This window comes from Chiloscyllium punctatum, chromosome 35, assembly GCF_047496795.1.
Source record: "Chiloscyllium punctatum isolate Juve2018m chromosome 35, sChiPun1.3, whole genome shotgun sequence".
NCBI lineage: Eukaryota > Metazoa > Chordata > Chondrichthyes > Orectolobiformes > Hemiscylliidae > Chiloscyllium > Chiloscyllium punctatum.
In genome coordinates this window covers 14,915,699-15,059,138 of record NC_092773.1, presented here as the reverse complement: position 1 = coordinate 15,059,138, position 143,440 = coordinate 14,915,699, and the positions used below count along the sequence as shown (strand labels likewise).

At 42.4% G+C, this 143,440-nt stretch overlaps 6 protein-coding genes and 1 non-coding gene across 14 annotated transcripts; 3 read left to right on the top strand and 4 right to left on the bottom strand.

The window, feature by feature from the left end:
* The first annotated feature begins 9,116 nt into the window (after positions 1 to 9,116).
* On the top strand, positions 9,117 to 16,249 carry tti2 (TELO2 interacting protein 2). 2 transcript variants are annotated; one of them, XM_072554037.1, is made up of 8 exons: positions 9,117 to 9,230; positions 11,754 to 12,488; positions 12,860 to 13,046; positions 13,815 to 13,907; positions 14,533 to 14,714; positions 15,315 to 15,458; positions 15,557 to 15,719; positions 16,109 to 16,249. In XM_072554037.1, exons 2-8 carry the CDS (start codon positions 11,803 to 11,805, stop codon positions 16,187 to 16,189), a joined length of 1,536 nt encoding a protein of 511 aa, XP_072410138.1. In that variant the 5' UTR covers positions 9,117 to 9,230; positions 11,754 to 11,802; the 3' UTR covers positions 16,190 to 16,249. The 2 variants fall into 2 exon arrangements, with proteins under 2 accessions (XP_072410138.1, XP_072410137.1); XM_072554036.1 differs by lacking the exon at positions 9,117 to 9,230 and adding an exon at positions 9,249 to 9,347.
* mak16 (MAK16 homolog (S. cerevisiae)) lies at positions 15,924 to 37,160 on the bottom strand. Its single transcript, XM_072554038.1, has 10 exons — positions 37,037 to 37,160; positions 33,577 to 33,626; positions 30,110 to 30,219; positions 27,428 to 27,492; positions 23,649 to 23,800; positions 23,049 to 23,103; positions 21,620 to 21,694; positions 20,985 to 21,086; positions 19,715 to 19,780; positions 15,924 to 17,607 (listed from the first exon to the last, which is right to left on the bottom strand). Exons 1-10 carry the CDS (start codon positions 37,049 to 37,051, stop codon positions 17,407 to 17,409), a joined length of 891 nt encoding a protein of 296 aa, XP_072410139.1. The 5' UTR covers positions 37,052 to 37,160; the 3' UTR covers positions 15,924 to 17,406.
* A 5,390-nt stretch (positions 37,161 to 42,550) lies between these two features.
* LOC140459852 (small nucleolar RNA U13) lies at positions 42,551 to 42,650 on the bottom strand. The gene has a single exon (XR_011953884.1). It is a non-coding gene; the product is annotated as a small nucleolar RNA U13 (small nucleolar RNA).
* Positions 42,651 to 46,028: 3,378 nt separating this feature from the next.
* On the bottom strand, positions 46,029 to 67,037 carry rnf122 (ring finger protein 122). Of its 4 annotated transcripts, none has more exons than XM_072554032.1 (6): positions 66,306 to 67,037; positions 63,662 to 63,818; positions 50,479 to 50,524; positions 48,550 to 48,591; positions 48,324 to 48,403; positions 46,029 to 47,569 (listed from the first exon to the last, which is right to left on the bottom strand). In XM_072554032.1, the coding sequence occupies exons 1-6, from the start codon at positions 66,328 to 66,330 to the stop codon at positions 47,455 to 47,457; spliced, it is 465 nt and encodes a 154-aa protein (XP_072410133.1). In that variant the 5' UTR covers positions 66,331 to 67,037; the 3' UTR covers positions 46,029 to 47,454. The 4 variants fall into 4 exon arrangements, with proteins under 4 accessions (XP_072410133.1, XP_072410132.1, XP_072410135.1 ...); XM_072554031.1 differs by having other exon boundaries at positions 48,324 to 48,406; positions 66,306 to 66,951; XM_072554034.1 differs by lacking the exon at positions 66,306 to 67,037 and adding an exon at positions 65,885 to 66,124 and having other exon boundaries at positions 48,324 to 48,406.
* A 5,070-nt stretch (positions 67,038 to 72,107) lies between these two features.
* Positions 72,108 to 125,046, bottom strand: LOC140459676 (gamma-glutamyl hydrolase-like). Of its 3 annotated transcripts, XM_072554030.1 has the most exons (10): positions 124,689 to 125,046; positions 104,711 to 104,830; positions 88,305 to 88,419; positions 87,258 to 87,308; positions 86,015 to 86,099; positions 81,728 to 81,866; positions 80,685 to 80,791; positions 80,394 to 80,487; positions 74,199 to 74,336; positions 72,108 to 72,685 (listed from the first exon to the last, which is right to left on the bottom strand). In XM_072554030.1, the coding sequence occupies exons 2-10, from the start codon at positions 104,799 to 104,801 to the stop codon at positions 72,570 to 72,572; spliced, it is 936 nt and encodes a 311-aa protein (XP_072410131.1). In that variant the 5' UTR covers positions 104,802 to 104,830; positions 124,689 to 125,046; the 3' UTR covers positions 72,108 to 72,569. The 3 variants fall into 3 exon arrangements, with proteins under 3 accessions (XP_072410131.1, XP_072410130.1, XP_072410129.1); XM_072554029.1 differs by lacking the exons at positions 104,711 to 104,830; positions 124,689 to 125,046 and adding an exon at positions 93,685 to 93,794; XM_072554028.1 differs by lacking the exons at positions 104,711 to 104,830; positions 124,689 to 125,046 and adding an exon at positions 92,394 to 93,240.
* LOC140459675 (inositol 1,4,5-trisphosphate receptor-interacting protein-like) lies at positions 93,960 to 107,166 on the top strand. Its single transcript, XM_072554027.1, has 2 exons — positions 93,960 to 94,110; positions 102,114 to 107,166. Exon 2 carries the CDS (start codon positions 102,115 to 102,117, stop codon positions 103,729 to 103,731), a length of 1,617 nt encoding a protein of 538 aa, XP_072410128.1. The 5' UTR covers positions 93,960 to 94,110; position 102,114; the 3' UTR covers positions 103,732 to 107,166.
* Positions 125,047 to 125,140: 94 nt separating the features above from the next.
* ncaph (non-SMC condensin I complex, subunit H) lies at positions 125,141 to 142,769 on the top strand. 2 transcript variants are annotated; one of them, XM_072554010.1, is made up of 18 exons: positions 125,141 to 125,249; positions 126,122 to 126,345; positions 126,590 to 126,677; positions 130,212 to 130,304; positions 132,362 to 132,482; positions 132,767 to 132,900; positions 133,418 to 133,607; positions 134,714 to 134,802; positions 135,081 to 135,289; positions 135,529 to 135,677; positions 136,139 to 136,239; positions 137,055 to 137,177; positions 137,883 to 137,990; positions 138,083 to 138,235; positions 139,332 to 139,445; positions 140,270 to 140,358; positions 141,253 to 141,328; positions 141,527 to 142,769. In XM_072554010.1, the coding sequence occupies exons 2-18, from the start codon at positions 126,128 to 126,130 to the stop codon at positions 141,584 to 141,586; spliced, it is 2,115 nt and encodes a 704-aa protein (XP_072410111.1). In that variant the 5' UTR covers positions 125,141 to 125,249; positions 126,122 to 126,127; the 3' UTR covers positions 141,587 to 142,769. The 2 variants fall into 2 exon arrangements, with proteins under 2 accessions (XP_072410111.1, XP_072410110.1); XM_072554009.1 differs by having other exon boundaries at positions 125,143 to 125,280.
* The last annotated feature ends 671 nt before the right edge of the window (positions 142,770 to 143,440 follow it).

Below are 143,440 nucleotides of genomic sequence, written 5' to 3'. Positions count from 1 at the left end.
TAAAAATACTCAGCAGGAGAGACACGGGAGTAAGTGCTGACCAGAAGATGCCAAGTACATCCATGAGTTGCCATTTGTGTGAAGCGCTGAGGCTGAGCTGAGGTCAGTTCAATTGTGAGATCAATGTGGCTGCAGCAGTCACTACGTTGTGTTGTTTGCAAAGAAGCAGAACAGAGCCCAGTGCAATAAATATTAGAATTTCCACAAAGGTAACCAATGATAAGGGCATATTCTGCACCTGTTCCCCTTCTCATGGCCAAACAATTAAGAACAAGCCAGATTAAAATCGCTGGAATTAATGATGTCAAACAAAGGATCAGCTCACAAAGACAACATTTGATTAAAATTCGACTCCACTTCCTTTCACGAACAGCTTGTTGGCGCATTCACCGCATGGCGTTGCTGACATGTTTTATACTGTTTCATTCAGTCACAAATAGCTGCTTCAAATTGCAGGGATGAACAAATGTCTTTTGAGCTGCAGAAAGAACAGACCCCAGGGCACCGTGCCTGTGCAATCTCATTTCCCTCTAATTTGTCTTGCAGGAGAATTGAAATCTAGAATGAGAGCATGTAAAAATAAGGTCTTAATTCCAAGATGAGGAGAAATAGTTTTACTCAGAGGATGGTCAGGCTGAAATTCTTTACCCCAGACGGCCACAGGAGCTCAACCTTTGAGCACTTTTTAAGTAGACATCAAAAGATTCCTGATTAGACCATAAGACCATGACATAAAGTGGCATACAGGGTTATGAGTCGAGAGTGTGGTGCTGGAAAAGCACAGCAGGTCAGGCAGCATCCGAGGAGCAGCAGAATTGACGTTTCGGGCATAAGCCCTTCATCAGGTCTGAAATGTTGATTCTCCGACTCCTCGGATGCTGCCTGACCTGCTGTGCTTTTCCAGCACCACACTCTCGACTCTGATTCCCAGCATCTGCAGTCCTCACTTTCTCCTTCAGGGTTATGAGGATGGGATGAATAAAAAGGATTGAAGTGTTTGCTAAACCATAACAATATTGAATAGCAGGGCAAGTTTGACTGACTGACTGGCCAACCCCTTTTCGGATGTTCCAATAAATAGACTACTTTGGGTTAACAAGGTAAAGTCACCATTGTGACGATGCTGCTCCATGAACAAAATTGTGTTGTCCTTCGTTTTTTTTTCAAAAGTTTTGTACGAGGCAAAGTTGCCGAGATGTCTGGTTTTGAGCAAGCAGAGTTGTGAAGCTGCTGGACCCAAAGAAGCAGGTCCATACAGATCCTCCCTCTTTCTGACATCTCTCCTGTAAGAACCCTTTTTTGCCAAGGGCTGTTTATGGGGATTATTGCAGAAATTTGAACCAGCATCATCAAGTTGGGATAGAGTTGGTTGGGTTTTCAGATAGGTTAAGTTATTCTGCATTCTGTTCTCTTTTGTTTGTGTTTCATTCGGTAATCTTGCAAATAAATTCTGGTTTGTTTAAAACTAAGTGGTTGGGCTGGCTGCATCCCTCCTGGAATATCAAGTCTACATCTGCTTAAAACAACTAGCAAAGTTAGGGTCTGAGCTACTTTCTTGAAATGTTTTAAGGGGGTCTGGCCTGGTCCATAACACCATATTCTGACTTGACTATAGGGTGGTGGGGTTGAGCTATGCCAAACCCTGCCTAATTTAGTGCTCTTCCTGCCTCCAACCTCACCACTGGAAGATTCCATCCAATATGTCCAAATCTGGGCAGTGCACTTTAAGAAGGGTGTCCAGACCTGGGAGAAGGTGCAGAATCGATTTACCAGAATGGCAAAAAGAATGAGGGACCTCGGCTTAATGTTGAGGCGCAAAGGTCGTAAAGATATCGCAACAGAAATTGAGGTGCTGTTCCTCCAACTAGTGTTGGGCTTCACTGGAACAATGCTGCAGGCCATAGATGAATATGTTTGCATGTGACCAATGGAGTACATGCAGAAATCAGTCCTGTAGTTTCAACTACTTGCAATGACTTGGATGAATAATTTTGTCATGACAGAAAGAAAGATAGGAAAGCTTGTGAGGAGGACAAGCAAAACTACAAAGGGTCATGAGTAAGTAGAGTAGACAAAAAATAGGCAGATGGAGAAAATGTGGAAATATTTGATTTTGTGCACTTTTGCAGGGAGAATGGGAAAGCAGAATTAGGAATACAAATGGAGCATTGTTTTTAATCACAAGGGAGATGCAACACAAAAGCTGCTCCAGCCGTGCTGGACATTGGTGAAACTGTACTGAGTACACTGTGGACTGCTTCATTCACATTACTTCAGGAGAGACGGACGTGCATTGCAAACAGTCCTGACAAGGTTTATTAGGCTAGGTTCTGGGGTGAAGGATGATTGATTTGTGGACTTGGGACCAGTTATCAAAGGTCCTCTGCCTCGAAGCATCTTGCAATTGGTTGGCAGTCAACTGAACAATATGGACAGACCATAAGAAAACCAAAAGAACTGCAGCAGCCAAAAAACTCTCTCTCAGTTCTCTTCAGTCGACCACTTGAAACCTGAAGCAAACCCGCTTCTTCCCTCAGCAATTAATGCAAGCTGTGACTTTGAATTGGATAAGTCCGTGACCTTTTACAAGTGAACCAGCCACATTGTGCCTCTTGCAAGCCAGTGGAAGTATTCAGGAAAAGAAAGGTCAAGGAGAAACCTTCTCATCAACAAGGTCCAACCCAACAGATCTTATGAATTAAGATTTGAATCGTCAAGGTAGTTTCCTCAGGATACAGGAGTCCAAAACTAGAGGGCATAGGTTTAAGTTGAGGGGAGAAAGATTTAAAAGGGACCTAAGGGGCAACGTTTGCATGCAGAGAGTGGTGCACAGAGAGTGTATGAAATGAGTTGCCAGAGGAAGTGGTGGAGGCTGGTACAATTCAATAGTTATAAGGCACGTGGATGGGGATATGAATAGGATGGGTTTGCAGGGATATGGGCTGGGTGCTGGCAAGTGGGATTAGATTAGGTGAGGCTATCTGGTCGGCATGGACGAGTCAGCAAGGATCTGTTTTCTTGACTCTATTACTATGGAATCATTTTCCCAGTTTTCCTTGCGCCCACACGTGTTTTTTTCCCCTGTTCACATCTGTCTATCTGGTGTGTTTATAATGGACTTCAGGGATTTAATTTGTTGTATTGTATGTCAATAGTTCATAATTGTTTACCTGTGGGCAAGAATCTAATGACCTGTAATAAACAGTGATTTCTTGTTATGGAAGTCAGGACTGTATATTCTATCAATCAGATAATCAAGTTGCTTGGGGGTTTTAAGAAAAGCTTGAACTTTGCAATGATTCCAGGAATCATTAGGCCTAATTTGAAGCACACTATTACAGTGAGTTGTGATGTGATCAGGCAGTTTAAAAATATGGGGTCCCTGACTTAAGATCGGGATGAGTTGGAATTTCTTCTCCAAAATAGTTGTGAGTCTTTGGCAATCTCTTCCAAAGAGAACAGTGGAAGCTGAGTATATACATTCTGCATACACATTCTTGATCTGAATGGAAGTCAAGGATTATGGAGGGGGCTCACAAGGAAAATGGAGTTGAAGCCAAATCCGATCAGGTGTGATCTTACTGAATGGCAGAGCAGGGTAGGTCAGTGACATACCCAGCTTCTACTTCCTGTGATCAGAGGTTCATGAGGAGCTTCAAATGTTACAAATTCATATGTCACAAATTAAGAAGCTCAGATACTCAGGGAATCAACTGGAATCCGATAACCCAAAGAGTCATAGATTAACTGACAGGATAAGATTGAGATGGATGGTATAGTTATGATTCCAACTGATGGTCATACTGAACCAGGCAGATGCCAAAATGAAAACTGCCTCAGAAGGCTGCATATTTCATATTTGCAGAGAGTTAATGGTGCTTAGATGCTGAGTATTTTGTATTGCACGATGAATAAGGCAGTCTTTTTTTTGTCAATTCCTTATCTGTCAGAGCTGGTATCCCCAAACTGAGGGACTGGAGTTTACTGATTCCAGTTTACTGACGCACACTTCCCATAAATAAGAGGAAATATGAAACCCTTTATCTTTCATTGAATGAACAGTCAGCTGCCAGGTTTGCAGGTGAGCAAATATCATACTGAGTGAACAAATCAGATCCACTTTGTTTGATTAATCAATTACGGGACTGACCTTTTCTCTTACGGGCTTTAAAATCTGCCTCCGTCAGAATAATTTGATAGAGGCCATGTTTCAGGATTTGTTTGATAAGGAGCACTTTTCTGTCCCTGGTTACAATGTGTTGAGTGCTGTCTGAGTGAGCTTGGTGAATAATCCCTGCTTATTACATTTCCAAGTATTTCATCAGCTGGGCTGTGATAATTATAGACTTCCTGACAGATTGACAGGTTGACGGCAAGAGATTTCAGCAGTTTCAGTTGCAGGCAGTACAACAAGAACATGCACATTTGCAGTGTCTTTCATGGCCTCAAGACAGAATAAGTGTTTTACTGCTAAGCACTTTTGTAGTGTGGTTGCTGTAGTAATACTGGGGAAAAATACAGCATCCAGTTTGCACACAGCCAGGTCTCACTAATAGAAATGGGGTAATAACTGGGTAATCTATTTATTTAGTGATCTTAGTTCAAGGATAAACAGGACACATGAGAAAATGCTCCTGCTCATTTTCAAAGGGTACTGTGGAACCTGAGAGGCCAAGGTTTCACAGCTCGTTCAAAGGATTCCCTCAGTATTACAATGGAGTGTCAAGCTAGATTTTGTATTCAAGAGTCTGGAGTGGGCCTTAAACGTCGAAGCTGAAAAGTGAAAATACTGTTCACTAAACGATTGCCAACATCAGAATTGAATCACAGGCCATAAGACAGAGGATCAGAAACAGGCAGTCCTTCTTAGATCTGCCCCTCCATTCAATGATCTAATCTGAAAATTGTCAACGCTATGTTACTGCCTTCTCCCCAATACCCCAATTCACGGACTGATTAAAAATCTGTCTGTCTCAGCCTTGACTATAATTGGTGATCCTGCCTTTACAGCTCTCTGTGGTAAAGAATTCGAGATTCACTGCCCTCTGAAAGAAGACATTCCTCCACATCTCTGCTTTAAGTGGGTCATCCCCTCCACTGAGATCGTAAACTCTGGTCCTAGACAGTTCCCCAAGGGGAAACAACCTCTCCACATCAACACTGTGGACAGTGATTGTGACAAGGTCAGCCAGATGGATCTCATGGAATCTGAGATCCCTGATTGGAGCTGTTAACCTGGTCTATTCAGGGAACCCTGGCTGACAGATAGAAATAGGAGTGTCAAGGGTTCTCCTTGGTCTGAGAACTGGCTCTACAGGACCTGGATCAGTGTCAAGGACACTCCGTATGTAAATAAAGGATGACTAGACCTTGGGACATCAGCCTCTGTAGAATTATTTGATGCTCTTGAAGAATCTTGTATATTTCAATAATTGCCCCTCATTCTTAACAAGGTGCAAAGATTTTGCAAGATCCTGAGGTTATACACATTCTCTTAATTCAGGGATGTGGCGTTGCTTGCTAGCTAGCATTTATTGTTTGTCCCTAGTTGCTCTTGAGAAGGTGGTGGTGAGCTGCCTTCAGGAATCACTGTCGTCCACGTGCTATCAGTAGACCCACAAGTCCCTGAGGGAGGGAATTCCAGGATTTTGACCCAGCGACAGTGAGGGAATGGCAGTATATTTTCAAATCAGAATGGAGGGTGGCTTGGAGGTGAACTTGCAGGGGGTAATGTATCTGCTGCCTTTGTCCTTCTAGATGGAAGTGGTTATGGGTTTGGAAGGTGCTGTCTTAATAAGCTTTGATGAATTTCTACAATGCATCTTGTAGATAGTACACACTGCTGTTACTGAATGTCAGTGGTGGAGGGAGTGGATGCTTGTGAATACAATGCCAATAAAATGGACTGTTTTATCCTGGATGGTGTCAAGCTTCTTGAGTGTTGTTGGAGCTGCACTGCAACAGGAAAATGGCGAACATTGCATCACACTCCTGACTTGTGTCTTTCTTTCTATGTTGCAGAAGAACATGAGAAATAAGAGCAGGAGTAGGCATTTGGTCCCAGAAGCCTGTTTCACCATTCAATAAACGGATGGTTTTGCTGATTGTGCTGTCAACTCCAATTCCCTCCCCCCCCCCACCACCTATAGTCTTGAATATTTCCAATGGTCCAGCCTTCACTGCTCTCTGTAAAAGAGAATTCCAATGATTAACAACAACTAGGAGAGTAAAATTCACTTTACTTCACCTTTTGGACCCTTTATTTTAAATTCTGTCTGCTCGTTTGTGATTCTGCCACAAGAGGAAATATCCTCGCAACATCTACTCATTCCCAAAATTTTTCTGTTTCAACAAGATCACCTCTTATTTTTCACAATGCCAATGAGTACCAGACAATCTGTTTGACAGCTCCACATAAGATAATCCTTCCACCCCAGGAATCAGCCTCTGAAATTCCTGCAAAGCAAGTCAAGCTCCACTTCAGGGTGTTTTTGTGGTGCAGTGGTACAGTACCCATCTCTGAAGCAGATAACCAAAATTCAAGTCCAACCTACCCTTGACTGCGTCAGAGTCAAGTGATTAACATCGCTTTTTGGTGTTGAGTAAAGAAATGAAAACTACACAGTGCTCCATGTATGTAATCACCAAAACCCTGTAGGAGTAGCAAAACTTCCTACTTTTAGATTTGATTCCATAACAATAAAGGCCAACAATCTATTTGCTTGTCTAATTACTTGCTGGACAGTGTGTTGATGTTAACTTTCCATGATTCAGATTCAGAGATAAACAGATCCCTCTGTACTGCAGCATTCTGCGCCCTCTTGTGGCCATGTGTCTATGTTTGTTTTCATCTGGGAACAAACAAGTTCAGTTGGGAATTTGACTTGTCTGCAAAAGCATCACAATCTTGCACTGCCCTCAATGGCAAAACAGCATCAGAGATTGGGTTTGCCATGGGACACAACAGCCTGTAACTACTTGAATCAATTTTTAAAATCACTGCAATTATTAGAAATTGGTGAACTATCTTATTCACGTTTTGACAACACTGCGACATTTGAGCCTTTCATCATCAATGGACATCAATGGAGAGGCAAGAGGATATAGAGTTTTACACGAGAGGAGGTGTCCATTCATAGCATCATGTCTGTATTAGCTAGTCAGATTCTCCAGACTTCACTCCGTAATCCTCTAATTTGACACTTTTAAATGTATACTGGATTAGTGGTGCTGGAAGAGCACAGCAGTTCAGGCAGCATCCAACGAGCAGCGAAATCGACATTTCGGGCAAAAGCCCTTCATCATTCCTGATGAAGGGCTTTTGCCCGAAATGTTGATTTTGCTGCTCCTTGGATGCTGCCTGAACTGCTGTGCTCTTCTAGCACCACTAATCCACAAACCAAGTTGATTGCCTGGTATGATGTTATTTTTCTCTCAGTGTGTATTCATCTTATCCTTCATTATGGCCTCCATCAATTTTATTACGATTATAGTCAAGTTGACAGATCTGCAGTTTCCAAGTTGACAGATGTGTAGTTTCTTAGGTTATCCATTGCACTTTTCCCAACCAATAGTGTCACAATTACAATCGTCCACTCCCCCGGAACTTTTGCTGTGCTCAGAGAAGGTTGGAAAATTTCTGTTAAAAGTTTTACAATGTGCTCCCTTTTTGTTCAGCAATCTCAGATGCATCCCATTTAATGGACCAGGCCAGACCCCCTCAAGAAAGTAGCCCAGACCATAACTTTGCTAGTTGTTTTAAGCAGGAGTAAAGTGGCTTTTCCAGGAAAAAATCAGCTGGTCAAACCACTTAGTTGTAAACAAAACAGAAGTTATTTACAAGATTATTGAATGGAACACAAGCAAATAGAAAACAGAATACCGAATAACAACCTATCCAAAAAACCAACAGATCATCCCAACTTAATGATGCTGTTCCAAATACTCGAAACATTCCCCATGAACACCCCTTGGCACAAAAGGTAAAATCAAACACAAGGTAAAATCAAACAGAAAGAGAGCGTACCAGCCTGGACCTGCTTCTTTGGATCTGGCCGCTTTTTCATATTACTGCTGAAAACCAAACCAGAGAAAAGCTAAGCTGGGAGAACTGACCTATTCCCTTTCATTGCACAATGAAAACTTGAAAGCCTTCTGTCTGAGGCCGTATCCATTAGCTTTTATCAAATTGGCCCTCAAACCCTCCAACCCCAGACTTTTTGGAGTCTGTGTCCTTGACGACTGCCGTGAATAAAAAGCCAAGGACAGCATAACCTTGTTAAGGAGTTTTGTCACACCCATCAGGACCTGGCAACTTCGCTACCTGGAGTGTTGTTCATCTTTTTAGTATCTCTTCTTTGTCTATCACGCTGTTGCTCAGTTGCTCAACACCCACTTTTTCAGCTGGGCCATTGTCACCACTTTCTAATTTGTTAAGGACAGAATAAAATAAATTAATTTAGTTACCTCTGCTGTGCTCTTTGTTTCATTGAACAGGTTACCCTGCTTGTTCCTTCTGACATTACTCCATCCTTCACAAATCTTTTACTAAATTTGAAGAATATTTCACTGTTTGGTTTTGCACAGTCTGCCATCCTTTCCTTATGCTTCCACTTGGCCTTCCTCATTCCAGGCTTAGCTACTCTCCTGCATTTGAGATCCTCTTCCTGAATTTTTCTGCAATTATTATTCCACTATCGAAACAATGCAAATCATATTATAATTCATCTTATGGAGAATTTTGACTGACCACAAGTGTCTGTGTGTGTGCGTTGGGGGGAAAAGAGTTCAAGCTCAAATTATTTTGACTCTGAGCAATCAGAAGAAGTCAGTCCCAGACTGCAGACTGTGGAAGTAGTCATTGCACTGGACTGCTGGTTTCTCTTACACGGTTACAAATGCACCAGTTTGTCAACCTGCTTTGCCACCTGCCAGCAGTGGGCATCTTCAGGAGTGAGGATGCAGCATTGCCCCAGAGCCCTTCCCTGACAAAGAACATATCAATTTAAACTTGTAAGTTTCCTTTGTAATTCTAACCCATTCCTTTTGTTGCCTTTCGCGGGTGGGGTCGCAGGCCCCAGTTTGTGTTTGGATTTTAAAGGAGGGCTTGGGGGGGGGGGGTGAGGCGGAACTAAAGTGCAGGGCTCGCGTTTCCCCGGGGGGTGGGAGAGTCGGTGACGACCTGTGCTGTGACGCGGTCCGCGGCCTATCCAGTCCGTGTGGAAAGAGCGGTGGGTGATGTTTTTTCTCTCTCTCTCTCCGTCGGTTGCACACGGCGAGAAACTCCCCTTTTGGACGGAAGGAGGCGGGGAGTTTCTGACCGGAAACGGGCTGGGGCCGACCGGAAGGTCAGCGGCAGCAGCGAGGATGGGGGGGGGAGGAGGCGGCCTTCAGGAGCTGGGCCCCAGGGCCTTGTGCCTCTCTCTCTCTCTGTCTGTGTCTGGGCCTTGGCTCCTTCCCTTTGATCCGGACTCTCTGCCCTTTGGCCCGACCAGGAGGAGCTGGTGTTAAAAATAAAACCCAGAGCTTTCTCCAACCTCGCTGAAGATGGACAACAGCAAAAGGGATTTCATTGGAAAGAATGGGATTTAAGTGTCAACCACCTACACCCCTCCACCACCTCCCTCCTCCCCCCCACCTCCCTCCCTCCTCCTCACCCTCCTCCTCCTCCCCCCCCCACCACCACCCTCCTCCCCCCCCACCACCACCCTCCTCCCCCCCCCCACCACCCTCCTCCCCCCCCCCACCACCCTCCTCCCCCCCCCCCCCCACCACCCTCCTCCCCCCCCCCCACCACCCTCCTCCCCCCCCCCCCCCACCACCACCCTCCCTCCCCACCACCTCCCCACCACCATCCCCGCACCACCACCCTTCCTCCCTACCACCACCACCCCTCCTCCCCACCACCCTCCACCCCTCCTCCCCACCACCCCTCCTCCCCACCACCCCTCCTCCCCACCACCCTCCACCCCTCCTCCCCACCACCCTCCACCCCTCCTCCCCACCACCCTCCACCCCTCCTCCCCACCACCCTCCACCCCTCCTCCCCACCACCCCTCCTCCCCACCACCCCTCCTCCCCACCACCCTCCACCCCTCCTCCCCTCCACCCCTCCTCCCCACCACCCCTCCTCCCCACCACCCCTCCTCCCCACCACCCTCCACCCCTCCTCCCCACCACCCCTCCTCCCCACCACCCCTCCTCCCCACCACCCTCCTCCCCACCACCCTCCACCCCTCCTCCCCTCCACCCCTCCTCCCCTCCACCCCTCCTCCCCACCACCCTCCACCCCTCCTCCCCACCACCCCTCCTCCCCACCACCCCTCCTCCCCACCACCCTCCTCCCCACCACCCTCCACCCCTCCTCCCCTCCACCCCTCCTCCCCTCCACCCCTCCTCCCCACCACCCCTCCTCCCCACCACCCCACCACCCTCCACCCCTCCTCCCCACCACCCTCCACCACTCCTCCCCACCACCCTCCACCACCACCACCACCCTTCCTCCCTACCACCACCACCCTCCTCCCCTCCTCCCCACCACCCCTCCTCCCCACCACCCCTCCTCCCCTCCACCCCTCCTCCCCACCACCCCTCCTCCCCTCCTCCCCACCAGCCCTCCTCCCCACCACCCTCCACCACCTCCTCTGTCTCCAAATGCTGGGGCAGGCAGGGACCATCCAAACTGCTGCCAATGTACAACAGCCCTGCACTGATCCCAGAGAGACAAGAGAGCCTTCCCCCTCCTCACAGATCGCTGGCTGAGGCTGCTGCCCCACTCCATTCCCTGCATTTCATTTATTTTTGCCCGAGTGGATCATTTCCCACACAAGCAACTCTCCACCTTCGTTTCCGTCCCTCCCCCAAATAAAATTAGTTTTCGGCCCACTGGGTGGGCGAACTAGAGGTGTTTATTGGAATGTGAGCTGAGGGGTGGTTGGGAAGAAAAAACTTCCCGCAGTGATCCTGTTATTGGAGGAGGGTGGTGGACGAGTCGGGGGTTGTGTAAAAAAGCAACTTCTGGGGAAATCACTGAATTTGGGATGCACCCCCCAGGACAGGCCATTGGATTGGTGAACTGTGATGGTCTCATCCGTAATGATCTTGATGTGGAGGTGCCAGTGTTGGACAAAGTTCAAAGTCACACAATGCCAGGTTATAGTCCCAACAAGTTTATCTGGTAGCTCCTGACGAGGGAGCAGCACTCCAAAAGCTTGTACTTTCAAATAAACCTGTTGGACTATAACCTGTTGCTGTGTGATTGTTAATGTAATGTTCTTGGTATCCCTTCGCAGAACATGGTCATGCAAAGGAATCTGATCAGATACACAGATTACTGCACTCTGATAAGCGTGTTCTTCAAATTTTAAAACATCTCATTCCTACTTTATTACATGAGGGTTTCAGTTACAAATCTAGGTTGCTGTCAGTGTCATACATCATTACCTGGTATGGCTCCAGTGTGGTTGACTTTTAACTGCCTTCTGGTAATTTAGGTTGGGCAGTAAGTGCTGGCTGAGCTCGCTTTTCAACGAATTTTTAAAATTATGCAAAATCAATAGCAAAATAAATCAGGTGATTTCTGTTTTAAGATTCTCAAAACAGATTGAGAACCCTCTCAGTCATTGATAATGAGTAATAATATGCAAACAGAAATGTTTAGCAGCTCAGTTTGCTTGGGTATTTCTTGCCTGGTACATGTGCTCTTGGATGACTAATGTTGCCTTTGGTCAAAAAGAATGCCTTCTTTTTCCCAGATTAAAGTATGAATTTCTGATAGTGGACCAAGCCAAAGAAAAAAGTACCATGGAAGATCCTTCAGAAATTATTCAGAAATTGCACCTCGCAGGTAAAAGCAGGACTGTGGAAGAGGATTCTCATCAAAGAATACAAGTCCCAGCAGTCGAGCACGTTCTCAGGAAAATTTTAGAGGACTTGTCAAATGAGAAACTGATAAGACACAAAGGATCAGTTTTGGATGATGCAAGAGAATTGTTTCTACAGGCTGACCCTGCCTGGCTTCTTGACTGCTTCCAGAATGACATGTCAGACATTGTTCAAATCTATGTCAATTTCACAGCTGCCCTGATAGAGTACTCAGGATTGCCCAGATGTGAGACCGATAGTGGCGAATTGCCTGACGATGCATATAACCTGATACCTGAGAGAGCCTGCAATGTGGCCCAAACCTTGAAAGCTCTCCTCTGGAAACTGCAGGCAAGGCCAGAGCAAATGACACCTCACGTCACAACAGTTTCGCCAGACTCTGTTCTGAGAGCCATTTTGCCACAACTGGTTATTTTTTGTGCTACACACTGCGAAGAGAAGCCGTGGACCAATGCAGCATCTCGGCTGGCTGCAGACGAGCTGTTGGCAGCTGCAGTGCACGCTGTGGGGTGCAAGACTATCATAGAACTCCTGTGTGGTGCAGAGGAAGAAGGCAGGGGAGCTCTGGGAGCTGTGCTGCATCTGATGAAACCACATATGAACAAGTGAGTCTGTTTGTTGGCACTGCTGCCTGTTTCGCCAGACGGTCTCTACTCTTTGATGGACCATGCAATTCACTTTGTTTGTCAGAGGGGTGGGGAAAGGTCAATGAATGGGCAATTCATCCCACTGCAGGTGACTTCTACACTGTGATTGTGCTGAGCTTTGTTGAGTATCTGTGCTGGTGCTCCAGCTGGAACTTACTGAGCGTCCATTTCCTGCTCCAGGAACAAAAATGCAGTCTCGGTCCCTATCCTCCAGTCAGCATGCTTTCTCAAAACTGGATGTGACGAGTCACTACACAACTTGTTATTTTTTGTTTGCTCCCAATTTTGAACAGAATACCACTAACTGATTTGTGTGCAAATTTCTACAGAAACACCTGGAAGTCGAATCCAGCCACAAAACATGTATTTCGGTGGCTCCTGCAGAAGGTGAGGAGGCCATGGCTGGCTGAGCACCTGGATGTAGTGCTGCCCCCATCCCTCCTCTTCTCTGATGACTACAGGACAGAAAATAAGATACTGGGCGTGAGGTGCCTCCAGCACATCATTGACAATGTGGTACGTGGAGGCTGGAGATTGGAGATTGGGGATTGTGGAGTGGGATGGATCTAGTGGAGGCCTGTGCATGACAAATTGCAGAGAAGAAATTCTGCTGGAGGTGTTTCTGACCAAATGCAAAACAAGGCTGACTTCGCGCAGGACCGAGAGCCCCACACTGTCGGAGCTGCTGACTTTAAGATCAGATGTTAAACACAGTTTCATGTTTGCCCATTTCAAAGCTTTCCATGGAGGTGGAAGATGTAAAGGTACAGGACAAAGAATAGGGATTGTCCCATATCTCAGCAATTGTTTGTCAAGTTTAGTATTTATGGGAGCTTACTGTGTGAAAATAATCTGTTGCATTCAGTGCAGAACAGCAACAACACATCAAATATAATTGAGTGGATGTAAAATACCTTCATATGTTTAAGACGCTGTCTAAATTAGTTCTTTCCTTTCTCAACTGAAGGGATGTTCTTTCCACCCCTGCAGTGCAGCACAAACAATCTATTACAACAGTAGTGCGTTGTGTGCAGATGTCATGTTCAGGTTTGGGACAGGGAATTGTTCCAATGGATTCTAACAGTGAGCTCAGGAGACCATTATCTTTCGTATGAGAGAGTGAAGGTGTGGAGGACAATGATGGGGGGGGTCGGTGTTCGTAACAAGTCCTTTGTTTGACTCAGTCATCCTCCTGTTCCTGAACCCTGACTGTTCTGTTGGTATAGTGGACAGGAAGAGATTGCAAGTAACCCTGTGTTAACAGCTTTCTGCTTTGTGTTTCAGCCTGCTGCAGAACTCCTGCAGTATAACCGGGCGCAGGTGGTATACCACGCTCTCTACAATCACTTGTATACTCCTGAGGCTTCGCTCATCCAGGTGAGTGTGTATCCTCACCTTATCTCCATTTATCTGAACATGCCACCTTAATCCCTGGGCCAGTCGTTACAGGCACCCAGCCTTCAAATCTTATCAAGTATCTGTTTATTGTACAGGACAGATACGGAACAGTGATAAATTAGTTGTGCAGCTAATGAACTGTATGTGATCACACCAGTCAACAGATTGTGGAAAGACTGAATTGTTTTATCACTCCATATTAATGGTTCTGTTCTGGCTACACACTTAATCCAATTTCCATTAGACCATGAGTTAGGGAAGGCTGACATTGCTTCCTTCACCTTTGACTGGAATTACCAAGCCAGGACTGGTCATCTCTTCACCTGTCAGTTCAAGGCCTGCTTCAGCAAATAACTTCTAAATTGTACTTTAATCTGAGTGGCAGTGTTTACTCTTCTATTTCAGTAAACATAATTCCAGTATCACACATGGGACCAGTTCTGACTGAAGGTCATCAGTCTGAGTTATGCCTTTTGTCTTCGTGGATGCTGCCTGATCTGCCAAAAAGTTCTCTAACTTTTGGTTTTAGACATCTGTACAATTTTGGACCTGCACGACAAATGGCAGTGTGACTGACCCATAACTGGTTCCTTGTCTGTTTCAGAATGTGCTGTCCTGCTTACTTGACCTCCTTCCACTTCTTGAGAAATCACATGTCATTCGTGGGCAGCAGAGAGCCAATCGCTATGACAAAGTGTTCTGCCTCATTCTTACCCACATGGAGGTCGAAGACAAGATCCCTCTGCGTCGAGTGTATGCCCAACATTTACCCATTTTCACTGAGAGGTGAGAACTGCTGTATTTTATTGACAAGATCACTGTTCGATCATGCTGGTTCGTGTGGTGCCCGTTGAGGGAAGCAGTACATTCCTGCCACATTCCCCATGTCACACACACAATCTCTCTCCATTCCTGTGGTTCTGTGCACAGCCCAGTTATGAAAGGGAATCAGAGAGCACCAGGGGCTGACCATTTGATTGTTCAAGGTCAGGTGAATAGCTCACTGCAATTAGTCTCTGGGTGTCCTCGAGATAAGGCTAGGATGGGTGGAAATTAGACAGGGTTCCTGCGTATCACCAAGTAATCTGGTTGCAAAAACGTGTTCCAAGATGTTAGATGAGGACAGAATAGGAACAGAATAATAATAGCTGACTGTGCTGATCTTTCACCACTTATGATACATTCTCATGCTGACTGAACTGTGGCCGAACCGACAAGTTAGTCATTCTCGTGGAGGGCAGGTAAACAAGGTCAGCAGACACGAAAAATGCTGACCTCTCTTCCTCAATCTCTCTGAACAGTGAAGTTAAGGTTGTGTCTTTCACATCCACTTGTCATCCAACATCCAGAATACTGGGTCACTCAACACTCTGTCTATGTTGCCAGGTTGGGCATTATGGTCGTTCGCCACTTGAAGCGTTTGCAGAGAGTGATTCTGGGATACCTGGAGGTGTATGATGGACCAGAAGAAGCGGCCAGGCTTTGTGTTCTCCAAGCATTCCAGAGTATGATTCAACAGGCCTGGCCCAGGTACCAGCAAAATCAAAATGAACATTTGAGATTTGCATGCCTTATTCAGCCAGTTAAACCTCAACCGTAAACATTCTTTTTTTTTGTTTTTGGAACAGAATGTCCATGAGGCTGGAAGTTTTGCTCAAGTCTTTACTGAAATTCATATATGATATGGCAACTGACCAAGGTCCAACACCACCACGTGTGAAGGAAGAGCTGTTACAAGATGCCACCCACTGCCTGATCCTCCTTAATCGCTGCTGCGAACGCAAAGTAACAGTAAGTTAATTTCTGGTGACCTCTTATGATGGGGGTGGGGTGGTGATGGAGCGGGGGAAAATTGCACAAGTTAGGGAAGAGAAACCAGCTCATTTTCAGAGAAGCTCCCTCAGTTAAAGCCAAAACACAGATTAACCATTTTCTCATCCAACATGGCCTACAGACTGACAAATTGAACTTAACATAACTCCTGTTCATCCATCATGAGATTCAAAATGTACACATTTTATTTGAAGATACACCATTTATAGTGGTTTGCTTAGCAAAGAATCTTGAATATTGAAACATTGTACCACTTGTGGGGACATTGCTTTGGAACTGCACTGACCTAAATCAGCCAACACACTCACTGCAGCAGGGGGTGGTTTAATCTGTTTTTGCTCTTTAAGGTTCTCCTGGAAGGAGTGCGCCAGAGCTGCGAGAATGCAACAGTACTGGACTGCCTGCAGAGGGTGCAGCAAGATGTGTAATAAGTCACCACCGGAACAGTAAATGTATAAAACCTTAATAAACAAAAGCAGAAAACATCACCAGTCATTGTGTCTACCCTCATTGCAAATGCAGCTATTCAGGATAAACAATGCAAACTGGATCCGGGCATGGGGAATAATCCACCAAGTCACTACAGCCACATTAACATGTTTATTCAGTATTGCTCAAGCTCAGATGTGTTGGTGCCAGTTTGGGGCCAGACTTGGCTCAATGCCAGCACCTTCACATTGTGAATCGTGCCATTTAGGAGAACAGAACAAAGCTAGCAACAGTGTACTCCAGTGGCCCGTCACTTGAAGTCTCAACCTTGCTCTCCACACTGACTAATGAACAACTGCAACCTTACAGTGATGTGTTCAATGGCGATCCCCCTCTGTACTCTGAAGCTGATGTAAGCTCAGAAAAGGCACAACATGTGTGCTTGATGTCAATGCACAGGAAAAAGCTTTGAACTCTGAATCTAACTGTACCTAATCTAACCTAGGAGACCTTGGTCACTACAATGAAAAACAGCCAAGTTTCCAAAACCTATCACAGCACCTCCCAAGCGTTGTAATTCCTTATTCTCTGTTAAAATTCTAATTCCATTTCCAGTGAGAGTGAGGAAATGTCAAAACCTGATGCTGCCCTGTGCAATTAATCACCCCCCCCAATAGTAATGCATCGACCAGGAAGATTCAGGTTTGTGTGTGTTATCATTTACTCTCCAATCCAATGAGAACGCCACTCCAAAAGGATTTCAAAGAATCCAAGAATTCTCTGAACCTTTTGCATATCCTTTTAACTGCATGTAAGAGACCTAAATCTGATGAAAAATACAACATAGTTAAGGTGAATCACAATTTCAAGGAGCTTTTGTCAAGCAGTTCTGGTTGGACAGATTTCCGCTGGCATCTAAGTAGATAATTGTTCAAACGACATTTTTTGGAACTAGACAAAGATCAGTCCCATCTTTTATTTATAGTTTTATAGAAATGAGAACAATTAAAACAAATGGAGAAAATATAAACAAACAGTTGACACAAAGAATCTTGAAGCATAGTTCTTGCTTTGTGCAATCAAGGCCATGATAACTGGAAGCAGCAATGAAGCTCGTCCACAGTGGAGACCAGGAAGCTGCTTCGCTTTACAATGTCTTCACAATGGAGTTAACACAATTCCTCACCTTCAGTACGAGCAGCACACTACAAAGTGGTCATGAGCTAGTCACTTTGGCTGCTGGTTCTGTTTCCTGTTCATATTCAATTTCCACGTATGGTCGCTTCTTATGGGCTGGGCCCTTGACCGGTGTTTTGCCTTTAGATGTGGAGGGTTCTTTCTCCAGTTCCTCTGCATCACTGGATTGCTCTTGCTCCTGCTCCTGCTCCTCCTCCTCCTCCTCTCCTTCCAGGTTGTCCTGTGTATGTGTCAAAAATCAATTCCAGTCAGCCAGTTGCCGCATCTCAACAACGGATTGCATGACAATAGTACATACACCATTGCACAAAGCAAAGAAAGGGCCAAGCTGCACAAAAACTGCCTGGATTTTCCTGTTTGTGTCACACACCACATCCCTTCAATCGGTAAAGCTCCAAGTGGGACAGTTCCAAGGACAGTTTGTTTCCTCAGCCACATGGTTAGCTGTGACTTGTCATCTGAAATCAGGAATTGCAAGTAGGCTGCTGAAGCAGCAATGTATCACAGCTGGCTTCATCCATGCCCACACAAACATGCCATCTATGGTGAGCAGAAGCAGGAATGCAGGCAAATTTTAATCAAATTAATTTCAAAGCACGGCAACATTTTTACAGCACCACTGAAGGAGGTTAATCATCACAGTGTGTCTATGTTGGGTAAAGACGATGTCTTTCTGTGTTTTTTCTTAAATGCCAAAGAACCATTTTAAAACCTGGGGATTCACAAGGATGCCTGAATGTTTTGAAAGCAAAGAATGTGATATCTACTGTGAACCCTGTTTGTGTAGCTGTGGGTTCTAGCAATGTGCAGGTGAATTGGAGCCAAGGTTTGTGGACAAGGGACTGATTATGAATGACAAAGATACCCTGTCTGCCAACAACTGGATGACTGCTCATCAGTTAGTTAAAAAGCTTGGGATGTGAACAGGACAGAGTGAAGCTCAGACTAGATGAGAAACCTGCAGGTCTGAAGCAGTCAGAAATTCTCAACTCTCCGCAGTAAATCACTTGAAACCTCAAGAAAACAAGCTTATCTTTCCTCTGGCGGTTAACACAAGCTGTGACTTTGAATTGGTTAAGTCAGAGACCCTTTTACAAGTGAACCAGCCACACTGTGCCTCTTGCAAAGCAGTAGAAACATTCAGAAAAAGGTTTCAGAGAAATGTTCTCATCAGCAAGATCCAACCCAAAAGATCACGTGGACAAAGGCGATGGAACTGCTTTTCCCGCTTTAATTTGTAGTCTTTACTTCATTTAGCTTAATTGTTTACCTATGGCTGGAATCTAATGACCTGTAATAAACAGTGATACCTTGTCAAGTTCCTTGTATTTTATCAATCTGGATCTGAACATTGTAGGGATTTTGGATATTTCTTTTAAAAACCTCAACTTCTGTGGTAACTCCCGGAATCATGGGGTTTAACTTGCATTGCAAGACCCCAGTGAGTCATGGCTTTGTAAAGTAGCAATTTACCATATGCCATTTCTCCAGGACTTAGTCATGACTCTGCATGTTCTCACATTTAAAATAATCATCTAATTCTCTTTTAAATAACTCAATTGAACCTGCATCCACTACATACTCAGGCAATGCATTCAGCTCATTATCACTCACTGTGTCATGAGGATGTTCCTCCCGTCTTAAATGCATTTTCCACCAATTACTTCTAATCTATGTGTTCTTGTTCTTGCTTTCCAAACTTCATAAAGCTTAGTATATTACCTCAGTTCCTCATCCTGAAACAATTCATCTCAATCTTTTCTGCACTATCTTGAACGTCTTCGCATTAATCCATTAGTATGGCACCCAGGACTGGATGCAATATTCCAACCGAGCCCAATTAAGTATTTTAACGTAACTTCCTTAATCCTATAGACTGTCCCTAAAACTAAAACCAGATAGTTAATAGAGTATCAAGGCAGACCCAAAATCTACAACTGACAGGGCAGTGTGTTACACATATCATGAACATGTTTCTTTCTGAAGAGATTTTTCATTCTCGAATAGACCTGACTCATGAATAGGGTGGGTTTGCTGCATCAGAGATTGGCCTTACATTGGTACCTGGAACAAATTCTCATGCAGACAATTGTATTAAAACTCTCTGCAGTTAAACAGTTCAAAGGGACTGTTCAAAGTACCTCAGCTGAGATGGCTGACAATTTCCAACAGAAGACAGCATTTTTCACTCAATTACTCAGGAATTAACTAAAAATGGGTGCACGCTCTATTACACTCTCACCACTGACACCCCATCCTTTGTAATACAACAATCATATTCCCCTCCCCCAAAATGAGAATAATTCAGGCACGACTGAGCCAAATACCTCCAAGTCACTCAGGTCACTCTCGTCGATTTCATCACCCTCCACATATTCCACTTGACCAACATCCTGTTGAGAGAAAGAAAGACACGTTACAAGGAGCTTGCTGATTTTGAGACTGACAGTAACTCCAACACGTCACCTACCTGTCCAATCTCAAATTTCTGGACAGTATATGGCACTGGAGAAGTAAAATCATTGGCCCACTGTGGTGCAAGCAACATGGTTTCAGCTACAAACATGGAATTTTGTGGAACAATTGAGGTGAATGCAATTCACGTATTCAGTGACTCAAGTGTGTCATTAAGTATGAAACTGTTTCCCCAAATTTTGCTCAGAGTTTTTTCAAAGTCAATCCATCTAACTGCAGCTCTGACTTCAGCAGAGAAAATGCGGTCAATATTTTCAATGTGAAAGACACCCAAACCATCACTGCCCAAAGTCTCCTTTGCACCCTCTCTTCTGACCCACAACCTTCCCCTTTCTCTTTCAAGAGACATAAGGCCACTCAACAGCCAAATGCACTCACTCTCCCTCTAGACCCTTCCCTGTCTGTAGGCCCACAACAGTCCAAATCTTCCCCTGCCTTTCTTACAGTCTTGCTTTCCAACCACATCCCCCCAGTCTCAAGCCAGTTCCACCCTGCAAATACCACTCCATCTCCATGACCCAGACTCTCAATTCCCTTCAGAAATTCACCTACCCTGACTCCAAGACAGGTGCATTCTGAATTAAGACATGGAATACAGATAGTGCCACCATACTCCCTGTTGGAAATGTTCATTAATGCTTCAGGTTTGTGTTGCTGACTCAGACTGGTGAACCTGATAACGAGGCGAGCTTCTTAATCCGGACAATCAAGGCTGCTGTTTCCATGATGCCAAGTCTGGAATTGTTTTCCACACTTCTAACATATAAATACTAACCCGGGAGCTAAAACCACAAATGAAAATCAAAAATCCTCATCCATCCTGTTCACATGCAAAATAATACAAATCATGCTGATATGAACACCGGAGACCACTGCCTAGGACGGTGTCTATTTCAGAGTTTTCATTTACTGATGTGCAAAAATGCATGATCAACAACAGATTTCCCAATTTGCCCATAAGTCTGACAACAATGCATCAAACCAGTTGTGTTCAAGGAGGCAGAACTGAGGAACCTAGGTTTCCAGTATTAAAGTAATCCCAATAAAACTGTAACAGAATCCAAGAGATCAAATATAAGGTTGGACAGCTTTGTTTTACTTTCAACTTCGACCACCACTTACTTCATCATCTTCTTCTTCCGAAGAGTCGGTCTCACTCTCTTCATCCTGCTTATCCAGCGCTTTATCAAAAGTATGAATAGGGAAGTTGTAGATATCTTCATACTGATGGGACACAAGAGAAAGCGGTTACAAACTCAGATCATCAGGGCTGCACTCAGTCACAGCAGCAACATTCATCCCACTTCAGGCTTTCTCAACAGAACCAGTTATGAGACCACCCATGAGTCGAGTTAGCATTTCCAATCCCTGCAGCACACTATTCCTCAACACATGCAAGGAATTAACCATGTAACCATCATTCCATTGGTTCATCAATTGTTGGAGAAAGTGAGGACTGCAGATGCTGGAGATCAGAACTTAAAAATGTGTTGCTGGAAAAGCGCAGATGATCAGGCAGCATCAAAGGAACAGGAGAATCAACGTTTCGGGCATAAGCCCTTCTTCAGGAATCCTGAAGAAGGGCTTATGCCCGAAACGTCAATTCTCCTGTTCTTTTGATGCTCCCTGACCTGCTGCGCTTTTCCAGCAACACATTAAGTTTATAAATTGTTGTCATTTTCTGATACTATTCTCAGTTAGTTCCATAAAAACTTGTTCTGAGTTCAGATCTCTGCTAATGAAGCTCAGCAACTCACCGTCCCCTGCTTGAGTCGCTCCAGCAGTTCCTTCTCGATGGCATTGTCCAGCTGAGCTGCAATCAGAGCCTTTTCCTGAAATAAAACAACAATTACGCTGCAGCCTCATACTCCTCCAGCACAGAATCTAATTGCCCTTGCCAAATTCACCCCAGAAGAATTACCACAAACTAAAAAGGAGCAGCTCCTTCCATTCAATTCAGATCACATAAGGATAGACAGAGTGCAAGATTTTCTTCAAAGATGGGGGACTTCAGTTACCTGTGTAATGATGTTGCTCCTTTAACAAGGTTATGCTGACCTTTTTCATTCCAGAGGGGTCGTAAAAACAGAGGTTCCGGGAGGTCTCCAATTGAAGGGTTTTAGGGCCAGTTTGATTTCAGCTAATATACACTGCCAAAGCTTTCAAGTTTTAAAAAGGCACTTGTACAGCTCAGCTTTGCTCTGGTTTGGTTTGGTTTTAGCAAGCAGAATTGTGAAGGTTCTGAACCCAAAGAAGCAGGTCCATGCTGATCCCCCCTCTCTCTGACATCTCTCCTGTAAGAGGCTGTGTTTAAATTTACCTTTCATGCCAAGGAGCATTTGTTCCAAGTTTTTGGAACAGCATCATTATTTTGAGATCGTCAGTTGGGTTTTCAGATAGATTAATTTATTCTTTATTCTGTTCTCTTTTGTTTGTGTTTCATTCGGTAATCTTGCAAATAAACTCTGTTTTGTTTCAACTTAGGTGTTTGGGTCAGCTGCATCCCTCCTGGAATACCCATGTTACACCTGCTTAAAACAACTGGAAAGGTTAGAGTCCATGCCACTTTCCTGAAATGTTTTGAGGGGGTCTGGCCTGGTCCATTACATCTGGATAGACTGGAATTGTTCTTCTTAGAGAAAAGAAGATTCCAGTGTGATTTATTACAATTCAAGTGTTTAAAATTATGCTGTGTTTTAACAGTGGCATAGCCAATGTCAGAAAGGTTGTGAGCCAGAGTGCACTGGTTCATGATGACAGGAAAAAAAGGAGAGTTTCTTTCACATAGCAGGCTCCCAAAATTTAGAACAAAAACAGACTTGACGGTGACGTTCAAAGGGGAACTGGATCAGTGCTTGAAGTGAAAAAAATTGGAGAGCTACAGGGAATTAAAAAGGTTTATGTTCTTGGAAAAGGCAAGGCTGACTGGATGAATTAAAGAAGTTGCTCCAGTGCTCTAAGATTGTCCAGCAGCATTGGATGAAGTCTGACAGAAATCACATGACAGTGATGGTTCCCAGCGACTGGATCAGGTCGACAGGTGAACACACATTGAGAAGAGTCAGGGAGATCTTGACAGTCTCAAACAAATCCCCACCAAGCAATAAGATTTCACTCAGCAACAATGCAATTCTCAGACCCAGGTCCATCACAAACACCACACGTTGGGTGCAGGAATACACTTACCTCTCTCCGTTTCTCTCTCCGTTCAACCTTCTTGTTTAAAGGTACCAGCTTCCTCCTAAAGAGAAACACAAGTGAAAGGAACAGGGTTAAAATCAAACAAGTCGAAGTCAGTCAGTGAGCAGCAGGCTGTGTCTCTGCTTTAACACAAGTTGGTTTTGTCACAGTAAGTCGAGAGTCAGAAAGTGATGATCCTTTTGCATGGTCCAGTTGGTAATGCTGCATGAGCAATGCTACTTAGCTCAAAGCCATCAACTACCTTGGAGGGAGTTTGCCAATGTTACACCAGAATTGAAATGTTATTCCATTCCTTGCCTGAGTAATGTTTTTCAGACCCTTCAGAGCCAGGAAATATTCAAATTAACCAGGTAACCATGGTTGGCTGAGAGACAAATGGACCCAACGTCAGTATGTATATCTTTTTCACCTCCACAATTATGTGCCCCTCTCTGATCAGCACTTACAAAGATGACCCTTGCACCTTGGATGACTGTCTTCCTCAAGCTCTATCTCACTGGCAGTAATAGCCCAAATCCCAAATCTTGCTTGTAACTCCAAACAAACCAAGACCAAAGCTCATACCACATTCCAGAACAAACTTACTGTCTCTTTAGGATGAGCTTGCGGATACGGATCAGGTATTGGGTGATCTTTGTGAAACGCTGTTTACACTTGTGTCTGATAAAGCGAGGCCAGTAGATAAGATGCTCATCAATCTGTTCCAGAGCTCTCTCGTAATTCTTACTTAGCTTGACCTGCAATATATTGAGCAAGGAAGGCGTTGAGCTGAACAAACTTGCATTTAAAAGCAATTGCTGAAATGGAAGTACTTTTTGGAAACAGATAAATGAGTAGCAATTCTATCAACAAAACACGAAACACTGCACGAGGCACAAGTGGATAATGGCAGAACAGCTTCCAAAATGCAGTGACCATCTGAGGGTTTAACTTATACGATGTATATGTTTAGTCCTAACTGCACCCACAATAACTCATGAATCCATCAAGGTTCAGAAATATTATCCCTCATAAACCTATTGCTTACACACTGTGCATGACATTTATCACAAACTTGGTCCCTTGTTTCCAAAAGCTGTTCCTTTTCTCAACGATACTGTCGGAGGAATGTGCCCAATATGTTAGAGATTACAAAACATAGCTCAAAGTGAAATTGACAGTTTATTGCAAGCAATATCGCTGGAAGAGAAAACAAACCAGCTAACACAGGACTGACAGTCTGTACGGGTAGATCAGATTTCTCTTCCCAGAGCTGAGGACGAGACCAGTTTTAGAGTAAGGCTGCACAATGACACTGATTAAGAAATGGGAAACGACAATGTATCTGGAAATTGAGTCATCTAGTTACAAGGTTACTAACTGGTAAACAAATATCAGATGAATCCCCTGTTCCTTCACACAATGCAACAGCCTGACAGTACCAACTATTCCATTCCTCTTCACAGGTAGGTGTTAATGTCTCTTCTGAAGTGGTGAGGTGCTTCCATTGTCCTGTGTCTGGAACATGTCCTTGCTGGTGCTTCTCTGTCTGTCCTGCTCTTTGTATGGTTTTGCTATTGCTGGGTTGTGAAACTGCCCTTGGGGCTTTGAGACATCTGTGGCGGTCTATCATTGCCCGTGGGAGCTTAAAGTGCATCCCCTTGTCTGCGTGCTGTCTGATTCTGCTTGGGAGTTGCTTGGGAATTCTGGGTGTTCTGGTACAGTTTGGCCAATTTGGCTTTTGTGGGCCTATCGTGGGTTAGCAAATCTTTTCCCACAGATACTGCGTCCTTGGTTTTTTTCAGAGGGGTAATAAAACACTCCCGGATCCGATTAGACTGGCTTGATACATAGATTAAAAGGTATTAAGAGGTCTTTTTGTTGCTATGTAAACAGATGAGACTACAAGCCAAAATTGTCATGTTTTAGAAGTTACCTGTAAAATGAAAGGGAAGTGGTCAGCTCTCCAGCTGAGTGGTTCAGTCCAGAACAAGTCAGGAGTTCAACAGTGAGCTGTGTGGAAACTCTCTCTCTCTTGCTGCCTGTCTAACTTCCACATGTAAGCATCTGCTCCTTTTTTTAAAAACTGTTCTTTGAAGGGGTTTGCTTATTGGGACTGTTGTGTATATTCAGAACAGCATAATTAAGTCTAGTTTGGATAGACTGAGCTCTGTAGGGGTTCTTTTTCCTGTTATTTGTGTTTCATTGCGTAATTTTGTGAATAAATGTGTCGGTTTTAAAACCGAGTAGTCAACTTAGCTAACTTACTCCAGTTAATTTTCACTGTACACTGACTGAAACAAATTGTAAAGTTATGGTCTGGGTTGCCTGCTCAAGAATGTTTTGAGTGGCCTGGCCTAGTCCATAGCACATTCCTCATGTAACTGATGAGCTGTTCCCTTATTTTATTCCTATATCCCAAGCATACACCTCATCCATCCAAGATATTCTCAATGTATGTCACATGCACCTTGTTCCTTACTCACCAGGTGTTTTGTTTATTTCGCACCTTAAGTGCATGGACTTATTTTTATTCTTACTCTTGTAAAAGAGGATTCAGGGTGTTCAGTATCCCCTGAGTGCAGTTATGTCAGTGAGCCAAGTGACTAAATGTCGCAGGATCAGTTACAATAAGCAAAGAAAATATTTCACCAAGATCTATTTCTCTGACAGATACCCTGATAGGTCAGAACATAGAACATGACAGCGCAGTACGAGCCCTTCGGCCCTCGATGTGTGAAACCAATCTGAAGCCCATCTAACCTACACTATCCCATTATCATCCATATGTCTATTCGATGGCCATTTAAATGCCCTTAAAGTTGGCCAGTCTACTACTGTTGCAGACAGGGTGTTCCACGCCACTATTACTCTGAGGAAAGAATGTATTTCTGACATCCGTCCTCTATCACCCTCCAATTTAAAGCTGTGTCCCCTCATGCTCGCCATCACCATCCGAGGAAAGAGGCTCTCATTGTCCACCCTATCTCATCCTCTGGTCATCTATTAAATCACCTCTCAACCTTCTTCTCTCTATCGAAAATAGCCTCAAGTCCCTCAACTTTGCCTCATAAGACCTTCCCTCCATTCCAACATCCTGGTAAATCTCCTCTGCACTCTTTCCAAAGCTTCCACATCCTTCGTAGTATGCGGTGACCAGAACAGTACACAATACACCAAGTGCGACTGCACCAGAGTTTTGTACAGCTGTGGCATGACCTCATGGCTTCAAAACTCAATCCCTTTACCAACAAAGGCTAACACCGTATGTCTTCTTAAGAACCCTATCAATCTGGGTAGTAACTTTCAGGGATCTATGCACGTGGACACCAAGAATTCTCTGTTCACCCACACTACCAAAAATCTTAACATTAGCCCAGTACTCTGCATTGCCGTTATTCCTTCCAAAGTGAATCACCTCACACTTTTCTGCGTTAAACTCCATTTGCCACCTCTCAGTCCAGCTCTGCAGCTTATCTATATCTCTCTGTAATCTGCAACCTCCTTTGGCACTGTCCACAAATCCACCAACCTGACTGCCAACTGCAAATTTACTAACCCATCCTTTTATACCCTCATCCAGGTTGTTTATAAAAATGACAAACAGCAGTGGACCCAAAACAGATCCTTGCAGAACACCACCACCTCTGTCTTCTTTCAGCTAACCAATTTCTGATCCAAACCACTAAATCACCCTCAATCCCATTCCTCCGCATTTTGTGCAATAGCCTACCATGGGGAACATTATCAAACGCCTCACTGAAATCCATATCCAACACATCAACCACTTTACCATCAACCACCTATCTGGTCACCTTCTCAAATAACTCATTAAGGTTTGAGAGGCACGACCTATCCTTCACAAAACCGTGTTGACTATCCCTAATCAAATTATTCCCTTCTAGATGATTATAAATCCTCTCTCTTATAATCCTTTCCAATACTTTACCCACAACCACAGTAAGGCTCACTGGTCCATAATTACCAGGGTTGCTATCCTTCAGTCTTCCGGCACTGTTCCTGTAGATAATGACAACATAAAGATCAAAGCCAAAGGTTCTACAATCTCCTCCCCAGCTTCCCAGAGAATCCCAGGATCAATCCCATCTGGCCCAGGGGACTTATCTATTTTCATACTTTCCAGAATTGCTAACACATCCTCCTTGTGAACCTCAATTCTGTCTAGTCTAATAGCCTGTATCTCGGTATTCTCCTTGACAAAATTGTCTTTTTCCTGTGTGAATACGAATGAAAAATATTCATTTAGCACCTCTTCTGTTGTGTTCTCTTCTAATTATGTTGTGAGCATGCATCATTTCATTCTCACTGCGAACAAGATGATCCCACCAAAGGTAACTTCCCCAGCTCAGACAGACTGTGCTTACCCGCTCCCATAATCGAAATGGAAAAGCAGCTCGTTCTATTGTCTTCATGTACAGGAAACACTGACCTGCAGGGTACAACATATCAAGTTTATCTTATGGAAAACCTGCGAGGGGGGAGATATATACCCTGCATGCATTCCAACAAAAACAGGCATACAAAATACTCCAAAAGTCAGCCGAAACAGTTTCACACCTTATAAATGCTGGAAATATCAAGAGCATTGCAGTAGTACTAAGGAACTTCAGACTGTTAACTGTCTGAAGAAATTTGAACTTTTTTTTCACTTTCTGCAATGTTTCACAAACATTATGAACAAAGTATTTTCTTTTTTTGACAAATCACTCATGGGATGTGGGTGTCTCTGGCTTGCCCAACATTTGTTGCCCATCCCAAGTTGCCTACAGGGCAGTTAAAGGGCAACCACATGGCTGTAGATCTGGAGTCACACGTCGGCCAGGTGAGGTAAGGTTGACAGGTTGCTTTCCGTGAAGGACAATAGAGAATCAGGTGGGTTTTTCTGATAATTGACAATGTTTTTATATTCATAAGACCCTTAATTCCAAATTCTTTATTAAATTCCAATTTCAACATCTGCCATGGCAGGATTTGAACTCAGGTCCCGAGAATTTCAGATGAGTTTCGAGCTTAATAACCTGGTAAGAATACCATTCGACATCTGCTCCAACAGCATGTGGGTTTCGGTCCGTATGCCATGCCATTTGCAGCATCGAACACCCGAAGTCACAACACAACTTGTCGTGTTCCAGGTCCTTGCAGGAGAAATTTAGTGGGAACACTGATTATGAGTGATGAGGAGGATGTTTCAAAGACATTTCAATGCAATTCAGACAAATTGAGGAGTGACACATGGATAAGTGTAATTTGATTAGAAATTTGGATTTCAATATCATGGCATGTGGGTTTTGGTCTGCGTATATAATGACTAACTTGTCAGCATTTCCAGAACCATACTTTTTTTTTTCAAACCAGGGAGGAAGAGCCAGGGAGTATGGGATACTAATGACAATTTCTTTATGTTGGGAGAGTTTTATGAGCAGACAGAGTAAACTCTGATGAGCTTGAGCTTGCTTTCAGTTCAGAAGGATCAGGACTTTTTTTTTTCCCCTGTTGGCCAAAAACTCAGTTTGAAAAGGCGAACCGGAACCCAAACGCACAGGTCCTGACAGAAATTCGGTAAAAACAATGACTGCAGATGCTGAAAACCAAATACTGGATTAGTGGTGCTGGAAGAGCACAGCAGTTCAGGCAGCATCCAACGAGCAGCGAAATCGACGTTTCGGGCATTCCTGATGAAGGGCTTTTGCCCGAAACGTCAATTTCGCTGCTCGTTGGATGCTGCCTGAACTGCTGTGCTCTTCCAGCACCACTAATCCTGACAGAAATTAGACAGATGAAACAGCCTCTTCAGGAGAAAGGGGTCAGTTCAGCAAAATTAGGAAACAGGTCACCTCAGTCTAAGAATCTTGGTTTGAAAATTCTACACAGGTAGCGTTTGCTTCGAATTCTGAAGGGGTTATCTGGAAAAAACAGTCAAGTCAATCCAAAAGACAGAGATGGGAATGCTGTCGCGTATTTGAGTACTGTCATGTAGCAAGGTGGGATAGATAGGTGGGATCATATTTTTACTGCATCTTGAAATATTTTGTGTTGTATTGTTTATAAATAGCTTGGTATATTCTATTTCACCTTCTCTTCTGTGTAATAAACTTTTGGCTTTATTGTTAAAACCAAATATGTAGCACTGCATGCTTTTGTTCGGGGAAATACAAACTGATAAAATTTAAAAAGAAATCAGCTGTCAAGCCAGATTTCAGACTTGTCCAGTAACATCATCAGCTGGGGTTATTGCTCAAGTATGAAATTATCCACTTCAGTATGATCAAAAGAATGCTTATTATTATGTAAATTGTGACAGCATGGGAAATGTTGGCACACAAGGTATCTAGATGTTTTGGATCCCAGTCACTGAAACTGAGCAATATGGTAAGCATTTAGGAAGGGAAATAGTATGTTGGCCTTGACTGCAAGATATTTGGAGTGAAGGAGCTAGGTTGTCTTCCTGGAGCAACAGGGCTTTGGTGATACCAGACCTGGATTAGTGTGCATTTCTGGTCTCCTCACTGAAGGAAGGATATACTTGCCAGAGAGGCAATGCAGGAAAGGTTCACTCCACTGAATTCTGGGACAGCAAGATTATAGGCTTCAAAAAAAAAATGGGAGGGATTCTCACTGAAATTTGAAATTTTGATAGGCCTAGATAGCCTGGATACAGGGATGACATCCCTCTTGTCAGTGGGGGGGGGGTTCAAGAACAGTGGCTCACAGCATCTGGAGACTAGGTAGACCACTGAGGACTGAGACTTGGCGAAATTTCTTCATTAAGAGGATGGTGAACATGTCGAGTTCTCGACCAAAGAAGGCAGTGGAGAATCAGTGAACATCTTTAAGAAATAAATAAAAAGATTTCTGGAGACTAACAAGTTCAAGGTGTAATAATGGGGAGAACATGAAAGGAACACACTGAACAGATGATAAACTATGATCATACTGAACAGAACAGCAGGCTCAATGGGCTCCTGCTCCAGGTTTATATGTTAATACGGGTTGAGGTTTGACACAACAGTAGAAAGATGATATGAATCACAGGTCAGGCTGCTTACCTCTCTCCTCTTTGACGGTTGCATACTGACTGTTGGCCAAAGGACAGGACGACCGATTACACAGGCCTGTGATATTGTACTCATTGCGACAGAAGTTCTGCGTTTTAGTTCTGCAGGGGATTGAAAGAGGATCAACATGAAAAGAGTCATGAAGCATGTAACATTTGTTCTCAAAGAAGCTGTCAAACATCAAACACATGACAGTATAAACTGGTGACGGGTATTGGATGAGAAGCTTCAGCCTAATATGACAGGAAGGTCTCATTCTGGAAAACACAGGAATCTGCAGCAACATGAAGCAAGGAATCGAACAGGCTTGTACTTGTAGGTTGTTATCTCAGACTGACTGGAAGGAGAGGTTGCGTCTTATGCTGTTTGAGGCCAGAGCACTGAGGTGGGGACAATGGAAAGCTGACACCATTTAACATTGTAAGGAGACAGTTCATGATGGAAGACAGTTTACAATTTACACTTGATAAACAACATTTTGGTTTGAATACCACAAGTCAGTTGATCAAAACAAAGAAATGACAACCGCAAGGCAAGAGATCATGTTCCAGCAAAAGAAAAATACCCTGTTTAAAAGTCACCTTCAGCAGATGAAAGGGATACTTCTTACATGCTCTTACTAAAGAAGCCCAACCACAATTTAAATTAAAGGCCAGAGGTTTCCAAAAACCATGTGTCTTTGAGAAACCAGAACAAAAATCCTTTAGGTCTGCAACATCTTCAGCCACACTCTGAAAGACACCTAAAAATTAACCTCTTCTGCTCTAAAGTTCTCTCAATCTAAGTTCATGCTAATTTTTTGGAGAATGCATTTTCCAATGTTTGGAAAGCATTTGCTACATTTTGCACTTCAAATTTTGTCACAAATAAATATCAATCTGTTATTTCGATTTCTATCTGGGCACGACAGCACATGGGGTGGGGGGGGAGCAGTTTAGATGTTGCTACCATGTTGCAAGAACTTGAGTTTGGAAGACTGAATGAAAAATTATGATTGTTCTCTGGAAGGGAAACTACTGGATAATGGCAGAGTAGATTGAGGCAGTAGTCAAAAGTGAGGTGCTGGAAAACACAGAGGGTCAGGCAGCATGTGAGGAGCAGCAGAGTCGACATTTCCAATATAAGTTCTTCATCAGGTGTGTGGGGGAGTGGAGCTGACAGATGATGGGAGACAGGTGGGTCTGAGGAAGTAGGAGGATTTGAAAGAGAAATTGTTGACAATGAGGACCAGTTCAACCCATCGAATGAGTGTGCCAGTGGATGGGTACTGGTTGGGTCAGTGGGAGGGGAAGAAACAGATGACTTGAAGGCCTTCGTCATGGTGGACGGATGTGTACAGGGACTGGAAGTCCATGGTGAAGATGAAGTGTTGGGGCCAGATAACTGAAAGTTATGGAGAAGACGGAAAGCGTGGTGGCGTCCTGCATGTACATGGGAGACATGACAGTGTCAAGGTATGCGGAGTTAAGTTTGGTGGGGTAGGAGCAGGCGGAGACAATGGGTGACCGGGTCAGTCAGGTTGTGAATTTTGGGTTACCTACTCCACCGCCAAACTCTAACCTCCCAACGACTGGAGGAATAACACTTCATCTTCTGCCTTGGGACCCTCCAACCACATGGGATCGATTTCACCAGTTTCCTCCCCTCCCCTCCCCACCTTATCCCTAATCCAACCCTCCAACCTAGCACTGCCCTCTTGAACCGTTTTACCTGTCCATCTTTCTTCCCACCTATCTGGCCCACCCTCCTCTCTGACCTATCACCATCATCCCCACCGTCATCTACCTTTCACATTCTGAGCTACCTACTCCCTCAGCCCCAGCCACCAACCCCCACCCCCCCCCCCCCCCCCCCACCTCCCCATTCCTGATGAAGAGCTTATGCTCAAAATGTTGATTGTCCTGCTCCTCGGATGTGCCTTTCCAGCATCACATTTTTTTACTCTTATCTGCAGTCTTCATTTTCTCAGAGATAGAGGCTGTAACCTTGTTTAAAATGATTCAATAGGCAGCAGCCACAAACATAAAATACTTGGCAAAGGATTTGGGGGGGGTGGGGAGTAGATAAGGAAAAAGCTTCAAACATTGTTAGGATTGAAAACAAAAAATGCTTGTGATCACAGCTGGACAGGCAACATCCATGAAGAGAAAGAAAGCTAACGTTTCGATTCTAAATGACTCTTCATAAAACGCTGTTATAACTACAAGCTGGTAAATGCCCTTTGGTGAACAATTTTAAAATGGACCAGAGAAGTACTTGAGAATGATGAACATGGATCTGCAGACAGAATGAAGCTGTCAACAAGGCCCAAGTGCAACAACCCACCCTCCCCTCCCACCGCAGGAACTGTAAAACCTGTGCCCACACCTCCTCCCTCACCTCCATCTAAGGCCCCAAAGGAGCCTTCCACATCCATCAAAGTTTTACCTGCACATCCACCAATGTCATTTATTGTATCCGTTGCTTCCGATGCGGTCTCCTCTACATTGGGGAGACTGGATGCCTTCTTGCAGTGAGATTTAGGGAACATCTCCAGGACACCCGCACCAATTAGCCCCACCACTCTGTGACCAAACATTTCAACCTCCCCTCCCGCTCTGCCATGGATATGCAGGTCCTGGGCCGCCTCTACCTCACCACCCGACACCTGGAAGAACGCCTCATCTTCTGCCTTGGAGCATTTCAACCCCAGGGCATCAATGTGGACTTCACCAGTTTCCTCATTCCCTCTCCCCACACCTTGCCCCAGTTCCAACCTGCCAGCTCAGAACCATGCTCATGACCTGTCCTACCTGCCAGTCTTCCTTCCCACCTATCTGCTCCACCCTCCTCTCCGACCTATCACCTTCATCCCCACCTCCATCCACCTGTTGTACTCTTGGCTACCTTCTCCCCAGCCCCAGCCCCCTCCCGTTTATTTCTCCACACCGGAGGCTCCCTGCCTCATTCCTGATGAAGGGCTTTTGACGGAAACGTCGATTTTCCTGTTTCTCGGATGCTGCCTGACCTGCTGCACATGTTCCAGCACCACTCTAATCTAGAATCTGATCTCCAGCAGCTGCAGTCCTCACTTTCACCCTGCTCCTTCAAAAAGCCATCCTGGGCGCAACGGGCTAAATGGCTACAAGTGTCTTCGATCCAACTGAGTTTGCTTTGTTTTACTGACAAGGCACCAATATGAAAGAGGTCCATTAGCTTCCAGATCCTCCCATACACGGAGGAGGGGTGGTGAGAGGATTCACGGCATTCCTGAGCACAAAGGTGCATATTCAAAAGGGACAGCTGCTTCTCCCTGTTCATGAAATACAAAACGCTTAGCTTGAGTCTGAGAAGAAAATGAGGAAATGAAGCCAGCTCAACATTCAAAGAGGCCAAATCCCAGCCAGTCGCAGACAATTCAAATAACTTTCCAGAAGAAGACGCATTTCAGATTTATTTTTCGGGGAATCTTTACTCACTTCACTTTGAAGGAACAAAACTGTTTGTTTCCGAGAAGATCCCAAAGCAACTAGAAAAGAGAAACATGTTAAATTTTAATCTTGCTGTTTTCTAATGATCAAATCTAACTTTCAGAGAAAAGTAACAAAATTCAGCAGAAAGTGTCAAGATTATGAAGAACATCCCTGGGAACAGGAAAAAATTGGTGGATAAGATTATTCTAGCCATTTTGAAACCACTTTTGTTTGAATTAACATATAATGTTGCTGCAAACAAATTGCAGAACAACTGTGTGCCATTTCCAGACAGGGCTGCAGGGAGTTTTCCAAGTTTCCTTATATCACCTCGCTGATGTAATATACACTTAACTTCTCCAACATCTTCTCCTGGTGCACTACATAAAGTCAGAGAGATGTACAGCACGGAAAAGACCCTTTGTCCATGCCGACCAGATATTCCAACCCAATCTAGTCCCACCTGCCAGCACCTGGCCCATACCCCTACAAACCCTTCCAATTCATATACCCATCCAAATGCCTTTTAAATGTTGCAATTGTACCAGCCTCCACCACTTCCTCTGGCAGCTCATTCCATACACGTACCACCCTCTGCGTGATTTCAGAGCCTGAATGAAATCACCTAAAAGCCTCCCTCTGTTCCAAAGAAAACAAGCACAAAGAACCTTGGCGGCACGATGGCACAGTGGTTAGCACTGCTGCCTTACAGCGCCAGAGACCTGGGTTCAATTCCTGCCTCAGGCGACTGACTGTGTGGAGTTTGCACATTCTCCCCGTGTCTGCGTGGGTTTCCTCCGGGTGCTCCGGTTTCCTCCCACAGTCCAAAGATGTGCAGGTCAGGTGAATTGGCTATGCTAAATTGCCCGTAGTGTTAGGTAAGGGGTAGATGTAGGGGTATGGGTGGGTTGCGCGTCGGCGGGGCGGTGTGGACTTGTTGGGGCGAAGGGCCTGTTTCCACACTGTAAGTAATCTAATCTAATCTAATCTAAACCTAATTTTTCCACCAAAACTAAAGTTCAGACCACCAGCTTGTATGGCTCCCCTTGAACTCCTCCAAGGTGATCACATCATTCCAGTGAGGTGATGATTGGAACTGCCTACATTATTCAAGGAGCATATGCTCAGGGAGGCACTCAAGTCACAAAATCACAATGCGTCAAGGTCAAAGACATTCACACTGTTTTACACTAAAAATTTGCAAAGTGGCCTTGAACTGAGGGGCTTGCAAAGACATTTCAGGGGCAGCTAAAAGTCAACCACATTGTTGTGGATCAGGAGACTTATGTAGGCCAAACTGGCAAAAACAAAAAGATTTATTTCCCTCGAGAACATTTGTGAACCAGATTAGTTTGCGTCACAATGGACACTGTCACCATTACAGAGTACAGTACAGCACAAGAACAGGCTCTTCAGCCGAAAATGTCTGTATCGACTATGATGCTATTCTAAACTTTTTCCAACTGCCTGCACATGGTCAGTCTCCTCTGTTCCCTGCCTGTTCACCTGTCTGTCGACATGCCTCAAGCTTTGCTATTGTCAACTACTTCTAGCCACCTCCCCTGGCAGCACATTCTAGGCACCAACCACCATTGGGGTAAAACAAAATTTGCTTTGTACATCTCCTCCCTCTCTGAAACTTTCCCTTCTCACCTTAAATCTATGCCCCCTTGTATTTCACATTTCCATTATGGGAAAGAGACTCCAACCATCCATCCTATCCAGACCTGTCATAATTTTAGATACTTTTGAGGTTGCTCCTCAGCCTCTCTCTCCCCTAACACTTTTCCTGGAGCTCTACATAGGCATGATCCCTAAACCCCTCATCCCCAGGCAATCTCTCCAACATTGTCCTGTACAGGGCAGAGGTGGAACCTGTCAAAAAGCTGCAGTAAAAAGCTGTGTGCGCGCACGCACTATTTGGAGACTTACCCCACAAAGGCAGCAGCAATCTTACTATTGGTGTGCAGTTCAGGTGCCCGGGAGGGGGCAGCTTGGTCGGGAATCAAGGTCGGGGGGCGGTGTTGGATGAGGTTAGGGGTGGGCAGGGGTGAACAGGATTGGGGTGGGCAGGGGCAGGAGTAAGAGTAAATGAGGTTGGGGGGGGGGTCAGACAAATTGGGGGTGGGGCTCAAGCACAACATGCGACTGCTTAGTCTCCCAAATGGGGAGCAGACCTCACAGAAAACCCTGAGCCCCAGAGGAAATCAATTAACCGAATAGCCCATCAAAAGCGCTCGCCCAGCTTGTTCGGATAATTGAGGTTCCTCTGCACAGCATACTCTTTCATTTGACCTCCAAAATGCATCATCTGCACACTTGTCTGAAATAATTACTGCCACTTCTTTGCCCAACTGTCCAGGTGAACTATATCCTGCTGGAATCCACCCGTCCGCCAATTCTCATGCTGTCTACAAACTTACTGATCAGTCCACTGACATTTTCATCCAAATCATTTCTACACATGACAAACAACCGCGGTCCCTGCACTGACCCTGAGGGAACACCACTGCTCACAGACCTCCCCTTGTCAGAAAATCACCCATTCACAAGCACCCTCTCTGCCCACATTCCAAGACTGATGGAGTGAAAGAAGTGAAACTATCATGGTAGTCTAACAGATGAAAGGCTTAATCAATTTTTCAGTGTATAATTTCAGTTACATCACACTGTAAATTTTTGCCATAAATTGTGTTTTAGGATTGAGCCCTCCACTATCACCTGATGAAGGAGCGACGCTCCGAAAGCTAGTGCTTCCAATTAAACCTGTTGGCCTATAAATCTGGTGTTGTGTGATTTTTAACTTTGTACACCCCAGTCCAACACCAGCCTCTCCAAATCAGGAGTGAACACGGGCATTCTTGCTAAGGGTCCTGATGGAGGCGGGACGGGGAAAGCGTTTGAGCGAGAGAAAGCTCTGGCAGCACCTGCGGAGAGCAATCAGAGTGAAGGCGTGGGGTCCGGTGACCCTCTGAGGAAGTGCATCTTTTATCAGCAGGAGCCTGGGACATGAACCCTAACCACCCCACACCCCACACCCCACCCAACACCCCACCCGACCCACCCCCCACCCAACACCCCACCCCCCACCCGACCCACCCCCCCCACACCCCACACTCCCACCCCCCCCCACACTCCCACCCCCACCACCACCCCACACCCCCCCACACCCCCACCCCACCCCCACCACCACCACCACCCCACACCCCCCCACACCCCCACCCCACCCCACCACACCCCACATCCCCCACCCCCACCCCCCCCCCACACCCCCCCACACCCCCACCCCACCCCACCACACCCCACATCCCCCACCCCCACACCCCACATCCCCCACCCCCACCCCCCCCCACATCCCCCCCCACATCCCCCACCCCCACATGGGACTGGGACCAACTGCATGTCCGTGTTGAACAGGGTCAACACGACAAATCCGACCCCACCCACCCACCCACCCAAAACTCACATCGTCGTGCTGCATGGCTCCGTCCTGAGCGAGGAGAGCCCTGGGGCCTGTCCGAGCCACACGCTGCCTCACACACCAGCCGCCGCCATCTTGCCCCTCATGGCAACTTCTCGCGAGACCTGGCTGTCCCCGCCCCCTTCTCCCCCCCACCAACCCCCCGCGCGGAGATTGATGGGAGGAAGACCTGCAGTCCTCACTCCGACCGCTCGGGGGCAGCGGTCACCCCTCTCCCCCTCCAGCGCTCCCACATGCCCACCGGCTGCAGTTGAGGCCTAGCGGCCACCGGGTGGCGCACGTTCATCGCAAGCCGGGCTGCGGTGCAACCCCTTGGGAAAGTGATACTTCAGCCGGACAGCGTGTCGCTGGCAGAGAAGACACTCTCCCAGTTGTTGGGGAGGAACCAAAGGGCTGGGAACTGGAATCTCCCTCCTCACACTGTGTGCCAAACAAATACTGGCTGGTGTTCAGCAAAAAAGATGGGCGAGGGAGTGAGGCACCATAAAGGCAAATTCCTTGCACTTTGTAGAGAACTTTGTCTGGGTGCACTTTTGGTGATTTATCGTTTGAAATGCATACGTGAGGTGGAATGTATTTTCTAAAGATGGAGGTAGTTTGGACTTCTTTGCCAAAGCTGTAATGTTCAAATTGCAATGTTTGCACGTTTTTTGTTTCCAAATTGTCTGAATGAAACACATTTTGTGGAAAAGATAACAGCGGCAGGCCGCTTCGTCACAGAATAGAATCCTGACAGTGTGGAAACAGGCCCTTCAGCCCAACAAAGCCACACCGACCCCCTGAACAGTAACCCATTTGGATGCATTTCTCTACGCTTTACCGAGGAGAAAGTGAGGACTGCAGATACTGGAGATCAGAGCTGAAAATGTGTTGCTGGAAAAGCGCAGCAGGTCAGGCAGCATCCAAGGAACAGGAGAATCAACATTTCGGGCATGATTCCTGAAGGAGGGCTTATGCCCGAAATGTCGATTCTCCTGTTCCTTGGATGCTGCCTGACCTGCTGCGCTTTTCCAGCAACACATTTTCAGCTCTACGCTTTACCCCTGACCTCACTCTTAACAACTTCTCCTTCCAATCCTCCCACTTCCTCCAAACCAAAGGAGGGCACCCGCATGGGCCCCAGCTATGCCTGCCTTTTTGTCAGATATGTGGAACAGTCCATCTTCCGCAGCTCCACTGGCACCATCCCTAACCTTTTCCTCTGCTACATCGATGATCGTATTGGTGCTACCTCATGCTCCCACAAGGAGGTTGAACAGTTCATCCACTTTACAAACACCTTCCACCCCGACCTCAAATTTACCTGGACCGTCTCAGACTCCTCCCTCCCCTACCTAGACCTCTCCATTTCCATCGAAAATCCTCAGCACCCTAATACACATAACCTACACATCCCTGAGCACTGTGGGCAATTTAGCATGTCCAATCCAACCAAGCTGCACATCTTTCATCTGTGGGAAGAAACAGGAGCATCCAGAGGAAACACACACAGAGACGAGGAGAATGTGCAATTATTCACACAGATAGTCACCCAAGGTTGGGATCAAACCCACATCCCTAGCACTGTGACACAGCAGTGCTTACCACTGAGCTACTGTGCTGTACATGGAGATGTATGACACAGAAACAGACCCGTAATTCCAACTCATCCATTCTGACCAGATATCCTAAATTAATCGAGTCCCATTTGCCAGCATTTGTCCCATATCCCTCCAAACACTTCCTGTTAAAGCAGTTTGGTTCTGTTCATTCCTTGCACATTTCGAACAAACAAACATTGGGGTCTGACTTTATAGTGGGAACAAACCCAAAGTCATTTCTTAATTAGGCAAGGTACTGTTTACATATATTTGAAGCACCGGGGAGAGTCTAATAATTGAATAGGCTCCCATTGTAATGTCATAGAGATGTACAGCAAGGAAACAGACTCTTGTTCTGAATTGTTCTGGACCCAAAACATTCACTCTGCTATTCTCCACATGTGCTATCAGACCTGTTGAGTTTCTCCAGTCATTTCTACTTTTGTGCCAAAAGAACCAACTAGTGATAGAAGAATCTTTTTAGTTTTACTCAGTAAGTGGTTTGGATTTGAAATGCGTTGCCTGAGATTCAAATGAAGCATTCCAGAAGGAATGAAAAGGAAGAATGTGCAGGACTCCAGTGAGTAGCTGGGGTCTGGCAGAGGTGAATAGCTCCTTCACACAGCAATTTTATTTTTATTTCAAAAATATACTTTATTCATAAAATATTTTGATGATCTGTACAATTGGCCATGCCATACATACATAAACATTCAATTTCTTTGCATACAGAGATCAGAATTTATCATTTGAACATACAGGTCTGTACGTATACCGGTCATATATCCATATGTTGAGCTGAGGCGTCAGTGGAGCCCACTTACTGCGTGGGCCCCCTTCACACAGCAAGAGGTCAGCTGAATGGTCTTTATCCATGCTGCAAAAATACAAAAATGGTTCAAGTCTGGTGACAAGAACTGAATACCACATTTCAGTTGAGGCTGAACCAGTGTTTTATGCAGATTTGTCACATCTTCCTTCTTTTTGTTTTCTGTGCTCCTGTTATAAAGGCCCCACAGCCTGCAGACATTTGAAATTGTGGTCTTGTCTGATCCTGCCAGCATCTCTGATTTGTGAATATTTAGAATGTCCCCTTTATTTTGTGTTGTCTCTCCTTCCAGCAAATTAAATCACTTCACACATCTCTCCTTTACATTTCATCTGCCTTTTGTCTGCCCATTCTTTCAATCAATTGGACAATTGTATGCCGATTGGAGTTAAACTCCTTGCTGTTTGCAGTATTTTCCAAGTTTAGTTTAATCCACAACTTTCATGTAATGTGTGTCAATGTCTCAGTCTAGAAATATAGATTTCAAGGGGCAGCACGATGGCTCAGTGGTTAGCACTGTTGCCTCACAGCACCAGGGTCCCAGGTTCGATTCCAGCCTCAGGCTGTGTGGAGTTTGCACATTCTCCCTGTGTCTGCTTGGGTTTCCTCCCACAGTCCAAAGATGTGCAGGTTAGATGAATTGGCCATGCTAAATTGCCAGTAGTGTTAAGTGCATTAGTCAGTGGTAAATGTTGGGGAATGGGTCTGGGTGAGTTACTCTTTGGAGGGTTGGTGTGGACTTGTTGGGCCAAATGGCCTGTTTTGACACTGTAGGTAATCTAATCAAGAACAGTATGGATCCAAGTGCTGAAGAACCTCACAAAGGAATCTTCCTCCTGTCCAAACAACCATTCACCACTCTACTCAGTTGCTCAGTCAATTTTGTCGCTGTGTTGACATGTCACTTTTTTGTCATAAGAGAAAATGAGACAAGGGAAGTAGACGTGAAAAAAGAGTGCAGATGCACAGTTTTTTGAAAGTGGAGTCGCAGGTAGATAGTGAAGTAGGAATTGACACGGGCATGCTAACATGAGGCACACACACACAAGATGACCGCTGAGCCATAAGTTGGTCACTTAGCAGACAAGATGGCCACTGAGCCATTACATGGAAAAGTACAGCGAAGCATACACTGGTACTCCCTGAGACAAACAGGATACCAGCACAATAGACACAGAACATAGATAAGTTTAAAGCAGGTGGAGGAGAGAATACACATCAGTAATATCTACTGCCCGCCGAAGTGTCTGAGTCCAGCCACCACCTTCAATAGAAATGTTAACTACCTGAGACTGCTTGTGTACAAGACCTTAGATCTGCAGTAATGAGAAACCATCTTCCGTCTCAGGAAGAATGATCATGACCAGTTACTGCAGCAATGGACTTCTGCGTACCTGCTGAAACTGACAATGACTGTAAATTTCCTCTGAAAGTGACAATGACTCTGTAATGTTTTCTGTAAACAAACTATGTTGCACAAACAAAGAGTCCATATCTGGACCATTATCCCATGAGATGTATAAAATATCGTGACATGTGCTCCAAGGGGGAGAGAAGGCTTGCAATTGATAGCCGTCCTGCCGGAAATCTCTCTCTCCCCGGAGCTCCAGTTTCTTTGTCATTGAATCCCGATTCTGACTCCGAGACTGGTGTTTTTTCCCACAATAGGAGAGAGAAGGAGGCATTTGGTCTACTTGCCTTTATTGGTTAAGGCATTGAGTATAGGACTGGGAAGGTCATGTTGCAGCTGTACAGGATATACGTTAGACCAGTTTTGGAATGCTGCATTCAATTTTTGTCTCCCTGTTTTAGGAAGGACGCTATGAAATTTGGAAGGGTTTAGAAAAGAGTTCCAAGGATGTTGCCAGGGTTGAAGTGTTTATGCTATAGGGAGAGGCAAAATAGGCTGGGGTTATTTTCCCTGGAATGTTGGAGGCTGAGAGGTTACCTTAAAACTTTATAAAATCATGAGGGGCATGAATAGGGCAAACAACTAAGGTCTTTTCTGCAGGGTAGGGGAGTCCAGAATTAGAGGGCCTCGGTTTAAGGTGAAAAGACTTAAACGGGACCTAAATAGTAAGTCTTCCATGCATAGAATGAGCTGCCAGAGGAAGTGGTGGAGGCTGGTACTATTACAACATTTAAAAGGCATCTGGATGGGTATATGAATAGGAGGGTTGAGAGGGATTTGGGGCAAGTGTTGGCAAATGAGACAAGATTAGGTGAGGATTTCTGTCAGCATGGACGAGCTGGACCGAAGGGTCTGTTTCCTTTCTGTACATCTCTATGGCTCTACAATGGGAGCCTATTCAATTATCAGACTCTCCCCGGTGCTTCAAATATATGTCAATCGTACCTTGCCTAATAAAGAAATGAAGAAGGGCTCATGGCCGAAACTTCGATTCTCCTGCTGCTCGGATGCTGCCTGACCTGCTGCGCTTTTCCAGCAACACATTTTCAGCTCTGATAAAGAAATGACTTTGGGTTTGTTCCAACTATGAAGTCAGACCCCAATGTTTGGTCGCTCAAAATGTGCAAGGAATGAACATAACCAAACTGCTTAAACAACTACGCGTGTAGATAATGTAGATTTAAAAGATGGTAAAAACTAAAACAGGAGACAAAGATTAGATTAGATTACTTACAGTGTGGAAACAGGCCCTTCGGCCCAACAAGTCCACACCGCCCCGCCGAAGCACAACCCACCCATACCCCTACATTTTACCCCTTACCTAACACTGCGGACAATTTTGGATGGCCAATTCACCTGACCTGCACATCTTTGGACTGTGGGAGGAAACCCACGCAGACACGGGGAGAATGTGCAAACTCCACACAGTTAGTCACCTGAGGCGGGAATTGAACCCGGATCTCTGGCGCTGTGAGGCAGCAGTGCTAACCACTGTGCCACCCACAAAGATATTGGGGAAAAAGTTGGTTGCCTCACAAACAAAAACAAAAACATTCGACAAAACTAAGACAAATGACATAACCACTAACAATTGAGATAGTTTATTAACGCTAAACCAAATTACTTAAGACAAGGGAAATTGACATTAACAAGAAACAAAATCCTTTCATAACAAAAGAAATCAGATGGGTAATGTGTTGCGTCGTAACAAAGGAAACACATCTCACACAATTAAAGCATGAGCAACCCAATCATCACTTTCATCTCATAGGAAAGGATCATTTATTTTATTCCGCCGTCAGGACTCTGGCGCTGAACAAACCCGTGTAAGGTCAGGGTGAACCAAACCGCAGCCGACTATCCTGTGGTAGTTTAGGGGAAGTTTGACAATAATGAAAGCTAACTGTGTGGATTGTTTAATATTTAATTGGGGTGTGTTGTCATTGTCAGGTTTATGTCCGAAAACCAGTTCTGTATGTATGTAAATATGTGAACATGAGTCATGACGCACAGCGTGATCGTCATCTGACGTATTGCGCCTGTGCGGAAGTGCTCATTGCACTGAAAAAGCTGCAGCAGCGCCCAGGTTATGAACAATGTCCTGCCTTTTCGGACAGTCATTCGATAAAAAGTTGTTATTGAGTTATGTATGGTGATATTTGGATAGACGGAGAAGTTACAACCTCAGGTTTTAGGGAGCACCTTTAATGGCAAAGGAGAATGATGTAGAGAAGTTTAGGGAGGGAATTCCAGAGCCCAGGTAGTAGAATTGGGATTGCATCTGATGCCTCCTTGTTCATCTGCCTGAAACCTGTTGGTCTTCCTGTGCAAAAATCTGTCAACGATTAAATGCTGCTGATCTGCACGAAGTGGCAAAGGCACACTGAAGGTTGGGGCAGCTGCCTTGAAACGCCTAGCAGGGAAAAGGTCACAATGACATTTCAGTCAGAGTATACCAAGGGTATGGAAACAGTGCAAAATTTCTCAGCCTGTATGCCGATATGGTCCATAAGATGGCAGTGGCAGGGCAGGCAGCGTCCAGACTCCTGACCCCAATCCACTTTGTCCACTTTTTCTTTTGTTTTCTTGTCTATTTTCATTTTAGATTTTGCGTCTCACCTACTGGGGAAGAGCTTGGTCATGGCAGCATTGATGTGAAATGTGGTAGGAAGGCAGCTTTGTTAGAATCTGGAGTGTGGCGGCTGGTGAGCCTGGAGTGGAACTCTGGCAGACAGCTATATGGTGGCTGGTGAGGGCAGAAAGAGAGCTCTGGCAGCAATGTCAAGAAGGCAACTGGCAAGGTATCAAGCACAGGACCCAGCATCAGCTGTTATATTGGAAGAAGCAACAGTGGCAAGGTAGACCCAGTGGTATGAGACAGTGCCTGAGGAATGGGACATGGACATTGATTGTATTCAAATTGAAGTGGCAAAGCGAGAGAATAGTTATGGACTCTCTTCAAGCTATATCTTTTTTAAAAAATCCTTAAACTATTCAAAATGGCACCAGATCACGGTGACAATGGTAACTTCTCACTGTCTTTTACTGCATTGTGCACTGTAAAATACACATGACAATAAAATCATTCATTCATCGTTTAACATTTAATGAACATTTTGAATTGAACCTTTTGTAGTGTCAAGCCACGTGCCATAAAATTCTGTGAATCACTTTTATTTTTGGATTGTGGACTAAAATAGGAAAAGAATCTTGATTTAACCAAGGAAACTGTGGAATGAAATGTTCCACATTGAAAACAGGTTCATGGAACTTCAATTGAGTTGTATTTCTCCTGTTGCCTTGTTTGGAATAGCCAGATTTACAGATAATATCAGTTAAGAATTCGATTTCATGGACAGATGGATTAAAGCTGAAAAGACAGATCAAGTTCTTGTGGTTGTCGGCACCCTTGTACCAGACAATAGCTCAGTTCAAGATCATATAGGACATACAAGGTCTGAATGGTGATTTTTCATCTTGAGATCGCAGCAAGGGAGTGCAATGAATATGGGAATGGATTCTGCTTTAAGGTGAAAGATCTTTGATTTCACTGGGGGAGAATGCATTACCTCCTGAACTGGATGTTGGATAAGCAATCTGAATCAGACTCACTGAAGCAGAGGGCGCCCTCGTGTGGTGATATTGCAACATGGTGTTCTGACAAATGGGCTCAAGACATAATTAACAGAAAAGACAGCAGAAAGCAGTGTGGCACATCCCACCAAAAACTGTCAATCAAGGGAAGTGGAAGAAACAGAACTTGGTCAAGCCCAATCCTTATTTTCCAGCTAATTTCCACCTGTTTCCCAGACAGAAGTAAAAGGAGAAAGGTCCACGTAGAAGCAATCTCAACACGTGAGAACAGAATTTGGTCCCTACAGGATAAGTGGGATACTACAAAGCTAATGCAGTCACCCATTACACCAACAATGACTTTCAGGAATAATACTTGCAATTGGATGTGTAAATAAACATTTGACTTTACATCACAAATGAGACAATAACAATCAGACAGTGAACAATGTGTTTCGTTGTTGTACACCATCTGTAACCCTGACAGGAGAACTCATCATTGTCTGCTGATATTAGCTTCTTGTTAGGACACAGTAGCACCGATACTATATGGTATTTCATCCATATAACCACACGTTGATGTGTGAGGCCATGCAACAGGAGCTCTGGCCCTCACATCCTTCAGTTTTTTTACTGTTTATTTGATCTCCAATAACTTTGCCAATATTTCATTATTGATTTTCATTTGGATCTGTGAACTTGGACTGTGGGCAGCAGCTTGTATGAAAAACAAAAGAACAGAACAAACTGTCGTTTGTGAGGCGAAGCCTGAAAGTTAATTGTAGGTTAGATCTTGATGAGAGAGTCTTGAATACAAGGGGAGAGCAGAATATTTAACCAAATAGCAAATGTTTGGCCCTTGATGAGGTCAGTACCTGGAAATTGTTGCCACCCAGTCTGGGATGCTATTTGCTCCAAGTTGAACAGTAACTGGGACCTTGCAGGGAGTCCAACAGGGAGAGGCCAGAGTTTGAACTCTTTCTGTGAAAAAGACTTTGACTATTGGTGCTACAGCATAAGCTCCCTGCCTCACTGCCTATGATCAGTCATGGAAGTTTAGAGAATAGAAACAAAGTTATTTGTATCATTAACTTATTCTGAGTGAGCTGAAAGGGAGCCCTGATTGACATTTAGAGAAAATGAACCAGGAAGCAGTCTCATATGCCTGTGGAACAATATGTTGTGAAAACTGCTTAAGCAAGTTTCTTCTATTTATTCCTAAATGGTATTTGTTTGTCCATCAGCCTTTTATGTGAATGGGGCTGAAAACAAAGGTTATTGGATTTGAACACACATCAGTTATGTTACTTTGTTGTTTAATTTTGCTGTTAAAGTTATTGGATTGTTAATAAATTGCGAAGTCTTTTGTTTCAGCAAAAAAACAATGTTGAGAATTGATTATTTGCAGAGTCTGGGATTCAAAAAGTTTGGTAAGGAACCATTGGGGTCAATTTTGAGGGTAATTAAAGATTTTATTTTGCGTGAGTTGCACATACAGTAATACTGAAGCTGATTTGCTTTGTCTGTCCGTCTTCCTATTGTAACACTGTACAGTTCATCCAAAAAAAACACACTCAAGCATGATACGGTGAAGGCATATTTTTATTAAAAGTATTTTACAATAAAAGAAAATCCTTCTTAAAGGAAGGAATGGATTCAAAGCACTTAGTTAAAATCTGTACAAAAACAGTCGTGCCCAGTAAATAACAAAAACGTGCAATATTTAGCACGATAATCAGAGAACCCTCACAGAGTCCCATGTTGCAGTGAACTGCAAAGTGAAACTCTCTGTCTGTTCTATTCTAACAGCATGTTCCCATCCTGAGCCCAGAGTAGCACTTCCAGACACACCAGTATAACAGCTCCATTCCCTGAAACAGTCTTGGACTGAGACCTTTAACTCAATGTCCCTTGATGCTTAATGGTCAGTTTATTGGAAAAAGTTTAGAGAAGGGAGATAGATCTTTAGTTCAAAGGGTGAGCTGGTGATGGCTTATTTCTGAATCATCAGGCTCCATGTCGTTCTGCAATATTGCATGACTTTTGACAACAGCTCAACACACATGATTAAATTGAATGAATGGGTAACAAAAATTTTCCTCTGGCCCATCAGAGCTCACAGATATGGGAACCTGTAATGCTGTGACAGTACTCCTGGATTATTATCGTCAGAGAAACACAGATTTGCTGGATCCACAGAGTTTGACTCCATGTGAATGGGTATATTTCAGGTGAATTTCCAATCTGTATGCAGAGGGGTGGATGAATGAGCATCCATGTAGCAGGGTTTTAGAAGTACAGTGTGCCCCAGTGCAAGTCTATCAATATTGATTTTGGCTGGTTTGAGAATAGTTCAGCACTTGGGCCTCTTAGCAAATGTTTCCCATTTCCTCTGAAAACCCAATTCACAATGAGGTTCAATTTCACATGGCTGTTGCATGGTAACTTATGACACATGCAGAGGGCCAGTTTTCCACTTGGAACGAAAATCAGACTTGGCACAATTTCTAGCTCTGGAGGGCATGACAGATCGGCCTGTCCACACTTTCACCAATATCTTTGGGGATGATAGAATACCCATCAAAAAGTGTGAGCCCTCTCTCATTGGGTGGCAGTGCCCAATTGCAGCAGCCCCAGATTTTGGACCAGATGAGATCTGCCAGGTTACCACAGATCATGAACGGGAGGGGGGAGCCATCTGGTTTGGCCCTGATCAACCAAGCACAATGCTGTTGAGTATGAAGGAACTCAGACCCGAGCGGCAAGTCTGGAAGGTACTCTGTTCCTCAGCAGATGTGTTGAAGGGGCTTTCAGAAGACAGGTTTCCCAATCATACACAATGCCAACGTTTACTCCAGCCACATCACTGCTGTGGCACTCTTCAGCTCAGAACCTCTCACACTCTCACTGGCTTCATCAGCAGTCAATCACAATTTAAAAAAAAAATCCAGAAAACTCTTGATTCTTGGCTATTCCGAGATTCTGCTGTCAGTATGAAGTTTAAAATGCATCAAACAAGTTCATCCAGGAGTGTGCCAATTGCTTGCTGTTGCTCAGGTGCTCCAGCAATAGGTTTGTTACACATTGGACAGACACAGCGAATTTCCAGCCATTTCACCAAGCATCTAGAGGACAGGAAAGAAGCAAAAACCAAATATGTAAGTGACACATGTTACAGAGGAATATATTGTGTACAAACAGCCTCCCATTGCTCCTAGTGAAACATTGCAGAGAAACAGTGCTGTCCTGTATTTGACACAATATTGTACAGGGTCAAACAACTGTACAGTGTGAAGCACTGGACTCCAGTAGTTCACTGTTAGGCCAGGCAAAATACTGCGTTCAAAAAAGGCTTCTGTTTAGATCATGTCTTCTGGACCTCTCAATGCATTTCACAGTCAATTAACTAATTTTGCAGCGTAGTCACTGGGCAGGCAGAAGGAACACTGTACAAAATATAGCATTGTCTGCAGATAGTACAGTGTTGCATTGAATAAAACACTGTTACTAAGTGTGGAACTGAACAAAGAAAGTCAACAAAAACATTACGACAATGTACGGAATGAAACACTGGATCCAAGCAGTCCAACGCTGGAGAGGGGGGAAGCAGTGGAAACAGTGCATTGGTGTCAGCAGTCATTCAGTCATTAGCCTAAACATCAGCAATTGACTCAAATTTACGACATTAATCAGATTTGAAATCAGACTAACTTCTTGTGAGCTGCAACATATCATTGCTCTTTCTTGTCTGTAATGCATTGCTGTTCTGTCTGGTTTCCATCTCTGTGCTGTCGTGATGGCCTGTTTGCTGCACAGAGCTCACAACAACATTTCACTGGAGAAAAACAGAACTACCAGCTTGACTCAAATGTTACTCACTTTCTGTGAAAGGCATGTTGACATGGTAACACTCCCAACTCCTCTTTAATCTTGAAATCCTCAAGGCACACAGCGCATGTCTGCTGTGGAATAAGCAAAACATCGAGGTTTCATTTCACATATGAGAACTCAATGAAAATAGACATGTTCAACATGGTGTCCTGCAATCATCATCCAAATACAGCAGAACTCAGTGTTTTCTTCCAGATAAAGATTCACAACTTACCCCATGTAAATTCAGCTTTTTAGCATCACCTCTTGTTATAACCTGAAGAGATAGTAAAAGAAAAAAAAACACGTTCACAGTGGGAAAGCTATTCCGAATACCAGACCACCAATCCATTGAGTCCCAGGTACAAGTCTACAGCTTCTCCTGCATTATAGCATCATACATCCACATATTTAAGTCATGAGCTTGACCAGCCACTTATCCCAGGTCAAATCAGTCTATGGACACCTATTTGGGGAGATGATCCCCACATAGCCCTGTGGTTTGCAGAGTTTTCCACAGGGGGCAAGGGGGTTTTCTTGTTGCCACAGAGAGACAGAGTTCTTCCTGTTGTGATTTAATTATCTAAAAGGTTGGTTTTCATCTTTTTACCAAAAATCAAGATCTACTTTCCTTTAAGGTGATGCAACAAAGGTTCACTGGGTTGATTTCTGAGATGGAGAGGTTGTCTGAGCAGGACAGAACAAGTAGAGTGGGCCCAAATCTTCTGGAGTTAAAGCTGGAGACATCTTGTTAAAAACTAAAAAGAATTCTAGAGAGGACTTCAAAGGGGAGAATTTTCCTCAGACTGGAGACTAACATATGAGAGCAGAGTCTTAGAACAATTGACCAAATGTTGAGGACTTCGAGGATGTGAAATTTGCAATTTCTATCCCCGAGTGTTGTGGATGCTCACTCATGGAATACTTAAGAGCAAAACATGGATACATCTTTGGACACAAAGGAACTGGCCGGCACGGTGGCACAGTGGTTAGCACTGCTGCCTCACAGCGCCAGAGACCTGGGTTCAATTCCTGCCTCAGGCGACTGACTGTGTAGAGTTTGCACGTTCTCCCTGTGTCTGCGTGGGTTTCCTCCGGGTGCTCCGGTTTCCTCCCACAGTCCAAAAATGTGCAGGTCAGGTAAATTGGCCATGCTAAATTGCCCCTAGTGTTAGGTAAGGGGTAAATGTAGGGGTATGGGTGGGTTGCGCTTCGGCGGGGCGGTGTGGACTTGTTGGGCCGAAGGGCCTGTTTCCACACGGTAAGTAATCTAATCTAATCTAATCTAATCTAAAGGAATACAGTGACCAGGTAGATAGGTGGAGTTGAGGTCAATGATGTTATTGATTCATGGAGCAATCTTCAGGGGCCATATTGCCTCCTCCTCTTCCAAGCTTTTCTGTTGCATCAGTCTGGTTATGACCTGAGTTGAGGTCAATGATCTGCGGATGTGTGCTGCACTGGTGGACCATCAAGCACTAAGGAATATTTGCATAGACTCCCTGCCCACTCTTCCCTTTTGAAATTCACTATCATCAGCAGTGCTAATGAGTTTGAGGCAATCCAGAGGTTCATGTCTCATCAAATGATGTTGATGGTTGTTGGGGGAAAAAAAGGAGTGTAATTTTAGCCTCCATCTTCCTTTTCCTCGATTTTGGAACATGACAAATATGGATGCAAAACCTCCCAACTGGGTGACAGTCTGATCTGGATCTGAGGCTCAGGCAATACATTTTGAAGTTTGATGCTATCTTATATTTGTTTTGATTGCGTGCCCGTGAATATCTGAATTTCCTTTCACAACCAATCCTGATTGAACTGAACAGGGAGAATACTTGGAAGGTGTTTCCTGTTCTGGGGGAGACATGAACCACGGAATACAGTTTAAAATAAGATGTAGATGAAGGGAAACATCTTCTCTCAGAGAGCAGTCAAGTCTTTGAAATTGTCTTCCACAGAGAAGAGTGGAGACTGAGTCAGTGAATTTATTAACTTTTTGATTGGCGAGGCAGTTAAGCGTTACAGGGGCAGACAGTTAAGTGGAATTGAGACCACATCCCAGGTAAGCCACAGCCTGATCAAGTAGCAGAGCAGGTTTGAAGGGCCAAATGTCCTCCTCCTTTTCCTTGGTTCCTATGACCGATGTCTTTTTTTTTCTGTTTACCTCTTTGTATCCGTATTTCTCATTGTGCGCTTGGTGTCGGAGTTTACTGAAAGGAAACAGGCAGATGATTAGTTACTCAGGTCAGAAAAAGCTGAAACACTATTTCGTCAACCAGCAGAAGAACTAATATGACTGCCCCAACAGTTCTGCTGGGAATTGGACACTCCCCACATTCAGGCTGGTTGTGGAGTGATGACATCTCAGCACTAGTTGCAATCTCTAAACTGCAGCACCTTTGAGAAATAGGATCCAGTACGGGGGAGTGTCAACATCCACTGCCACATATTCATTCAGATCATGTGAAAAAAAATTACAGCCACGGACTTGCAAACACATGGTTGAACACGATATCTATTTGTGATGAACAAATACATATTCATGTCTGTGCACCTGCAATGCAACAGGTTTTTTTACTCAGTTATTTCATTTCAAACAATGTGCTGTGGCATTTTGGTGTCTATGAACTGTGTGTGTAACTTAAACAAAGTAATAACATATTTTCCATTGAGGCAGGCAGCACTCGTATGAAATGTATGTAAAAAAAAATCTGAAACCCAGAATATTATTTTCCACACCTCTAACCAAGACTTGTGCTTTTTTACAGCAGCTTAGAAAAACACAGCATCTTGTAAACAAGGCCACAGCATGGAACATTATTTGATCACAGGGCAGAGTCTTCCTGCAGAGGTTGGGGATCCTTGACTTGCTGATTCTGATACTGACAAATTCCTGATGCAGGTAGAGAAAAGACAGAATGTAGAATGTACTGTTCAAAGTGGATAAATGGAGGGACCTAAACAGAGCAGATCAGAGGGTCAGTGAAGCCAGGACCAAACAGTGATCCTGTGCATTATTTTACTCTCAAGTAATGATACTATAGGACAAGTCAGATTTCAGAAAAAAATGTGCCTTCATTCATAAATTTGAAACTAACAATTTAGTTAACATGGTGGACACTTACTGAAACATTCATATGAGGCTCAAGAGTTCCATTAACAAAAGTTTATTGCAAAAACGTAAGATGAAAAAAATCAAGCTGAATATAAAACCCTGTTTGAAAGATCTGAAAACACACAGCAAAATAAAATGCCATCCTCTTTCCTGATGCCATGTGTAACTGAGACTCAAACCCTGAGAAAGTGCCCTCTCCATTAAATCTTTAAGTTTGATGCCAGTGATTCTTTCTCATTCCTTCCAGTAGACTGTGAAATCTTCTGACATGAATGCTTACAAAACTTAGAATGTGGACTTTCTCAAACTGTTGTAATCTGTAGATCTTAAACAAAATATTCCTGATTTTGGAGTCTCACAAACTAAACTTTTATGCTGACTGAACTGTATGGTTTTTGAACTTCTCTGACTGTCTTTCTCAAAGTGAAAACTGAATTTGCTTCTGATCCATCCAGTCTCCTCCAAACTAGCTAAAACTTTTAATCTCCAGATTTGCAAAGCTAACAGCAATGCTCGATTATATTCAGCCAAAAGCAGGAAAATGGCCTTCAATGTAGAGTACACACATCCTGTCATCGAGATAGATTCATAGAAATGCACAGCACGGAAACAGAATCTTCCATCTAACTCATCCATGCCAACCAGATATCCTAAATTAATGTACTCTCATTTGCCAGCATTTGGTCCTTATTCCTCTAAACCCTTTCTATTCATATACCCATCCAAATGCCTTTGAAATGTTGTAATTGTACCAGCCTCCACCACTTCCTCTGGCAGTTCATTCCATACATGTACCACCCTCTGCATGAAAAAGTTGCCCCTTAGGACCCTTTTAAACCTTTCCTCTCTCACCCTAAATCGATGCTGTCTAATTCTGGACTCCCCAACCCAGGGAGTCTATTTACCCTATCCATGCCACTCATTATTTTAAAAACCTCTCTAAGGTTTTTAACCCCTTCAGCCTCTGACGCTCCAGGGAAAACAGCCCCAGCCTATGCAGCTTCTCCTGTCAGCTCAAATCCTCCAACAGTGGCAACATCCTTGTAAATCTTTTCTGAACCCTTTCAAGTTTCACAACAGTCTTCCTATAGGAGGGAGACCAGAATTGCACACAATATTCCAAAAGTGGTCTAACCAATATCCTGTACAGCCGCAACATGACGTCCCAACTCCGATACTCAATGTTCTGACCAATAAAGGAAAGCATACCAAATGCCTTCTTCACTATCCTATGTACCTGAGACTCTACTTTCAAGGAGCGATGAACCTGCACTCCAAGGTCTCTTTGTTCAGCAACACTCCCTAGGTCCTTACCGTAAAGTGTATGAGCCCTGTCCTGATTTACCTATTCAAAATGCAGCACCTCACATTTATCTAAGTTAAACTCCATCTGCCACTTCTCAGCCCATTGGCCCAAGATCCCATGTACTCTGAGGAAACCTTCTTCGTTGTCCACGGTACGTCCAATTTGGGTGTCATCTGCAAACTTACTTCCTAGACCTCCTATGTTCACATCTAAATCATTTGCATAAATGATGAATAGCTGTGGACCCAGCAACGACCCTTGTGGCACACCACTGGTCACAGACCTTCAGTCTGAAAAGCAACCATCCACCACCACCCTCTGTGTTCTACCTTTTCGAGCCAGTCTGTATCGAAATAGCTAGTTCTGCCTGTATTCTATGTGATCTAATCTGTCATAAACCAACATAGTAAAAACAACTTCGCATGAGCACTCCAGGGAGTCCCTACTTTCTGACACATATTGAATTAGGTCACTGTTGAAGACTGCAGAAGGACTGTCTGACCAAATTATTTTTTGAATCAACCCTGCATAAAAATACCCAACATGTATGCCACTATTTTAAACTCCGGACTCTAAAAATGATATTGATATGTGTCTGTCTTTCATGACAACACACCTAGTCTCTCAGAGCAGCAAAAAACCAAGTTGATGACTTGACCAGAACAATGAAACCAAGCAAATCAGTTACATGTACAATGTTCAGTGCCTTTGTGCTTCAATGCTTCGTGATCAAAGCCCAGAAAATAGCATACATCAAGACGTGCAACCTTACAGGCAATGACCCTTAAAAAGCCTCTGAAGGAATACGATTGCATGGTGTATTCAATTCTTATCCCAGTGTTGTGGTCTGCTTAGTACTTTGCCACACCTCATGACACCCAAGAGTCCTTCTTGTACGTTTATTCATAAAATGCCAGGAGGGAAGGTAAAATCAAAAGCAACTCAAATTTCTGGGCCATCAACTTGGTAAAATGTCCTACGCTCTTGACAGAATGGAAGTCAGCAAATGAGTCAACTTTGAAACAAAACAGATATGGAGGTGGAATGATCAAAAGCTGAGGAGAGGAAAGTAAAGAAGCAAGGAGGAAATTCCAAAGTGAGACAACTCAGTTCAAAGTAATTTGGGATGGGCGACAAATACTGTATATATCAATGACATCCACTTTTTATGAAAGATGAAAGGTAAAGAAAGGGCTGAATGAGGGACAAGATATAGATAGCATCATTTTGGATGAGCTGAAGTTCATAAAGGATGGAGAATGGGCATGTAGCGAGCAATACTTTGGAATACTTGAAAGTATGGAAGAGGGTTTCAGCAGCAGAACGCAGATGACAATGTTGGAGAACTGTAAGTTGGTTGGTTTTGAGGTGCAGAGTATGAAGAGTTGGAACAGGGTGTCCAAACCTGAGACATCTTTATCACTGTAAGCAAGAAACTCATCTGATTCTGGGGAGAAAAGCCAATAAACGTATTGAAGATAGGCTCAGCATTGCACTTTTTGTCTTTGCACTCATAAGAAGCAAGTCAGCCAAGTGAACACCAAATCAATGAAAATTTTTATGTGCTGTTGATTCCCCTTATCCTCTCTTCCCAACAGAATAATAAAATTTGTTGCAGTACTGAGTTGCTTGCATATTCAGTTGTCATTTTTGCAGTTTACTCCCAGCCACTTATGCAGGGTTGTTGCTGTCTTATCTATACCTGACTAACCCGAGCAAAACTGAAGTCATCATGAATCAGATAAAACCTTCCATTGGTTGAAGTCATACCAAGACCAAATGAAGATTCTTGTGATTGCAGAAAACCAATCATCTCAGTTCCAAGATTACTGGAAAGGGGCCTCAAAGTAGTTTTCTTGGCCGAATGATTTCCAACTGCTTGAACAACCTTGTCTCCAACATAAGCTGAGAAATGAAAACCTTGATTGGATGATTGAAAAATGCTTAGTATAATTTAAGTTGATGTTGAAGCAGTCTGTATTCCACGCAGCAACACCTGGACAACACTGAGGCTTTGGCTGGTAAGTGGCAAGCAACATTACCATGTAATGAGTATCTTTAACAAGAGAGAATTGAAACATCTTCCTTCAATAGCATTACAAGTGTTGAATTTCCTATTGTCAACAAACTCGTTATCAGTGATCAGAAATTGAACTGACCCAGCCACATAGACATGGTGACCAAACAAAGCAAGTACGAGACTGACAATTCTGTGGTAATTAACTCAACTGCTTACTCTGAAAGCCTGTCCAGAAACACAAGTCTATAGTTTGATGGAATACTCCCCATTTGCTTGGATAGGAACAGGTAACCAATACTGAAGAGGTTTGACACCACACAAAATGAAGCAGCCAGCTTGATCAGCACCCTATTCAACAACTTAAAATATCCATCCTTTCGACCAATGGACAATAACTGTAGTGTATGCAATCGACAGTGTGACATTAATGCTGGATTTGAGGTCTCAGTCTTCAAATGTTCTGTTCATCAGCACAAGACTCGCATTGTACACAATAGCTATAGTCCCGAACTTCCTGCATGAATCAGAAACATGGATTTTGATAAACATAAGGATAGATAAATACTCTGGGCCAGATGGAATATACCCAAGGTTACTACAGGCAGCGAAGGAAGAGATTGCTGTACCTTTGGCGATGACCTTTGCATCCTCACTATCCACTGGAGTAGTGCAAGATGATTGGAGGTTGGCAAACGTTATTCCCTTGTGCAAGAAAGGGAATCAGGATTATCCTGGGAATTATAGACTGGTCAGTCTTACGACAGTGGTTGGCAAAGTATTGGAGAGGATTCTGTGAGACAGGATGTATGATTACTTAGAAACTCAAAGTTTGAGTAGAGATAGTCAGCATGGTTTTGTGAGGGGCAAGTTATGTCTCACAAACCTTATTGAACTCTTTAAGGATGTGACAAAATGCATTGATGAAGGTCGAGCAGTGGATGTGGTACACATGTATTTTAGCATGGCGTTTGATAATGTTCCCCACAGTAGGCTAATTCGGAAAGTAAGGATGCATGGGAACTGGGAAATTTGGCTGTCTGGATGCAGAATTGGCTGGTCCACAGAAGACAGAGGGTGGTGTTAGATGGAAAGTATTCAGCCTGGAGCTCGGTGACCAGTTGTATTCTGCAGGGATCTGTTCTGGGACCTCTGCTCTTTGTGATTTTTATAAATGACTTGGATGAGGAAGTGAAAGGGTGAGTTAATAAGTTTGCTGATGACACAAAGGTTGGTGGAGTTGTGGATAGTGTGGAGAGCTGTTGTGGGTTGCAATGGGACATTATTAGGATGCAGAACTGAACTGATGAGTGGCAGATAGAGTTCAGCTGGAAAAGTGTGAAATCATTCACTTTGGGTGGTCAAATTTGAATGCAGAATACAGGATTAAAGGCAGGATTCTTGCAGTGTGGAGGGACAGAGGGATCTTTGGGTCCATGTCCATACACCTCTCAAAGTTCCCACCCAGCTTGATAGGGTTGCTAAGAAGACAAATGGTGTGTTGGCTTTTGTTAGCAGGGGGATTGACTTTAAGAGCCACGAGGTTATGCTGCAGCTCTATAGAATCCTGGTGAGACCACGCTTGGAAGATTGTGTTCAGTTCTGGTCGCCTCATGATAGGAAGGATGTGGAACCTTTAGAGAGGGTGCGGAGCAGATTTACCAGGATGCTGCCTGGACTGGGGGGCATGTCTTATGAAGAAAGGTTGAGGGCTTTTCTCTTTGGAGCAAAGAAGGATGAGAGGTGACTAGATAGAGGCATACAAGATGTTGAGAGGCATAGATAGAATGGATAGCCAGAGACTTTTTCTCTTGATGGAAATGTCTATCACAAGGGGGCATACTTTTAAGGTGACAGGAGAAAGGTTTAGGGAAGATGTCACTCTCTTTACACAGAGAGTGGTGGGTGTGTGGAATGCACTGCCAGCAGTGATAGTAGAGTCAGATATATTAGGGACATTTGAGCGACTCTTAAATAGGCACATAGAGGATAGAACAAGGAAGGGTATGTAGGTCAGACTACTCTTCGACTAGGATAAAAGGGCGGCATAATATCGAGGGCCGAAGGGCCTGTACTGCACTGCAATGCTCTATGCCATACTGTTCTATGTTCTTTGAGATTCCTCATGTCCTGGTGTTATCACCAGCACTGCCATTGCAAATTCTGGAAATCCACTGGCAGGATAGGTCAATGTGAGTTTCCTCTGCAAGGCCAACATCTCATGTCAGTATCAAGGCAGTGATTATACACAACCAGCTGCTATGGGCGAGGCTACATTATTCATAGACCCCCTAGCTAAGTGCTCTACTCCGAGCTTTGCACTGGCAACATCAAGAAGGGGGCAGAGAAACCACAACAAATACACCCTGAAAGCTTCTCTCAACTAATGCAACAACCCCTCTAATATGTGGGAATCGCTTGCCCAAGAACACACAAACTGGAGATTGACCAGCTATGAAGGCACCAACCACTTCAACCTTCACTGAGTAGAGATCATGTAGGCCAAACAGGAGCAGCAGAAAAGTCTATAGAATCAAGAGCATCCTAATGACCTACCTCATTGAAGACTGCATGCCCCACTGTGGCACATTATGAGGCTCCAGGTTGGGACCATTTCACCACCACAGAACCCACCCTACCCTCAGAACGCAAACAAGTCATCCTTAACAGAAGGACCACCAACAAAGAAGATATACAAGCTGACATTCAGCAATTTCTCAAGGCAACTCTCAAGCATTTTCTACAATTCCCACTGCTTCAGGAAAGCAGCCAACATAATCAAAGATCCCTCCCACTCTGGTTATAATCACTTTTGCCCTCCTCCATTGGGCAGAAGCTACAAAAATTTCAAAACATACCAATACATTGAAGAACAACTTCTTCCCCGTGGTTATCAGACTTATGCAAGGACCTTTCGTGTTAGAGTTGATCGTTCTCTGCACCTTCTCTGGAGCTGTAGCAATATATTCTGCATTCTGTTCTATCAGCCTGATGTACTTATGCAAGGTATGATTTGTCTGGGTAGCATGCAAGACATCACTTTTCATTGTATCTCGGTATATGAAACAATAATATTACAAATCCAATCAAATCAAAGGCTCATTTGGCAACTCCTTCTGAGTCTCTGACTTCGACCACCTGCAGAAATAAGGGCAGCGGATGTACGGGAACACTGCCATCTACAAGATCCCCTTCAAGTCACACAATGCTGACTTGAAAATATAATCATCATTCCGTCATTGTTGCTAGATCAAAATACTGGAATTTCTTCTTCAAAAACAAAACTGCAGGATCGACAAGGAACGAACAATAAATAGTGACCATGCCAATGAAGCTAAGATCCAAAGTACATTTTTGAGAAGAAATTTCACAAGTGCAACCTCCAGAGAAACATCTCATACAGAAGGAGGCCATCGGGCTTTAGTTGGCTCTGTAAAGGAGCTGTCAATGTGTTCCATCCTTCTGCTCTTTCCATCATGTCCTGTAAATTTGGTCACATCAAATTCTAATGTGTCCACCATTCTGGAGAAGCACAAAAGCTGCTTTTGCTGAACTAGGCAGACTGGTTTCCGTCCCTCTGCAAATCTCAACATTATCCTTTGATGTGATCAATCAGATTTCAGAACTATGCTGACCCCGTAAGCTTCTGCAGGCCTTTACATTGTGCAGGAGGAAGCATGTTCCATTGTCAGTCAGCAAGCGTTACCACCATGAAAAGATCGTAATCTGGAAAATGGGGAAGGTTCAGGCCACCTTAATTCTGAGGGCATGAACAGTAATCCAGCTGGGGATCTTCAACTCAGTATAAAATGCATTTTAGTACAACATACAGGGGTGGTGCCTTGGGTGTGTGTAGAACAGAAGGACCTAGGGGTTCAGGTACATACTTCTTTGAAGCATGCGTCACATATAGCCAGGGTGGTTAAAAAGGTGTTTGGTACGCTTGCCTTCACTGCTCAGTCTTGAGAGAAAAGGAATTGGGAAGCCATGTTGAGGTTGCACAGGACATGGTAAGGCTTCTTCTTCTTGTGTCCAATTTTAGTTGGCCAATTCTAGGAAGGATGTTATTAAACTGAAGAGGTTTCAGAAGAAATTTATCAGGATACCGCCAGGTACGGAAGGTTCAAGTTATAAAGAAAGGCTGGATAGGCTGAGACTTATTTGCTGGAGCATAGGAGTTTGAGAGGTGACCTGATAGAAGTTTATAAAATAATGAGATGTACTGGTAGAGTTTATGGTAGTTGTCTTTTCCCCTGGATGGGAGATTTCAAGAAAAGGGGACACATTTTTAAGGTGAGAGGAGAAATTTTAAAAAATACATGAAGGGCAAATGTTTTATACAGAGGGTGGTTCACATGTGGAATGAACTTCCAGAGCAAGTGGTGGATGTGGTTATTATTACAACATTTAAAAGACATTTGGTTAAGTACATGAACAGAAAAGGTTTGAAGTGATATGGGCCTGGAGCAGGCAGGTGTGACTATGTTTGGCATGGACTGGTTGGTCCGAAGGGTCTGTTTATATGCTGTGTGACTCAATGACTATGAAATGGAGAGATCTCATCCTGCTTTGAGATTTCAGATGTGAATTTCACATTGTCTGAAGTCAAAGCTCAGCTTTCAAATGCTATGGCTGTGTGAAGAGGGTTAAGTGTAAGGTTAAGTGTGAGGTAAACGCATTCGTTCAGCAGCAAGCTGTACCTTCTGCCAAAAATGCTCAAAATAGCCCTGAAAATTTGATAGCTGCCTGCTGCCTTTCGCCCAATTGTTTGCTCCAGGAAGCTGACTATAATTTGCAGGATGTGTTCCAAATTTCCGGCACCTTGACAGGCCCGTACATCAAGTTCCCAGGCAAGACACAGGAAAAACAATAATCCATGAAGAAAAGATGTGGATTCAGAGGTAAGTGTTTATTTGCAAAGGTCAGGAAATGGTGGCACTACCACGACTAGGATTAGAAACACAGTACACAATGGCTACTTTTGGCACTATGATCAAGTGCAATTGGTCACAGCCTGATCCAGTGCTTGCCTCAGAAAAATTATAATGTTTCTCTAGCGCCTGAATTGAGCCCATTTCAATTTGCTTATTTTATCACTCGGGTCTCACTGATTTGATGTTTACATGGTTCACGTACAAAGACACAGAATTAAAACCTCTTAATTACTGTTGCCTTCTCCAGCCCAAGCAGTCTTTGAGGTCTCTGTGCTCTTCCACTTCTGGCTTCTCGTACATTTTCAATTTTAGATCAGTGCATCACTAGCAGCTGTCCTTACAGCTGCCTTGGTTCTCTGGTCTGCAATTCCATTCCGAAACCCCTTTGACTCATGACTTATTTCTGGTCCTTTCAGCCCCTTTTTGAAACCTTCCTTTTTGACTGAGCTTTTGGTCAACTGTCCTTACACCTCAAGCCAATTTTGTTTGCCAACTCTCCCATAAAATTCCTTGAAAAGTTTTTATACAGGAAAAAAAATCACAACATGAAAACGGTTTGTTACTGAGTGTGCCATGAATAATGGAATTTTACTGTACAGAAGATTATTCAGTTCATGGTATCTAACTCTCTACAACAGTTCTGCACTCTCTCCCATTTCCCTGCTCGATCCATATGCTGTAGCTCCAAACCAACTACTTTTTCTTTTTTGTCGAAGCTATTATGGGTTGTCCTTCCATCACATTTTTGCTAAATCCCATGCCTTCACAACCATCAGCATGAAAAATAAATTTCGCAACTTTTCCTTTCTTCCTTTTAGCAAGGGTCAAATTTACATTGTCTGGCTGCCACATAGCAACCAGTTAAATTGTTCATAATTCTTAATAACTTTATCAGATCTATAATACAGAGTTTACAATAAATCCTTATAATTCAACTCTTCAGTCCCTTGTGTCACATCTTGGGAAATGATGTTGACATCCATTCAACACATTTAACATCATTCCCCAAAATAATTCGTCCAAGTCAAGATATTATGAAACATAGTGTGAGATCTTCTCTTCATTGATTTTTTTTCCCCCAGGATATTCCCACTACCTGCCTCTGCCATGAAAATCAACTGGTGACTGAAAGACCTTACATGGTTCCTAGTCAACCAAGTACTTGCTGAAATGTCCTCTCTATTGTAATGTAGTAAATACAGCAACCAACTTGCAGACAACCAACTCCCAAAAATGACAATGAGATAAATGATGAGAGAAGCAGCCTCGATAATGTTTGTTTCGGGTTAAGTATAAGCCAGGAGGCAGGCTGAACTCTTTTTTGCTGGGCAAGTTATCAGTTTAGCCTCTCATCTGGAACTGGCACCTCTGACTGTGCAACCAGGGAGGCAATGGCCTAGTGGTATTATTACTGGACGGTTAAACCTGAGACCTAGATAATGTTCTGGGGAATTGGGTTCGATTCTTGCCAAGACAGATGGTGGAATATGAATTCAGTAAATATCTGGAATTAAGAGTCTAATGATGACCATGAATCCATTGTTGATTGTTGGAAAAATCCATCCAGTTCACAAATGTCCTTTTGGGAAGGAAACTGCCATCCTCACCTGGTCCTGACCTCCACGTGACTCCAGACCCACAGCACAGCGGTTGACTCTTAACTGCCCTCTGAGCAATTAGAAATGGGCAATAAATGCTGCCAAGCCAGTGATGCCCTCAGCCCATGAATGAATAAAGAAAAAAAATGTCTGTGGTGTTGCATTGAAATATCAAACTCGGTTTTGCATTCAAGTTTCTGAAGAACTTTTGAACTCAAAAGCTTCTTACTGAGAGATGGGATTGCTACTTTTAAGTCATTGATGATTATAAACTGTTCACAGCAAGCATTACCTCCAGAGGTCTTGAAGTTCAGTATCCCATTCATAATATGGCTGTACACGTTAATTGTCAGCCTTTAACGCTTTTCAATATGCCTAACGGCAAACGATCAAAGTGGGGATGTCTTCCGGCCAGCTATTCTGGGAAAGGCGGTGGCAAATCATTGCGGTATTTTGCCCTTAAGTATGGGCCATTCCAATACAATGGCCCAATCTTCAGAAATGAGGATAGGAGGAAAGACAAATGGTATTTTTTTTTAAGCTGAAAGAATTGCGAATGCTTGAAATCAAAATCAAAAACAGGTGAAGCACTTTACCTGCACTTCACACAATATAATCTACTGCAATCGTTGCTCACAACATGGTTTCCTCAACATTGGGCAGACAAAGTGGAGACGAGATGAGCGCGCTGCAGAACACCTACATTCTGTCTGCAAAAAAGAACCTGAGATTCCAGTTGCCTGTCGCTTGTTCCCTGGCCAACATTGGTGTTTCAGGTTTGCTGCAGTCCTCCAGTGAAGCTCAGCCCAAACTGGAGGAACGACACCTCATTTTCTGCTTGGGAACTCGACACCCTTTTGACTCAATATCGACTTCAACAATTTTAGGGCTTGAGGCACCTTCTGCCATGCCCTTACCCCAACCGCCACACACCAGGCCTTGTTACCACATGGTCTTCTAATACATACAACCCATTTTTGGCCATTAATAGTCCCCATTAGAAGCTGTTCATTCTTCTCGGCTGATCGTTATTGACTCCTTTGTCTGTCCAACTGTTCTTCTTCATCCAGCTATCTCCACCTATCGTTTACTCCTTACCACCCCTCCAAACCGATTTTCTGCATGAAAAACAACTTTTTCCTCACTACCATCAGTTCTGAGGAAGAGTTACTCGACATTTAAAAGGCATCTGGATGGTATATGAATAGGAAGGGTGCAAGCAAGTGGGACTAGATTGGGTTGGGATATCTGGTCGGCATGGACGAGTTGGACCGAAGGGTCTGTTTCCATACTGCACATCTCTCTGTCTGTATGACTCTATGATTCTATGACCCAAAATGTTAACTCTGATTTGTCTGCACAGACACTGCCAGACCTGCTGAGTTTTTCCAGTAATTTCTGTTTTTGCTTGTTTTACCTCTTTCCTCTTGGTATCTTCAACTTTAATTCCAAAAGCAAGCAAACCACACGATTCATTTTTTGTACCATTTATCATGTTGTCATGTACTCAAGCTTCAAATTTTGTTCCTGTTAAGCATTGGATGCTTTATTACACGCAAGGCTCAATTTAGGTTAAGTATTATTGTTGTTGTCCATCAAGCAAGTGATGGAAAGACATTCATCAATCTGTTGATATCTACCTATGGGAGTCCCAGTTCTACTCTGGTGCACTATGGGCACCGAGAATGTGCATTTACAGCTCAGTGTCTAAATTTGAAAGTGAAACATGAAATGATGGAGCAGTGATGCCTTCCTTCCCTTCAATTCTTCCTCTGCATTTTTAGCTTCTGCACCACAGGGAGTTAACAGCAGTTGTCCGAACAGCCTTTTCTTATAAACACAATGGTCATTTCCTGACCATCTATTTGCTGAGTATTTCTGCTTTGCCTGCCCTCAGAATATAAATACACTTTGTCTCAAGGGAGCTGCATTGTTTTCTATCCTCATGGGGTCAGAATACAACTTTCAGCAGAAGGGCACTGAATCCCAACCTGTAAAGATAACGATCGGCAGCACCACACACGCTTACACAGAGTGAGCTCAGGAAAGATCTGCAGGGGAAGCAATACAAATCATAGTTTGGCAGCAATTCAAGAAGCAAGCACTGGCCTCTCACCTCTGGGATATATAGACAAAACCAGTTACAACTGTTCCTAATTCAGCAATCTCTGGACGGCTGATGCAGGAACTGGAAAATTGTCATTGGTGCAGTAAGAATATTATTCTGGCGACAAATACATTGAGGCAATGAACCTTAAATGAAGTTTGATACTGAACTCGCTGTTACCCAGCACCAACATTGTATACCTTAACAAGTACAAAAATAAGTTACAGAAAAAGAAAGAGCGAAAAGCGCAAAGAGTGAGGTGGAAGTTACCTGATAAAATAACAGCAGAATATCAGACTCAGCACGAAGACAAAAATTCCAGTACCGAATATAACCATGTAGATGTTCAGTGGAAGATCCTGAAAGGTTATTGGTGGCATTGTGCACGATTTATTTGAGTAAATCAACCCCAAGCCACAGAAACATCCTGGAAAGTGACAGAAACAGAAATGAGACATCACTGGTGAACACAAATTCTTTGGTTCAAAGCTTTTGTTTCCCTACCTTGTCTGTTTGTTGATCTTAGCTGGATTGTATGCCTATTTTGCTCCATAATCCCTCCATGCATATTTTTTCCCCCATTCTCTTGAAGGGACTGTTGCTTACTGCCTATTTCATGAATTATGCAGGAAAGTCAACAAGAAAAAACCCAGCCATGTCCACATACTGTACATTTAATTTCCATCAGGGGTATTCAGAAACAGCAGATCTGACTGATATTTCCAACTTTAAGCAAAGTCCAGTGAAGGCAGTTCTGTCCTGCCTCCACTTCAGCGATGAATAGACAATTATGAACAATCCAAAAATCTCAATGAAGAGTCAGGACCTGTGGTGCAGGATAATATCAACATGAAAAGAGTACGGAATGAAGTAAGTCATGAACTGATGATACCGCATTTTGGTTTTTTGAGCTTGCGGACGGAATTAGGAAGGAAGCTAATAACTACTTCAGATCAGTGGGACTTTCTGTTTCTGAGGTGATTGTAGTCCCACTCCAGGAGTCAGAGACAGTTCACCACCGAAGCAATTTGGGATCGATAATAAAAGCTGCTCATGCCAGAAATGCCCACATCCCACAAAAGAAGAAAAAAGGAGCTTGTAATTATTTGCAGGTGAATACGAAAATAATCAATAGGCTTGCAGAGTCAGCAACTAAATGGAAAATGATATTCACTATTGGAAAATGGGAGGTGGTTCTCTTTAATAGGAGGGTGAAGGAAGCCATTTGTTGCTTGAAAGACAAGAAACAAAATAGGGATACAGGAAGTAAGATATAGAAGCATGAGAAGATAGGAGGAGGTCTTTCGGCTCTTTGACCCTGTTCCACCATTCATCACCACCATTGCTGATCGTCCAACTCAATAGCCTAATCCTGCTTTCTCCCCATAACCTTTGATCCCCTACGCCCCAAGTGCTGTATCGAGCCCCCTATTGAATACATTCAATGTTTCGGCATCAACTATTTCCTGTCAATCAGAAAAACAAATCATAAGTTTTAAAAATCATAGCAGTGCAAATACAGGGCAAGTATTCATTTCTTGAAGAATAGATCACATCAGCAACAGAGGTTATGTTAAATTTTCCTCGGTTGGATTGCAAGTAATGTGTTGTGTCTAGTTCTGGTCTTCCTGCTACACAAGCAACATTGAAGCATTCAAGAAAGTGAGCAAAAATTGACAAGGGCATCACAAGATTTGACAGCATGAAACTATCAGGCAGAATTGATCAGGCTTGGGCTCCCGTCTCAAGGCTAGAATTCTTCAAAATCGTTATCTATGAACGAGTGTTTCCATTCTGGGTGAACGACAGGTATAAATATAAGACAGCCTCTCACAAAGAAGTGAGGTTTTCGGAGGAATATCCCTACGTTATTTGCTGAGTGGTGAGAATGTGGAATCCAGTGACGCACAGAATGCTTCAAGTCTGTCAGGGGAGCCTTGATGGGTACATCAGACAGAAGGAAATTGAGGGATGTGGGAACAGGACAGGAAGGAGTACAGGAGGAATAAGAGGCCTATGTGTCGTATGAACATTGGCACTCGTCAGATTAGTCGAGAAACCTATTTCTGTGCCGGGATTCAATATGTTTCACTGTACAATCCTCTGAATCATCCCCAGTTTCTGCCCCGGCCCGGCCTCACTCTTCATGCAATGCAATTTTGAGCGAGTGATACTAATGTACAGCATTTTCTTCGATTTTAAGACACATGTAACACATCAGCAAACATTGCATTGAGATTCTTTTCCCCAATATACATATACATTCTTTCGCAAAATCTTTCTCTGCAGAGGGCCCCTTAAATTGACATTTGCTTCGGTGGTATTTTTAGAAACACTATCCTTCTCTGACTTGCGTTCCCTCCTCTCCAGCCCCTGACCCCAGCGCTCTGTGTTCGGAACCCCTTCCCCAGCCCGCCTGCATTCCTGAACCAAAACGACATCCAGTCTACACCTCGCATTGTTCCTTCTCCGAGACACGGCACTTTTCCACACCTTTAAACCCCGGGAATTATCCGTTCCATTGACCTGAAAGCCCAGTCACCGACCTGTCCCCCCAGCCCGGGGACGCTGCAGTGCGGCTGACGAGCTTGAACGGGAGGCTCCAGACGCGATGTTGTCTCCCTTGACCCGGGGCCAGGCGGCTGCAGTGTGCGGGGAGACGGCAGACAAAGCAAGCAGCCCGCCGTCTGGTGATGGCTGACCGCTGGCTCTGCTGCTTCGTTCATCTCATTGTTTTGGGCAGCTCAGGCTCTCTCTTTCCGGATGACCCTTCCACCTCCCCCCCCCCCCCCCCCCCCACCTCACAACAACCCCGAGCTCCGTCGGACCAGAGATCCACAAACCCTGAAATATCAGTCAGAAATTTCGAAATTAAAAAAAACAGAGAGAGATTGACATATCGGGCGACCCTCACCGTTACACCACTGGAAAGGGTGCATCAATGGTCCCGGATACAGATCTCGGCCGCAGAAATGCAGATGGGACGGGGTGGGGTGTCCAGGGAGCCGGGGTGTGGGGGGAAAGGCTGGATCTCGGCGGCTTCCCTCTCTCCCAGCAGCAAGTCCGCGCCTTGCACCGTGCAAACTGACACGGAGAAACCCCAGGGAGCCCCTCTGCCAGAAACACAAGCAACAAGGCCCGCTGCCCGGATCAGACAGCTCCTTGCACGCTTCCTCCTCGCCTCGACCCCGAAGCGCGACTTCAAGCGAACGTTCCGAGAAGCCCGGAGTCTTCCTCTTCCTTTCCCACTCAAGGCCAAGTGCGTGAGGAGCCGCAGAGGACACTGGCTTCAGCTCGCTGCACGCCTCTCCGGTTGACAGTCGGAGAGTCAGAGCGGTGCCTGAAGGGGGCGGGGATCAAACACAGCAGGGAGACCGCAGCAGGATTTGGCGAGCACACCCACATCCACCCTCACCTCACAGTGCGAGAGAAATCTCCTGTTGGCAGTTCGCTTGTTGCCGATGTTCCTCACATCGAGCGACAAGCAGGACCTTAGAGCCGCACTCGGCCGGGTCCCAACTCACTGCCATCTAACCCCAGTCCCGGTTACATCTCAGGATTTGAGGACACAGGAAAGGCGACAAATACCCATATATTTCCAGCATTACAGGTCCACAGAAGTATTCCGCTTCCAGTTTGGTACCATCCTTGTCTTGAAGGCACAGAGCTCAACCCAAGCTGATGAGATTGAATGGGGAGATTGGGAACAGGAGAAAGACAGAGGGAGAGATGATTACGTCTGACTCACATATTAAGACTAATTTTCTGGATGCACTCTTTGGAGGCATCCAATTGCAAACTGCAATTTGGGTTTCTATCCCACCTGCCCAAGAAAATCGGCAGACGAAAATATGCGACTTGCTGATGGGAGCACTGAGCAAGCAGAAAGGTCAAAGTGAGGGATGCACATTCAGGTAACTGTCCGATTATGTCAAACAACACTCGAGACCAAGAGGCAATACTGCACATGAAATTGCCTTATAAATTAGTTAAAGTCTTCAACCTTGCTGGTGGGAACAAAATTACAAGGAATGGTTTAAGAAGTTCTAATTAATGGGATCAGACCTCCTGAATCGCTCCAACATTTTCCAGTGTATTTAGTTTTTTGATGTCATGAGTACTGTTGTATTTGATTCAGTGCCACTTCTCTTCCAGTGCCCACTTTGAAATTTTGCACCGCTTTTCCATTTCTCTCTTTGACCTTTTTTTTCACATTCATCTCTCTTTTTCTATTTTCACTCAAGGGGACCTGATGAAATTCTTTTTCACTCCTCAGAGGCTGCCACATTTTCCAGACCATTCAACAAGATCCCGATTGATCTGATTATCTTCAATTCCACTTTTCTCCTTTGTCCCTGAAATCTTTGATTCTATTTCTGATTAAAACCCTTTCCCAGTCTTGAATTTCCTCAACCATCCAGCCTCCACAGCCCTCTGTGTTAAAGACTTTCACGGGTTCACGACCCTCTGAAAGAAGGTTAAAGAAAATCATATAAAATCAGGTTATGTCCAACATGTTTATTTGAAAGCACTAGCTTTCGGAGTGCTGTTCCATCATCAGATGGTTGTCAAACTCTGAGAGAAGAAATTCCTTCTCATTTTTGTCCGAACTCAGTGACCCCTGTCTCCAAGATTATGCCCTCTGGTACTAAACTTTCTCACATGGGGAAAAACACACCACATTGACATGATCAAACCCCATAACAATCTTATATGTTTGGACAGGTAACCTCTCATTCTTCTCAACTCGAATGAATGAGCAAAACTTACCATACCCTTCCTCCTCAGACAACCCCTCCACTTTTGGGATGAAATTACTGAATTTTCTCTGGACTACATCCAATGCCAGCATATCTTTCCTGAGATAAGAATACCACAGTGTTCCAAATATTCCAGCTGTGGTCTAACTTGTGCCTTGTATAGTTTTGGCCAGACTTGCCTATTTTCATGTTTAATTCCCTTTGAAACATATGTCTTCCCTATTGGCTGCTGAATTTGGATGTTATCTTCTTTGACTCATGGACAAAGATCCCCAAATTCCTCTGTGCGACAGCCTTTCGAAATTGAAATAATTTTCAGTTCTCTGCTCTTCTTGCTGAAGTGCATAACATGCCATTTTTTCCCCACATTAAATCCACCGGCTGAGTTTTGGCCCAATTACTTGTCTGTGTGGTCTCTTTCTGTCAGCCTCACCACTTGCCTTACCACCACTGCTTTGGTCATTTGTCACTATGACAACAGTACATTAATTTCCCTCATTCAAGCCATTTATGTTGGAAGTAATTGTTGCTCCAACGCTGACCTTTGTGACTTACCACCAATTACATGTAGCCATCATGGAAATGTTGTCCTTGCTAATCCATCCATGCTAATATATTACCCAAGTCACGTAGGGTCTGATTTTATTGATTAGCCTAACATGCAGTACTTTATTTGAGGGAACGGTTGCTCTTTTAGGTACCATGAGTGTACATTGTCACAGCACTGTCGCGTCCTCTGCCTTTACTGTGTATTGCAGCTTGTGGTTATATCCTGTCGTCACATTGTGATATCAAGTCGAAAGTGTTAACTCACCATAGGGTACATAGTGCTCTTCCCTGCAGTCGTGCAGTGCAAGTGCCACCTTTCATATTGGTTCTTTTCACATCGAAAATGATCCTAGACAAGGACTTGCATTTCAGTGGGACAAGAGACCATGTTACAATAAGAAAGTGCAAGTATTTTTACAGAGATGTTGGTCACATCTTTATGTATCTTGTGGCCTCTATATCCAGACATGGAAAAATGTTTCTGATACAACTATTGCTCAAGGCAGCAAGGGCATGCACAGTTTATGAGAAACATGTAGAGTATATTTCTATGGGTCCAATTGTGTTCTTAAATGTACAGAACACATTCATGTTACATTTTAAGTATACAGCACAGCTGAACTGGTTCTGTAATTCCATTTCGAGAGGCAATGCTGAAACATGATGCAATGTGATAGGATGTATCAATATTTAACTTAACATCTCTGATTGAAGCTAATTTATGAAGCTCCCAGGTGGCTCAAAGACCCACACATACTCAATGGTCCTGGCTTCCATCTGCAATATGTTGAGTGAACCGATTTCAGTGAGGAAGGCAAATATTGGATGACAATTTGTCTGAGAAATGTTGGATTAAGCAAGGGCAATTCTTACTTCTGATCATTAGTCAACGGCCTGACTGGAAACTTGAATTCCCACAGTGGATAAAGACAGGATCATGTTCTTCTGCAATCTGTTCCATGATCAAACAGCATTCCTGCCCAAGATGCTGTCATGAAGATGCTCTATGAGGAGCCTTGGTATGTTTCTTCACCACAAGGAGTTTGAAACATGCACAATTGAATTGAAAGAGTCTAACCTACTAATGTCACACTGCAGAAAGCTCAGCATTGAATCAATCTAAGTTGAGCACTGAGCTGAGATACTGGCACATAGGGTTATGTGGAATTAATCAAGACAAAATTTACACCCCGATATCAAGTCTACTATCTTCCAAGTCTTTTCATTAATTTGTGGGATTGTGCTTCACTTCATGGGCCATCACCCATTGTCAATCCCTATTTGTGCTTGAGAAGGTTGGGGGCTGGTGTGGGGGAAGGTGGTGATAAACTGCTTTCTTGAATTGCTGTGCCAAATGGGTTGGAGTATCCAGAATGCTGTTTAAGAGAGAGCTCCAAGATTCTAACACAATGGTAATGGAGCAATGGTGATATATTTCCAAGTCACATTACTGAGTGAGTTTGAAGCAAACTTGGAAGTGATCATGTTCCCACGTCTCCTGCTCTTGTCCTCATAGATAGCAGTGGACATGGGGTTTGGAAGGTGCTGCTTAAGAAGCGTCAGTGACTCCATTGCATCTTGAAAATGGTGAACTGCTACCACTGTGCATCAGTGGTGGAGAAAGTGAATGTTTGTGGATATGGTGCTACGGAGTGGTGATGGTCTCTTCAGAAGCTGCACTCATCCAGATAAGTGGGGACTATTCCAACGCACTCCTGACTTCGCCTTGTTAGTTGGTTGTCAGGCTTTGAACCAAATCAATACAAATAAATTGTCATTCCAGGACATTTCATCACCAATTTGCAAAAGTCCTGGAAATCTGTCTCACTCAAATATGGAAATGCAGAGTGTGCCAGAAGGAAATAAAATGAGACTCACTTCCAACATCTGAGTGTCAGGTGACTCATCTCAACAACAACGTGAATTCAGTGAGATCCTTCAACTCTGTCTCAAAGAAGACAGTATAAAGTGATTGAGTGTGAGTGACCTCATATGGTGCACAGAATATATCAGAGCTTCAAGGTAGCACACAGATCAGAAATGAAATCCACTTTCATTAATGTACATGCCATTCCACATAATGTGGCAAAACCTCTCCTCACCGATGTGATTTTTGTCTCCCACACCACTTGATGCAGGAATGAAAATGGAGATCAACCTGGATGATTGTACAATGGAATGGCCTCTGATGTAAAGGTTAGATATTGTCCAACTAGCAGACAGAGATAGATGCACTTAACTTGTGTCTTAACTGCACTGACAGTGAGAGTACCAGTGTCCATTGTTTCCCTACCCTAGAGTGCAAACCCAAGGCCCATTGCAAGCAATGGCAAGACATAATGGAATTCTAGTTGAAGTTTCTTTTCCAGACAAACAGTTGTCCAAATCCCACAATCTCCTTGTCTTCATTCTCCAATGTCTTACATAATAATCTATTCATAAATGCTCATTTGATCACAAGCTAAATCACTATGCTCAGTCCTACTCAGTCTCTCAAAATCTCTGCACAAAATGTTGTTTTGCTTTCTGTTCTGGAATTATTGCATCAATTTTGTCTCACTTCTTTCTGGAAACATCACTCAATCTCCACTGTGGTGAAATAACCAGAACATGAATTAGTTGCTGGTGAGATGGTATAATATCATTTTTCCTCAGAATGGGGGAAAGCTTTAAAATTCAATATCTGGCTTTAGTTCTGGTCCATGGTCATATTTAGACAACAGCAGAATCTACCACAATGTGCACAAAGTCGGCAAGTGAAGATTCGTAACCTTTAAATAGTTGTGGCATCTGCTGTCTCAGGAGAAACCCCACAATGTGACCAACTCTGTTGAAAGTTGACCATCTTTTGATACTGACAAAAAGTGCCTACAAGTAGTGCAATAATGACGATGTTCAGATATTTACATCCGCATAAGTTAACGGAGGGAAAATGACTGTCGCTCTATAACACTGTAATCCTGGATAAAAATGTCTTAATATTTTTACTTACTCTTTGAATTTTACCTTCCCAGCAACTACTTTTATTCATTCAGTTGGGACCATGAGAAACTAGAATCTTTAAAGACAGCAGAGTGCTGTTTTGACTTTGTCATCACAAGATCTGACCAGACTTTCCTTCCTGTCTCCTTTCACTTTATTCTGTGCTTTCATTCAGGTTTGTTTGATTTTTAAAAAATTGGCCTTCTGCCTCTCTTCGCCTGGCGTTTGTCATCTGTGTTGTTCTGATAGATTAGAATTTGGAATCTGTGTTAAAAGGAGAACATTCCTGTTTCAGTATGCCAACAGCTTTTGATCAAGTCATATTTTCACAAACAATAACAAATTCCACACAAACATCTGACCTGTGATCACACACGATTTCTGGAGTTTTAAAACCAGAGTATTCAGAGCCATGGAATCCCAACTTGTGGAAAGAATGTTTATTGAAGCAGTTTAGTCAAATATTGTAGAAATGATGCAATCTGCACTGTTGATATAAAATGAGTGCCTCTTTGGTTGTGGTTGTCACAAACACCTTCAATCACTTGACCACCAGTGAAGCAATTTTGATATCATAATATTTTGACTGCAGTAGTATGGAAAATAGAACGAGTTGAATACTTAACCCAGAATAACAGTGAAATGAAAGTTAATCTGAAAATTATACAAAGAACAAGTGGCTAACTTATCAACTGATTAAATACCAAATTAATATTTTTCCCCCAGTACTTGGGTAATGCAATGAGAGTCCTAACTTTAAACTGTCCTTTTGGTTCCAGTTGATAGTCAGATTGCTTCTTTCTCTCCAAGCAGCTAAGTATGATTGTGAAGTGGGAATATTAGGTTTCCTGCTCAAATTTAATTTGTGGCTAATTCATAAAATTTCTTTAAAAAAAATAGACTTGGATGTAGCCGGATGTAGGCACATAGCGTGGACTGTAGTTATAGATCAGAGCTGCCTCCTCTTCCTTCAGGTTTGAAAAATGATGGAAGTTCTTCCGGGCTGTGAAGAAACAAATGAAAATATTGAAAGGTCAGAATGCCCAGAGTCCAGTATATCAAAACAATGGACTTGTATCCTCAGAGCTGGTTCACATCAAACACCAGGAGTAATGACATCTTTAGCACACTGTTCATGTTTTTGATTCTCACTGCATGGACAGATAGCATAACACCATCACTTGGCACAATTCATGAGTGATGGCACCTTGTGATCCATTCACAGGAAGCATGAACTAAGCACAGTTGCTTACATTCACTCTCTCTCTCTCTCTCTCTCTCTCTCCATGAACCTTGATTTATTTTTAAAGCCAAGAAAGCTGCCTTGAGGAGAGGAACTAACTCAGGAAATTGCGAAGAAATCATGAGATGATGACAATGATACATACGTCCACATTTACACTCTTGGACTGATCTTTTTGCCAGAGGCTTTAAAGTGAGAGGCAGATTTTTCCCTCTTTAAACAAAGATTACTTCCTTCAATCTGAGTTATCCCAATCACAAAGCTGATAAAATTCAAATATTTTAAACAGAGAAAACATTACACTAAGATTCTTCAATGTCTGCATGGCAAACTTACTTCCTCCATGAACTAAGCTACTGGGAATACTGGATAACAATATGTGTCTTTAAGAGGGATTTGTTCTGTCCTGTTTCACTTGAAAAGGGTGTTATTAACCTGGTGTTGAGGTGTCTGCTCCATGGAAAGCAGAGCAAATAGCTTTGTGTTTTTTTAAAGTTAGACAAAACAAGCATGAGGGAATGGAGTCTCACTCAAAGAGATCCAGGGTTTTAGTTTTGCTTTCAGTTGAACAAGTTGGGGTTTTGGATTTGAAGCTGCTAGATACAGCTCTCTCTCTCTGCTGCAAGTTTAATTTTCTCCAGGTTCCTTTCTTCTTAACTGGAGATAGCATGTGACTGAATCTGTTTTTCTCAATTTGCCTTTGCCAAGGGTCTGTTTATGGGTTGCTACGATACTGGAAGAGTTGGTATGTAGTTATTAAATAATATATCATTTTATTAATTGTTTCAATTATTAAAGGTTGTGCTAATTCTTCTTTTTTTGTTTGAATTTTAACTGTGGTTTAAGAACAAAGTGTTTTGCTGAAAGCCTTGTAGTTTGTTTCATCCAATCATATCTGGAACACAGCAGCTTACACTTGCCTTTAAATATGATACAAGTCATGAAGGGTGCAGTATGCAATTCCATTTGGATAACTCACCTGGTTACAAGGATATAGTAGGGAGGATTCCCAGGTTTTGGTGCAGTATCAATGTGTTAATTCTTCTGACATTTGCCTCAAAATTTTCAAGACATCTGCAATTGGGTTTATTTTATTTTTCAACCAGATAATTATCACCCTCTTATAATCAGTCCTGATTAAAGGAGGATTGAGAACCAGAGGACATAAGTTCAATGTGACCAGCTAAAGGACAAAAAGCGAGAAGCAACAAAAGGTTTCTCTTAGGCAACAAGTGATTGTGCTCCCTTTTTAGCTTTCACCACAAATAAATACCTTCATTCACAAAAAAGTCAGACAGCAGATAGGAGACTTGAACAGCATTCGGAGAATGTGGGAAAGCTACATGCTGCTGCCACTGAAATCGATTAACCTCTGGATGCCACTGGACCCCATAGAAAGGATATTGGAAACCTGCAGTAGCAAATTAAAGATTCTCATTACAATTGAACAAAATAAATGTGTGAAACCAGATCGAACGTACTAATTATTTCCCGCATCCCACGCCTTTACTGAAGGTTGTTCATTATTGGTGATTGATATATTGGTGTTAAACAAAAAATAAATTTTAGAACAAGGAAGCAAACATCAATCATTTTCTGCAGGAAATCTTGGACCTGGAGAGAAGCCAGAAATGGATAAGTATTTATTCATCGTCAGAAAAAGAATTTTCCTGTCTTAAAGGGTCAACTTGAAAATACAAAACTGTCAAAGGTTCCTGATTTTTTTGTAGGTTTTGGGTGATCTGTCTTAAAGGGGATGACTCATGAGCGGCCTTTGTCATAATAGAATCATAGAAGTATACAGCACAGAAACATACCCTTCAGACCAACTTGTCCATGCTGGCCAGATATCCGAAATAAATCTAGTCCCATTTGCCAGCATTTGGCCCATATCTCTAGAAACCCATCCTATTCATATACCATCCAGATGCCTTTTAAATGTTGTAATTGGAACAGTCTCCACCGCTTCCTCTAGCAACTTATTCCCCCCACCCCCCACCCCCACACACACACACACCCCTCTGCATGAAAAAGGTACCCCTTAGGTCCCATTTATATCTTTCTCCTCTCATCTTAAATCAATGCCCTCTAGTTTTGGACTCCCCCACCCCTTGTCTATTTACCCTATCTGTGCCCCTCACTTCTGGCAAGCTGCTTACACGTGCGTAGTTTAGAGGATTACATTGGTCTTCAATAGATTTTTAACTGTTTGAATTGAAATATGAGACAACATTTCTCCCATCCCAACAAGAGCTTCTTTCGCCTCCAGTTGAATTTCGGTTCAAAATTCCTACTTGGTAATACTGCTAAGAAACATTAAATCTTTCACTCAGAAGGTAAATATGTACTGACTTGGTTGCTGAATGAATTACTCAAAATCAAGGGGCTTGCATTGCTGGAATCAGACTGATAGAATTGGTTGACTATTTACATGGATTTAACACTGGGCCAACCTGTGGCTGGAAATGCCTCCAGGTATTGAATTCATCTGTCACTGCACAGTTTGCCTGTACCTATAGAAATACCATTTGTGTAGATTTCATAGATAAGTGTGTGGAGCCATGGAAAATGGGGGAGATACTAAATGAATATTTTGCATCAGTATTTATTGTGGAAAAGGATATGGAAGATATCAACTGTAGGGAAATAGATGGTGACATCTTGAAAAATGTCCAGATTACAGAGGACAAAGTGCTGGATATCTTGAAACGGTTAAAGGTGGATAAATCCCCAGGACCTGATCAGGTGTACCCAAGAACTCTGCGAGAAGCTAGAGAAGTGATTGCTGGGCCTCTTGCTGAGATATTTGTATCATCAATAGTCACAGGTGAGGTGTTGGAAGACTGAAGGTTGGCAAACGTGGTGCCACTGTTTAAGAAGGACGGTAAAGACAAGCCGGGAACTATAGCCCGGTGAGCCTGACCTCGGTGGTGGGCAAGTTGTTGGAGGGAATCCTGAGGGACAGGATGTGCATGTATTTGAAAAGGCAAGGACTGATTAGGGATAGTCAACATGGCTTTGTGCATGGGAAATCATGTCTCACAAACTTAATTGAGTTTTTTGAAGAAGTAACAAAGGAGATTGATGAGGGCAAAGCAGTAGATGTGATCTATTTGGACTTCAGTAAGGCGCTCGACAAGGTTCCCCATGGGAGACTGATTAGCAAGGTTAGATCTCATGGAATAAAGGGAGAACTAGCCATTTGGATGCAGAACTGGCTCAAAAGGTAGAAGACAGAGGGTGGTGTTTTTCAGACTGGAGGCCTGTGACCAGTGGAGTGCCACAAGGATCGGTGCTGGGTCCTCTACATTTTTGTCATTTACATAAATGATTCAGATGCGAGCATAAAAGAGGTACAGTTAGTAAGTTTGCAGATGACACCAAAATTGGAGGTGCAGTAGACAGTGAAGAGGGTTACCTCAGATTACAACAGGATCTGGACCAGATGGGTCAATGGGCTGAGAAGTGGCAGATGGGGTTTAATTCAGATAAGTGCGAGGTGCTGCATTTTGAGAAAGCAAATCTCAGCAGGACTTATACACTTAATGATAAGGTCCTGGGAAGTGTTGCTGAACAAAGAGACCTTGGAGTGCAGGTTAATAGCTCCTTGAAAGTGAAGTCGCAGGTAGATAGGATAGTGAAGAAGGCGTTTGGTATGCTTTCCTTTATTGGTCAGAGTATTGAGTACAGGAGTTGGGAGGTCATGTTGCGGCTGTACAGGATATTGGTTCGGCCACTGTTGGAATATTGCGTGCAATTTTGGTCTCCTTCCTATCAGAAAGATGTTGTAAAACTTGAAAGGGTTCAGAAAAGATTTACAAAGACGTTGCCAGGGTTGGAGGATTTGAGTTATAGGGAGAGGCTGAACAGGCTGGGGCTGTTTTCCCTGGAGCGTTGGAAGCTGAGGGGTGACCTTATAGAGGTTTACAAAATTTTGAGGGGCATGGATAGGGTAAATAGACAAAATCTTTTCCCTGGGGTGGGGGAGTCCAGAACTAGAGGGCATAGGTTTAGGGTGAGAGGGGAAAGATATAAAACAGACCTAAGGGGCAACTTTTTCACGCAAAGGGTGGTATGTGTATGAAATGAGCTGCCAGAGGAAGTGGTGGAGGCTGGTACAATTGTAACATTTAAGAGGCATTTGGATGGGTATATGAGTAGGAAGGGTTTGGAGGGATATGGGCTGGGTGCTGGCAGGTGGGATTAGATTGGGTTGGGATATCTGGTTGGCATGGACAGGTTGGACCAAAGGGTCTGTTTCCATGCTGTACATCTCCATGACTAAGTAAAAACATCATCACTCATGGTGGAATTTCTAACTAGTTTTAACATGGTTTGACAAGAATTAATTATCATTTTGTTCAATAAAACCAAGAAGCATCTTCCAATTCTCAACAAGACATTTGATTGAAGGCAAACATCTTAAGATTCAAATGCACCGCGAGGAGGTCAACAATGATTTTAATAGTTTGACTGTCACTGCTGTGAACATGAATGCACTGGTGTAACTGCTGGTTAAATCTGATCTGATGGGTATCATGGGAGGCAGTTCTTATGCCTGGCGAGGTCTTCTGGTAAGTTGCTTTCTTCTGACGTGAAGGATTTGTAGCTGTGGTGTGTGGGATCACAGCTGATCCACATTTGTTGCATTGAAAAGCATCTCCAAAACAATCGCAAATACTTGTCAAACCTCCATGATGAATTGACATCAACAATGCTTCGTCACTTTAATCTGGTCCACTGTGAACTGGAATCAGAACTTTGAAACCAAGAACCTTAGAGTATAAACTTGGAAAGATCATACAAACACTGAAAAATGATAGCTTGCCTTCATTGCTCAGTGCATTGTGTACTGGAGTTGGGAGGTCACATTCCAGCTGTATTGGACATTGGTTTGGCCAGTTTTGGATCACTGCATTCCTGGTCTCTGCTACAGAAATGATGTTGTGAAACTTGAAAGGGTTCGGAAAGGATTAATAAGGATATTGCAAGGTTTGGAGGGTTTGAGCTACAGGGAGAGAATTGAATTGAATTGAATTTATTGTTACATGTACCGAGGCACAGTGAAAAGCTTTGTCTTGTGAGCAATACAGGCAGATCACAGAGTTAAGTAGCATAGATAAGTAAATAATAGGTAAATAGCGACAAAAACAAAAACACAGGTACAGGCGAATGTTTAAGAGTTTGAGAGTCCATTCAGTATTCTAACAATAGCAGGGTAGAAACTGTTCTGAAACCGGCTGATGCATGAGTTCAAGCTTTTGTACCTTCTCCCTGATGGTCGATGTTGTAGATGGATGGATCTTTGAGAATGCTGGTGGCCTTTCCTTGACAGCAGGCATGGTAGATGGATTCTATAGATGGGTGGTTGGCATTTGGGATTGTCCGGGCAGAGTTCACCACTCTCTCTAACTATCTCCAATCTTGAAGGGTACAGTTGCCATACCAGGTTGTGATACATCCAGACGGAATGCTCTCAACGGCGCACCTATAAAAGTTGGGCAAGGGTATTTGCCGTCATGCCAAATTTCCTCAGCTGCCTGACGAAGGAGAGATGTTGTTGGGTCTTTTTAACCAGTGTGTCCACATGAAGAGTCCAAGAAAGTTTCTTGTGGATGACCACTCCCAGGAGTTTGATGCTCTCCACTCGTTCCACCTCTGTGCTCTTAATGTGTAGGGAGCATAAGTAACCACCTGCTGAAAGTCAGTAATGAGTTCCTTGGTTTTGCAAGCATTGAGGGCTAGGTTGTTCTCAGTGCACCATTTTTCCAGGTCTTCCACCTCCCGTCTGTTGTCTGTTTTGTTGCCATCTGAGATGCGACTGACTATAGTGGTGTCATCAGCATACTTTAAATGGCATTAGTCCAGTATTTGGTGACGCAGTCATGGATATATGGTGAGTACTGCAAGGGGCCGAATACACAGCCCTGGGAGACTCCAATGTTGAGTGTTAGTGAGGATTAAATATTGTTCCTAATCTTCACTGACTGTGGCCTGTGGGTCAGGAAACTGAGGATCCAGTTGCACAGAGTCAGGATTAATCCGAGATCACTAAATTTAGTAATCAGTCTCAAGTGGATCATAGTGTTGAAGGCTGAACTGCAGTCAATGAGTAGGATCTTACGTAGCTGTTCTTGGTGTCAAGATGTTCTGGGGATATGGCATTTGACGTGGATCTGTTGGTCTGATCGGCAAATTGGAGTGGGTCAAGGGTGGTGGGGAGGCTGAAGTTGATTAATGCCATGACCAGGCTTTCAAAGCACTTGATGACCACCGAGCCTGAATAGGTTGGGGCTTTTATTCCCTGGAGCATTGCAGGCGGAGGAGTTACCTTCCAGAGGTTTATAAAATCATAAGGGGTATGGATAGGGTGAATAGCCATGGTCTTTTCAACAGAGTAGGGGAGTCCAAAACTAGGGGGCATAAGTTTAAATTGAGAGGGGAAAAATTTAAAAGGAACCTAAAGGACAACTTTTTCAACCAGGGTGTGGCGCGTGTAAGGAATAAGCGGGCTTAGGAGGTAGTGCAGGCTAGTATAATTACAACATTGAAAAGGCGTCTGGATGGGTACATGAATAGGAAGGGTTTAGAGGCATATGGGCTAAATGGTGGCAAATGGGACTAGATTAATTCAGTACATCTGGTCGGCATGGATGAGTTGGAGTGAAGGATCTGTTTCCGTGCTGTACATCTTTATCACTCATGCGTTATAACTGACCCACGTCCATTTGTATTCATGGCTCCCAACTCAGAACTAGAAAGATGAGCTTGAGCTATTTTTGTAAAAATGAGATGGATTTTTTTTCATTGTGCCAAGAATCAAGACACAATAGATTTGGATAATTTGTTATTTTCTAAATTCAAAACCCATGATCATCAACTGCTGACTTGAATAACGGGATGCAATTTTGGAGGGGGAAGAGAGCACTAACTAATGCAGAAAAAGTATCTTAGTTCTTGATTACTGGGAACAAGAATGTAAAATTTGAAACCTGATGTTACCTCTGACGCCAAACAATGAAGTCAATCAGTAAAGTAACAAAAGTTTTAAACAAACAACACAAAACAAGTCATAAGTGTTCCACAGAAGCAGAGGACAATAATGTTTCTAAAACTGAAAGAAACTTGGTATAAAAGAAACAATATCTTGGATGCTTTTATCTTACTTATCTTTGCAAAGAACATGCAAAATGAATTTGAAAAGTGTGATTAAATGAAGTGATGAGAACTATGTCAAACTCGAAGAACCAAAACATGATTGCAGAATGAGCTTGATATTTACACAGAGTAATGGCGAGAAAACATGATCGCCACAATGATCTGAACAGTGTCCTTATGGATACCATGTTTGGATGATGGTCTATTCAGCTAGAAACAGAGGTCGAAAGAAGAGAAGTAGTACACTTTGTCATGAATGCCCCTGCCAGTTATGTTCATTATATAATAGCAGTAGCACTGTTCAACCTACCCTCCATAGTCGACACAAACTGTACACCCTTTCTGTCATAATTAGTGGACAGAATTGAATAGAATTTCCTTAGTTCTTCATTTTGTAGAAAATCCTGCCAAAACAGAGCAATCAAATCAGTGCAAATGATAAACCGCCCCAGTAGAACAAAGTTTCGGGTCTTCATGGATGAATCAAGTGAAGTGGGTTGAATGATGATTATTATCCATAACTACACAAATGGAACAATTTATGGTATTCCATAGAATTAGTGACACACTCACGTGATTGCATCCTCTTTTCAAATATTACCTTCACAGAAAGAGAAAAATGATGGAAGTTCCCAGTCAGTGCTTCATGGGATAAAGCCCCAAACACGTCTGGAGGAAATTTCTGAAACATTTTACTTGATTCTGCAGCTGGGAGGGAGGTGGAGGTAGAGAAAAACACAGTTAAATGTTTGGTGAAATTCAAATCAGAAATCCATCTCTGGTGAGAGCAAGTTTTGATTCAAGAGAAAAATTTGCACGATTACAATGTGAATTGAAAAATAGGCCCACATTTTAACTGTTTCATTCGATACTCCTGATCCAACATTCCTTTGAACACATGTCCAAAAGGAATAAATCTGCTCAACTCAGCCATTTGTTGTCTGTGGAAAGGTTCCCATTCATTCATCCTCTTCAAGTGAGCAGCAGGAACAATTCTGATCTATCCTCCATCATCATCATCCATGCAGACCCAAGACCTTGAATCTCCTTTGCATGTGAATCTCCATTCACATTCCTAACTCAGTTAACTAACATTTCACTCCCTCTGTTTAACTCAATCTTAATGATAAGGCTTTTTTTGTGCAATATTTTACTGCATATCTCTATCTCAAAGGACATCTCCCAGAGAATTATTTTCAAAACATACTGACTGTTGTTCTGTCACTAAATGCCTCCATCAGCCAAACCCACAAATAGCCATCAGAAAAGTATGAGTTCACATCTTTGGATATGCAAGTTAAAGAGGGAGTATTGTTCTTCTTTGAATAGTGTGTTAACATGTCATCTGAAAGACAGCACCCCCAATTCCTCTCCACTGCTCACACTAGTCGGCAAGATCATTCAAATCATGAACTGATTCAGGAAGTGTAATCATCTAACTTACAGTGAGCATCTTACCAAATGTTCGAAGCTGATACAGATGCACTCCAACTATTCAACTAATACCTAAGAAACTCAATTCTGATGTACCGTATTGTACATCTTGTGAAAACCTATTTAAGCCTGTATTGCAAAACATGACTGGAAAATCCTCTTTACATTGTAATCCCCAAGTTACAATACTGTATCACAAAGTTCTCCTACCATGAGTCAGGTTAAGTGGGAGAGCAATGTTTTCTGTGTCAGTATTTATTAGTAAGTTCTTCCCAGCAGTAAGCACAGTCAGCAACTGCATTCCAAGGCAGGTTCCCCATATTGGAAAATAATCACCAGCATCAAATGCCTGGAGTAATAACATAGAAACAGCATTAAACAGTTCCATCCATGCCACAGTTTGAATATTCACAGACCGCTAAATGGCCTCTCATAATCAACCCAACAACAACTAAAGTTCATATGAAATTCTGTTGCACCAGTTCTAATGCAACAAATTCCAATCATCTATCATCTCTGTGATCACTTACTTACATTGGATCCCAGTTGAGGAAAGTCATTTTAAAACTCTCATTCATAGTTTCAAACCACTCCATGCCTCACTCTTCCCTCTCTTCAATCTCCTCCAACAATTTAACTCTGCAAGGTATCTGCACTTCTCTAACTCTGACCTCCTGGGCATTGCAATTTTAATTGCTCCAACGGTCGTGGCTACACCATCAGATGCCTCGGCCCCAAGCTCTGAATTAAACTTCTCTGAGTTCATAAGATATTGGAGCAGAATTAGGCCATCCGGCCCATTGAATTTGTTCCTCCATTCATTCATAGCTGATATGTTCCTCACACTCATTTTCCTGCCTTCTCTCGATAACCCTTCAACCCATTACCAATTGTAAATCTGTCTAACTCCTCCTTAAAGCTACTTATTGTCTCAGCATTCACCACACTTTGAGGTAATGAATTCCACAGATTCACAACCTTCTGAGAGAAGTAGTTTCTCCTCAACTCAGTTTTAAATTAGCGACCGCTTTATCTCATCGTGGAATGCCCCACAAGAGGAACCATCTGCTTCACATCTATTTTATGCACTCTTTATATCATCGTGAATGCCTCAATTTCATCTCCCCTTATTCTTCTAAATTCCACAGAGCCAAATTGTTCAATATCTCTTCATACGACAAACTCCTCACCTCTGGGATCAATCTAGTGAACCTCCTCTCAACTGCCTCCAATGCTACATCTTTGCTTAGATAAGGGGACCAAGAGTATGCACAATACTCCAGGTCCAGTCTCACCATACCTTGTATAGTTGCAATAATACTTCCCTACCTTTATATTCTATTCCCTTAGCTATAAAAGCCAACATTCCATTTGCTTTATTAACTTCTGTACCTGCATGCTAGTTTTGTGTGACTGATGAGTGAGTACACCTAGATCCCTCTGTATCACAGCACTCGAAGTCTCTCTCCATTAAAATAATAGGTTGCATTCCCATTTTTTTGACCCAAATACATCATCTCACACTTATCCACGTTAAACTCCATCTGCCATATTTTGGCCCACTCTCCTAACCTATCTATGTATCCATTTGTAAGGTTCTTATTTCCTTTTTGCAATTTACTGTCCCACCTATTTTGCGTTGTCCGCAAATTTGGCTATCGAGTCTTCATCCCTGTATTGAAGTTGTTAATGCAGCTTGTAAATAGCTGGGGTCCAAGGACTGAACCCTGTGGCACCCCATTAGTTACATTTTGCCATCCAGAAAAAAAACTACTCATCCCGATTCTCTATCTTCTCATAAATTAGTCAAGCATGATATGCCCTTCGTGAAACTATGCTGACTCTGATGGATTGCATTTGACTTTCCAAATGTCCTGATATTGCTTCCATGATAGATTATTCTAACATTTTCCCAACAACAGATGTTAAACTAACTGGTCTGTAATTTCCCACATTTTGCCTTCTTCCCTTTTTGAATATTGCTGTTTTTCTAACCACTGGACTCTTTCCTGTGTCCAGGGAATTTTAGAATACTGTAACAAATGGATCTACTAACTCCATTGTCACTTCCTCTAATACTCGAGCATGTAGGCCATCAGGCCCAGGGGACTTGTCTATCTTCAATCCTAATAGTTTGCTTATTACCTTTTTGCTATCACAGTTGATTGTTCTAAATTCTACCTTATCGATTGCCTCTGACTTGCCTGATCCAACGTGAATGGTACTATTGTCCTACACCGTGAAAACTGAGGCAAAGTATTGATTCAGCATCTCTGCCACCTCAGTGTTCCACACTATTAACTCTCCGGTTTCATCTTCCAAGAGACCAACCTTGATATTAGCAACTCTCTTTCCTTTTAAATAACTATAGAAGAATTTGCTGTCCTTTTTGACATTTTGTACTAGTTTTCTTTCAGAATTTATTTTGGCTCTTGTTTTTAGTATCCCTTTGTTTATGTTTGAAAGCTTCCCAATCTTCGAGCCTGCCACGAGCCTTTGCAATCTGGTCAATCTTAGTTTTGGACTCTAATGTTGTCCTTGACTTCCTTGCTGAGCCATGGATGTTTTTACACCCCTTACCATCTTTCTCACTGGGATATATTTCAGTTACGAGGAATTGAGTAGCTCCTTAAACGTCTGCCACTGCTCATCCACTGTCTTACCTGCCAAATCTACTCAGGCCAAATCTGTGGGACTCCATTTTCTCACCCCCAAGCTGAATTTTGAATTCTATTATATTATGGTCACTACACCAGAGAAGATCCTTAACTGTGATGCCATAAATTAATCTCTCCTTATCACACAAAACCAAAACCAGAGTAGCCTGCTCTCTGGTTGGTTCCACAACATACTGCTCCAAGAAACAATCTCGAATACATTCAATGAACTCTGCTTCCAGGCTACACTTGCAGATTTGATTCTTCCAATCTGTGTGCATGTTAAAATCATCCATGATTATTGCCATAACTTTCCTGGTTTATACAGTGTTCCACTGCAGAACAACTATTTGGGGACCTACTCCGACCAAGTACTTCTTCCCTTTGCTATGTCTTATTTCTATTCAGACTGATTTCTAAGTATGTTATTTCTTATTACAGCCCTGATCCCTTCCTTCACCAGCAAGCCCACACTAGCTCCTTTGCTTTTCTGTCTATCTTTGCAAAATGCTGATTACCCCTGGACATTCAATTCTCAGACCGAGTCTCCTTGTAATCACGTTTCAGTTATCGCTATCAAAACTTACCCTTTTGTTTCTATTTGTGCTATGAACTCATGAATATTGTTTCGAATGCTTCATGCTTTGAAAAAGCGAAGCTTTTAAATTTATTCCACTGTTAAATTTCCCAACTTTTTAATAATTCTTTGGTGCACAAAGATATTCACCTGTTTTCGCCCTTCTCTTTACTGTCTGGTAACCATCCACCACAGCACTAACCTGCACTCTTACCTCGTCCTTTAAGTTTGGTTTTCTAATTCCCCCTGTAACTGTCTTCAACTTTAATTATGTAAATTGCTAGGACTCTGGTGTCACCAGGATTCAGGTGAAGATTGTCCCATTGCAATTGATCCCTTCTGCCCAGTACTGCTGCCAGTGTCGCATGAATTCAAACCCATTTCTCCCACACCAATCTTTGAGCCACGCATTTACATGTTTTATCTTATTGACCCTGCGTCAATTAGCTCATGGGTCAGGTAGTAATCCAGAGATTACTACCTTTTTGGTTCTGCTTTTCAATTTAGCTCCCAGCTGTTCATACTCCCTTACCAGAATCTCTACCCAATTTTATCTACATTGTTGGTACCTTCTCTGTACTCTATGCCTCGTTCCTTGCTTTGGACATTGTATTATAATGCCTTTATATAATATTTTTGATTTTTTTTCAGATGTTAAAGACAACTGATAAGTTGTTCTCAGGACAGCAAATTAAACCCCTCCAATCCTCTAGCAATCATGACCAGATTAAAAGGAAGCAACTTACTGCACTTTGCCACACCAAACCAAATCAATCCCCGTGACAAGGATGACAGACATAGTCAGCAGTCTAAGAGCTTGGGGAAAGCAGAGTGAAGCATATAATAATTCACAATGTGGAAATTAGATTAGATTAGATTAGATTACTTACAGTGTGGAAACAGGCCCTTCGGCCCAACAAGTCCACACCGCCCCGCCGAAGCGCAACCCACCCATACCCCTACATCTACCCCTTACCTAACACTACGGGCAATTTAGCATGGCCAATTCACCTGACCTGCACATCTTTGGACTGTGGGAAGAAACCGGAGCACCCGGAGGAAACCCACGCAGACACGGGGAGAATGTGCAAACTCCACACAGTCAGTCGCCTGAGGCGGGAATTGAACCCAGGTCTCTGGCGCTGATAGGCAGCAGTGCTAACCACTGTGCCACCATGCCGCCGAATGTTGGAGCAGTGGACAAATCCCCCTTAATTTGGTGAAGGCTTTAATTCAGTACAAGGATATGTTGTTCAGACCTACCTTTAATGCGAGGTTGTAAAATGTTTTTGCAGCTTTGGCAAAGGCAGATGTCTTCACATCAGATGATCCACCAGGAAAGAGGATGCTGGGAGAAGCCAAAGGGGAAATGGATGATACAATGTTCATTTCCTTTTCCAAAGCTCCTCAACAATTTTCATACCCCATCCCTTATGTGGTACAATTCTATGCGTGTATTCAAGGATGGATGTTTTTACTCTTCAAACGAACAAGATTTATAAAATTAAATTGAGATATTCTCAGAAATATTAATTTGAATGTCTGCCATGATTATTAGGCATAACTCTCATGTTTGGAGTCAGAAGCCTGTAGTTTTAAAGCCTACTTCACGAGACACTTGAACACATATTCTGGTCAAACAGTCCAAACTGCAATGCTGAGAAAATAGTCAATAGATGAAATATGAAACTGAGGTTCTAGGCCTTAACTCAAATCGGTATAAAAGACTCCATGCCATTATTTTAAAGCAGAACCTGTGTCTTCAGGTATCCCATTCAATATTAATCCCACAATCGAAGAATCCATAGTTTAAAGCCACAAATGCTGATAAAGAAAGATAGCTACCAATAAATCTAATAGGGAAAAATGGAGAACTGTCTCCACTCAGTGAATGGTTCAAATGTGGACTTGCACAGATAGTAGTTCAGGTTCCAATCTTAGACAGTTACCAAAAGAAACGAGCTGAGTCAGGAAAGAAAAGAAAGATACATTGAACAGCTCAAGTTAGGGAAATGAAATAGGAGACTTGGATGCAGGAGAAACACGAACACTTGTTGGATCAGCTCGTTCTGTGTTGCATATGTATGTGGGTGTAAGGCTTGACAGTGACTACCAGTCAAGTATCTCTGAGGATATATTACTTTTGCTATCCTTGGGCACAGATGCTATATGAAGCACTCTAACAGCACAGAATTTCTGCTCTATAAATTCAAAGATTTTACTATGCTGATGAGTATCTGTTCAAAAGGAGGAAAGAACACAGAAAACGGCTCAGATTTGTAATGGATTACAATGCAGTTGCAAGCTTTTGAACCAAAACATTGTAGAAGCTGTTAATGACAGACTAATTTACAGAAAAATGAAAGCCTGGGAGCTTCTTTGATGGTGATTTAGGTTCTGTAGTAACTAACTAATACAATGGTAGGCTGTGTCCTCAACTAAATCTAGCAGCCAGTGTCTCTCAGCCTCAACACTTGGTAACCAGTTCAAATTGTTACTTACTTACCCATTTATTGAAGAAAAAATCTTTTCATATTCGTCATTTGTCAGATTCAGCCTGTATTCAACCAATAAAAAAATCACATTTCAGTTTGAATATTTTAAAGCTGGCACTGAAGCACTTACCTCACATCTTCGTCAATTTGACGACTGTGTCCCAGACTTGCGAAACTAAACATCTGCTAAATCTTTACTTATTGCTTAAATAAAACGTTTTGCTTTCTCCCTTTTCTGAAAGCATGAGCTCTTGAGAACATATGGTACTGCGTATGAGCTAAGTACTGGACGAGAGGTCTGGACAAATGAGCCAGAGACGAGTTCATATCCCAGCATGCAAGAGGAGACTTGAATCTCAATTAATCTAGAATCAGGATCAGCAATAATGGACATGAAGCAATATGATTGTCTTAAAAATCTACTTAGGTCCTTTCGGGAAGGAATTTTGCTGTTTTTATGCAGTCTGGTCAACATGACATGCAACAATGTGGTTGACCGTTCACTGCTCTCTGAAACAGCCTAGTAGTTCACTCAGTTATACTCAAGAAGGTAGATTTCAAATGCTTTTTGAAGACAAGCTGGAATGGGCAATAAAGGCTGGCTTTGTCAGCAATGCCCATATCCTGTGAATGGGAAGTGTTAGGCAGCCTTCAGTCTATGGAATGGCTTTCTAGAAAGCATGGTAATAAATGGCACTTTGAAAATTTACAGGCTTTTAAAATGTTTCATAACTAATGAAACATATATTTAAGTGGAGTCACTGTTGTAATGTAAAGAATGCTGTCTAATTTCTCCTTTATGAGTTTAAGGAAATGGTGTACCCTTATTGTTGGTCAGTCTGAGAACAGACATATATACATAAAACATATAATATATAAACCTCAGTTCCACAACATACACATTTTAAATATCAAAATGAACATGGTATCTCCAAGGAATCTAAGGTGCTCTGCAGTAAGTTGGAGCAACGTTAAGTCACTGGGCTACGGTGCATTCAATTCTATCCTGTTCAGACAGTGCTACCACCATTAGAGTTATGAAAGAGTATGAATTTTACCTGACTGGTACCACTCTGCAGCCAGCAGACTCCAGATATTTCACATAGGGTGCAGCAATGTAATATTTCCCATATGGAAGAAGATTTGGATCAAATGTTTCCTGGACCAATATGCCTGTGGGACACAGCTAAGATCAAACTTAAGCAAGACACATGTTTGAATGGTGGAGCAGACACGATCGGCTGAGTGGCCTAATTTCTGCTCCTATGTCTTTAGGTGTGAGATTTTGTTCAAATAACGACCGGTGAGTGGCAAAAATAGCCTCTTTTATTCAGCAATCACAGCACAAGCTTGAAGTGACAATAGAATTCCAAAATACACTTCTGATAAAAGTCCCTTTGCACACAGTTCCTACATGTATTAAAATTCCAATACTCTGGTGTTACATTTTTTTTATCTACTGTTTGCCAAGGTTTCACAGGCTTATGCCCTGGGAGACAGGGGATGGGTTAAAACATGTGCGAAGTGCTGGCTGTTACTTCAGATGGGATTAAGAGTGTCTTTTATTTGCATGCACAACCAAGAGGTGTCAGTTCTTTTGTCTTTTAAGTTAGTAAATGTTAGTAAAAGCACTAGGCCTATAAGGTTAAAGTAGAAATTGTTCCTGTACCTAATAAAGAAATAAAGGATATTAAACTGATTTCTGCAGCTGGGTTGTGAGCTTTGCTTATTATTTACCAGTGTGACTTTCATTCATTCATTCATTCATGCAATTTCATGGAAGCACTGATTTGGTCAGTTAGTTTCTTGAAGGTATTTCACAGGTACTTCGTACAACTATCCCCCGCGATCTGAAAGTAAAGCATTTCTATGAAACCTTTTGTAAGCTGAAATGACATAAAGCGAAGAAGCGTTTATTCACATGGGAAAAAATTCTCCTTTCTTTCTAAAAGTGAAAATCCTCTTCAGATTTCTTTCGGTTAGTGAAAACAGGTACTAATTAGGTCTTTCGTAAAAACGAAGTGAAGTAAAGTGAACTTTCAAAAAGCGGGAGATAACTGTAATTGGGTAATCTTTTCACGTTCAGGAGATGGTTGGTTAGGACTGATTAATATTATAATGTTTTGTGGAGACTTGATGGGGATAGTATTGTTCTGTATGCTACCCTTATTCAGAGGTAAACACTGCTTGTAGCAAGGACTGATAAAGGGGTGAAAAATGAGTAAGGGTTTGAAACGGTTGCTTTGATTACAAAGGGTTGTTTTAAATTTGCATAGTAAAATGTATCACAGAACTGTTATTTTCTGAATGAATTAATGAAACCATGTTATACTCAAGGGTTAATAAAGGGTTATGAATGAATGAACAGGAACCTGATATTAATGAATATAGCAAGCTGTTGAGTTAGTCAGGAAAGACACTGTATAACACAATAGCTCAAAACACAACATCTCACATGGTCTTATGGCCTTATGTTGTGCACTGAATTACAGAGTTATTAGAGTCAGAGTCACAGAGATGTACAGCATGGAAACAAACCCTTCGGTCCAACCCATCCATACCGACCAGATATCCCAACCCAATCAAGAGCCACCTGCATATCCCTCCAAACCCTTCCTCTTCATATACCCATCCAAATGGCTCTTAAATGTTGCAATTGTACCAGCCTCCACCACTTCCTCTGGCTGCTTATTCCATACACGTACCACCCTCTGCGTGAAAAAGTTGCCCCTTCGGTTTCTTTTATATCTTTCCCCTCTCACCCTAAACCTATGACCTCTAGTTCTGGACTCCCCAACCCCAGGGAAAAGACTTTGCCTATTTATCCTATCCATGCCCCTCAAAATTTTGTAAACCTCTACAAGGTCACCCCTCAGCCTCTGACACTCCAGGGAAAACAGCCCCAGCCTGTTCAGCCTCTCCCTATAGCTCAAATCCTCCAACTGTGGCAACATCCTTGTAAATCTTTTCTGAACCCTTTCAAGTTTCACAACATCTTTCTGATAGGAAGGAGACCAGAATTGCACACAATATTCCAACAGTGGCCTAACCAATATCCTATACAGCCAGAACATGACCTCCCAACTCCAGTACTCAATACTCTGACCAATAAAGGAAAGCATACCAAACGTCTTCTTTACTATCCTATCTACCTGCGACTCCACTTTCAAGGAGCTATGAACCTGCACTCCAAGGTCTCTTTGTTCAGTAACACTCCCTAGGACTTACCATTAAGGTCCTTACCATTACCATTAAATCTCCTGCTGAGATTTGCTTTCCCAAAATGCAGCACCTTGCATTTATCTGAATTAAACTCCATCTGCCACTTCTCAGCCCATTGGCCCATCTGGTCCAGATGCTGTAGTAATTTGAGGTAACCCTCTTTGCTGTCCAGTACACCTCCAATTTTGGTGTCATCTACAAACTAACCAACTGAAACTCTTGTGCTCGCATCCAAATCATTTATGTAAATGACAAAAAGTAGAGGGCCAGCACCGATCCTTGTGGCACTCCACTGGTCACAGGCCTCCAGTCTGAAAAACAACCCTTCACCACCACTTTTGAGCCAGTTCTGTATCCAAATGGCTAGTTCTCCCTGTATTCCATGAGATCTAACTTGCTAATCAGTCTCCTATGGGGAACCTTGTCAAACGCCTAACAGAAGTCCATATAAATCACATCTACTGCACTGCCCTTGTCAATCCTCTTTGTTACTTCTTCAAAAAACTCAAATTCGTGAGACATGATTTACCACGCACTAAGCCATATTGACTGTCCCTAATCAGTCCTTGCCTTTTCAATACATGTACATCCTGTCCCTCAGGATTCCCTCCAACAACTTGACCACCACCGAGGTCAGACTCACCGGTCTATAGTTCCCTGGCTTGTCTTTACCACCCTTCTTAAACAGTGGCACCATGTTTGCCAACCTCCAGTCTTCCAGCACCTCACCTGTGACTAACGATGATGCAAATATCTCAGCAAGAGGCCCAGCAATCACTTCTCTGGCTTCCCACAGAGTTCTCGGGTACACCTGATCAGGGGTTTATTCACCTTTACCCTTTTCAAGACATCCAGCACTTCCTCCTCTGTAATCTGGACATTTTGCAACATGTCACCATCTATTTCCTTACAGTCTATATCTTCCATATCCTTTTCCACAGTAAATACTGATGCAAAATATTTATCATTTTCTCTTCAAACTTTCTCCCCTCACCTTCATCTGTAAGTTTCTCATTGCAGTTCTGGAGGCAGAATCTGACCCAAAAATATCAGATAAAATAAATTCCTCACAGTGCAGAAATGTTTATTCAGAGAACACAATAGAAGAAAGAGCAGAAGACTTGAGAGTCCCTCATGCCCACTCCACTATTCAGTGCAAACACTGCTGACCTTCTGTCTAAACTTCATTCTCCTGCCAGCTCTATCTCACCATGCTCTGTACTGCGAAAGCAGCTACTTAGTCATAAACATTGCCAAGCCCTCTGTCTGTTCCCCCCAACCAAGAAACTGAGTGAACCTTCAATGAATTACATCCAGTCCAAGTATATCACTTGACCAAAATGGCACACAGTGCTTGAGGAGGCTATAGAAAAGAGAGTATGATGTGCAGTTTGGTGGTATATTCAGTTTTGTGTTAAGAATTGTGAGCAAAATGTTTTTGAATGAAGGGAATGGCAAAGAAATGGTAAGATTTTCAAGAGTGGAAAACCATCTTCAGTGTGCAGATGTGCAAGTCCTTAAAAGTGGCTCCTCCATGAAATTGTCAAGTATTTGCACTCATAAATCCATTTCCTCCACACCTTTCTGAATCTCTCTATTCAGTTGATGGTTCCATTAATGCTCATCAACACAAAATAAACCAAGAAAAACATGACTCCAGCCATAACATTTGTAAAATGCTTCCTGTCAACCAACTCAATTAATACTTTTTAAAAAGCTTACAACAACTTCATTCCTTTACCTATACTTTACCATGTGTAGGTGGTGGAGCAAGATGATGTTTGTGAATGTGGTGCCAGTCAACTGGGTTGCTTTGTCCTGGACAGTGTCAAGCTTCTTCAGTGTTTTTTGGGGCTGCATTCATAGAGGCTAGTGGGGCATCTTCCATCACAGTCCTGGCTTACAGTGTGCATAGGACTCCTTACCTCTGACCTTCTCTTGCAGCCATTCCTGATGAAGGGATTTTGCCCAAAATGTCAACTCTCCTGCTCCTCGGATGCTGACTGACTTGCTGTGCTTTTCCAGCACCATACACTCAACAATTTTTATGCTAGTTCAATTCAACTTCTTGATATTAATATTTGATTTGATTTATTGTCATGTTTATTTTGTTACAAAACACAATGAAAAGTGTTGTATGGTGTCATCACTCTGTGATACTATAATTAATCACAGAAAAGTAAACCAAAACATCAAAAGTAAAGGCAGAAAAATGAAGAAAATGTGCTCAACTTCAGAATCCTTCTTAAGTGCTCTGCCATGGACCATAGGCCTGGTAGCCAGGCACAAGTTTCCTGCGCTGCACCATTGCTGGAACCAAAGTCTCCACTCTTCTGCGCCACGATGATTCTTTGCTGGACCGTACCAATGCAGATGCCACTGAGTCTCGTACTGGGTCCAAGCTCGCCTCCATGAAGCTGCAGAGGATGCAGATGCTACCGGGAACCCAAACCTGCCTCCGCTGCAGCAGCCATACCGGTGCTAGGACTGCCTCATCGATTCAGAAGCCACCAGGAACCCAAACGCCAACGCCACCACAAGTCCACAATGGGCTCACTCACTGACACCGATGCCGTTGCTGCAAACAGACTCTTCAACAAGAGGTAAGCAACAAGAGAAAAAAGAAAAAAGAAACCAAAAAAGAAAAACAAAAACAAAAACAGACAGACTCCTTGCTCACAAACCTGAGTCCACCGCCATCTTAGCAAAAGTGAGGTAATGCCATTGAATGTCAAGGAGCAATGACAAGTCTCTTGTTGGAGATGGTCATTTCCTGGCATTTATGTGTCACAAATGTTTCAGCCAAAGCCCGAATGTAGTCCACGTTTTGAAGAGTTTGGGTGTGGACTACATCAGTTTCTGAGGAAATGGTGGTGCTGATCATTGAGCAATCATTTCTGATCTTGCAAACTCAGTTTAAGCGGACCATTAGCGTTTTTCAGTCGTACTTCCTCTTCAGCGACGGGACACAAAGCGAGAACCGTCTTGGTGACGCTCACAAGTCAAATAAAACAATCCATGCACAAAGAGGATGTTCCGGCTGTCTCGGAGAGAGAAAACTAGCACAAACCAAAAATACTGGTCCTATCAGGAGCAAACGAAAATAGTTCTCAACAAGAAGGGAGAAGATGTGAGAAAGAGGAATTTAACAAGAAATACTAAAAATCTGAAGAGGGAAGCTGTCAGCTGAATGTCGCCTGGATAATCAAGACTCACCGATAATGGGTCTCTGGTTTCGGTCGAATGAGTGCAGTCCGGGCAAAACGCAGCAAGCGAACAGGAGCTGTCCCAGCACAGTCTGAACCATGGTGATCTTGCTGACTTTGAAACCCGGAAGTGTCTCACATTCTGCAGGAGGCGACTCATGCGAATAAGGGAAGTGAGTGGCCGGTCACCCTGCCTTGCAGGCCGTATTGCTGCTTGCAGGGGACAGGTTAAACCGATGATCCCTGAGCTTGTCTGGGGAGCAAGCTGGCCGGCTAGGCTAGTGGCGTCACAGGGGCAGGTATTGTCCCGCCTCAGCGTTATGAGGACAGGCAGAGGAGGCGCTTCCTAGACATGGCAGCCTAAACTAAGCAGCGCCGCCCGTGCAGCGAGGCCCCAGCGCCATGTGAAGCAGGCTCGGGGGCCACAAGTGACCAGGTAAGGGCTGGCCTGGCTTCCAACGCAACTGCGGCTTCCTCAGGTTCAACAGCAATTGCATCCGACCAAATTGCAAACATTTAGTTCCAAAGTAGCGCCGCTTCTGCTTGCAGTCAGCCTGAAAGTTTGTCCTACTTTCATTTTCCTCTGAACCATCCTGTTCTCACATTCCAGACACACGGACCTTTGAGCAACTATTATGTGCTACCTGGCCCACAGCCAATGGAATTTGGTTTGGGGGCTTCATCTCTTTCACGCCCAGTTTAAATCCGGGTTCACTCTTCACCACTTTTCCACGTTTCGAATTCTCGGATCTGGAGATAAACAGCAGTTTTCATTGTGTATTTCATTAACGTCCATTCGCCACATTGCGAATCCAGATCGAATCCAGATCCAATTCTAATCCACAGACTATTTTCTGTTTTGCGCATAGAATCTCAATGCTCATTTGCACAACATTTTTTTTTTCATCTTTGTGTTTTGCTAAACTGGTTAGAAGCAAAACAGTATGACTGTAATTTCATTATATTTTTCTTTTAAGCTAACTTAATAGTTAGCTTAAATAATACATTTCAATTCATGTATTTGGGATGTACGTGCAGTCCTATCACGATTGTACGTCTTGTTTTTAGATTGCAGCCTGTGGCTAAAATCATGTTGGAGCGATCGTGTGATCAGGAATTTCACGAATATGCTATGTGCTTCTGGTTGAGAATCTGAGCAAGGTTTAGAAAAAGTTGCGGATGATGCTTGCAGACGTTTCCATTCCAATCATTAGTCTCTGCACGAGTTTATTTCCCACCAACTTTTCAGCTGTTTGCTCCTCGTGTTGCAAAATGTTTGGTAAATTTTGGACTTTTTGGAAGACAAACTGAAAATGTGTCCCTCATTTTGGCTTTTACTTCAACTTTTTTTGAAATTTATTTTTTCATCAATGTCCATCCATTTTAGAAATACAAAGCTGACATCTTAACTGAATTGTTGAACAGTATATTTTCTTGACTATTAAATGATTCCAAATCTTGTACTCCAAAGCCCCGAGATGTTCAGAGTTGGGATTCAGCTAATTGTGTTGCCATTCAATGTCCAAAGGCAATTTCTCTTGTTGGAGCTGGAAGTCAACTAACTGGAACATGATGTGCAAAACTGGGAGATGTAAATCAACTAACTGGAACATAATGTGCAAAATTGGTGGGCGGGGGAGGGAGAGGAGGAGGAGGAGGGACGGAGAAGACCCCAGCACAAGTGCAAAAGATTATGTTGAGACATTTGCAGTGATCATCTTCTAGATGTACCAAATGGATGACCTATCTTGGCCCCAGGTGGAGGTCCCCAGCATCACAGTAACCAATTTTAAGCCAATTCAATTCACTCCATGTCACATGAAGAAATGGCTGAAGGTATGGGATACTGCAAAGGCCATAGGCCCTGTCAATAATTGTACTTGTGATTCAGAACTTGCCACATCCTGAGCCCAGCTAATTCATGAGATGGCATCAACCTGGGGATGTGGAAAATTATCTAGGTATGTCCTGTATATATACAAGCCAAATATAAACTGCCCTGCCAGCCTATGTTAGATTGATAGTGAAGTGATAGAAGGGAGCGTCAATAGCAATATCAAGCAGCACCTGCTTTGTAATAACTGGCTCACTGATTCTCAGTTTGGGTTCTGCAAGGACCACTCAATTCCTGACCTTGTTACAGCCTTGATTAAAATCTGGACCAAAGAGCTGAATTCCAGACATGAGGCAACAGTGACATCAAGTTGACGTTCGACTGTATGGCATTAGAGTCAATAGGAATCTGGGAGGACACTCGTTCCTGCTTCTGGTCATGCCTCGCACAAAGCAAGACGGTTGTGGTAGGTGCAGGTCAGTCATCTCAGCTCCAGGACATCTCTGCAGGGTAATGTCCATCTTCAGCTGCTTCATCAATGATCTTCAGGCAGTCATCAAGTCAGAAGTTGGGATGTTCGCTGATGATTGCACAAAGTTGAGCTTCATTTGTAGCTCCTTAGATACTGAAGCATATCCAAGGACATCAAGACCTGGACAATATCCAGACTTGGGTTGACATATGACAAGTAACATTTGCACCACTCTGGAGCCAGCCAATGACCATCTGCACTAGGGAATCCAAACATTGCTTCTTGACTGGTACTGACATTCACCTAAAACTTAGCATTTCTTTGAAAAATAGAATGTCTTTTTCATTTGAAAGCAGCATTGGTAGTGGTGAACACCATTTCTGTTGGTTGTTATATATTTTTGTGTTTTTTTATATATATTCCTGAAGATCATAAAGTAGAGCTTTCCTTAGAAATCTGTCCTAAGCTGAAATGGCGTAAAGTGAAGAAGCATTAATTTTTTTATATGGGAAAAAAATTCACCTTTATTCATTAAAGTAAAAATCCTCATTGGATTTCTTTTGCTGAGCAAAAACAGGTACAAAGGTAGGTATTTTGTAAAAGTGAAGTGGCATAAAGTGAACTCTCAAAGTGGGGGATACCTGAAGTGTGAAATGAATTTCACATGCAACTCAAACTTGTAGCAGTATATGATGCTTGGCTGCACTGGAGTGTCCATGCCGTAATACACAGGGTCCTGTTCCAGGCAACAGAAGGAACATGGACACACACTGTGTCTATTTCAACTGAACAAAATAGATGATGAACATTCCCTCGTTCATTTTTCAGGATAATGCCTTGATCAATCAGAATCAACCTGACTGGTTTCAAATGTAAACTAAGCTTCGATGTTAATCTTCATCATCACAAACTTGTGCATTCTCCATTGTAATGCATCTACCAATCAATCAGAACTCCCTTTCATACAGTATAAACGACATTTTCCTTTTTATGTTATATTTCTCATAAATTATCCTAATGAATGTGGGATAATAAATTTTGACGTCTTTCTCCAGCAATGCTAAATTTCTCTAGTACCAAGAAACTAGAGATAAACATCAGAACAAAAGAAGAACTCTGGACGCTGGAGTTCTGAAAAAAATGAGAAGTTTCTCGAGAAACTCAGCAGGTCTGACAATATCTCTGGAGAGAAAGCAAAGTTAATTATTTGAGTCCAGTTTTGAAGATGGGCCACTGGACTCTGTTAAAACTGCTTCCCTCCACAAATACTGCCAAACTTGCTGAGTTTCTCCAGTAATTTCTGTTTCAGTTCATGATGAACATATTGTTTTAAATGGAATTAGCAACCTTGAATAAACAGGATCCGAATTGAACATTTTCCACTCAAAGGTTTTTGGGAAGCTAAGACAAGTTTTATGCAAGTCCTTTTCCTGATTCTTTCATAATTTGTTGGTCAACTGTAAGGAGGTAAATGTAGTCTCAAGATTGTAAAAGAAGGTGGTTGCAGCTATTGGCTAACTTGTTTTGTGTCAGGAAGGATGCTGGAAACAATCAAAATATGACCATTGGACAGAGGGAATATGAGGGATTGCCAATTTAGCTTCAAAAATAAACAGTTCCATTTTATAAATGTGATTTTGTACTTTGACAAGTCACCAAGCTAATAGATGGTTTCTGTGGAAGTTTCTAAAAATCTTTTGGCTGAAAAAGAGCATTTTTACAAGGTAAAAGTCTTTGGTATTCATACCAGTCTTTTGCACTAGATTGAGTGAATTTGCTTGGAATTCACTGTCTTGTACTGAGGTGCAGGATTGCCTTGACACTGTTGTTGTTCACTATTTTTAATGAGCTAGATGTATGTGATGGGTAGATATTTAAATTTGGTAAAGTTATTGGAAGAGCAAAGGCTACTTAAGGCAAAACAATAAATGCTGGATTTTGAGCGAGTGACATTTGCAAATGATGCTCAGCTTGGCAAGGCTATGAATATTGATTAGGTAAATCCTGTACTGTCATTTGATCTTCAGAGGAAAGTAATGAAACTGGTGGTAACAGAGAAAGATCTGGCTGTTCTTTGGCACACAACACTGAAGTTAAAACTAAGGCAAGAATATTGAGAGTGCTGGGATATATTTTTATTGGTCATTTCACTATGAGACAACACAGATGGAGGACAGAGAGAGTGCTATCCAATTCATTTCCCTCTCTTGGAAAAACTCAGTAGAACTGCTTGTCCTGAAAAAGACTCCTATCAGTCCTGAAATGTTAACTGTTTCTCTCTCCACAGATTTTGCCAGACCTTCTGAGTGTGTCCAACATTTTAGATTTCCAGCATCTGCAGATTGCTTTTAATTCCTTTTTTTTGTTGTTTGTGTGTCATCTATATTTTTGCCATTCCAAATTTTTCTCACCTTTCAATGTTGCTCATGACTCTGCTCTTATCATCTGTGCAGGCAGTGCAATCCAAGTACAGTATCTGTGTCAAAGAAAAAGTTTTATCACGTGACCTTGGATTTATTTTTGCCCGTCACTTTATATCAGTGTATCCTGGTTCCTGATCTTTTTACCATTTAAAATGGTTATTTACTTGCAAAATGATCAATTTTGAAACCCAAAAGAAATCACCTCTTCACCTTTCTGCCCCAAGGAGATCAATTTCAGCTTCTCTCATCTGTCCACATAACTGAAATCCCCCATCCCTGATACTGCTGTTACAACATGGAGACAGACAGCCAAATCAAATCAGCCTTCCTATCTCTATATTCACAACACAGTAAACTTAAAACTTTCAAAGACCCTCAAAATTGACCCCAAAGGTTTCAATCAACATTTATTGCTTTTGAATAACCAATCTGAGATTCTGAATAATTATAGACATCAGGTTTGTAGGGTAAACAAAAGGCTTAAGTATTTATTACTCATACTTTAGCAGAACAAAATTAAACAACAAAATAATTTAATTATTATCTGATTTAAATCCAAAAATCTTTGCTTTCAGCCTCACACAAAAAACAGATGAATCAAATATAATTAAGGAATAAATAACTGATAACAAAAAGACTGGTCAAATTACGTCACTGGTTTTCACAACGCGTTGTTGTTAAGGCACATGTGATTGTTTCTTGATTGGTTTTAAGGTGATGTCGATCAGGGTAACCTTTTGAGTTCACTCTGAGGAAGTCAGTTTCTGTTCTGATTGTGCAACAGCTGATAAGGGGAAGTTAGGTAGGGAGTTTTTACATTTTTATCCTGTAACATCAAGAGCCAAACTTCACACAAAAGTCGGTTCAAACTATTGCTCTTACTTCTGTTACCATCATGTTCCTTTGCACACTTGGTAGCACTAATTTCCAGGTAATGACCTTATTAATGGCCAAACATTTGCTATCTAGTTGTCTGTCCCTGGTGTTGTGAAGAATCTGCAGAATACTTTTTATGAAGAACCACCCTGCAATTAACTTTCAGGCCTGGCCTTAGATAGAAACAATAGCTTGTTTGTTTTGTTCTTTTGTTTTTGGCTTCTCACAGTCCAAAGGATATCTTCACCTCTCAGTTCACAGCTCCAAACCAAAACTGAAAATAACAAAAAATCAGTGAGGATTCTAACACTCTGTTCTTATGTCTCTTCTGTACCCTCTTAGGCCCTTGACGTCTTTCCTAAAGTTTGATGCTCAGACTGAGCATGATACTGCAGATTGGGCCGTACTGAACCTTATGAAATTTCATAATTTCTTTCTTTTGTGTTTGATTCATCCGTGAATAGTACCAGATCGCACATGCTTTTATATCAGCTTGGTGAAATTTTGTTGTCATCTTGAGATTTATCTGTGGATATCCTCAGATCTCAGTGTTCGTGCATCCCCATTAAAATTGTATCTATCACTTCATTCGTGCTCCCTTCCAAAATTCTCTGCAATAGATGCTGAATTTACTAAGATTTCTAAGATTTGATGAGAACATGTTGTGCTTGTCCAATCATTTTGTTTCAAATAAATACATTACTGTCGTTAAAATGTTAAATTACAAAAAGACAGAACTATGATGGGTGTTGAGGTAGTTTCTTTTTCCCCATGTCATGTTGAGGTTATACAGGACATTGGTCAGGCCTTTTTGTGAGTACTTTGTCCAGTTCTGGTCACCCAGACTCAGAAGGATGTTATTAAGCCAGAGAGAGTTCAGAAAAGATTTCCCAGGATATTGCCAGGTAAGGAAGGTTTAAGTTATTAAGAAAGACTTGGGCTGGTTGGACATTTTTCACGGGAGTGTAGGAGTTTGAGAAGTGACCTTGCAGAAGTTAATAAAATTATGAGGGGTACAGACAGGATTAATAGTAGTTGCCTTTTCTCTAGAATGGGGGACTTCAAGTTAGGGGGCAAATTTTAAAGATGAGAGGAGAAAGATTTAAAGAAGAAATGAGGGGCAATTTAAACTTAGAAGATGGTTGGGATGTGGGTAAATGTGCAATGTTTAAAAGACATTTGGATAAGGATAATAATAGCAAAGGTACGGGCCAGGAGCAGACAGGTGGGAATAATTTAGTTTGGGATTATGGTGCTGGAAAAGCATGGCAGCTCAGGCAACATCCGAGAAGCAGGAAAATTAACAATTTGGGCAAGAGCCCTTCCAGATGAAGGGCTTTTGCCCAAATTGTCAATTTTCCTGCTCCTCGGATGCTGCCTGACCTGCTGTGCTTTTCGAGCACGACCCTCTTGACTCTAATCTCTATCTGCAGTCCTCACTTTTGCCAAGTATGGGATTATGGTTGTCATGGATTGGTTGAATTGCAAGATCTGTTTCCATGCAATATGACTCTATAACTCTTTCTGGGATTGTTGAATTTTTCCAGCTGGGACAATTTTTATCTCATAGGAAGTCACTGCAATATTAGAGTAGAATGGTCTCCTAGATTTGTTGTGATAACTTAGTGATGGAGGGGTCAAAACAGAGGATTGGAGGAATTTCAGATTTTCCCCATTATAACTTTTTCTGATGATTTCTATGGCTTTTATTGGAGAGGGAGTGCATTGCTGTTATTTGGGGCACACTGGACAGACCACTGTTCATATACCTGCTACCTGACTGGTGATGCTTCTTGTCGAGTTCTGCCTCCTGCTTCCTTGATCTTCAGTACAACATTTATTGTCTATTTTATTCATGTTTCCATTGTCAGGTCTCTCCCCTTTGCTGTCTTGTTCCTAGATATCCTGTCCTTGACTTGTTTTCTCCAAGCTACATAATCCTGGTTTGCAAATCAACGTTCACATACCAATTCTAGCCCATCTTGTCCCTTCCCCAAAATTCACAATTGTGGAGCTCCAAACCATCAAAATGCTTAATTCCTATCCCAGCTGTTTGCATCAAAGCTTGCCATTTTCTCATGGCAACTACTTATCTTGGCAAAACTTTACAACATGAATGCCCTGCACTTCCATTTGATTTGATGTATTGTTACATGGACCTAAGTACCGTAAAAAGCTTTCTTTACAAACAGTTCAGGTAGATCATAGTAAACGAGGACATATAGATCAGAGGGTGAAAAAAAAAGCTTGGATGGAGTGAGGCATGTAGGTTCCATTGCCTGATGTCAAATTGTTAGAGTCCCCAGTATTCAATTAAAAACCAGCAATCCAGAACAAAAGTTACTCAGACTCACAACATATACCAAACCTGAAGTCACATTGCTCCAGATTAATTCAGATATGCTGAAATATGCAAATGGACTTGTACATTTTCACACTGGGTGTTGCATATTTTTACATTCCCAGCCTTTTATGCCCAATTTTCCTACCTTTGTCACTCCACTCCATATCAAAAATTTGCATGGGCCATCTGTGGCTTTCAAGCAGTTAATTTTTAATGGATGGCTATGTGCTGACAACATTGGTGGATGAGTCTTTCAACGTTTGGTGCAAGCTCTTAAAATGACACCATCGGTACACCGCATTTATTAATTGCTTCAGGCAGTTATAGGATAGGAAAGGAAGCTGCTGCATATCATAAAATAGTGAAGAGGAGGAATTATTTGTATTACTGACAAGATCTCTCAATGGGGCCTCAGCGTCTTATAGATGTACAAATCTAGTTCGTGCTATACATATCCTCTGAAAATCTTCTCTCTGCTTATTGTTTGTAGGATGCCAGCACTACTCGGGCTTTTCAGTGTGTGCCTCCTGGTGATCACGGGAAGTTTGTACCACCCCCGCCTCCTGAGTGATGAAGTTGAGAATGAAGAGGTTCAGTCAAGGATAAAGGAGCAGGAGAGCAAGTATAAGCTGGAAATGGAGCGGCTCCAGAAAGAAGTGGATGAGAAGAATGATCCTGAACAGGAAATGAAGGTCAGTACACTCGTAAAAGCAGAAAACTCAACACAGATCGATTGGAACACCTGGAATATTCTCTTGATGGTCACAATTCTGTTCTTGGAACTGTGGAGACAGGACACGTGGCCACATACACCACAGGACTACAACAGTGAAGAGGAGGAGGAAGGAGAGAAGGAAAATGAATTTCCTCAAAGAATATACAGCAACATTTTGAATATTCCTGACAAATGTGTTCTGGACCAGTTTTACAATGTATGTATTCAGAACGTGAGCCAAGAGCCAATGCAGACGTGTGAATTTGTGGAGAGCTTTGTCGACAACCTGTTGGAAGCCTGCAGGAATATTTGCCAATGGGATTCTGAGCTGATCCTTGAAGATTGTGTTGGCATTGGTAGTCAGTTTGAGAAATGGGGCTGCAAGACACCCTCTGTGTATGATATTTTGGTTCCAATCTTTCTTCAGGATGGATATTGCTTTAAACCAGAGATCTGTTGCTGTGACCTCCCACCTGATAAGCAAAGTTATGGCCGGATTGTTATGGTAACACCTGGCAGCGCTGACTTGGGCTGCCTGTGTAAGAGTACTGAACTTGAAGGTGATGTTCTTTGTCTTATTCACAGTAAAAGGTTTGAAGCTGATGTTCGTGCAAATTGCCTGGCTTCTATCGTGTGTTCCGAGTGGTATTTGGACTACAAGAAAGTACTAAAATGGTTCAGGGTTGCACTAGCAAAATCCTGGAACAATGTTTGTCATAAGTATGATTTTGATCTTTCCTTCCACAATATTACTGGTTGCTGTGGTTTAAAAGTCCAGTATCAGTCGGGACGAAACATCTACATTAAAGCCTTCCCTGCTGTGAGGCTGAAGGATTCAGATGTCTATCTCGTATCGAGCTTTCCTGATTACACCAAGAATACAGTGCCATCCACTACCTACTGGCACATATCCTGTGCTGTCTGCGAGTACAGGTTTCTGAAAATCATGGCAAAAAGCGTTCCCAAAAACAGTTGTCACCTCAAGTGCCTTCAAATATTGATCTTTCTAACTGAAAAGCTGCGCAGCTCTCCAGATCAGCGAAACATTCTTGGGTCCTACTTTTTTAAGACTGTCCTTATGCATCTGTTGTTAAGTCAGCCATATTCAAACTGGCATGAGTGTCACCTGGAATATCGGCTCAGAGACATTTTGAAGTATCTTGGAAAATGCTTGGATGAGAAACGGCTCTCTCGATTTATGATTGGAAATCAAACATTTCCTAAACAAATGGGAATTCCAGAAATGCTTCTGTATGCAGAGCCTATAAACCTCTTCCGGTCCTTTGTAACAGAGCGTGACACTTACGGTCAAGCATTAATGGAATATCAGAAAATATTAAGGGACATGGGTCCATTAATGATGGAATGCATTAAAGATAATACAGTCAGCTGACTGAAAACAGAGCCTTTGCTCCTAGGTTGGGAGCAGAATTATTTAACAGATATGTAATATTTACATTTCCACTCAGAGTCCATTCTAATAGATGTTATTTACATGGCACTCATTTCTCTTTTTTAATACATGGACAAATTTCTAATGCCATTTTATCATTAAGTGTTCTCCCCAGGTCAAAATGGTTGTTTTTTGCTGGCAGATACTTCAACTCTCCACTTGGACTTCCTATCCTGATCATGCATTCGGAATGTGTAGGTGGACATCTTGAAATTGTAAATATGTTGCAAGTAGCTGTACACGCTGGATTTCCACAATTTTTCAGATATCTGCGTATGATTTCTCCTTTCTGTTCACATTGTGATAGTGGACAACTTAACTGACAGTGTCATTGTGAATGGGATGAGTAGGCAGTGGGCAGTCCAGTCATTGCAAAAGGATTTGGAACTGGGTAAATGGAGTGAGGACGGTGTATTCTGTCAGTGGTGAGGGGAGAGGATATGTCCAAAATTTAAACCAAACCAACAACTGACCTCAAGTCATTACTGAGCAACATTAGCCATCCATACTTGCTCAGTGACCATGTTGAAATACAAATGCAGTGATTAAGGATTTATCATGTATGTGTTGTACAATCCTCACATTAGTCTCATTAATCAAGTCTTTCATTTGGTGCTGGGCTCTTATCACACACCTCATGAAACCTTAAAGATATATATTCCCAATAGCCAAGTCTTACTGTTCTTGATAAGAGCAGAGCTTAACAGCTTGTTTTTTCTCATTGGTTTTCCATACTTGTTCACCCTGTTTTTTTCAGGTGTGAGGATAATGGTGCATTTCTAAGCAAAAGTGCTGTTTGTGCAAGGGTGTTACAAGGAATTAAAAATGATCTTTTCAACTATTACTTAATCATTCTTTAAAACATGAGAGTTCAATGAATGTGTCCCTTGTGGCATGGTGATGTGTTGAGAACTCATACCTGCAGTGCAACTTCTTATTTGAAGAAATGGTAGTGGACTCTCTTTAACTGACACCTCAAGTCCATCTAGCAGGTGAACATTACTGCACATTTGAGCAAGCTCTGCTGAACCTCCAATTCCTGGAAGAAATATGAAAGAGTTGTAATTATGACTATTGATTCCTGTCACCTCCAGCCTTTTGCCATCTTGATAGTTCCCTCGCTATGCTCCTGAATTTGCTCTTGTAACTAAAACATGTTTCCTCAATGCATTTAAATGAAAACTCACCATAATCTTTGAAAAACTTGAAACATTGTGGATTTTTACAAACCTTGCTATTCCTTTTACAATCTAGCAATGTTTAAACATTAATAAATTAATCAACATCTTAGATTCTCTTTTCTACTCTGTGATCTTTTGTATGACAGGCTTTGGACATTTATTCATGGTCATTTATTAAAATGCAGTGTTCCAGCCTACATGTATAATAGGGTGCTTTCTCGTCTACTATACACTATATTTTAAAACAAATAAACCTGTTATATCTTCGAACAGAGTTCATAATTCATGATGGAATTCGGGAATGCATCAGTTCCCACAATATAATGCAGTTTATCGCCAGAGGATTGAAGCAATTAACCTGAAGTTTTTGAAATAATAGTCATTGTTACTCATTGCAGGTGTGGTTGACATATGTAATCAATACATTTGATTGTATTTGATACTGAATAATTGAGAACGTTAGACAGGTTTGAGCAGAGAAAACTATTTATTCAAATATATCCCTGCGAAAGTTAGCATAATAGGATATATACCCCAAACTTCACCTGCAGACCTAATTCTTCTTTGGTCATTGACTTGTGAGAGTTGTACTTTTCGAAAAAAAAACACTCATGACACGTCTAAAAATAGAAGAAAGTAACTTCACCATGTACTACTGACAGCATAACATGTATATCTGAGTTTTAGTACATTGTGTTCACATAGATGATTATAGAGTCAGAGTCATTCGGCAGAGAAACAGACTCGTTGGTTTAACTTGTCTATGTGGACCAGATTTCCTAAACTGAAATAGTTCCACTTGTCTGTGTTTGGCCTTCATCCCTATGTGAACCCAAAATGTTAAGTCTGATTTCTCTCCATCGATCCTGAAAGACCTGCTGAGCTTTCCCAGCAATTTCTGCTTTTGTGTCTGATTACCAGCATCTGCACTTGGTTCGGTTTTTATTATGTTTAAATCTTGGCTATTCACATATGTGTCCAAACTTGTTTTGAATGTGGTAATTGTACTCTCCTCTAGTTAAGGACCCCAAATGATTGTCCACTTATTCAGATGACATTCAAATGTTTGGGAGATGGGTTAGAAATGGCCTGAGTGCTAGTTATGATTTGCAATACTTAATGATCATATCAAATGTGTGGTTTAAAAAGGACAAAAATTTTGATTGTAATGGAACAGTATCCCTATTGGAATAAAGTGGCAGAGCAAGAATGGAGGGCACAAAAGGCAAAACAGTAGTGGATTCTGCACTGCAGTTAAATTGGAAGTAAATTCAAATTAATTGAATGGACTTAGGCAGAGTTTCAAAGCAGCAGTTAGACATTTTGACCATAAAGTGAGACATCTGCATCGAAAAAGCAATTGTGAATTGTTCGGTATCCAACTTAACTTGAGTCAAAGCTGACATAAAGGAAGATGATCATGTTTGTTTGAAGTCTGCCATGCTGGAGGTTGAGCATGAGGAGGAATCCATGTCTTGCGGCTACAAGACACTGCTTCAGGAATTCCTCAGGGTAGGTATTTTACATGACCTTGTTCAGCCATGTTCTGAAACACATCTGGAGCAGATAGCTTGAACCTGGGCCTTTTGGCTCAGAGGTAGGGACATGAGTGAGAATTTAAAACCTGAATGCAGGCTGAGTTAACTAGTTGTTGTCAAAGACAACCACTTAATACATATTCTTACTAATTTAGCTGTAAATAAAATGGCTTCTTAATGTAAAAACATAAAATGGCTTCTCGGCTACAAATTGACAATTCTGCTTAAAGCTGCATAAAATGGCTTTTAACACTGCTATAGCTGCATAATTGACTTGACCACACAGTCTGTCTCAACAAAGAATAGCAGACAATGCTTCCTTTACAGCATGTCAAGAACTAGTCTAGTTAAGACACTACTGGCCCTCCTAACTGATCTTCAAGCGCAGGTGCAAAAACTCGGTTCATGAGATAAGAATGGCTTAAAGTTTTGGAAAACAAAGTTGGTCCCCAGAAATATCATTGGGTTGAGTTGCTGTCAATAAAACCATTTTGTTAATTAATTGGTAATTATGGCTTATACCTCTCCAAGAAAAGTATCAAAATGTCTTTGTTTTAAGCCATGTACGCAGTTCCTCTGAGAAACATGGAAGTATGTGATCTGTGATGATCTGTGCCCGGCTGGGAGTAATAAACTGTGAAGTCTTTAAGACCAGACAGATTGCTAGTGTTTATTGACTGATCGCGAAACAGACAGATACCCTCCCCCACCTCCCCATGCAGATCTTCACTATCACTGCAGCATAATAACTAATTCATCAGCGTTGTCTTTGTTCCAATCATCTTCAGTTGCCTCATCACGGACTTTCCTTCGATCGTAACATGCGATGTAGGGATTTTCCATTGACGGTTGTCTAACTTTTAGCACCATATGCCAGAACACTCATACTGAAACAGTCCATGATCCAATGCAGCAAGAGCAAGACAAGCGGCAAGTCACAGTCCTGCCACTTGAAGGCCAAGCAATGCCCATCTCTCTCAAAAAGAATCTAACTATCACTCCTTGACATTGGCATTATCATAATCTCACCTCCATGATCAACATCGTGAATTTGTCAGTGATTGTAGCTACAATAGCAGATCAAAGGCTTGGAATCCAGCAGCACCTACACGGCACAAGTCACAACTGTGAAGACTCCCCACTGTCCTGGGCTGACCGCAGCTCCAACAACACTCACTCAGCTTGACACAAGCTCACTGACACCACAGCCACAAAACCTCCCCACTGATATGACTTTACAGTGTATCATCTACAAGATATGCTGTTAAAAATAATTGAGGCTGTTGAAACAACACCTTCCAACCTATGAGCACTACTAAGGAGGGCAAGAGCTCAGCACCACTCGTTCCCTACTCGGCCATTAACTATTTTGACATAGAAACATATTGCAGTTCCCTCCATGCCACTGGTTCAAAGATATGTCATTACCTAATAGTATTGTGGGTGTACCTGCAGCAAATGGAGAGCAGCAGCTCAAGCAGGCAATTCACCATCATCTTCAGGGCAACTTAGGATGGGCAATAAATACTGGCCCAGCTACGTGAAGCCCACAAACCATGAATGAATAAAGAAAACAAATTTGTGACACACCTTGTCATCTTTGTACAAATATCAATCGTAAGAAAAGATTTATTCACTGTAACTGATTTTTGACAAAGAAAGATCGGAAGATTAATCTGGGAGGCTTTTTGTCACAAAAGATCTGCCCATTGACAAATGCACAAACTGGTTGAATGCATTTCTGCTGCACCTCACTTTCCCATTCCATTATGACCTTGTGACCACCAGCCTTGAATTCCTAGGTCCCGTCTGTGGCTAACTGTCTTGAGCAATATCTAGCATCACTAGCCATTGGATCAAAGAAATAAGAAACACAAGATGTCATTAACTTTCTTGTGACAAACATTGACTGACGAAAGGCAGACTTTAAATGGTCACGATGTGAATGCTCCTCGTTAAACAGGTTCAGGTCAAACAGGGAACAACATGGAGCCAACCTCCACTGAGGTGGTCATCGTACACAATACAACACAAATAATGCTGCATGGAACAAAGAAGTGTTTCGTCAATGTGGCAGATGAATTACTTTAGACTCAAAGTGAGACGATTGCTTGGCCTTGAGGATTTGCATTTGCGAAGAAAGTAAAAGACCGATCCAGTCACACATTGGTAATGTGTGAACTATTGTATAACACACACACAATCTGCTTTCTCCACAACCTTCATTTCTACATCTTATGCTTGAAATTATTAGGTTATATTCAAAGCTCTCATATTTCAATGCTTTCTGCTTTTTGCTTTGCTTCTCAGATGACAAGCAGCATCTAATTGTTGCTCCACAAATGCAAACAGAAAATAACATGCAAAAACTATCACCCTTTTGCATTGTACCTGTTCACCCTTTCGACAACTTCTGTTGTAATGTCAATTTGCATCTTTTGTGAGACTGAGTGCATTTTCTTAAGAATAAAGATGATATCTTAGTGGTATTGTTGCGAGACAAGTAATCCAGAGACAGAGGTCATGTGTTGAGAACATGGGTTCAAATCCCATCATGGCATTTGGTAGAACTTGAATGCATTAAAAATCTGGAATTAAGATTCCAATGATGACCAAGAAAACATGGATGATTGTCAGAAAGAACCCTTCTAATGCCCTTCAGAGAAGGAAATCTGCCATCCTTACTGGTCTGGCCATTGTCCACAACAATACAGTTGATAATTAATTGCCCACTGGTAGTTAGGGATGGACAATAAATACTGGCCCAATCAGTGACATCCACATCCTCTGAATGATTTTAAAAAGACATGAAATTGTCTCAGTCGGCAAAAAAAGCTTTAAAATGGACAAAACTGAAAGAAATTGACTAATCTTTGATTACATTTCCATTCTTTTGCATAGATACTGTGGGATGTTGCCTGAAGCATTTCACCTGATGGGCAGAGGTCCACAATCTTGTGCAGAGCCTCTGCACCAAGCTACATTTTCAAAATCCACCACCAGAAAATGCTAGTGCAAAACAGATACACACTGCGGCACTGTGTTAATTGCTAATTTTTAATTCCATGTTTCACATTACACACCAGAAATTAACTTGTGGCATACAGACAATTCAGAATAATTCATGTAAAACAGCACTCATTGCAGAATAAAAATGTTATTTTCTACACTTTGACACTTTTTACCATGCAAGACACTATCAATACAAGGATCAGTTTGTGGTGATAACAATTTTAAAAAAGCCTTTTGACTCCTGGGTAGGCTATGTTTGAAATCTTCGAGGAGAAAGTGAGGACTGCAGATGCTGGAGATCAGAGCTGAAAATGTGTTGCTGGAAAATCGCAGCAGGTCAGGCAGCATCCAAGGAACAGGAGAATTGACGTTTCGGGCATAAGCCCTTCTTCAGGAATGAGGAAAGTGTGTCCAGCAGGCTAATATAAAAGATAGGGACTCGGGGGAGGGGCATTGGAAATGCGATTGGTGGAAGGAGGTCAAGGTGAGGGTGATAGGCTGGAGTGGGGTGGGGGCGGAGAGGTCGGGAAGAAGATTGCAGGTTAGGAAGGCGGTGCGGAGTTCGAGGGATTTGACTCAGACAAGGTGGGGGGAGGGGAAATGAGGAAACTGGAGAAATCTGAGCTCATCCCTTGTGGTTGGAGGGTTCCTCGGCGGAAGATGAGGCGCTCTTCCTCCAACCGTCGTGTTGCTATGGTCTGGCGATGGAGGAGTCCAAGGACCTGCATGTCCTTGGTGGAATGGGAGGGGGAGCTATGGGGTGGTTGGGTCGGTTGGTCCGGGTGTCCCAGAGGTGTTCGCTGAAACGTTCTGCAAGTAGGCGGCCTGTCTCCCCAATATAGAGGAGGCCACATCGGGTGCAGCGGATGCAATAGATGATGTGTATGGAGGTGCAGGTGAATTTGTGGCAGATATGGAAGTATCCCTTTGGGCCTTGGAGGGAAGTAAGGGGGGAGGTGTGGGCACAAGTTTTGCATTTCTTGCGGTTACAGGGGAAGGTGCCGGGAGTGGAGGTTGGGTTGGTGGGGGGTGTGGACCTGACGAGGGAGTCACGGAGGGAGTTGCCTTTTCGGAACGCTGATAGGGGAGGGAAGGAAAATATATCCCTGGTGGTGGGGTCCGTTTGGATGTGGTGGAAATGACGGCGGATGATACGCTGTACATGGAGGTTGGTAAGTGAGGACCAGTGGGGTTCTGTCCTGGTGGCGGTTGGAGGGGCGGGGCTCAAGGGCGGAGGAGTGGGAAGTGGAAGAGATGTGGTGGAGGGCATCGTTGACCACGTCTGGGGGGAAATTGCGGTCCTTGAAGAAGGAGGCCATCTGGGTTGTACGGTTTGAAACCTAACAATGATTTGTGTCAAGTCCACTGCTCGTTTCAACCTGACCCTGTTTGTAGGGACATGGGTAATAATGTCCCATGGGGATGTTTCCAGGCATTTGGAACAGTGTGGTACCAGCATAAAGTTGTCTCTGGTGGACCTCACTGTGATTCATCATAATCACATCTGTGGTAAATAAACCTTTTGGACTATAACCTGGTGTGGTGTGATTTTTAACTTTGGCTGGTAATAGCTGTTGCTTTGATTATCTGTTATCAGTCATTTTCAGATTAAAGGTAAATAGGAGAAATATTTTACAGATTAAAAACAATGAAGTCATAAGGAAATTCATAAAAGAACAAACTAAATAAAATAGAAATGCAGACAGAGGTGACGTGTTGTACCAGCATGATGTCGTCGCTGGTGGACCTCACTGTGATTAATCATGATCACATCTGTGGTAACTGTTGGGTGTTTTAGAAAATCTGCCTCAGAGTTCATGAGGTGGAGCCTGAGCTTCAAACAGAGTGACGCAACAGGGAGGAGTTCGCTGGATCCTGTGTGAGGAGGCAGTCAGACACTCAGATTACTGACTCGAATTCGGTCAATGATCTCGGACAGGAGGCTGTGAGCAAGGCAGAGAGAGGGATTCAGGAGGTAGTGGTGCAGGACCCTGCACTTTTGTGCCTGTCTAACAGGCTGAGATTTCTGCTCTATATGTGCATGAGAGTGGGGCTGAAGGGAGGATGAGCAAACTGATGACAGTACCACTGTATCAGGAGTCATTCAAGAGGGGTGAGAAAAAAGCCCAATATGGTTGTAATTGACAAAGGCGAGCCAGGGGAAATAAACATTGTTCTGTGGCCATGGTCAAAAATCCCAAAAGCTGTGTTATCTGCCTAGTGCCCGGCTTGAAGCTATCTCAGCTGGCCTGCAGAGGAACTTAGAATGGGAGGTGAAAGACTCAGTTGTGATCCATTTGCTTTACGATCACGACATGTTCCTTTCATATTTTAGCTAATGTCCTGGCACCATTGAACCACATCCCTACTATCATTGGTTTGTCTAACATGATGGGGCAAGAGCTAAAAAAACCAAATAGCCTCTAGCTAAAGAATATGATATCACTGAGATCTGTTGAAACTGGTTGTGGATGCACATTAGGCTGTGCACCAACTACAGATCCAAACAGAAGACTATCATTTCCATGTGAAGGAAGCCTTTACCAGAGTGTCTCTACTGGCTAGAACTGTCCTCTCCTTTTTGCCTATATTATTCTGTTGAACTCTTCAAAAGGCTTGATACAACTTACGAATAACTACATTGGAAATGATTGGAACTGCAGTACTGATACTTTTGTCAGCCAATGCCCAATTGAGATATTGTCTCTGAACCCAAATTTGGAGAGCCCATTCATTATATAGGTATGCAATATTCTGTCAAAGACATCTCCTGATTCATAACCCTGTCCTGCACATGGAAAATCAAATACTGGAGTGGTATTTCTACTGTCGACATCCCACATTTAATCACATGGGGCACCAACTCCAGAACAGATTTGACACTATTGGTAATTAGCCTGGTCAGTCTTTTGTTATCCACAATCAAAATTAAAATGGGTTACCATTTCTACTTCCACTTGTATATGAGGGTCATAATCTCTTTCCTATGGATTCTGAGCTTCTAATGGGCATTCACTGTATACTTCCAGTAGGTCTGGACTGATCCATTCCCAGAATCAAACACAACTCGGAGAAAATTAACAAACAGTGAAATTCAGAACTAATCTTGGAGGAACTGTTGGGCGAAGTTCACAGCACAGAATCAGATAAGTTAATTGTTGTTTTAAGTCTGTCCAAGAGAAAGGCTGCAGTAGTGAGTATCATGGATTCTTTCTTGATTATGTGTTTTTGGAGATAAGTCTCTTGATTAAACTTAAAATATAAGCCATAGCTATCAATTTAACCTGGGGGAGTGTTTGTAGAGGAATAAGAAGGTGTTATTTTCTGGATCTGTACATTGTGAAGGAGCAAAAATATGTAGAGATATGTACTTCTGGTCAGATGTGGGAGTTGAAAGAGAGTTGAAGGATTACTGCAAATTATATCTGCCATAAATGCTGTTGGATGCGAATCTTATCAGATCGAGTGGATCGGTTGGACAGACAGCTAGAAGGGATCAGGAATTTGCAACACCAACAGTATGTGATGGATGGCAGTTATAGGAAGGTGGTGGTGGGGGGGCGGGGGGTGGGGGGGTAGAAAAGGGGGGAAGGAGTCTCAGATACAGTCACATAGATGGGTTAACTCCAGGAAGAGTAAGAGAGGAGGCAGCTAGAGCAGGAGTCTTTTGTGGATATACCCATTTCAAACAGGTATGCTGTTTTGGAAAATGTAGGGGGTGATGGATTCTCAGGGGAACGTAGCATGAACAGCCAAGTTTCTGGTATAGAGACTGGGTCTAATGCAACGAGGGGTACGTCAGCTTCCAAGAGATCAATTGTGTTAGGGGATTCCAGAGTCAGAGGTACAGACAGACATTTCTGTGGCCAGCAGAGAAAAAGCAGAATGGTGTGTTGTTTTCCTGGTGCCAGGGTCAAGGATGTCTCAGAGAGGGTGCAGAATGTTCTCATGGGGGAGAGGGACCAGCAGGAGGTCATTGTCCACATCGGAACCAACGACATTGGAAGGGAAATGGTTGAGATTCTGAAGGGAGATTACAAAGAGTTAGGCAAAAATTTAAAAAGGAGGTCCTCAAGAGTAGGAATATCTGGATTACTCCCAGTGCTACGAGCTAGTGAGGGCAGGAATAGGAGGATAAAGCAGATGAATGCATGGCTGAGGAGCCTGTGTCTGGGAGAAGGATCCACATTTTTGGATCACTGGAATCTCTTTTGGGGAAGAAGTGACCTGTACACGAAGGACGGATTGCACCTAAATTGGAAGGGGACTAATATACTAGCAGGGACATTTGCTAGAACTACTAGGGAGGATTTAAACTAGGGGTGGGACCCAGGGAGATAGTGAGGAAAGAGATTGATCTGGGACAGGTACAGCTGGGAACAGAAATGTGTCAAACAGACAGGACAGGCAGGGACAAGGTAAGACTAATAAATTAAACTGCATTTATTTCAATGCAAGGGGCCTAACAGGGCAGGCAGGTGAACTCAGGGCACGATTAGGAACATGGGATATCATTGCAATTACAGAAACATGGCTCAGGGATGGGCAGGACTGGCAGCTTAATGTTCCAGGATACAAATGCTACAGGAAGGATAGAAAGGGAGGCAAGAGAGGAGGGGTAGTGGCATTTTTGCTAAGGGATAGCATTACAGCTGTGCTGAGGGAGGATATTCCCGGAAATACATCCAGGGAAGTTATTTGGGTGGAACTGAGAAATAAGAAAGGGATGATCACCTTATTGGGATTGTATTATAGACCCCCCAATAGTCAGAGGGAAATTGAGAAACAAACTTCTAAGGAAATCTCAGCTATCTGGATGAATAAAAGGATAGTTATGGTAGGGGATTTTAAACTTTCCAAACATCGACTGGGACTGCCATAGTGTTAAAGTTTTGAGAGGAATTTGTTAAGTGTGTACAAGACAATTTTCTGATTCAGTATGTGGATGTACCTATTGGAGAAGATGTAAAACTTGACCTATTCTTGGGAAATAAGGCAGGGCAGGTGACTGAGGTGTCAGTGGGGGAGCACTTTAGGGCCAGCGACCATAATTCTATTCGTTTTAAAATAGTGATGGAAAAGGATAGACCAGATCTAAAAAAGTTGAAATTCTAAATTGGAGAAAAGCCAATTTTGACGGTATTAGGCAAGAACTTTCAAAAGCTGATTGGAGGCAGATGTTCGCAGGCAAAGAGATGACTGGAAAATGGGAAGCCTTTAGAAAAAAAGATAACAAGAATCCAGAGAAAGTATATTTCTGTTAGGGTGAAAGGGAAGACTGGTAGGTATAGGGAATGCTAGATGACTAAAGAAATTGAGGGTTTAGTTCAGAAAAAGAAGGCATATGTCAGGTATAGACAGGATAGATCGAGTGAATCCTTAGAAGAGTACAAAGAAAGTAGGAGTATAGTTCAGAGGGAAATCAGGAGAGCAAAACGGGGACATGAGGTAGCTTTGGCAAATAACATTAAGGAGAATCCAAAGGGTTTTTACAAATATACTAAGGACAAAAGGATAACTAGGGAGAGATTAGGGCTCCTCAAAGATCAGCAAGGCGGCCTTTGTGTGGAGCCACAGAAAATATAGACTGTAGGAAAATAGATGGTGACATCTTGCAAAAATGTCCAGATTACAGAAGAGGAAGTGCTGGATGTCTTGAAATGGTTAAAGGTGGATACATCCCCAGGACCTGATGAGGTGCACCCGAGAACTCTGTGGGAAGCAAGAGAAGTGATTGCTGGGCCTCTTGCTGAGATATTTGTATCATTGATAGTCACAGGTGAAGTGCCAGAAGACTGGAGGTTGGCAAACGTGGTGCCACTGTTTAAGGGCGGCAGTAAAGACAAGCCAGGGAACTATAGCCCGGTGAGCCTGACATCGGTGGTGGGCAAGTTGTTGGAGGGAATCTTGAGGGACAGGATGTACATGTATTTATAAAGGCAAGGACTGATTAGGGATAGTCAACATGGCTTAGTGCATGGGAAATCATGTCTCACAAACGTGATTGTTACTTCTTCAAAAAACTCAAAGAGGATTGATGAGGGCAGAGCAGTAGATGTGATCTACATGGACTTCAGTAAGGCGTTCGACAAGGTTCCCCATGGGAGACTGATTCGCAAGGTTAGATCTCATGGAATAAAGGGAGAACTAGCCATTTGGATACAGAACTGGCTCAAAGGTAGAAGACAGAGGGTGGTGGTGAAGGGTTGTTTTTCAGACTGGAGGCCTGTGACCAGTGGAGTGCCACAAGGATCGGTGCTGGGTCTTCTACTTTTTTGTCATTTACATAAATGATTTGGATGCGAGAATAAGAGATACAGTTCGTAAGTTTGCAGATGACACCAAAATTGGAGGCATAGTGGACAGCGAAGAGGGTTACCTCAGATTACAACAGGATGGGCCAATGGGCTGAGAAGTGTAAGATAAAGTTTAATTCAGATAAATGCGAGGTGCTGCATTTTGGGAAAGCAAATCTCAGCAGGACTTATACACTTAATGGTAAGGTCCTGGGGAGTGTTGCTGAACAAAGACCTTAGAGTGCAGGTTCATAGCTCCTTGAGAGTGGAGTCACAGGTAGATAGGATAGTGAAGAAGGCGTTTGGTATGCTTTCCTTTATTGGTCAGAGGATTGAGTACAGGAGTTGGGAGGTCATGTTGTGGCTGTACAGGACATTGGTTAGGCCACTGTTGGAATATTGCGTGCAATTCTGGTCTCCTTCCTATCGGAAGGATGTTGTGAAACTTGAAAGGGTTCAGAAAAGATTTACAAGGATGAAGCCAGGGTTGGAGGATCTGAGCTACAGGGAGAGGCTGAACAGGCTGGGGCTGTTTTTCCTGCAGCATCGGAGGCTGAGGGGGGACCTTATAGTGATTTACAAAATTATGTCTATTTATCCTTTCCATGCCCCTCAAAGTCTTTTCCCTAGGGTCGGGGAGTCCAGAACAAGAGGGCATAGGTTTAGGGTGAGAGGGGAAAGATATAAAAGAGACCTAAGGGAAACGTTTTCATGCAGATGGTGGTACGTGTATGGAATGAGCAGCCAGAGGACGTGATGGAGGCTGGTACAATTGCAACATTTAAGAGGCATTTGGATGGATATATGAATAGGAAGTGTTTGGAGGGATATGGGCAGGGGGCTGGCAGATGGGACTAGATTGGGTTGGGATATCTGGTCGGCATGGACGGGTTGGACATCTCTATGACTCTGACTCTAACTCAGTTGTAAGCCAGAAATAATAAAACAAAATTGTGAAAAAGGGACACTGGACCTGAAACTGAACCTGACTCCAATTCCTCTGTGCCAAATTCTGTCTGCCGCACCTGCTGAGCTTTTTCCAGCAATTTCTGTTTTTCTTTCAGTTGTGAGCCATTGTTTCCAACATTGGGACTAATTTCAATGGACTTAGCAGATTGCTGTTCTGAACAAAGGCAGACATAAATTAAACAGAACGCTTTTTGTACATTAAGTTTTCTAAAATCGCTCAACGTCTTCATAACTTTAGAGACTGAGGTTTGATTCCTGCAGTAGAATACGTACCCAGATGAGTGAAACTGAATTTGATGCGTTCTGACCATATTAGTAGCCCCATCATTGTGACGATTCTGTCAGAGCTGAGGTGTATATACTCTCAAAATTATAGGTCAGCTTTGACTTTGGCAAGTGAACCTGGGAGTGCAACATGTGAAGTGGGAAATTGAACAGTCTGCACATCAATGGAAGCAGTCTTTAGACTCATTTTAAAACTGTTTATCACTTACCAGATCTGTTGCCTGACAGAGTTCCTGTCCTTAGTATTAGTTTACTCCTCCATATCCATAGCATTCAGACATAGTCTCATTTGGGTTCAGCTGAGAAAACCACACAAGTCCAATGTGCTGGAATTATTCTGGCTGAGTCGACTCAGGGGGTTCATTGAAAGAATGAGGTTTATGCTCTCTTCCTTTGGACAGGTATGTCAGATCCATTTCCCTTCCAGCATATTGTTGCTATTCGCCATAGCTGAGTGCAGTGGCCTCTTCACAGTGACAAATATTTTGGTGCTCAGTTTCTTTTCCTTCACCTCCTTCGTGTTTTCTGCTTTTCCTGCAGTCTTGTTGTCTGTACAGGATGGGAATTGCCTCTTGCTTTTGATCTCAGAAGTGGCTTAGTCCTAGCTGATGTCTGAAGAGTTATTTATACATAACCTAATCTATGCGAATAGATTTTAAGCCGTTAATTCTGTGCTTACCAGAAGCCCATGCGTATTTTTATCACTCACAGTACCTAAAGTTCATAATAGCCAAAAAAAACGACATCTTTCTCACAATTTCTTGAAGTAACATATCTGTTGATGTAACATCAGAACAAATGTAATCTTTTGTAGCAAATTGAAGAACTTGATGTTCAAGTACAGCAGGTCCACACACATTGCAAGAAGCATTAGAACGTCATTACGTTTCAGAGGAGCAGAACAGACCAAGTGACTTTTGAGTGTGCACAGTCACAAATATGATCATGGTTGGTCCCACTTTCTCCCCATATCATTTAATCCTTTTCAACCTGAAGAGCAACAGCTAATTCCTCATGAACACACAATGTTTTGGCTTCAACCACGCTCTGTGGCTGTCAATAGCACAGGGTGAAAAACTTTTTCCGTAACTCAGTCCTAACAGTTTAATATTGAGGAGTATTCCTATGACCCTGGATTCTGCACTTCCCCACCAATGGCACATCCTTTCTGTATCGAGCCTGTCAAAGCCTGTTAAAATTTGATCAGTTTCTTTGAGAGTCCCCCCCCCGCCCCCATTCTTCCAAACTCTAGTGAATACAAGCTGAACCAACTCAATCTCTTACCCTATGTCAGTCCTGCCATTACAAGAATCAATTTAGTCCATCTTCACTGCATGCCCTTGATAACAAGAACATCCACTATTTCTGAAGTGCTCTGCTACAAAACCATTGTCAATGGACTCTTGCACCTTCTCCATTACAAATGTTAGACTCACTGGTCCATAATTCCTTGTTTTCTCCTTTTGTCCCTTCAGAAAAAGTGACATTACATTAGCTACCCTATAATCTGTAACAACTGTTCCAGGAACAAATGAACATTGGAAGGTGATCACACAAATACATTAACTATTTTGAGGGCTACTTCCATAAGTAGCCTGAGACAATGATTATTCGGCCTTGGAATTTACCAGCCTTCAATCCCATCAATTTCATTCATTTCTCCATTGATACAGATTTGCTTCAGTTCTTTCTTTTAATGAAATCCACATTATTTGTGTCTTTCTTTGTGAAGGCTGAAGTGAAATGTTAATTTAGCTTGTCATCCGTTTCTTGGTTGCCCATTCACATCCCGTTTCTGATCGTAAGGGACCTATGTTCATGTTCACCAATCCTTTTCTCTTGACATACTGACAGAAACTGTTTCATTTAGTTCTTCTGTTCTTAGAAGCTGACTCGCACTCTACTTGCCTGTATTCAATCCCTTGGTCCACCTGTGCTGCCTTCTAAACTGTTCAGAATTCTCAGGTACATGGTTTTTCCTTGCCAATTCGGACACCTCTTCCCCCCCCGCCCCATCTCATACTAATCTGTATAACCCATGATTTCACCACAGTTCTCTTTGCAAACTTGCGCCAGACAGGAATATATTCTTGCTGCTTCCTCATTTCATCTTTGAACATTTGCCACTATCTTTCCACTATTATTCCTTTCAGTAACATTTCCCAATCCATCAAAGCCAACTCATGCCTCCTACCATTGCAGTTTCCCTTCCTTAAGATTCAGGACCAGGAGTCTCAGAATCAAATACCTCACTCTCCATCTTGGTATAAAAACCTGATCCCATTATTGCTGCTCATCCTTAAGAGGGTTAAAAGGGGCCTTCTCAGGATGGGAGCTGTTGACAAGCGGTGTTCCACAAGGCTGAGTGTTGTGACCACAACTTTTCACTTTATACATTAAGGAACTAGATGAAGGAAATTAAGGCATTCTGGCTAAGTTTGCAGACAACACAAAAAACAGAGGGACAGGCAGCACTGAGGAGGCAGGGAGGCTGCAGAAGGATAGGCTCAGGCTTGGAGAGTGGGCAAAGTAGCAGCAGATGGAATACAACATGGCAAAGTAAGGGGTCATGCAGTCTGGCAGGAAGAATACATGGACTATTATTGAAAAGGGAAGAAAATTCACAAGTCTACAGTGCAAAGAGGCTTGGGAGTTCGAGCCCAGGATTATCTCAAGGTAAACTTGCAGGTCGAGTCAGTAGTTAGAAAGGCAAATGCAGTGATCGCATTTATAATACCAAAGCGGGTACGTACGTCTGAGGCTCTTTAAAGGGTCTGGTCAGACCACTTTTGGAGTATTGTGTGCAGTTTTGGGTCCCCTTTCAGGAAGGATGTACTGGCCTTGGCCCAGAAGGCTGTGGAGGCCAGGTCATTAATAGTGAGATGGACAGGCTCCCGAGTATCAAGGGTTACAGCGAGAAAGTGGGAGAATGGGGTTGAGAAACTTACCTGCCATGATTGAATGGTGTAGCAGACTTGATGGGCTGAATGGCTTCATTTCTGCTCCTAGTCTTATGCCGTAATGATCTTTCATGATTACATGACCAATTGTTCATTTTTCATGATATAATACCCAGTCTTGGAGGGCCTGTTTTCTTGTTGGTAACTAGATGTCAAAAGTCACATGACACCTGGTTCGAGTCCAACAGGTTTCTTTGATATTACATGGTTTTGGAGCACTGCTCCTTCATCAACCGAAGTCAAATCTGATGATGGAGCATTGCCCCAAAAGCTTGTGATTTCAAATGAAACCTGTTGGACTATAAACTGTGTGACGTCTGACTTTGTCCACCCTAGTCCGACACTGACACCTCCCCATCATTGTAACTAGATATTAAGAATCCCTTTAGCCTACTGTGTCATGTCGGTCACCAAGCACCTCTCCAATCTGGTCTCATTTTCCAGCACTTCCACCCTTCAAGTGTACATCCAAATATTTTTTCAATGCTTTAACAGTTTCCACTTCTACATTCCTTTCAGACAAGGAGTTCCAGATTTCCACTATCCTCTGAGAAAGATCTTTCCTTAAAACAACACTACAATTCCTGCCCCTTGCCTTGAATTTACGTCTCCTGGTGCCATAGTTGTGAATATGTCCGCTGAGCTGCGAAGTTGATTTACAGACATTTTGTCCCCAGTCTTGGTGACATCTTCAGTTCTTTGGAGCCTCCTGTGAAGCACTGCTGTACTGTGTCATCTGGAATTTATTTGCTTCCTTTCCTGCTGTTGCCAGTTCTGTTTGGTCGTCGTAGTGGCGGGTATTTTGGGGCGAGGGGTTTGTTGATGGAGTCTGTGGATAAGTACTATGCGTCTAGAAATTTTCTGGCCGTCCTCTGTTGGGTTTGTCCACACTCGTTGTGTTACTCCAGTCAAATTTGTGGTCCTTGTCATCCATGTGTATGACTACTAGGGACAGCTAGTTGTGGCATTTAGTGGCTGGTGTTTTCTTTCTACCGTCACATCCAGGAACAGGAGTTGGTTGCTGGTTTCTTTCTCTCGTAAATTTGATCTTTGTGACCATGATGTGATAATCCGGTGTGTGTTCTCGATCGTTTGTTCTCTTAATAATTACAGAAGCATTATCCATGTATGTGATCCGGAGTTTTGATCAGATTTGTGGGAGCGTTGTTTGTTCCAGTCTTTGCATCACTGCTTCTGCTATTAGCACAGAGATGGGTGAGCCCATAGGTGTCCCATTAATCTGTTCACATTGTTTGGTTGTTGAACGTGAAGTGTGTCATCAAGCACAGGTCTAGTAGTTTGAGTATGCAGTCCTTGTTGATAGGTTCCTCACCATGTCATCTGTTCTGCTTGTCAAGGAAGTTGGTTATGGTTTTTATGGCGAGAGAGTTTGGGCAGTTGAAGTGAACAGTGCCGTTACATTGAATGAGACCATTGCTTCGTTCTTGGGTTTATGTTCTTGATGTTGTCCTGTGATGATTGTACAGACTATTTAGATCTGCTGATCAGATATTTCAGTTTTTGTTGGCATTCTTTTGCCAGTTTACATGATGGCGTTCCTGGAAGTGCCACAATAGGTCGAAGTGGTGTATCGGGTTTACGTACCTTTGGTAATCTATGAAATCTTGTATTGTTGCCCTCTGACTTACGACGGATGGAACCAATCTTGGTTATCAGTCTTTTTTTTTGTAGGTTCTGTAATGTGTTGTTTCATCTATTGGTTCACTGTGGTGTGGGGACATACTCCCTCTGCAGGTACATATTGGTATCTGCCAATAACCTCTGTTTTCTGAATAAATTCAGCCTCAACCATAATAAGTCATTTTGCCTTTATCTGCTATAATCAAGATTATGTTCTTGTCGGGCTTATCTCTCTTTGGTGTTGAGGCTGTTCATTTGTCTTTTCTTTGTTAGTAAGGGTACAAAGGTTTGGCTTAGTGCTTGCTGTCTCTCTTTGGTTAATCTAGTGCTGCAAGGAAGTCTGTTGTTTTGTGTCCCTGTGCTGGTAGTTGTGTCCAATGGTTAGTGCCTTGTTTTCTGTGTCTGTAAGCTGTCTATTGAAAAGGTTTCTTACCCAGGTGTCTGTCGTGTTGTCTTCTCTATTGTTGGTTAGCTTCGTCATTTTGTCTTGTAGGGCTGTTCTCTTCCTGTATGTGGTTCTGTTCTGTCTTATGGTGATGGCCTGTTTGATTGTTGTGATCCATTGCTGGCTGGTTGTTTTTGAAATTCACAATTTCTTGTTTGTTCCTGTATAGTTTGTTGCGTGCATCCATAATCATAACCTGGATCAGCCTGAGACCATTGTGTCTTGAGTGTATTTCTCTGGCTTGTGTGATTGTTGGTCTGTATCTGACACAGGATGGTAGTCATGTGATTCCTTCAGCATCCATGTCAGGATTGGAGTTGTACATAGGTAGCACTTAGAACTGCCTACGGGACAGTGAACACACTGCAACAGTGTACAGAAAAACCACACACAGACCAGGTCCTGAACTTAAACAGCAACCACCCCAACACACGAGAGAAGCTACATTTAGATCTTGTTCAAAAGGGCTACAGCACACTGCTGCACTCTCAACCTGTGAAGAGACGAACACCTCTCGAAGTCTTTTGCCAAGAACGGATATCCCTACAACTTCATCCACAGATGCCTACCAGAAAAACAACATGATGAGGATGTGCCAGGTGCTAACACACTAGCCATGCTACCTTATATCATTAACATCTTGGAATTAACAGTTTGATTTTTCCAATCACTGATTCATGACAGCCACACAGACAATAACTCACCAGGACAAAAGACGCTATAAACCCATCATGTGTAAGACTACCATAATTTAAAAGATTCCATGCAAAGACTGCATGAAACACTATACAGGACAAACAGGTAAACAACTAATAATACACAACACAATACAAAACACTAACTAGCCACTAAACACCACGACCAGGTGTCCGTAGCAGCCATACAGACTGATGACAAGGACCACAAATTCAACTGTGACAACACAAAGATCTTAGGACAAGCTCAGAAGACAGCTCGAGAATTTCTGGAAGCACTGCACCCATTCACAGACTCCATCAACAAACACATCGACCTAGACCCTATATATGGAGTCTCTCCATTATTAAAACATTCCAGCCAGGAAACATCCTGGTAAATGTCCTCCTGACAGCAATCACATGCATTCTATACTGTGCAACCAGGACTGTGCACAGTATTCAAGCTGTGGCCTCTAATGTTATATACAGCTCCATCCCAAGCTACTCGATCTCATATATAGTGGTTGACTAATTGATGCAAGTATCCATATGATTTCTTTCCAACCTTGTCCACCTGCTGTGTTGCTTTCAAGGATCTTTGGATAAGAACACCAAAGATATTTAGTTAGTTTAATCTTAGGAGTAGGATAAAAGGTCAACACAATAGGGGTGAAGGGCCTATACTGTGCTTACTGTTGTACATTCTAACACCAAGGTCCCTCTGAATCTCTGTGTCCTTTCGTCCTACTACATGTATAAAATTCATGAGCAATATTACTCCTCAAAAAGTGTTACTCACACCTCACCAGTATTCACCAGCCTCCACCACATCCTCTGGCAGCTCATTTCATTCACGTACCACCCTCTGCATGAAAAAGTTGCCCCTTATGTCTCTTTTACATCTTTCCCCTCTCACCCTAAACCTTTGCCCTCCAGTTCTGGAATCACTGACCCCTTGTGATTTTTAACTTTGTATATCTTGATTGCCGAACGATCATTCTCTGCTTCCTGCCACAAAGCCAACTTTGGATCCAATTTGCCAAAATACCCTCAACCCCAGGGATTCTTAACTTCTTGACGAGTCTCCACGTGTCACTTTCTCATAGTCTTACCGAAATCCACAGATTACATCAACTGCACTACCCTCATCTACACAATATTCCTAAAACCTGCTGTACATAATCACCCCCTTAACAAAGCTATGCTGATTTTCCTTAGATTAACCCTTGCCTCTCCAAATCGAGATGAATTCTATCCATCTTGTCCTGCCCTGCAATGCTCTCCCCTGCCTCCCACAACAGCCCAAGCTACATCTCATTTAGGTGCAGGGATTCATCAAATTTTATTGAAAGGTTTGACCACATTGTCTGAAACATAGAAGTCAAGTCAAAAACCAAATCAGAAGTTGCTGAGAAAGCTCAGCAGGATTGGCAGCATCTGTGGAGAGAAATCACAGTTCATGTTTTGGGTCCAGTGACCTTCCACAGAACTGATTTCCAGCACACAGTTATTTCGGTTTCTAATTCAAATCAAAGAACCTGGTAATCAAATTATTGTGCTGTTACATTTTTGTTATTGTGGTCAATGCGAACCAATACAATACAAACATGACAGAAGCATTCAGACACTAAGGTAAGTGCAAAGAAGAGCTGCAAACTGAACAGTCGTCTCAACAGTCTGATTTATAAAAGGACATAGAAAAACCAAGCAACATTGGAAGTATAAGTCTGTTATACCAATCAATAAAATCATGGCTAAATCCACATCTCAGTCCTGTATACTTTCCCACCTTTGCTCCATATCCAAAGGTGCATTTGCCAAACAACATCTCTTGATCTTGAGAGCTCCAGTTGTCCCATTTTGAAAAAGAGAATTCCCAATTTGTGTACGTACCTTTTATCGTGTGCAGCACACGTTCATACTGGTGTCAGCAAATTTCGGGTTGCTGGCCGGAACGTCTTCTCACACAGGGTAACTCGATTCATGGCTCGAGTATTGTTTTTCCACTGGAGAAAGAAACCTCTGGAACCAGTGAAGGAACAACTTGACTGTGTCGTGTGGGGTCTGAGGCAGACGGATAAAGAGGGGGCGAGTGGCCTCGCTCTTTCGCAGGAATGGTCAGCAGGCGGACACTCTCTAAGTCGGGGAGGTTGAAGGAGTGGGAATGTTCGGTATTTGACAGCCAATTTCTGTCAGTTTTCCCGACAACCTGCTTCTGGCCGCAGAGGCGGCTGCTGCTCACCCCCTTCCCCGTGCGGGTGGGGGGGGCGTGCGCTGGAGGATCGCGCGTGCGCAGAGCGACGGGCCTCTCCGCCGCAACCCCGCCCCCCCCCCGCGAGTGGAGAGCCGCGCGTGCGCACTGTCGAGCCGCGGGAATTTTTAAATCCGGATCGAAGTAACGGTAAAACCGAGCGGGACCCCGGCCCTCGGCTGGAACACAACGACGTTGGCGGGGTACAAATAAACAGGCGTCCACCTTGTTCAGGTCGGTGCGGGCCCGGACGATGTGCGGGGAGCTGCGGATTGGGTTTCTTTCATTGTTCGCTTCTTGGATTTGAGCGGGCGGACAAAACTAGGCCTCCGGCCGTCAGAAAAACCTCGGCGAGTGTCGTCGATCCGCATCGGGTGTGAATGTTTTCACCCAACACCGGGCGGATCGTGCGAGTTGGTCGGCCGACGTCGGCTGAGCAAGGCCGGGGATGGTCGAAGTTCAACCCCGCGCCCGCCGAGTCTCGTCTGAGGCGCCTGCCTGCTTTAGTCGAGGAGTCCCGACTGCAGCCATCCTTCCGCAAATCAACAAACCCTTCGAGAGAAAAACGATGAATTAAGCTGAGCGTGATTAAAACGAGTCGCCAGACGTCTCGTATAACAAAAGTGTCAATTGCGGGAGAAGCAGAAATTGCTGCAGAAGCTCAACAGGCGTGCGGGCGTCTGCAAAGAGAAAGCAAAGTTGCGAATCCAGTGAACCTTCTTCAGCACAGTTAGCAGTTCTGAAGAAGGGCGACAGGACTCGAAACCATAATGCTGCTTTATCTCTCCCTGCTGAGCTTTTCCAGCAATTTCTGTTTTTTTGTTGTCAGGGATCTCACTTGTTTCCGGTTGCCATAACCAATTGCATTTCTTGGTGTCCCAGGTTCGTTGACATCGCTTGTACTTCCAAGAGATGCTTGCCAGTGTAGAAGTAGTGAAGATAAATGAAAATCATAACAAAAAGTCGATCCAAAACCTCCACTGTAATGGCACCGATGTGCTGAGTTACCATTCACATGATGGTTGAGTGTGAAACTTTGTCTTGGTTGTACTTATGTTGTACTTGTTTCTCACAGGGCAAAATGGATTATTCAACTCCAGTGTCTCGAGTAGGGTCTACTGACCACAAGTTTATTTCTCCAGCGACAAAGCGACAGGCTGTTCAGAGTCTTAAGATCTCTGCAAAAATGGATGTTGCAGCAAATGACGATGAACGTGAAAGGAGGGAGAGAAGACGCTCAAAAGTGACAGATTTGCAATTAAGTGGCACAGAGAGCCCTTTGATGTCCCCAGTGCCAAGGTACATCTCATTGCACTGTTTCATTCCAGCATGTATTTATGTATCATTGCTCCGGAGCGAACACTTTTTTTTGCTTGGTCCTGAACCCACAGTGTTCTGCAAGACCCTTCCTAATTCCCATTACAGGTTCCTTCTCTTGCGATGTGTCAAAATTCTTGATTCAAGGTTTGTTTGGATCCTGAGCTGGGAGCGATTAGCTTTTGACCTTGTGACAATTCATTCTGACTGTCATTCATTGTTGCAGGGGGACCCCACAATCATTTGAACCCAAGCTGTCAAATAATCAGATATCTGAACACTATTCCACCTGCATCAAACTATGTTCTGAAAATGTAAGTGGATGTTGACCATTGTTCTGATTTCATAATTGATCCAGTTTTTTCTTCACAATGTTAAACTTGTTTAAAATTGGAAAGGAAAGAGGCTTCTTGTACACTTTTGTCAAATATGGACTGATGGGATGCATTCTTGGATATTGAAGTAAGTAGCTACAGAGATAGTGGATGCATTGGGAATTATCTTCGATGAATCCTTTGATTGTAGAAAAGTGTCAGAGGATTAGGAAACTGCCAACCTAGTACCATTATTGAAGAAGGGACAGAGACAAAAAAGTAGATAGCTTGAGGCCAGTTAACTTAACAAATGTTATTGAGAAGTATCAGAGTCCATTATAAAGGCAGTAATAGCAGTGTGTTTAGAAATGCATGTTATGATCAGGCAGAGCCAGAATGGTTTCATGGAAATTTGGCCGCCTTTATTTCAAAGGGAATGGAGTAGAAAAGTAGGAAGATGTTGCTTAAGTGTATAAGGCAAGAGTCAGACCGCAACTGGAATACTGTGAACATTTTTGCGCCTCTTATGTCAGGAAAGATATACTGGCATTGAAGGCAGTCCAGAGAAGATTCACTTAACTAGTACCATACAGACATGGATGAGGAGTGATCGAGCAAGTTGGGTCTGTACTCAATGAAATTCAGGAACATACAAGATTATTTGGGAATACAAAGAGTACATTTTGGAGAGGTAAACTTTTGGCTTTGTATGAGAGTCTTGGACCAGAAAGCATAATCTTTAAATAAAGGATTGCACATATAAGACAGTTGAGCAGAAGTTTCTTCTCTTGGAGGGGAATAACTGTGGAATTCTTTCCTGTGGCACTGCTGTTGATATTGATTTATTGAGTATATTCAAGGCTTTGATTGACAGCTTTTTAGTCAGTTGGGGAATGAAGGGTTGTGAAGGTAGTAAAGTGCAGTTGAGGATAATTAGATAAACGCTAATCTCATTGGCAGAAGAGACTTGATGGGCTGCATGGCCTACTTTTGCTTCTCGGTCTGGTTTGATTAAGATAGTAATCACGCTGAGCTTGTTGAATCACTTTTGAAAGGGTCACTATTTCTGCTAACAACCTTGGCATTCTGATCATGTGTTGTATTCTCAGATGTGAATCCCAACACTGCATTTACCAATTTTCATGTAAAGTGTTAAATATGTATCATTTTCAGAATTTTAATTTTGAAGTATTGGCATATGAGGTGGTGATTTTTTCTTATAGGATTTAAGAACAAGCACTCGGTCGGGCCATAATTCTGGAATTAGGACCTCATCCAGGATGTGTCAGACAGTCAATGGAAAATGTGTTTTTATGTGATGGTTGTGACAAGTGAAATAAACATTGAGGAGCACATTGTTGTTTTGGCTCAGGGTTGATATGAGTTTAGAAAATCCAGAGTCAAAAGTTTTTGCATGATTTGGATGAAACCTGATGGGATCCAAAACAAATGTATGTCCACTTCAAGAAAAAGACTGTAGAATGGTTTCGGCACATGTACCGCAATTGAAAAGTATAGTTTATGCACCTTCTTGACTGCGTGTATTTGGTTCGAAATGTTCAGATTATTAAAAAGCTGAGGAAATCGATGTTCTTAGATTGAGAGCTTTACTTAAGCAGACTTAGTACAGTATTTGATAGAAAAGAACTGTGGGGAATCAGTTTTGGTAGGGAGGGGTAACGATTTGAATCACTGTAAAGGGAATAGATTGAAACTTTATTTTTGTTGGTTATTTTGTTTTCTAGAAATTGATCTATTTTCATCTTTTATATAATAAAGACAGAGGGTGTCTATTTTGCTAAACATGGATCCTTTCGCAATGAAGGAATTCAGACAATTTAACTGGACACTTAACTTAAAAACTGGAAATTGCTTTTACAACATGAACTATAAAGAAAGGGTTGGGAATACATAAAAGGTCTGTCAGCACCTGAGAAATGGTAGATGGGTTTTAGGTTTAAACCCGATGTCATGCTGTTTATTTCTGGATTTTGTTTGTGTGCCATGTTGGTCTTCTGTGACATTTCTTCCTATGCAAAAATAATCAGTATAATTCATTTTGTTGACCATTGTTTGGATAAAATTCATGTTCAGGTTTTGAACTTTTTTGGCCATTTCTCCACTGAAAGGATTAGTTGTTTTCAAATGTGTTTTCTTTCATGAAAGTTTCCTGTTGCTTCTTGAAGTAGCTGTGGTAAATCATGGATCCATCAAGAAAAAATCTTAAACTTGATTTGTGGGACGAGAAACTAATAATGGCTAAAATGCTGATAGGTCTGTTCATTGCAAAAGTAGTACATAGAACATTACAGTGCAGTACAGGCCCATTGGCCCTCAATGTTGCGCTGACCTGTCATACCAATCTGAAGCCCATCTAACCTACACTATTCCACGTACGTCCATATGCATGTCCAATGATGACTTAAATGTACTTAAAGTTGGCAAATCTACTACCGTTGCAGGCACAGTATTCCATACCCTTACTTCTCTCTGAGTAAAGAAACTACCTCTGACATCTGTCCTACATCACCCCTCACTTTAAAGCTATGCCCTCTCGTGCTCACTGTCACCATTCTTGGAAAAAGGCTCTCCCTGTCCACACTATCTAACCCTCTGATTATCTTTATATGTCTCTATTAAGTCACCTCTCAACCTTATCTCCAACGAAAACAGCCTCAAGTCCCTCAGCCTTTCCTCATAAGACCTTCCCTCCATACCAGGCAACATCCTCGTAAATCTCCTCTGCACCCTTTCCAAAGCTTCCACATCCTCCTTATAATGCGGTGACCAGAACTGCACACAATACTCCAAGTGCAGCTGTACCAGAGTTTTGTACAGCTGTAGCATAATCGAACTCGATCCCTCTATAAATAAAAGCTAAAACACTGTCTGTCTTCTTCACAACCCTGTCAACCCGGGTGGCAACTTTCTGTGTACATGGACACCGAGATCTCTCTGCTCATCTACACTAGCAAGAATCTTACCATTAGCCCAGTACTTTGCATTCCGGTTACTCCGATCAAAATGAATCACCTTACACTTGTCCGCATTCAACTCCATTTGCCACCCCTCAGCCCAGCTCTTCAGCTTATCTATGTCTCTCCATAACCTACAACACCTTTGTCACTATCCACAAATCCACCTACGTTAGTGTCGTCTGCAAATTTACTCACCCGCATTTCCACGCCCTCATCCAGGTCGTTTATAAAAAGACAAACAGCAGTGGACCCAAACCGACCCTTGCACTCATCAAGCGGCAACTAGTTTTGTAGAGTGTTCATCTGAGTCTCTGTGAGGAAAGACGTAAGGACTGTACATGCCATGGAATTTTTATCAGATCACTCTCGAGTTACACTACCAGATCCCTGGATGTCGCAATTTCATGAGTATGAGTAAGTGGGAGTCAGGTTGCGAGGAGAAATTTGGACCAACGAAGGAAGTGGCTTTCACTCTGAACACCAAAACTTAGCTGCAACAGACTTGAATTTGTTGCAATATAATCTAATTGCACTCTTTATTCTGTGACTTTCATAGAAAATCACCACAAAGAATGCATTTGGTCTTCATTTGATTGATTACATGGCTGACCTCCTCAAAGAGAAGGAATCTGAACTCACTAACTTCAAGGTCAGAAAGACTTTAGACATCTTTCCTTATTTTACAGTCTGTTCTGATATAATGCAATAGTTGCGTTCCTGTGTGATTCCCGTGTTATAAGAAAATCACATAATCGAAGCACCATTTAAAACAACGGGACTGGAATTGTGTTATAGCCAATACAGTGGAGGAAAGTTTGCGCTCGACAAACAATGGTCTAAATTCTTCAATTGCATTATAGCCAATTCCCATTGAGGAAATGTATATTACAGCAGGAACGATTGTAATGTCTCTCGTGTGATTCAGTCAAAAGATAAACTAACCTTTCAGACTTATGTGACTTGAGCGACTTCTATTAATTCTAGTTGTTGTTTGTGACGCATCTTATTCATTTTGTTTCTACTGCAAATGTAAAGAATAAGGACCCAAGTTGTATACTGTGGTATTATCCATTCTAAATACCTCGGTTGGCAAATCTTGGAACCTCGTGTCTTAAGCCAGTGAGTAGGGATAGCTCTTGATTGCAACAACATGCACAAATTTTAGTTTATTCTGCATGATTCCTGCCTTTTTTCCCAGTGACTATGTGTCTCCAAATTTGATTGGCGTTAAAGGTTAGACAGACAGTGTTGATAAAAGGCATTCAAGTGTTTTACCAGCCATTATTGTATTCAAGGCTGAGCAGATTAAGTGGGCTGAATGGCCGACAACTATTCCTGTGTCCCTCCAGGGCGATCCAACAAAGGTTTCTGTCCATGCTAGGTCTGTGGGTTATTGAATATGTCCTCTTCTGACGACAAGTTCAGGCCATAGATAGTTCTCCAAAATTCTGATGTACTTGGGTTCTGCAAACAAAAACTCTGAAAGTGAGAAGCAGGTGATGTGAAATCATCCACTCGGTATGAAATGTTGGTTGATACAGTCACCTTTGCTGATAGTAGAACATTGATCTCTTCGCAATGCAAAGACAATTGCTCAAAGAAGACCTTTGCCAATGTGCGCAGTGTGTTGATGTGAGTGTTTTAGCAAATTTAGCACATCTTGATAGTTATTACTCAGAAATGTATTGAAGATCATTGTAATCATGCAAGTATTCATTGAATTTTAACCGCTGGTTGTGTATGCTTCAAGTACCTGCACTTTGTTTCATCTTTAATGGTTCTGGTCCAAGGCCAAGATGCAGAGGGGCTACTCCTTTGATTTTTTTTATTTGTATTCCAGTGTGGATGTTGAACTTGATTCTCTGAAACTTTTGCCTTGTGTTTCTGTATAACTCGCTGGCCTTATCTTGCAGATAATCTTTCTGTGCTTACTAATTTTTTAAAAACTTTGGACAGAATGTAAAAATAGTTCAATCCTCTGACATGCCTCCTCTTTTCGCACAATTATATGCTTTTTCTTGAAGTTTGCTAGTATCTTTAACCTTCCTCATTATCCTTGGCTTTGAACTTAATTTTGGAGCTGGAACATAAATTTTATGCATATTTTGGAAAATCCTTTAAATATTTGCCACTGCACTCAATTGACTCATCCCTTAACTTCATTTGTTGATCACTGTAGTGAACTTGGCTTTCATGCTCTCTGTTGCCCTTGTCAGTTGAAATACTAGTCTTAAATCCCTCTTGTCTTCTCCAAACTGAATTTGGAATTCTACCATGTTATGATCCTTGCCCCCTTGAATGTCTTTTCTCTGAGATCTTGAATCCTACTGAACTCAATATTGAGTCGAGAAGGATGTTTCGTGCTAGGACGAAAAATGACATGATGGTGTTCTTTCAGCTTAGGCTCAGATTCAAAGGAGCACAGTAACTTATCGTCGGTCAAAAAGGCAGAGTAGTATCAAGGTACAGAATTAAAATTACATGGAACATGAAGCTGTCTGTTGGTGGATGGGGGTGGTGGGAGGCGAGGACAAGTGATGGTGGTGATCTTTGCGTGGAGGTACTACAAATGGGTTCATCCAGTCTACATTGGATCTCCAATACAAAGCAGAGGACATTGTGAACAGCAAATATACTTTGAATAATTTAATTTGTAACCAGCGTGCATGAGGCCAATTTATTAAAAGTATTGACTTTTGATCAAAGATGGCAGCTGGCACCTTGGATGCCAGTACGAAGATCTATGCTGTGAGAGTGGATGCAGTACATTCGGATGTGTTCAGGATCCTGGGGGGCCTTGGAAAAAACACTGAAGAGCCAGGAACTGGTGAGTAAGGACAAATGTACATCTTGAATCTATTTTGAAAGGAAAACATAGCTTTAGTATTCATTAAAATTTTGTTCCATCATGATATCATTTGTGCAGTCATGAGAAAATGAGAGACCAATCCTACCTTATTGAAAAATATGGTTTCTTTTAAGCCCCGTTTCAAGATATAAAAGAATATGTTTAGATTAGAGATTCGGGAAGTGTTCAGGCTTCCTTGATGTAAATGATATCATCCATCTGTGCATTCTAGCATTTTATGTTTCTGCTTTTTCTGTATATAGAGGTAAACCCTGAGTCTTCTCAAGGCCAAAATTCAAAAGGCCCTCAGAAGCAAAACAAAAGGAAGCACTCTTACAAAACCATTGAGCAGAACTTGAGCAACATCACGTATGGAGTCAGTGATATGAAGTTTGAGGTGAGATTAATTTGTTTTTTAATGTAGATGGCCAAGACATTCAACAGATCCCAGAAATCCCTCTGTGATTCATTAAGGAATTGCTTTAAGTGGAAAGGGTCAACAGGCTGCCCAACCAGACATGGAATTTTGACTATGCTGAACCCTGTCTGACTTGACTCCAAACATTGAACCATGTCACAAAAATCACCTGAACGTTAATCTGGAACAGAAAGCATGCTTTCATATATTTGCATTAACTTTGAGTTGTAATATTATGCATCAAGAAATTGAATAGGTTCATTTCCTTGTCTTGTATTGTTTTACTGAATTCTGTAGTCCAAGTCCGTGAAATCATTTGAGTCCGCGTTATATTAAAAATTTTCTCTAATACCTTGATGAGGTGAAGAATGAAAAGCAACTTGCATTTTCTAATATTTTAGTAAAATATAAATGAAGAAAAGAAGACCAAAACATCTTTGTCTAAAGAAGTCAAATAAATGCCAATTAAGTTTAATGAACACCTTGTATTTTGCAGATTGATCCAATGTTCCAGAAAGCTGCTTCATTGTTTGATGAATGCAGTGCGGTGGGGGTTTTCCTGGTTAATCTGCAGACCTATGGACACACTGCTGAGCTGCTATTTGATTCCGATGCCAAACTTATCGATACTGGTCCTCCATCAGAGTTGCTGCCCATTGACCATGTGGAGATATCTGACCTTGGAGGCAAGTTTTTTTAAAAATGATATGGCATGGTAACATTTCTGTGATGATAAGTTTGGTGTCACAAACAATTCATTATCATATCTTTTTCTCCTCCTGCACTGAAGGGAGATCCAATGTGTGTGGTTGTATTCTCTCATCATTGACACAATAGTCACACTACTGCTTCGAAGTAGAACAGCAAAAGTGTTTGTTTTCTTCATGGCACTTTGTTTAGCTTGTTTAGTTGGTAGACTGTGATTGTCAATGTGACTAATGAAATGAAGTGAACTTTTAAGTGTTACTTATGCACAGGAGGTCAGACAGTACCTGAGGGGCAGGAAAATTGATGTTTATCAGCAAGGGCTTTTGCCCGAAACGTCGAATTTCCTGCTTCTTGATGCTGCCTGACTTGCTGTGCTTTTTCAACACCACACTTTTGGCTCTAATCTCCAGCATCTGCAGTACTCACTTTTGCCCTGAAAGTGTTGGTGCCTATTGGATGGTCATTATGCATCTCTCTGTTGATAAGCTTTGTCAGCAGATGATCTTATTCTCTTCATTTTTGCTTTCCTGATCTGGCATACAGCCCATATCTGAAAAGATCTTGTGACATTCATTCCAAGTGGCATTCTTCCTGCAGGGGCCTGGACGAGACATGTGAATCGGTTATCAATTCCAAGAGGGCCAGTTTGGTTGATACTTGACTTGTTCCTCAAAAGCATCCCTTTTTTTTTTTGGCTTGCAGTTGTCATCGTTTACACTGAGAACGTTGCTTTGTGTTGTAACAATCTGGCTTCAGCTTCATGCTGAAATGCAACTCCTTGCAGTCCTGCACTGCTTGGTGCATATCACCTTGCAACATGTGCCACAGAGTTGGTTCAGATGCATTGTCACTAATTTTACAGGAGACATTATGAGATCAGCTGAGTAAACAGCACTAGAATAAATCCAGTTTCAATCATTTGCTGGCTTTGTCCTTCTGTATGATCTCAACAATTATGACGATGTTTTGATGTTTATTACATCAGCTTTAAATTGACTGAGTACTGGCCCCTCAGCATTGTGTCCATTGTGCTTAACTATACATCATTCTCAATTTATTTTTTGTTTGCATTAACTTCTAACAGGCCTTCAGCAGTCTTTGGATGACAAGAAGATCTGTCCTTCATTTGAAGATTTTCAGTTTACAAATTGGGACAGTGAGGCTCATAATCAGGTACAGGAGACAGTCCATCACTGATCAGATGTCAATCAGTAGATTAAACAGTGACAATACCTTCAATGTTTTCAGCAAAATAAAATGGCTAAACTTTGTGTGTACACATTCCTTAGCTTGCAGGTTGTTTTTGTTTCATGCTGCAGGTGGTGTACTGCTGTGTTTATTTTGAACTCCACATCATTAAGGTTGATCATAATGAACCATATAGAGTCGATTGATATTCTTGTAAGTAAGTGCACAGCCAAAAGTACGCAATTTCTTCTTTTCCTCCTCAGGCTGTTTCTGTAATAATGGAAAAATTCAAGAAAAGTGACCACTTATTCGATATGAATGCAGAGCCAGAATTTGCGAATGGTCAGCTGGGAAGCCATGACCCTGTGGTGGATGACTTTGATGGAGATCTTTGTGATGATGCTGGAGATCTGATGGACCAGGATTTTGAGAACCAGCAAGAATCCTCCATCATGGCAAATGGACAAGGCTGGTAAGAAGGGTGATTTGTCAGCTCGAGAAACATTGATCAGTCACAGCAATTAGTAAAGCGAAGCAATACATATCAAAATTGAGTAAACTGAGTAAACTCTTGAAGGAAAACTAACAGGGTCGCTGAAAGAGCTAATCCATGTTATTTTGAGATCTGACTCTGAGCAGTACCACTTGGGACCAAACATCTTTTGGTCTGAGTTGAAAATAGTTGATTAACATACTTAATCTCTTTCATAGTAAAGAAACCATTCCTCTGTCAGATGTGGATTTCAACAGCCTCTGTGTCCAGCTGTCAAATCACCCAGGGGAATATTCCTACTTCAGCCCCAGAATCATGAAGATGTGGGCAGGTCCGAATCACTGGCGTTTCAGACCTCAACAAAAAGGTGGGTGTAGTTGATGTACATGGCTGAATTCCTTGCCAGAGATGCTGAAGTTTCAGCATTTTTGTTTCACTATGGTTAAATAAATATTTGAAATTAATTCCCTCAAGGCTGATTCTTTTTTCAGTAATATTGCAATTGAATCAGCCCGACACTTAGCAAATGATGGGGAAGGTTAAAGAACTCAGTGGTTTATTTCTGTGTCACTCTTCAGTATATTCATTTTTATTGGAAAATTTAATTCCATAGTGCATGTTTGTCTATAGTGGACAAAAAGTCCACTGATTTAATGAAGCTTCCTAACTAACTACTCTAAATTGACTGAAGTTAATGCATTCACAAGATGTAACTGAGTCCTGTATGCAAAATAGCACTGGAGTAAAAATATGATCTGCACTTGTTGAATCAATGTTAAGTGATTCAATGCACCTTCAATAATTTGTTTTTTTGTTTGTTTCTGGCAGAGCCAATGGCTAATCAAAATAAGAAAAAGCAAGCTAAGAAAATATTTGAAATTGACTTCAATGAAGATATCAATTTTGAGATCCAATTCAGAGAGACCAGGGTTGGTATAACAAGATTAAAGCATTTAGAACAGGGGACAATAATTTTTTACTTAAATTTACCGATCCAGTTTAAATCGAAATCAGGAAACCAGTAATAAAGCTTAACTTTACAAATGTTTCGGGGGAAGCAACGCCTAAGGATGTTTCTAAGTTCCAGACTTGTGATTTACTGGGCTGTTGGAACAGAACTGTGAGTGGGACTGTCAGCATTGCTTTGTAAAGACCAAGGAGCGACTCTGGCTGAATGGTTGTCTTTTGTGACATGATGACTCTGGCTTTTAAAAATAGTTGATAGAATCTAAGAACAGAATTGATAGATGTTGGAAGAATGTTTGAGAGGTATTGTATTGAGAAATGACAAAAATATTGACGACTACTTTGCAACACTGGCACTGGTATTGCATTATATATGAGAGATACGGCAATGGTTAGTATTCCCTCTCAATTCCTGAACAGAAATTATTAATATGCTGCATTAAAACAACAGGTCATTAATATACATGCATGTGCAACAGTGCAATCACCTTAAGCGAATAATGCATTTTCACAAATGAGTCACACATGGTGAAGGGACATAAGAGGCGATGGAGAGAGGTACATCCAAGACAAACTGTCTCCAATTATGCCTCATTGCTACATATCAGCACATGTGTACAAACATGCAGTGTATTTCCTGGGCTGTGGTTTGTCTCTTGGAATGGAGAGAGAATCCTTGCATGAGGTATTTTCACTGTTTTGGCTATAACTCATTTGATGTATTGGATATACAAGATGTCCTGTGTCCAAATGATCACTGTTTTGTATTTTTTTCCAGGCTGCCACAACAATTTCAAAAGCTGCATTAGATCGACGCAGTAGAAAGCTGACAACGCTACCTACAGATTTCCATTATGATCCAGACAATATTACCCGGTTGTTTCTTAAACCTAGTGTCACGGTAACTAGAGCATATTTTCCAATAACGAAAACTGATGAAACATGATTCAAGTCAAAAAAATCTGCTATATTACACTATATGAATGGCTGAATTGATGCACCATAAAGGTTTTCAAGAAGATGATACTAATTGGAGTTAAGCTCCGTTTTAAAATTGCCCACATGATCACCTATCTTTATAACCTGTACCTCTCTGAACAAACCTACAGTTTTACTGGAATGGAACCTGAAAGGATGATTGTCTCATGCTGTTAGTGGCAGAAATAAGTGAGGGCAGAAGTTGCCAGGGTTTTGGCTAGGTAAAATATTCTAAGAGTGAAAAGGATGACATGAGATTGTGTGCGTGTGTTTCTGTCTGTCAGACTGTGCACCAACGCCCCCATGAAGTTTTATTTACACTGCTCCATTAAGTGCTTGCAGGTTTGATTCAGCATGACGTGCATGGAGTGTAATAGTTCTGCTTTCTCTTAGCTAAACCATTGAAGAAGTCCCTTTACTTCACCAGTTTGACAGTGATTGATAAGAGAGGGTCCTTCTTGAACTGAGGGAAGACCATCAATAACTGATGGATAGCAAACCTCTGAAGACCAAAAATGTAAATTGATGCTGAGATCCTAGGGTCAAAATCCGAGTAAGAGTCCCAATTTTGATTGTTGGCTTCCCTTGATTTCATCACTTTGAAAGATTTTATTGAAATTATTTTCAGGTAAAGCGGATTGTGAAAGAAAATATTTGCACGGATGAAGATGATGGAATTGGGGATTATGATTACAATAATCCCAACGACACATCAAACTTCTGCCCCAGAACACAGGTCTGTGTTTATTGCTCATGCTCCTTGTGAAGAACTTTGGTCAACTCATCCTTTACTTTGCATGATTACCTTTTCTTATTTTTTTTGTACAGCCTGATAGTGATGATGATCATGATGGGTTTGTGGCTGCAAATGATTCCTTTGATGTTGCATTGGAGCAAGATGAGAATGGTTTGGAACTGGACAGAAAGGGGTTAAACATCACAACCTACGGAGGAGAAAACTTAGTAGCAGAGCCTCAGAAAGTGAGTGGTTTAGAACCTATAATCAAGTTATTTTGCTGTGTATTTCAGGCTGGGGTAGGGATGAGCTATTTTGTATTTCAGCAGAGTTCTTGAGACTTCAGCAGCCTTTACAGTGGGATATAAGTGACAGTGACAAAGGTTCTTGTCGATGGCTCACAACTGTTAATGGTTGGAAGAGTTTTTTGCAGCTGGCACCTGGTTCCCCAGGCCTACTATGGACCAGACCAAACTCTTAAGTATATCAAAGAGATAGTAAAGACCCTAACATGTTATTTTATTTAAAAGCAAGTGGCACGTGCTGTGTTCCAGATATGATTTGATTGGTCCACGATGTGGCTTTAAGCAAAATACAATTTATTCTTACGCCACAGTTAATATTACAAACAAAAAAATTGTCATAACTTCACCTCTAATGAAATACTGAATAAAATGATATGTCAACTACTCATCACCAACTGTTCCAATACAGCAGCATCTCATAAAAACACTCTTGGTAAGGCAAATTCAGCAAAATAGGTTTTCTTGATGTGCCGTATCCTTTATGGTCCAGGAGAAAGGAACACTGAAACAAACAATCTCACAGCAGAGAGGGCTGTATCTATTAGCTTCAAATGCCAACTCCAAACTCTGGATTTGTGTGAGCCTGACTCCATCCACTCATGCTTCTTTCATCTAATTTTTAAAAATAATTTCAGGGAGCTCAAAACTGATTACCCACTGCTTCTAAAGCAGACATTCCAGCACTGTGACAACACCCCTTGAAGAGAAACAACACAGACCAAATCTCTCTTTACTGCACAGTATCGTCACAGGATTTTACTTGGGGAGATTTGCTGCTGCCAATCCACTTCATATCATTTCACAGGGTGTGCTCATATTAAGTAGTGAAGGATTAACCATTGATAGGTTTTTGACAGAACTGGCATATATTTACTTGACAGGAAAGAATTTTTTGCAAGCTTTGTGACAGGAAAGAGTTTTACATAATAACAAAGTGACAGTTTACATGATCTTCAGGCCAATGGCTTTTTCCACCTTATTATGTGGTGGATCTTGCAATTTTGAAATTCTAACCGAAAATTACACTCATTTTCAGGTCAACAAAATCCTATTGAATTATTCAAAGACAGCAAAAAAGATGGATGTGAAAAGACTGAAACAGAACATGTGGGATCTCCTGACTGAAAACAAAAATATCACGGAAGGAAAAGTGAGGAGTGTACTCAAGAGGGTTAATAAATGGATTCTTTCAGAGCATCCTTGGTCAGTTGCAATGAACTCACCCAATGATTAAAGGATATTTTAAAATATGCCCCTATTATTAGTACTCATTAGTTGTGGGTTGAAGGCCAACTTAAGATACTCCTAAAATATCTGGTGTCCTTTTCATCATCTACTCTCCTCTCCTGATCTGTCAGAAATTTAACTTGGCAACAGGTGATGAGCGAATGTGCAAGGCCAAGAGTGGCTTGCCCAGTTGAGGCCCTGAAATGGCTACTAAAGGGTTGCTTTCCACTAAAGTGCCATTTTGAAGTCGGGTTGAGATTCTAGTGCAGGAACAAAAGTCGCAAATTAGCCTGCTTGGGTTCCATGAGGAAAAGATGATGTGTTGGAATGCTCCTCTCTCATGGGAGATCGTTCATGCTTACCATATACCTTTCTAATCCACCAAACCCATTCTGTCCCATCTAACAAAAGAAAACTCTCACAAACACAGCAGCCTCCCTTTTGGTTTCCTGACCTGACACCCCTGCACCTATCTGGTTCAAGGTTCTCAGTGTTTAGATCTGGAGACTCTGCAACTGTGATTTCCTCCTCCGGGTACAAGTTCTGTTTGTCTGACTGACTGCACAGGTGCCACATCAGAAGGGATGTGTTCCCTGCTGACTTGTTTGGCAACATCTGTAAATTGTAATTCTGTTGAAATAATGATGCTGCTTCTGAGGTACAGTACTTTGTTGGCTTCAAATGTTACGGCTTAATTTGAGATTGAGCAGGATACTGTAAACAAGTTGACTCTTGTTCATTGAACAGAATGGAGTGACTGAGGAGCTGCAAGTCGCTGTAATGACAGTGAAAGGACAGCAAAGCTTCACAAACATCACCAAGAATCTGTTTGAAAGGTTTGTTTCTTTTACCTTGGATGGATTTGTGAAGCGTTGGAAATGTGCCATTTCTCAATTCACTCCGGGATCATTTTGAATCTTGATTAGAACCATATATGACTGCAGCACAGAAAGATCCCAGGCATGTGACTGAATGTACAATGGTTCTTGAAAAAGAATTACATTCAAGTCCTGAACCATGCAATCTTTTCTCCTTCAATTCTGAGTCACAAATGGTCCAATTGATAATTGTAAAAGCACAACCTTAAGAATATCTGAAATGGAATTAGTTTCAGAACTGAGGACAGTAAACTCAAAACATTTAGTCCATTTCTTTCTCCAATGATGCTGCCAGACTGAGTTTTGCCAGCATTGGGTATTTTTGGGGGGCAGTGCGGTTGAGTTGCAGACTGTTTCTTGTATTGACTGCCCTTGTTCTTCCTCATGATGGAAACTGAAACTTCCCATACACCATTCTTTTGGTAGGTCATCTGGGAGGATCTGCCTTGTTTTTAATAATCCAATGCTTAGGTCAACACTTGAGTTTAATTGCTCTCTTGACTTTTCTCTGCTTTAAAACTTAATGCCTCACGAGGCCATTTCGAAGAGAAGGCCAGGATTAACAAGTTTGCAGTCACGTGTAGTTGAGATTAGATGAAGGAAGCAAAAGATTTCCTTTTCTTTCATGACACATTTGTGCATGAGATGGAGTGGTACAATTAAAGATTTTTAGAGTCATTGTAGAGACTTTTTTTTTAAATTAGAGATGTGTTTGTGCAGTTTATTTTCTCCAGCTGCCTTCGTGAAATTAAAAATGTGTCCTGAACCTTGATCCAATCATACCAATGTCACTGCACTTTTGATTATATCCATGTAGACTTGTGTTTAATTTGTACTTTCATGTGTTGACAGATTACCTAGTACAATGGCAAAGAACCTGTCTGTTCCTATGGCATTTGCCTGTTTGCTTCATTTAGCCAATGAAAAGGTATGTATCTGGCACAATTTCACTGAGGGGTGCATGAGTGAAGGAACAACATGAGTTACAAGTTAAGTTGCAAGGTTTGTCCTTGTAACCTGCTGACAACAGACAATAGCATCAAGATTCTTGTGCATTAGAGAACTGGATCACACTTGGGTTGAATGGTGGCATGCAAGTTTAAATCAATGTTTTATTATCTTACAGAATCTTGCAATTGAGGGAAAGGAAGATTTATCTGATGTTATCATCAGGCAAGGAATCTGAAGACATTCTGACTGTACATACATGTAAAACATAGGTTGGATCAGCTGTACATAGTTGTAAATCTTTTATTGAGACAGTGAACCTTGTATCATGCCTGCTACATGACCCCATCGATGCTTTCCGGAGGCATAATTTCTCTTTCATTTGCATAAATAACTTTTTTAGTCTATCATTGGACAAGTTTTCAGTCTTGAAATTATGGTTTTAGATTGAAGATAAATGACTTAATACACTTGTGAATATTGCAGAGAGAACTTTTCTATGGATATTTTACTTTTCATCCAACTGTTATGTGAAGACTATTTTAAACTTATATTTTAGATATTGTCTTTGTAAAACAAAATGCAATAAAGATTGTTTTAACTTGTTGACAAGGGAGGGGCATTGCAGGCAAGACCAATATTTGGTGCCCAACATAATTGTTCCAAACTGCTTTATTAATAACTAAGTGGCTTTTGAGAAAAGTCATTCACAACCACTCTGGGATCTTGTAAGCTAATCTGTGGGAGGATAGTATATTTCCTTTTCTTGAAGATATTTATTGAATTACTTGGGCTGTTATAATAATGCAGTAGTTTAATTATGCCTTCTTCTGATCAAGATTGTTTTCATTTAAATTTATTTCACAAAATCTACATGCTAAGCTGTAGTGGCGGAATATGAACTTGTGTCTTTGAAGCATTTTGCCAGGTCTATGGATTGGAAGAAAGGTTCACTGGTTCAAATCTGGGCCTTCTACACCTGTTATGTGCACTGAACCAGTGCATTTTTCCCTAGCCATGAAGCTCCTTCCCCATCACCTTTGCTGGCCTATATTGCCCTGAATGGGCTTTATGTACAATCATTTGCAAAACGTGGATAATTTATTGATGGTGAATAATAGGTGAAAATTATATTGTGGGTGATTTGGGCATGGAGGTGTGTGGAAGACCTGTTCTGCTTACGGGGTGGGGAAGGGGGAGAGAAGAGAAAGAAAAGAGTCAGTGAGTTCTTCATTTTGTGACCAGCCAATGGAAAACTTTTAAATGACCTAATTGTGTTCCCATTGTGGTGTATAAATTGGTAATTTGTACTTGAAGAACGTTAATCATAGTCCATCTTATGTCGTATGTAGTTGGTTATTTGTTTTTTTTATGATACAGTGGTTGTCTTTAGCAAATAAATTTTGCATTCCACTTGTTAAGGCATCAGAGATCACATATCTTAATAAGAATCGATAAGTTATTTTAGTCAACTTAAATTTTCCTTTCTGCTTCACTTCAAAGGGGTGGCACGGTGGTTCAGTGCTGAGCACTGCAGCCTCACAGCACCACTGACCCAGGTTCAATTCCAGACTTGGTCAATTGTCTGTGGAGTCTGCATGCATTTCCTCCCATATTCCCAAGATGTGCAGGTGTGGTGGATTGCCTATTGTGTTAGGTGCAATTGTCAGCAGAAATGTAGAAAAATAAGGGAATGGGATTCTCAGTGCTTGAGGAAGGTGTGAAAAAATGAGCTTTTGTTAACAGATGTCTGCCCCCATTTACTTGTGTTGTTTCCACTGGTGTTATGGGGGTTGCAATTCCATATAGGGACATACCTCTAGCACCTCATTGTCGGTGTGGTACCAACTTGGAGTAAGAAAGCATTCTTAATATTTCAAATCTGGTGACTTTTCTATTGAACTCCATTCATGACCCTTCACTATTTTTGGAAAAAAAAACAAATTCTGTCAGCAGAGAAATAGCTGTTTCATTTTTTAAAAAAGATTTAAAATGTGCCTGATAATCATCAACACATACTAACAATAGAAACCAAACTGACAAGTTTTATGGAGGCTGTTTCTTGTATCCAATTTATGTCCAAGCCAACATT

Excerpts from the sequence above, each read along its gene's own strand:
- tti2 (XM_072554037.1), top strand. The coding sequence starts at position 11,803 with ATGGAAGATCCTTCAGAAATTATTCAGAAATTGCACCTCGCAGGTAAA. Across the intron at positions 12,489-12,859 it reads ATGAAACCACATATGAACAA|AAACACCTGGAAGTCGAATC; the intron begins GTGAGTCTGTTT and ends AAATTTCTACAG. Across the intron at positions 14,715-15,314 it reads TTACCCATTTTCACTGAGAG|GTTGGGCATTATGGTCGTTC; the intron begins GTGAGAACTGCT and ends CTATGTTGCCAG.
- mak16 (XM_072554038.1), bottom strand. Across the intron at positions 27,493-30,109 it reads AACCGTCAAAGAGGAGAGAG|GTCAGTGTTTCCTGTACATG; the intron begins GTAAGCAGCCTG and ends TGTACCCTGCAG. Across the intron at positions 21,695-23,048 it reads GGAGAGAGAAACGGAGAGAG|GAAAAGGCTCTGATTGCAGC; the intron begins GTAAGTGTATTC and ends GTTTTATTTCAG.
- rnf122 (XM_072554031.1), bottom strand. The coding sequence starts at position 66,330 with ATGCACCCTTTCCAGTGGTGTAACG. Across the intron at positions 48,407-48,549 it reads AAAAGCTGAATTTACATGGG|CAGACATGCGCTGTGTGCCT; the intron begins GTAAGTTGTGAA and ends CTTATTCCACAG. Across the intron at positions 47,570-48,323 it reads CAACATGCCTTTCACAGAAA|ATGCTTGGTGAAATGGCTGG; the intron begins GTGAGTAACATT and ends CCTGTCCTCTAG.
- LOC140459676 (XM_072554028.1), bottom strand. The coding sequence starts at position 92,499 with ATGGTGCTGGAAAAGCACAGCAAGTCAGTCAGCATCCGAGGAGCAGGA. Across the intron at positions 80,792-81,727 it reads CCCACTTAACCTGACTCATG|CTGCAGAATCAAGTAAAATG; the intron begins GTAGGAGAACTT and ends CCTCCCTCCCAG. Across the intron at positions 72,686-74,198 it reads TGACTTTTTTGTGAATGAAG|CCCGGAAGAACTTCCATCAT; the intron begins GTATTTATTTGT and ends GTTTCTTCACAG.
- LOC140459675 (XM_072554027.1), top strand. The coding sequence starts at position 102,115 with ATGCCAGCACTACTCGGGCTTTTCAGTGTGTGCCTCCTGGTGATCACG.
- ncaph (XM_072554010.1), top strand. The coding sequence starts at position 126,128 with ATGGATTATTCAACTCCAGTGTCTCGAGTAGGGTCTACTGACCACAAG. Across the intron at positions 140,359-141,252 it reads ACCAAGAATCTGTTTGAAAG|ATTACCTAGTACAATGGCAA; the intron begins GTTTGTTTCTTT and ends ATGTGTTGACAG. Across the intron at positions 141,329-141,526 it reads TTCATTTAGCCAATGAAAAG|AATCTTGCAATTGAGGGAAA; the intron begins GTATGTATCTGG and ends ATTATCTTACAG.